Source organism: Vanessa atalanta, chromosome 5, assembly GCF_905147765.1.
Source record: "Vanessa atalanta chromosome 5, ilVanAtal1.2, whole genome shotgun sequence".
NCBI classification, from domain to species: Eukaryota; Metazoa; Arthropoda; class Insecta; order Lepidoptera; family Nymphalidae; genus Vanessa; species Vanessa atalanta.
The window spans coordinates 4,949,654-5,051,888 of NC_061875.1; the positions used below are offsets into that span (position 1 = coordinate 4,949,654).

The 102,235-nt window shown below is 31.7% G+C and overlaps 8 protein-coding genes across 11 annotated transcripts; 5 read left to right on the forward strand and 3 right to left on the reverse strand.

Moving 5' to 3' along the window:
• The first annotated feature begins 7,729 nt into the window (after positions 1-7,729).
• Positions 7,730-18,926, forward strand: LOC125064082. Of its 2 annotated transcripts, none has more exons than XM_047670868.1 (9): positions 7,730-7,860; positions 15,131-15,222; positions 15,400-15,461; positions 15,633-15,742; positions 16,155-16,234; positions 16,321-16,394; positions 16,737-16,896; positions 17,122-17,216; positions 18,326-18,926. In XM_047670868.1, exons 1-9 carry the CDS (start codon positions 7,846-7,848, stop codon positions 18,433-18,435), a joined length of 798 nt encoding a protein of 265 aa, XP_047526824.1. In that variant the 5' UTR covers positions 7,730-7,845; the 3' UTR covers positions 18,436-18,926. The 2 variants fall into 2 exon arrangements, with proteins under 2 accessions (XP_047526824.1, XP_047526823.1); XM_047670867.1 differs by having other exon boundaries at positions 7,733-7,860; positions 17,122-17,231.
• A 10,568-nt stretch (positions 18,927-29,494) lies between these two features.
• On the forward strand, positions 29,495-31,006 carry LOC125064319. Its single transcript, XM_047671292.1, has 2 exons — positions 29,495-29,670; positions 30,440-31,006. Exons 1-2 carry the CDS (start codon positions 29,495-29,497, stop codon positions 30,960-30,962), a joined length of 699 nt encoding a protein of 232 aa, XP_047527248.1. The 3' UTR covers positions 30,963-31,006.
• A 158-nt stretch (positions 31,007-31,164) lies between these two features.
• On the reverse strand, positions 31,165-50,711 carry LOC125064257. Of its 2 annotated transcripts, XM_047671209.1 has the most exons (7): positions 50,593-50,711; positions 36,203-36,343; positions 35,732-35,839; positions 34,247-34,402; positions 33,647-33,810; positions 33,004-33,160; positions 31,165-31,918 (listed from the first exon to the last, which is right to left on the reverse strand). In XM_047671209.1, the coding sequence occupies exons 1-7, from the start codon at positions 50,623-50,625 to the stop codon at positions 31,814-31,816; spliced, it is 864 nt and encodes a 287-aa protein (XP_047527165.1). In that variant the 5' UTR covers positions 50,626-50,711; the 3' UTR covers positions 31,165-31,813. The 2 variants fall into 2 exon arrangements, with proteins under 2 accessions (XP_047527165.1, XP_047527166.1); XM_047671210.1 differs by lacking the exon at positions 34,247-34,402.
• LOC125064258 lies at positions 48,813-68,736 on the forward strand. Its single transcript, XM_047671211.1, has 5 exons — positions 48,813-48,822; positions 60,409-60,518; positions 62,957-63,093; positions 67,175-67,335; positions 67,625-68,736. Exons 2-5 carry the CDS (start codon positions 60,411-60,413, stop codon positions 67,771-67,773), a joined length of 555 nt encoding a protein of 184 aa, XP_047527167.1. The 5' UTR covers positions 48,813-48,822; positions 60,409-60,410; the 3' UTR covers positions 67,774-68,736.
• Positions 68,737-68,884: 148 nt separating this feature from the next.
• LOC125064223 (protein Spindly-B) lies at positions 68,885-74,920 on the reverse strand. Its single transcript, XM_047671169.1, has 5 exons — positions 74,136-74,920; positions 73,678-73,769; positions 72,336-72,450; positions 71,247-71,379; positions 68,885-69,164 (listed from the first exon to the last, which is right to left on the reverse strand). Exons 1-5 carry the CDS (start codon positions 74,821-74,823, stop codon positions 68,924-68,926), a joined length of 1,269 nt encoding a protein of 422 aa, XP_047527125.1. The 5' UTR covers positions 74,824-74,920; the 3' UTR covers positions 68,885-68,923.
• A 319-nt stretch (positions 74,921-75,239) lies between these two features.
• Positions 75,240-85,861, forward strand: LOC125064320 (exocyst complex component 4). Of its 2 annotated transcripts, XM_047671295.1 has the most exons (18): positions 75,240-75,403; positions 75,584-75,745; positions 76,595-76,764; positions 77,168-77,321; positions 77,847-77,970; positions 78,964-79,121; positions 80,126-80,340; positions 80,555-80,651; positions 82,052-82,217; positions 82,409-82,541; positions 82,934-83,083; positions 83,167-83,455; positions 83,572-83,703; positions 83,956-84,120; positions 84,445-84,597; positions 84,732-84,778; positions 84,855-84,926; positions 85,377-85,520. In XM_047671295.1, exons 1-18 carry the CDS (start codon positions 75,347-75,349, stop codon positions 85,384-85,386), a joined length of 2,454 nt encoding a protein of 817 aa, XP_047527251.1. In that variant the 5' UTR covers positions 75,240-75,346; the 3' UTR covers positions 85,387-85,520. The 2 variants fall into 2 exon arrangements, with proteins under 2 accessions (XP_047527251.1, XP_047527250.1); XM_047671294.1 differs by having other exon boundaries at positions 84,732-84,926; positions 85,377-85,861.
• Positions 85,862-89,574: 3,713 nt separating this feature from the next.
• LOC125064085 (cytochrome P450 6B2-like) lies at positions 89,575-91,859 on the reverse strand. Its single transcript, XM_047670872.1, has 2 exons — positions 90,374-91,859; positions 89,575-89,822 (listed from the first exon to the last, which is right to left on the reverse strand). Exons 1-2 carry the CDS (start codon positions 91,731-91,733, stop codon positions 89,644-89,646), a joined length of 1,539 nt encoding a protein of 512 aa, XP_047526828.1. The 5' UTR covers positions 91,734-91,859; the 3' UTR covers positions 89,575-89,643.
• A 4,610-nt stretch (positions 91,860-96,469) lies between these two features.
• LOC125064210 (E3 SUMO-protein ligase NSE2-like) lies at positions 96,470-99,754 on the forward strand. Its single transcript, XM_047671149.1, has 5 exons — positions 96,470-96,807; positions 97,580-97,724; positions 98,155-98,204; positions 98,795-98,915; positions 99,574-99,754. Exons 1-5 carry the CDS (start codon positions 96,616-96,618, stop codon positions 99,720-99,722), a joined length of 657 nt encoding a protein of 218 aa, XP_047527105.1. The 5' UTR covers positions 96,470-96,615; the 3' UTR covers positions 99,723-99,754.
• The last annotated feature ends 2,481 nt before the right edge of the window (positions 99,755-102,235 follow it).

Genomic DNA, 102,235 nt, shown 5'->3' on the forward strand with positions numbered 1-102,235 from the left:
TTACCTACACGCCGTAACTCCGATTTACAATGTTTTATGAGGATTTAAAACACTATCAGGGTTGTAGTGGGATTATTTTGTCTAAGACTCGTGGGAATAAAAATATCAAAATTTAAATGAATTATAAACTTTCTAGGAAGAATAATTTATTTGCAAACTTATATTACTTGGACGCCTAAAATAAGTAAAAAATAAATGTTCGTTGCTTAAATATCTTGAGGTACGTTAAATAATCTCTCATCTGCAAGATTTTCAAGCAGTTCTTTTATGGAGTTACTTTCTTTTAAAAGTTCTAAGAAATAAAATAATGAAATTCCTATCAGTGTCTCATTCTTCATTACATTTACTAAGGCTCAATGCAGTTATTTCTGAAGTATATTTAACACGATGTAACTTATGGCAATGTGCAGTATATTATTGTAGATATAGCAATGCAGCCCGTACAATGTACCTATTAAACATAATTCTTATTCTTTGTATTTTCATCTCATAATAAATTTTCGTAACTTGCGTTGCAACGCCATCTACCGTGATCCATGCCAACATTTAACTCTACATATCTTAACAACGAGACGATAGATGGCATATGCATCTTTATTCTGCAGCTTCTTTATAGTACCAAACCCAGCCTACGCTTTTGTTTAAATATTACATCACAGGAGAATGCATTTATTACGCAAATATAATGCACACCAGACTGCCGACTTTACTTGTTTTTATAAGTCTTTGTGCAAGCCCATAAGGAAACGCACCTTCCACTTACTTATTCTAACAACAATACTAAGGATCTGTGACGGGTGAGTGAGCCAGTGTAACTGCAAGAACAAGGGACATATCATCTTATTTCCCGAAGTTGATAGCGCATTGACGATGTAAAGGGCGGTTAATATATCTTATAGTACCAAATATAACTTCTTTTACGTTCTTCACCACTTACCATCAGATGACCCATTTGCCATTCTACCAACTTAATAATACTTTATTACTTACTTAATTGACATAGCATAGCCTGTTGACTAAAGCCGAGGTCAGTAGCTTTTATTTCAATCTTCGTATCATAATATAAATAAATCACCATCGTTGGTACGAAATCACATATTTGTTTCGTATCCAATTTTCATTGAATTTGGTTAAGTCGTTTGTCTGTGTTAGAACAACAGACAGGCAGACTAGATAACTTGATAAATTATTATAAAATTTTATTAAATTAACATACGTATGTAAATCGGCGCTAAGGAGTTTCTTAGCTTCATTGAATTACTTACTGGTTCTTCTGGGTATAATCAATATCCCGAACTGGTTGTAGAGATGATTCAATCTTCTGTGATCCTTTTTGAATAAAGAATTTGAGTTTTTTTTAATGCTGTTGTAACGAAGCCATGATACCATGACTATGATACATAAAAACATTTAAATTACTATTGTGTGTGTTTTTTAATATGTGCAATAAACTAGAACTGATGTATAGTAGCTTCATGGCTTTGCATATAATGAGTCAGATAACATCTGAGCTACATGCATATATGGAAAACAAAGTGATCTAGATTTGTAATGATGATATAATACAAACAAGCCATTATATTTAATAATATAAATCGATGGACAATTTTAAACGTTGAGTGACAATACATTTGATAAAAACAGGTTTCTCCGCGGTCTAGAGTATAAACTATTTATTTATTTATTTATTCATAGTCAAAATTAAAGTCTAAATATTTTTTTTAATATTTTGAAGATTACAGTTTCAGTTGCAGATGGTTTCGGTAATAGACCTAAAAAGAAACCGAAAAAGAATATTAACGTATTTTTTTGTCGAATTTATATATATTTGGTTTTGTGAAAGAAACAATTCTATATAAATATATAATCTTCATTTAATATTATTATTATAACAGCGAATACGTGTTTAACATTAAAAAGTAAAATCATCATTAATTCTTCAAAGATTCTTCTCGAAAATAAACGAAACTATACATAGGATCTTCCTAATAATTATTTTAACATTCATATTCAGAGACAATATTGAGCAGTCTTAATTTAAAACGTGTAGTTTTGTGCAATAAAAAAAACGGTTAGTCTAGTCTAGTCTAGGGTTGTCACAAATTTATTTGTATGAAGACTTTGAAATGTATTTAAAAATATATTTTATTAGAATTAGTTTAAGGTTACGGGTACTGTATGATAGATATACCCTCATCTGTTATTTGATGAATGAAGTTATAATTTTTAATAAAAAAAAAATATTATGACAAACATTCAGTTCGAAATAAATAAAATATACCTATGACCAATATATAAATACCACCTTTTCAGATAAATATTTAAAATCTTTTCGAGTCTGTAAATACTTTTTCCTCAAAATCTTATGTATTAAGCGGCGGAATCAGTTCGAAATGAATTTGAAAATGAAGCAGTGTAACATAAAAATGAATTTGGCAATAATTCATGCCAAATTATTATTTATACTTAACACGTGACCGCAACAAACCCGGTTCTTGTGTTCTGAAAATCTGAAAATTGTGTTCATATTACTAAAAGATAGACCATATTAGTAACTCTGGCAGATTTTCATACAACACATACAGATTTCGTTGCGATGATGTTCATTACCATTGAATTATTAGAAATACAAATTAAGTGCATGAAAATTTACAAATTGGGACTTAAACCGGCATTCTGCGGTTAAGATTATGTTCTAACCATTAGGCCAAAACGGCATAATTAATTGTAAACATCATACCTATTTCCTATCAACTATGAAAAGATATGATGCAACCATCGGCAACAAATACGTAATATTATATCACAAATAGTTCACTAAAATCAATAATTGCATCTATAGAATTGCATATAAGTTCATCTCTCGACTTTGCGAGATGTAATAGGCCCAGATTAAATAAAAGCATCAATGTGTACACAAGATCTATTTGATATCAGAGAGAGGTCACTCGTTAAAGGACAAGCTGTGGAATTTTCGCAAATTACAAAAGATGAAAATAATGTATATTATTAACAAAACAAAATTACTTTTAATAAATTTATTACTAGAATATAAAATAATAATAATTAATAACCAAATTCTTTAATCAATGTCTGGTTTGCTAATATTATTACAAAAACAGTTTAACAATGATACGCCTGACCGTATTTCGCGCTGCCTCCCGCCAAAAAGCACCTGACAGCTTGACGTATGACGTTCGGAAAGTCATACTAATTCTCCTTATAATATTCATTATGCTGATATCACTATTTTTGCTATGTTTTTTTAAGATTAAATGTTACATCATTTAAAATGTATAGTAAGAATCTTCAGGCTTTTTTGCAGTACCTACATCAGGGCTAGTCATTGGTAACTGAATGTATTCTTTATGGACATTTTCATTGATAACCAAGAATAGATTAAATTCTACTTGCGTTTGTTGTTTTGAAAATCCTTCAAAACCTATGCGTTTTCACTTTCACACGGTATTCTTGACCACAACCGAAACAAGAAAATTATACTTGAAGTAACTCTTCGAGCATAATTTTCTTGTTGAATTTTATTATATTGAATTAACACCCGAGAATCTGAATGAACACATAACATTCAGTCAAAAAAATAATGCAAGTTTTTCTTCTTTTTTTTTTTAATGTTTTATTTACCTATAGTTCAAATAATATTATTTTCTTACCCAAAAGACATAAATAATTTTAAGTCACAAGTATGACATTTATTTATTTAAATGTTGCCATCGCGACGATGTTTTCCTTTCTTTTTTAATTATACGAGAATACATATTTACACGTGTACATTTCACTTTTTCTAAATGAACGAAATGCTTTTATATGAGGACATGTAAAAAATTGTCTTAAATTCAGATCATTGCATTTAATGTACTTAATTATATAATAATTAAATAAATAAAATTCAGTGGTGTTTGTCTGGGTTTGAACCTGCAAAAAGGTTAAGATGCACGTGTTCTAACCACTGGGCTATCTCGCCTTCTATCATTGACCATTCGCTCATTTGTAAGTTAGTAAAAAATCAATTTCCCAAAGCAAGTTAATTATTATGCGATACAATATTGATCTTTGTAAACAAATTAAAATTCCTTTATAATGAATAATGTCTCCTACGTAATAATCTTTGGCTTTGAGAAAATAAGTTCGCAGCATATTAATTATGAAACCACGTGTCCGAAATTAACATTAAAACACATATATGTGTGGAAATACGTCGTATTTTAACATTACATTGTGTGGCTTAAATCGTAATTGAAAAACAGTTATGGTGTAGTTTCCCGTGATACAATTTCGATAAACGTAACTTAGTTACCGCGTATTATTTTGCAAATGTAAAATATTAAGTTCGTAATACACGCATTTACCGAAATCGGGTTATTATAGAATTACATTTTAAACCATATTTGTAATAAAATGTATTCTTACTAAAAAAAACGGTGATCAAATATTTTTTTTTAGATTTAATCTCGAAGATATTACTTAATATGTCACCTTATTAATATACAAATAAAGGTTTTAATTGAATATTTAAAAAAAATTATAAAGATTTTAGATCTACACTATGTTATACGATAACCGAGATACAAGCAAGGAAGTTAAACCAATTAAAAGTAGTATTAAAAGTATGCAAATAAACACTTACTTGTCAATACATTTTTTAATAAATAAAGGAAAACATTGGCAATGTACTCGTGATAAATAGAAACACATGCACATCAAAATAATTAAGGGATTAACAAAGCAATTACGCTATTTTTATAGTTGACTAACTGTGATCCGGACGCTTTGCTGGGCAAAACAAACAAAAGAAAGGACTAACGGAAATTAAAAAAATAATAGCTTATAACTATCTATGTACGATTCCGCGTCATTTCAAATGACTGATGCATATATATTAAGATATTAAGATATTTTGTTTAATATCTCTTAAATCAAGAGTTCGTAACAATAAAAAATAATTTAAAGGATATGATAAAAAATTAATACTTTTAAGGATTCATATTTGCATTTTAGTATCTCTTCGTTTCCGTATTTTGCATGAGTAAGGCAGGTTTAAGGAAAGCGTTAAACAAATACGAGGACGTTCCGAGAAAACGATAAGCCCAATTTTGGTGAATTATTGTTGTGGTCGAAAACTTCCTTCGTCAATGAGCTAAGGCGACCACTTTTACAAATAATATATTCATAAATAATATGCGATCGAAACAAACATTCAGGCGATATTATTATTTGCACTACCGTTTTGACTGAAGAAAACCTACGTTTTTGACTGAAAAAAAAGGTTGCACATGGATAGAAACTCAAAATGTTAACTTTATTCAACCGGTCAAAACATTTTTTTTTTTCAATACAAAATGATATAATCACTTACATGCAAGATAAAACTAATATATATATTCTATTTTCCGAAGGCTAAGCCTCTTTTGTAAAGCTACGTTGATGATGATTAAATTCCACATGTTTTTTAAGAAATGCCTGTAGCGACATACTAAATGAAATATATTTTTATTTATTAAGTTTTTTTTTATCAGGTTTAGTTTAGTGTTGAAAAATACTAATATGAAAAATTACACAAGCTAAGCATAGGAATGATGTATTGCTCCGTTTGCAAGATTCTGACGCAGTATGTCGCACACATTGCACTATCCCTTAATAGAATAGTTCTGGAAACATGACTCATGTAAATATTAAACAAGAATAAAAAAAAATCGTACTCGGAACTGATATGAAGTATGTGCAGTATGTGGTATTGTAAGGAAGGTAACATCCCATCTTATGCTTGGCAGCGTATTCGAATTGCATGTATGTGTTACAGATAGAACTATTTTCGAGTCAAACTTACTTCTGACTACTTCTGACATTTTGTTTTATTTCTTTAAGCACTCCATCTAATTGTATGTTGTAAACCGTTTTCCCAGGTGTCACGCTTACACATTTTTACCGATGAACTCTTTAAAAGATAGCCCTTAGACTCACATCACATCAGTATTAAAAGATTATAATTATAATCAATAGGATCTTTACTTTAAAGTCATAACATACAAAAAATGTGTGTGTTTTATATATATAAACAATGATTTGTATGCAGTCATTCCATTTGCTCTAAACATGTTCAACAAAAAAGGATTTTTTGAAGTATGCATTTGTAATTAATTTTCAAAATATTTTTTTTAGAAAGTGGACAAACAATCTAATCAAAAACGCAATAATAACATGAACATGCCTGGGTATGTAAAAGTTTATGGAAAACAAATTTTCTCGATCAACAATAATTTCGACTGAAATGGATTTCTAACCGTAACGTGTATAACGGGAGGTGAACATCATCATACGTACCATTTGTTTGTTTACATGTTTATAATAATAACGACATTATATAATATATTGTTTTCTTGTTTTTTATTTTATTCTACTTATTCCGAAAATATATAAAATTAATTATATACATTGTATTTTAGTAATATAAAACTTATATCAGTAAATTAATAAAATTAAAAAACACAATTGATTTGTAGGGCATGAATTCAACATTCAGTTGAGGAAATTTAAGCAACCCTTTTTCTATTCTTTTATTTTCAAGCTATTGCTCGCGGTGAGCCAGTCAGCCCACGTAATTTCTATAAATAAATAAATAAATAAATAAATAAAAATAATAGGTGTGATAGTTGTATATGGTTAGGATAAAAGCAATATCTTTGAGGCTGGCTTTAAAAGGAATGAGAAGTTTTTAGCAACACGTTGATAGAGTCAAAGTACTGGGGATTTTTTTTAATCATTCATCTGTTTTAATACTTGATAGTCAGTTTGGTATTGATGTAGACCCAGTCCAAATTATAAATTCTTTCAACAACCAATAATATCGAATCTTCTCATCAATCTGTCCCTGTCCAGTGATGGGCGAAGTTCGTAGGGTAACTACTATCAGAACAATAAATCTGTCGATTACACATTAAAGTCGTTTCTTTTGTGCACAAGCGATTAGTTGGACATGTGCCAATTATTATAATCACTGGATTTGTTTCCGGCATATAATTGATTTATCTTTAAAGTTAAATCAAAATCAAATCAAAAAGATTAGTATTGCAAGGAAGAAAATTCTACGAGGTCTTCCAGATATTATTTGACTGACGTTAAAAGAATGCATTTTAGTTATTTTAAGTTATAATTGTATTTTATACAAATATAAATAATAAGTAAAACACAATAGATTGAACAAAATTAGACACAAATGAATAAATGTTTAACTTTTTTTTATTTTTTATTAATAAAGAGCCGAAGAACCATAGTGCTAGTCGATGGTAAGGGGTAACCCAAGTCCATAGGCAATACAAGAAAGCAACATTCCGCCACCAACGATGGAATCTAAGAAGTTCTCTTGCGCCACACTGGCTCATCCCCAAGATTCGAACTATAACATAGCAATACAGAGTGTCGATGGTATTCATCAAAGTGGAACAGCATACAGCAGTATATATGTGTATAAACATACATGTATGTATATGTGTATATATGCACATATACAGATTTGCCAAGAGGATTTATGAGATTTTCCTTTCCTTCATATTTGTATAAGAAATAAATTCGTATTTTACATGTATGCCTGTTAAGGGAATAAAATAAAATTGGTAATAAAATATTGATACGTCATTATTGTATATAAAACATATTATTACTAAAACTTTAATAGTCATATTATGGTAAGGAGGCGGTGAAGGAAAAACCAGCGGGGCATGTCTGCAACCCTGCGCACACGCAACTCTTAATATAAAGAGACGGCAGCAAGTACAGGCGCATTTCCCTAGCGTCTCTTGCGCAGGTGTTTTCCTTGAGTGTAGTGACAATATGGCGACTTTTTTTGTAAGTTATTTTTTTTTAATTTTGTTTTTTTTTTTTTACATAAAGATAGTAATTAAAAGGTAGTGTTATTTCCGTTTCGATTAGAATAAGAATTCTATTATTATGCAGAACGTGCCCTAATGTCAAAGTCAAAATCTTGATTCAATATGGAAGAACTCATCACGCTTATATAATTATGGTCAAATATCTACTACCGGTTCGGGAGAGAACGCAGTAGACATGAGAAGAACCGGCGAAAACTCAATACATATAATCATGTTAAAAGATTAATTTTATTTCCAACTTTTTATTATATTTTTAGAGTCAAGTTTTTTTTGTGTTTAAATAATATTACGTTATTTTTTAAATATCTATTATTACTATCAAGATATATTTTATTTAAAATAAAAATAATAATAATAACGTAATAAAAATCTAGGATTAGCAACATAAGTTTATTTGATACTAGTTCCGTCCCCGTGTACCGCCTTGTGACCACTACAAGTGTAATAAAGCATATTTGTTAAGGCATGTTTATTCAAAATATCATCCAAAGCCAAGCATTATTTTCAATTGTACAGTAAGACATAAGTATGTGTGTATATATTATATCTAATAAATCAAACATCAACTACAACTCTCATGTGAAAAATATTATTATATGTTATTTTTATTCTGTTAATATAATCACTCTTTAATGGGCTTTCGGTGGAATATACGGGCTTACATTCCATCCCATCTTTACATATTGTACCACCATACAACATTACAAAGTTTTTCATTAATTACAATTACAACTTATCCGGTTTTATGTTACGCGATAAGGCCTTATACAAACATGTGTAGTATGAAAAGTACTTCTGAATTTCTATTATGTATTTGATATAAAATACTACACCACAAACAGCGATAAGTATTTTTGTGTTCCGGTTTGAAGGATGAGTTAGACATAACATTGCTGCCAAGGTAGATAGCATATTGGCTATGTTAAGGACGAAATGATCCTTTTATTTAAATAAATATCATTTAGTTAAAATTAAAATACATTATTTAATAATGCATACAATGAAAAATTATTAGCAATTGTGATATATAAAAAATGTGGATATGTATTAATATTTGTATGGTATACGCGCTATCGATAGCAAAACTTTTTTAAAGTAAAGGACTAACTATACAATACTTAAAAACAATTTGTATTTACTAAATTTGCTTGTTAAATAAAGTTAACCTAAACGAATCCCTTTATGTTATTTAATGATATTACAATGTATACAGCCACTTCGCTTCTTATTTTTTATGCGTATGATATAATAATTAAGTCCAAATCACCTCTTAATTTTCTCACCAAATATAATGATGATACCTTCAATACAAGAGTGAACTCAGCTATAAATATAAACTCTATATGCATTCCAAAAAAAAACAATGAATAAAAATTTTTGTTACTAAAAGCCTGATATAATACGACACGTTATAAAGAAAATTATATGTTTAAGCAATCCTAACAAAACCGTGACAAAATGATGACTATTTCTTTAACTTTCTTATTCATACTCTACATATAACGTAGAATCTATATATTTATGGAAATGGTATAATGTCCAATATTTAAATGTGGTGGTTTCAAAAGTTGAAGGTAACCTAAAAAAATAATAATAAGATTATAGATATGTATTTCTTTTACTGTTAAACAGAAATAACACTTCTTCCCTAAGTAATGTCAGTGTTTTTACCTAATGTTTATTTATTTAGTGTGAGTAAAGTCTATCTAGTGGCACTGAGCCGACATGTTTATTTTAAATATATTTAAAAAAAAAAACTACTTAAAATTGAATGTCATTTTGTTTATAGAATACTTTCAAAAGTAAAAACTTTGTGTACTTATCTAAATGCTATCAATATATTGAGATTAAAAAAATGAAAATGGGTCTATTTTCGCGTGAGTTCGAATGACACATACCACTTCTACGAGATTTAATGTTTGAAGGTATCAACTGTGTTACAAACTGTCCCACATAACCCTTGCCTCACCCGTAATTATGGAGGTTGTGATGGGAACTCGCCTCGTTGGTCACTTAGTATTTGAAATCCTTACTAAAGACATAAATACCTGTTACATAATACTAGATGTGGACACGGTTTCATTTCTAGCACGCTCATTGCGATGGTATTGTTCGTTGACTTTTTTCGTAAGAAGTTAAACGTGTAAATATGATTAGTTTTTTCCAAAAATAATGGTAAGATAAATAGGAATTATTATTATTATTTTGTGATACACTGCCAATTATAAACCAATCTTCGTGACATATTTACGAAAATTAATGACTTTAGTATTTTTGTTTAAATTATATCTAGACTCTGGCACGACAAGAAGTACACTCCTCATATACCAACCATTGTATCCGATTTAACTAAGATTATTGCGCTTGTTACTACGCTGGTTCACTCACTCTTCAAACCGGAACACAGAAATACAACAACTCAAATATTGCTTGTTTTGCTGATGTGGTAGTTGAATAAAAAAAAAATCTTACCGGTTCTTCTCGGTAGAATCTACATTCCGAACCGGTAGTAGCTTTACTTAAAATAGTTTGTTAAATGACGATTCAAAAGTGCTTGTAAAAGCCTACTTGAATAAAGTAAGTATATTTTGATTTTGAATAACGGATTAGTGACCCAGGCGGCTACGCAGACTAGACGAAGACTTATGATAACAGTGTTGATTGTACGAAACTCGAAATCCACTGCAAGATAATAAAATCTCTGAAAGTGATATGTCATACTGATTATTATTATGATTATAGCATTTAAAGGATAAACATAAATATACGAGAATTCTCCGAAATTATGATTTTAAATTGAGCTGTTCTGGTGTTTGTTTTTAGCATTATGTCAAATAAATATGATCGTAATAATATTATTCACAAGACAAGACATTCGTGGATAATGTCGAAATGTCGAGCTCCACCAAATAAAAATAAAAAACATGGTAAATATCTCGTTTTAAATTCTTATACATAGTAATAAAAAAAATATTAGAGTAAGATATACGTTTCATATTGAAACAAACTAATATACTTTTATAAATATCCGCGGCTGGTAGTCGTTATTATTTGAAACTTAAATTTACATAACACAAGACTCTGAGTCATACCTTAAAAGAAATTACCGGAACGATGTACGATATTTGTCAACTACTTTAGACATATCACAAATACAACTACATTTAAGTTGAATGTACCCATTATATGTGTTTTTGTTCCACAAAATACGGTATCAGGGTTCAAAGAATCGTCAAACGTACGTTATCTTAAATATTTTGCAGGTTTAATCTTACGCGTTAAATCTAAAACGCAATAATGTGATAATTTGGGCTGAATTTTCTAATGTTATTACACCGAAGTCCACAATCGTGAAATGTGAAAAAGTGAGAAATGGAACATTAATTATTATAATCATAACAATTAAAAGATACGCGCATCTAAATAGCGAAGCTATTACTGTAAATCAGGGCATTTCTACAATCATATAACGTTATGATACGTTCCCGATTCTATTCTAATCCAACTTAGATCATTTCTCACAAAAATAAACCTCAGCTTAATTGTAACTGAGGGCCAATTCCATTATATTCCGATCTAACTTCTACCGAATTGTACTGGATTGTTGTTTTAGTAAAATAGAAAAAATAGTTGAACGACGGTAACGTTTCGATTCGATTGCAATAAAGTGCCAATTTTTTAGTAGAATTGACCCCCGTTTTCAACTTTTCATGAGTCAAATACAAACTCAGTTATGAGAGCATTGCTGTATCGAATAGTGTGAGTGCGGAAAAACATTTTGTACTTAAGGGGATGTCCATTTACCGGTCAGTGATACATCACCTATGTCGATGAATTAGTCTTGTCTTATCAAGACACAAATTGTTTATAAAATAAAAGCTTAATTGCTCGTATTGAAAATTATACTTTATCAAAGTGTACATCTACCTTGGTTACTTTTAAATAATTATTTTGTCGTTAAAAACGTACAGTGCAAATCACTCCTTATTCCAAGTAACATTCGCACCCATTTCAATCGTTATACGATATATTATGTCATTCATGTCCACGTTTACGAGCCATTGGCACGCAAGTGGGTGAAGGTTGACACCAGAGTTACATGCTAATATACCAAACGCACTGTCTTCCTTCCGTCGCTTTAAATTGCTGTTGCTAAATGGGATGTATTGTTCAAAAATTGACGCAGGTACGTATATAAATGACAAGTTTGTTACCTCCGTAATTTTATTCCAAAAGACAACAACAAAGAAAAAGTAATTTTCTTGTGCAAACCCTTCTGGGTAGGTGCCACTAACTTATCAGGTATTCTACTGCTAAGCAGCAAAACTTAGTATTGTTGTGTTCCGGTTTGAAGGATGACTAGTTTACCAGAGACAGGCACAGGGGGTATAAAATCTCAGTTCCTCAGTTCCGATTTGTAACGCATTGTCGATGTAGAATGGTTAAAATTTCTAACAATGGCAGTCTATGGTAGTGACCACTTAAAATCAACTGGACTATTTGCCATTCTAAGGTTTATTGAAGTAAAATCAATTTTAAATAATATTATTATTTTTTTACGTATGAAATAAAAGTTGTAATAAATAGTTATATAGAACGTAATGGACCAATCATTAGTCACAAGTACCGCGAAAATTAATATGAATAAAAAATAGGCAATCTTTCAGTTTACTTCATAACAAATAAAATTAGCGAGTAAAACCATGTGCTGAGACCAGTTTTTCAATAAACAAAGAATTTGATGATTAACTTAATACTGTTTTCCTTCCGCAGTTTTGTAATATGACTAAATAATGTTTACAATCTGCTGCTTTAATGAGGCATAACATTTTTTTTTTTCATTCAATTAAGATTTGAATTTGTATCCCGAGAAAATATAATAGAAAATAATAATTACTGAATCCATTCTTGTTTTAATCATCAAAAAATGTTTCAACCAACAACAAATAAATACGAGAAGACAAGTATTAACTGTCATCAGAATTAAAAATATCCTCAAACAAACAAAATTATCATTAATGATTGCAAATTTATTCGTATCATTACGTATTGATTAAAGCAACGAATGCCAATGTTAATTAAATGCTATTTAAATCATCTGTCATCGATTCTGATCTAACAAAGGGGTTGGAAAATAACGCTGACATACGCAAAATATATTTCCCACATTACATTAACATACTCGGATCGAGTATGCCAAGCCGCAAGCACTTAGTTAAGATAGTATTTTTATGATTATCTTAACTTGACCCTTATTTTAACTTTACACAAAATTAAACAAATATTAATCCCATTTATCGCCAAATTTTTGTTTTTTTTTTATGTGATTCATCCACACTTTATCATCATGAGTCATCATCATCATCAGAGCAAAAGCCTCCCCCAAAGAGCTCCACAAAAGCCATCTTGTGCTACTCGCATCCTGTTGCTTCCCGTGACCCTTCTCCGAATCCGTGATTCCATTTTCCGATTCGTGGTCGCGACTTTTATCCAAAATATATCCAAAAAAGATCTCTTGATTTCCTACCAGCTCCGTAACCTTCTAAATCTGATTAGCATTGTCAATGTCTAATAAGCATTTTATCACCTTTAGCTAAGCCTACCAAGTACGCACGTAAATTAATGTATGAGCTAGCTTCGGATCTTACGCCATTTTTACTTTAGGATTGTGTCATAATGATCATGGTAATTCCACGAAGAGATTAAAATGACACTTTTATATTATCAATTCTGAAAAACAAGATAAAAACTACAGTATATGCTTATAGTTGTCGTTTGATTAATTAGAGAAATTGTTAATTATCTCCAATATAAGAAGGAGCAAATCTTGGCAAAACAATTTACGCAATAAATTTATTTTTAATTTTTACAAATAACAATTATTTTGATGGATTAATTTAACTTTCACAGCGTATCTTAATTACTAGTGTCATATTAAAAAAATGTAACATTTATATAAGAAGTCCTCCGTTAAGCTATTAGAGATAGAGACTGTTAATATATTGTTTAATAAATACATGTTTAATAATAAAAGAAAAATGAAATTAAAAAAAAAAATATTATATATTAAAAATACTTATATGCAATAGTAATATATACGCAAATTCACACAGGATCCTTAAAAAACGTATACTTTATTCGTTCGCCTTCGCTCTGATAATCCAATGAAACGAATACCTTAAATTAAACGTGCGCGTGATATTTATTACTTTAAAAAAACACTTGTATTACAAATATTTAAGGTTGAACGTGATAAATATTATAAGTATACAGGTCAGTAGATCTTTTAATTTTAAAAATATATAAAACATTCTTAAAGCAAGATTTTTACTTAAATTTAATTAGAATAATACAAATCTTTTTAATGATTTACTTTCTTGGCCTTTGCGCAAGGCCGTCTGAGTATGTTACCATTCATCAAATATTCAACCACTGAACAGCAATACTTAATATAGTTGTGTTCCGGTTTTAAGAGTGAAATAGCCAGTGTAACTAAAGGCAGAGGACATAATATCTTAGTTGAAAAGATTAGCGACGCATTGGCGAGGCGATTATGGGAACACATAATATTTCTTAAAGCGCCCATGTCCTAGGTCATAATACTAGTAAATTAGATAAATTGCTGATCGATTTAGTGATTTTGCTGATAGTGGTCATTCCAGATTTTTGAGATCAGTATTAAATAGTGTAACTCCCTAGTATCAGTATAGAGTCGAGAGTATATCTCTAGTATCTAATTTTCAATGTCTTGATATAATTACAAGATTATATTCATTATAAAAAAGCGTGGACTCAGTATTTGTTGATTTCCATATATATTAATTTTATTGTACTTTATTGAATAATAGTGGATAAGAGTAACTACCGAGTTTTTGCCGGATCTTCTCTGTAGAGCCGACTTTCCGAACCGGTGGTAGCTTGACGTTTAATTCAAGCTGCTTTCATAGCTGCCTACTTGAATAAAGAATAATTGATTTCTATAAAACCGATAATGAAATAAACAGATAATCGTAAATGTAATAACGAAGTCACAGGTCAGGTTGCAACTGAAGATCAAAAGACCAAGTAGGTTTTTTTAGCCCAACCGAAATTGGTAAATTCGTAAATTCCAGATATCGATGCAATTATTTTTTGTGTAACGTTTTTAGTTATATAAATTACTGTACCAATATATGAATCCATTAATTACATGAAATCATTATTTGTATTTTTTTTATTTTTTTCAGTTTTTTATCGTTTCGCTGTACGCGGCTAGCGCGGCACCGCAGTCATCGTCGAGACTCTATCCACAAGCCTCGCAGTACCAGCAAATAAATCCGTGAGTTGATTGATTTCTATTATGCGTGCATCAAATATTGCAACAGAATATTAAGCCATGTGTTGGTTGATTTGATATAAAGCACTTTTATCCTAACAATAGAATCCAAATACTAAATATTTTTTCAATATACCTAAATGGAAAAAATATCAAGGTTCTGATAATATTTTGTTTCAGACTGGACTATTATTTAGACAATCCCGAAGTGAGAAATTTTTACGAACAAGAACAAAAGCAAGGTGAGTTATATGTAACATCAATAATTTAATGATTTACAATATATATAAGTAATAACTGTCTAATTGAGTACATCGAGATAATCTCTCAAGCCCACAAAGACAAGCAATTAGTATTATAATAGAAAGCCACAAAATATTCTTAAACTCAGAACGATTTCATTGTTGTTTTAGTTAACACGAACTCCCATAATGGTGCACCAGCACGCCTGGAGACGCTAGAACCTGATAGTGAAGTTGAGCTCATACCTGGAGCTCAACAACCCCAGCAGCCACCACAGCAGGTAATTAACGTAACATACATGTATATTTTTGAAAACGCCTGCAAAAATTAAATTAGCAATATAATATTTAAGCAAAAATAGCACCTGCGAAAATAAATTAGCAATAAAACACATGCGTAATTAAATTTTCAATATATTGACTATTATTTTGTATCTTACGAATCCTGGATGGAAAGTTAGTTAGAAATAATCTACTAGCTGTAGATTATTTCTAAGGACAAAGATTTTTATTTTGACTTAGGAACCTTCTCGGTTGTACGCAGAGCAACTCACCAAAGTTTCATCACAATCGAATAAGTGGTTTAGGAATACAAAGACGATAAACATACACACATACATCTAATTAATAGAGCCAGTTATAAAAATAGTATTTGATGAATATGTATAAATTTATATATTTTTATTTTTCTAGACGCCAGTTGCACCTAATTTACCAGGTTTGATTCCCGGACAAAGAGTATTTATTGTTCACATGCCGGTTCCCGGATATAGGTTTGTAAATAAGTTACTTATTATCAAATGTATTTTAAGGAATACATTTCGCAGAACTAATTTTACTAAATAATTTTATTTCACAGACCTGGTACTGTTGGTGGTTACCAGCCCGTGTATGTTGTAGCAGCAGCGCCTCAAGCAAACACAGGATATCCTGGTAATTTAAATTGATTTTTAAATCAAAATTATAAGTCAAAATATACCACGTCAAAGAAAAATTGCTAAGCGTGAAATACTGTAGACGATTTTAACGAAGTTGCGAAAAAAATTTACTCTTTTAGCGAGTCTTTTAGTTGCAAGCTTAAATTTTAAATAAAATTAAAATAAAATCCTTGCCATTTAAGTCTATGACATAATCATCTAAATAGCAAGTCATTAACATCCTACAGTCGTTGAAATAGAGCGTTCAAATTTTTAAACTTAGAGAAAAGCATTACAAAATTAAGATTTAATATTTTAAACGCTTCAAATAATATACCTTATCACCTTTATTTATCAGGTTACCAGAACCCAGTCCTTCTCGATCCATCTGGCCGAGGTTCTCCAATACATGGCTATCAACCAGGCGTCCCGGGTGTACAAGCAAATCCAAATTTGGCAGTTCCTTTTGGCAACCAACCCTTTAACTTTGGATATCAAGCACCAATCATAGCTTACCAGTAAGTTTCGTCAGAACAGACAAAAGCCGAGTAACCCCGGATAGAAGACGTGAATCCTAACCAAAGATAGAAAGTGTAAATTCTTGAGAGTACTTTATATTTAATCAGTGAAGGAAAATACTACACATATATCGTTCAACTTGCTCCCATATTGGGCAAAGCCATCTATGGCACGTTTACAAAAAAATATCTTAATTTCAAATTCATATTTTACAAAAATTGCAGGCCAGTAACAAACCATCAAACAGGTGAAGTGCCTGGGGCTCTACGACTCTCACAACTCGTCTCTTTGCAAGGACAAGTTCAACAAACCAATGAAGGCCGCCAGAACAATAGTTTGTATAATTTCTATAAATAATAATAATCTATCTCACAGCATGGTATGTTAAGAAATTAATTCCTGTGGAATATATCTATTACAAACTTTTGGATATGTGATACTTTTTAGTTGTGATTCTAAACGATTTTCAAAAATAAAAAAAAAATTAAGTATCTGACTACTAACATTAAATAAATAAATGGTACAATATACATATACTTATATTAAGTATATGTATATTGTAAATTTAAAAAAATCAAACATGCTGCTTAACTTTATAATATAAGTGTATTTGTATTTAAATATACTTATTACACACGTTAACCAGTTCAGTTGTATATAAAAGTCTAATGATATTTATATTTCATATTTACTTGGTGGTAGGGCTTTGTGCAAGCCCGCCTGGGTAGGTACCACCCACTCCTCAGATATTCTACCGCCAAATAATAGTACTCTGTATTGTTGTGTTCCGGCTAGAAGGGTGAGTGAGCCACTGTAATCACAGGCACAAGGGACATAACATCTTAGTTCCCGAGGTTGGTGGCGCATAGGTGATGTAAGGAATGGTTAATATTTCTTACAGCGCCTTTGTCTATGGGCGGTGGTGACCACTTACCATCAGGTGGCCCATATGCTCGTCCGCCATTTAATGCCATAAAAAAAAAGTATTTTATATTTACTTACACCTTCTACCATAATTCTCTCTAAGTCAAATATTACATTCAATATTCTGTATTTTTTCTATCGCTTAAATTTACGTGCGTTAATTACATAATACAAATTACGACATGTAGCTTTTAAATAGTTTTAACCAATAAGCTATAATAATAATGTATAAGTATTATTAAAAATACTTCCGCGTCCGTTGTCTCTCTTATTAGCCGTGTTAATAAGAGAGACAAACCTGAGAAAAAAAAAATCTTTTCCGGCTATGAAAGTTGATATTCTCGGATTTTCTCTACTATAATATTTGTGTATTATACATATAAACCTTCCTCTTGTATCTGTTTCATTTTTCATTTTTGAAACCAGCATTTATACTATGCAGAGATTAACACTATAATTTCAACGGAAGTAAGTAAGTTTTATTAATTGTTGTTTTTGTTTCAGAAAATTCATCGAAGGCTGAGCCCAAAAGTGCCAGTCAGGTGACAATGGAATCCCAAGAACATCTTCAAAATACAAAGCCATCATCAGCCCAAATTAAAAACAAGGCATAGATTGTTATCACTTCATTTTATCCAAAGATTATTAATTTTATTTTATTCATCTTTCATCAAAACAACTCTTCTATTATCAAAAAATGTTTTGATTATAATATAAATGTGCAAATTACAAAAAAACATAAAAATTAAAAATAATTTATTTAATTTATATACTATTAAGAAAAAAATCCGAGTAAATAGCATTTTGAATTGTCTGACGATAAAAGAGCAACTGCAACATACATATTTATACCTACAAAAATTACTACTGTATAAACATGGTACTGGAAGCTCGTGTCCCACGTTGATCACAATTTTGTTTTTATGTACAAAAAACGAAAATTTTAATTATTTTATTTATTATTAAAACAAATCTGTATAAATGATTACTATTTGTAACTATCTTAAATAAACTTTATGTTCTTCTAAACTAAATTCGTCACAATATGAGAAATAAGTTTTTCGTACCTGATTGTATTTTTAATAAATTTGTAAATTTACATTTTTTTTTTGTTTTATTTATCAAAATATATATTGCATATTTAATTTTCTTCAAATGAAGAAAATTAAATATGCGTATGTATGCAAGTCCTTAAAGTATTTTCATCACAAACTGAATTCCGCGCGGGCGAAACCCTTCAGCTAGTATTAAATATGTATAGTATATAATGAATATAAAGGTGATTAACAATCGAACGAAACTTTCTTTTTCAGAGCACTAATTCTAATAATGATATTTATTAAAATAAATGTTATTGATTGTAAGCTAAATGAGTTCACTTATTATGTCCCTTTTTAGTCTGTATAGCTTCCAGGTTTCGTATGAAAAATGTAGTGGCATATAATTATAGAGCGATAGTATCCGACGGGTACTGCTTTCTAGACTTGCCGCGATCTAGGTCGTAACGGAAACACAAGGCTTCGTATTTTACCTAAACTGGGCAATAAACAACCAAGAGACATCAACGCTCGCTATGATAATTTTGTGCTTACGGAATTATGTTGTACTCGCCTCCAATCGCGACTTCGTACGAGTAAAATATGGATTTTATTCTTTTGTTTTTTTTTTTAAATATTGGATAACATCACATACATTACTCTGATCCCAATGTAAGTAGCTAAAGCACTTGTGTTATGGAAAATCAGAAGTAACGACGGTACCACAAACACCCTGACCCAAGACAATATAGAAAACTATTGAACTTTTTCTACATCGACTCGGCCCGGAATTGAACCCGGAACCTCGGAGTGGCGTACCCATGAAAACAGGTGTACACACTACTCGACCACGGAGGTCGTCAAAATTCATTCTGTGTCTGATGTCATATTTTCGCCCATACTGTGCTAATGCAGGACAACAAAATTTTTACACAACAAAAATGTACGAGTACAACTAGCTTATTTGAATATTTATAAAACTACCGGTTCAAATTCCAATGTGTAAAAGTTAATACATATTTATCTACAAAACCGTTTAAAGTTAATGTTTTTTATTTGATACTAATTAATACCTTATGACTCACTTTATATTTAATTGGAATGGTTAGTGTAAGTTATCTATAAAATATAAGCATACATGTATTCTCGTTTACTTTTCAAAAAAATTTTGAAGACCCGCAAATCCCTTCTCATTTTTTTTTGTATCTGTAATAGTTTCGGCAGAGATCGCTTCAAAACATCCTAGACCGAAAATTGTATTTTAAAATAAAATAGCTTTCATATCAATGAGATAAATCGTTTTTGCAGAAAACAGAATAAATAAACAGACAATAATTACAACTTTACAATATACGTATGTAATTCATGATGTAGCAATGTCGAATCACAAATGAAGTACCTAAAAAAATACATCTTAGTCAAAGTACCTACCGCTACAAAGAAGCGTACTTTTCATATTTAATTGATATAAAAATATTAACTGTCAATATAGTATTAAGCTGGAGAGATTTTATGGATGGGCGTGTAATCCCAGGAACATGCAATCCGATTTGTCATTTACCGTTAAACATCCTGTTTATTTAATATGTAACTTGATGCATCGTCTAGCAATAACCATAAACGTCAACTATTCCAACAAACTATACGTGTATTAATAATTATTAAATAAATTTAGATGCATTGGTACGAAGTATGCTTTGCTAAATTAAAAATATGTGATACACCACATTCTAGTAGCTAGACGCAGGGCAGATCCTGTGGTTCAAGTTCCAGGTCAAGCTGATAAAAAGTTATATATATATATTAAGTATCCCAGAGGCTGGAAGTTGTATACATTCCCGTGCCTTGGAAAGCACGTGAATCTACGTGGTCCTGCGGGTATGGTCAGGTTTTAAGTACCCTATGTGTTTTCTTCTGTAAATTATAAATCAAATACTGGCTCGATCAAGAAATGTCTTGGACAAGGAATTTTTAAAAGCAGACAAGTGTTATGAAATTGCCTATGATACATTCCCACGCCGTAGAGTGCACGTAAAGTCGTTCATCCTACGTCTAATTTACATGCTGTTATTTAACTCTGTTCGTGTCGGATCGCCGTTCCATCAATCTAGGAGAATAGAATTGTGTGGGAATAAAGTCTGCAATCTCATATTATTACAACTCCTGAGCAAATGTATAATATTCTTGAGATTGACATTTTGGCCGAGAATTAGTCAGAAGGAATCTATATTATTGGAATATCAGCGAAGAATGCTTATTAATTATATGGTAAGAAAAAAAATTGGCAAGTTATTTTGTTTTTTTTATTTATAATAAAACAAGTCGAAGCCATAATCCCAGGCGGGATATCCTATTGGAAACATTATTTAGTAATCGAATTTTCTTGATGATGTTGAGCTTTATCGCTGAAATCCTCATTTTACTCGGTTACAGCACACTGTCTGTCTAATCCTGTGTAACAAATATATGACTACTAATCAACTATGAGTGAACTGACAATAGCACTTAACAATAATGGAGTAACTTGGTTACACAAAAACAATACATTACAACATTTTAATAATTAGAACATTTAAAAAGAGAGTTTTAAAATTTTGATAAAATATATTCAAAATTACGAATTTAAACTTTTATTTCAAATTCATCGCCTAAGAGATTGACCTTTTCGGTAATGAATTTTGAAAATGATTTAACTGCTGTCTTTTACTTATAAAAACATAATCCATTGTCATTTCGAAATTGACGGACTTATATAAACAATTTTAATCCCAATTTTTGAGAGGTGAATTCGCAAAAACTCTATACAGACGTTCCTTTATTCATAAAATAGCTTAAACACTAATTTCCAATATTTAATTAATTTTTAAAACTTATAATGAAAGTTTGTATAGTAGATGCAAGATTTGTATGGAACGATTAGGTAAAGAATTTTAAAAATGAATACATCTGTCTTAAATAGAAGCTTATATTTAAAAAAAAAACATAGTTGAATTTCTTCCACACTTTAAAATTGTACTAGACTGTACTGTATTGTCACCTGCATTATGTGTGTAAAAATACAGTGCAATCGGTTGAACGGAACTGGGTCAGCATTCACCTGTGAGATTTGACTACAAATGTACTATTAAGGCGAGCAAATCTTAACCCAACTGGGATATTTACCTAACTGACAGTAAAAACATATTTAAAAATCTATATCAAGATTATAAAGCGGTAAAATATGTTTGTATGCTATTATAGGTCTTCATCTCCGGAACTAATAATCCAATTCTGAAAAAAATATTAAATTTACTTCTGTTATAAATTATATAATTTTACCTTCACCAAACATCATTTTACCTAACCTACCAAGACCATATTGATTTTAATAAAAATAATTTATTCATGTTACAATTATTTTAATTTTATTAATATTAGTTAGTAAGCATTAAAAGACTTTGAATGAAACCTTATAAAACATGTTTCATTCATTTTCCACTTTATTAAAGATGACATTGGAACTGCTTAGAAAATACTTTAATTTCGTATATTTTACATATTTTAAGATAAGAAATTTAAAATTTAAATATAAACATATCTTTTTTTCATAACGTGCTTTTTTGTGATATCAAATAATACTCTTGATATATATATTTTTAAATTTTCTTATTCGCTGCTCAAAGTTACCAAAAATTAGAATTAATTTATATATGCGTGTTGAATCACCGAATTGAATGAATAATAAACAGCTATCTCATCCCAAAAGAGCTTAAAAGGGTTTCTTTGTTTCATAAGATGCACGAAACTCACAGAGAAAAAAAAACCTGGAAAAAATTGCTGCGACAAAATTTATACGACTTTTACTGTTAAAATCGCATTACCTATTACATAAACGGGCAGTAACGGGTTTCCTTGCTATGTGACCTTAGACGATAATGTAAAGGACTCATATCTCTAGTCAATGTATAAACAAAATATAATATAAGCCTTATGCTTTATATATTAAAGCTTATTTTATATTTTTACACTGTTTTGATAATAAATATAGTGTTCTACATTATGCATTTGTATGTCAACAAATAACGTACTGTTTATATTTCACTTAGCAATAAAAACAACTTAATTTATTAATAACGGAATATAGTTACAATTAAGTAGGTACTTAAACATTATTTAAAATTGAAAACTGAGTATGATCGAGATGCTAAGCCGAGATGGTCCAGTGGATAGAACGCGTGCATCTTAACCGATGAATCCGGGTTCAAACCCAGGCAAGCGCTACTGAATTTTCATATGCTTAATTTGTGTTTATAATCCATGTCGTGGATGGCGGTGACCGAAAAAATGTGGACGTGAAGAAACCTGTATGGGTCTAATTTCAACGAAATTCTCCCACATGGCCGCATTGGACCATCGTGGTGTAATATGCTCCAAACCTTCTCCTCAAAGGGAGAGAGATGAGGCCTTAGCCCAGCAGTGGGAATTTTACAGGCTGTTTATGTTGAGTATGATCTAATTTCGAAAACTGTACGACCACTAACATGAAATGACAACGATAGCAGCTTGCGAGTCGCAGGCTTAACTTAGTATAAAAAATTGTTTGATATTCTTAAAGATTATATTCATTTCAAACATATATGCAATTTAATATAAACTGCATTATATACAATAAAGATTCAATATATTTAAAAACTTAATTTTACCCAAATAACTATGTATATGCATAATGCAGATAAAAGTGTCATGTTAATTATTGAAAAATAAAACGAAATCCACGAAAACTATATATGAGTGACAGACTTCTTAATCATGGTTTTTAAGATACATATTTTTTCAACTTTAAATTCAATTCAACATTATTCGAAGTTCAAATAGTAAATATTTACAAAACAAAAATAAAGGTAAAAGCAGACACTAGTAATTATTTTTAATTAATTGTTGCCATCAAAATTTAATCAACAATTAAAAAATCCAAGCTCTTAACTACTCATATACAATCACCGAGTTTTGCAGAAATTTCTTCCGATTCAGACAACTTTCTTCGCAATTTAGTAACAATTTGTAAAATTATTGGCAATAAGGAAATATTTACGATACGAGCCATTCGCCTCCAATTAGCCGTAAACAATGCGCGAAATCCCAGTAACCGCATTTCGTTTAATGGCAACATGCATCTGACCTTGATACTGCATCATTAGGCTAACAGCAATCATCTGACTGATTGATAGCTGTAAATATGATTATAACTTTAAAAAAAACTTCACAGCGCGAATTTACGAAGTTGAACCTTAATCCAACGTTTTAAGGTAACGGCATTACAAACATTAAATCTCAATGATAACAACATACATCGTTTTATTACCTACATAATAAAGGTTTTCAAGAAATAACCAAAAGAGAACCGTTCGTGACATTTTAAAAGATCGCACAAGTATAAAATCATTAAATAGACGAGACTATAAGGGACTACAGTAGATTGGGATGCGATAATGATGACTCACTCGAATTAAGGCGGCAGCTTTCCAAACGAAAGGTGCTGAGAGATCGCTGCAATTACTGCGTCCGTAGCGCGACGGGGCAGTTATGATCTTTTTGCTAAAGACCCGTTATCTTAGTTTAGATGCGCGGCAAAAACGCAGCGAGCGCAGTGAGGAGACTTATACCGTGGTGACCGGACGCTGATGTGATGAGGAACATGTCTTCCCGAACTCTAATCGTTATTGCGCTCACCGCCTGCTTGTATCAGGCGACAGCGAGACCGGTGCGAAGGACACTCAATTTCAACATGTTCGTGCTCAAACCGCAGGAAGGAACGTCTGACCGTACCATTCTGACCACCGATGGAATTTCCAGATTTGGTCCGATTTTGGAATATTTGGTTCAACGGATGCAAGGAATGTTGTCTGTACGACTGCCAGAAGCGAACGGTGATCAAAATATGGATGGTAAAGTACCAATAGTTGATACAATGGAGAATGAAGTTGATGGTCTTCAAGAGTCGAAGATGCCAGGGGTAATTGTTCGACCGTCTCGCACGAAACCTGGAACATATGAAGTGGAAATCGACGTGGTTGTCGACGATGGACAACCGAACAAAATTGAATGAACTCTTGTATTTTTAGGAAAATTGGTGATATAATTTTGCATTTAGGATAAGTGTACCTTTTTTTAGCTTTTATTTATTCTTGCCATATTCTCCGATATAATAAATTATTTTTGTGATGTGCTACACATTTTATTTATTATAATTTTTCCTAGATAGTTTTTTTTTTTTAATTTTATTATCTGTTAACAGACATAGATCATAGCGACATAATATGTATACAGAAGATTTTTTCTACATTTATACAGTCCTATTCTAAAGCTATCTAAACATTTACATATTTAATTCCTGTCCTCTAAGAAGCTTTAAAATCTTTAACTTGCCATACATAAATAATATAACTTAATGTCGTACTAAAAGTTATTTGAAATAAACATTTATATATAAATAAAGAGTAAATTTTGAAAACAATTTCAATTAAAAAGATAAGAATAATAATACATCAATAACAATAAATATATGATAAAAATTTACAAAAAGAGTAACAAAAACGATTCCAACTCCTATTAACCACAGACCTATGTATTTTTTCAGGTATCAGTGACAACCAGGAAATTATAGTTTTTCCTTTTATAAAACTGTACATTTACTGCAATATCGTGTATAACGGGAACCCAACTAGTTCCCACCCAGGACTAGGCTCTTAATCATACATTACACGGCCGGTATCAGACTGGAATTTAAAACTATGTAGCGAACTCCAATTCGTTCAATTCTTAAGTCGTTTACTTGAATAATATTCATTTTTTTTTACACGCGAATTCATTGTTCGTTGATTTGTTAATGTAGACATATGTGAGTCATGAATTTATTGATACATATCTGTAAACCTTTTACTTTAGTTACTGCACTTGTGAGAAGTTCCCGACTCATTTTCAAAACATATCGATTATTCTTAGTAATAGTGACTTTTGTTACAATACAAATACTTATTAAAGCTTCAAACAATGTCTAAAACACGAACTCCATTAATCGGTATGTCTTAATTTAATAAATTATTTATAAAAGGCTGGAAAAATTTAAAATGCACACACACAAAAAACGGCTGATGATATTTTTTATAAATGATTTAAAAACAGGAAGCAACACTGCTTGCATTTGTTTAATTTATGTTTATAATTCATGAAGGCAAACATTTTGAGGAAACTTTTGTGTGTCGGATAAAAATCTGCCAAATGGAATCTGCGTGGTGTACTCCAAAAATCAACCTCAATAGGACTACCCTTAGCCCAGCAGTGGAACATTAACAGATGGTTACTAGCTTTACAACCTATATTTTATTATCATATTTATTCTCCACACTTGCAGTAGAAAACATAATAATTATATAACTACTATATAAACGAAATAAAAAATTATATTTTAAGAGATTAATTATTAGCGTCATCATCAAACAATTATGATTCTCGTAATTTGTGGTATATTCCACTACCAGAAGTTACATACATCAAGCATTTTCACTTTATTATAAGGGTGAAAAGTTTGGGTTGTTGAACGCGCGAATAACAGGAATATCTATTTAATAGATATCTTATTGAGTTAGAAATCCTTGTTTACTTTATTGGAGTTATATTGAACGGATATTACACAAAATATTTGGACACAGAAAATTTCACGAGTGAACGTACGTTATTTTTAATCAACATACTTCTACAATAAAAGCATACTAATATACTTTCGTTTGACTATTCGCTGTAATTCATGATTGCAATTTCCATTGATACCGAAGAAAGCGAAATTATTAAAAACTAACGACTGCAAAAAATAAACCCGAGTATACAAAAAAAGTTGCGTTATCTACAGCTCGGCGCAACAAAGACAGTCGTTTACAAAAACAATAAAAAAATCGACTACTTTTCAATATGCCCTCTCCCATGCTTTACAGTGTAGTCAAAGTTGTTTCCTATACTAATATTTTAAATGCGAAAGTAACTCTGTCTGTTACGCTACGGCTCAGGGTTCCCCACGGAAGAACATAGACTACTTTTTCATAACTAATACCTAGGACACAACCTACTCTCCTCTCCGAAGCGCTATCACTCAGATTATAACCTCAATAAATAATTAAATATTAAAGTGAATACAGAACTTTTAACAGTATATATAAAAACAAAAAGAGTTGTATCTTTGGTCTGCCGAGAATTTGTATTCTCTTTTGATATTGTAATCGCTTCCTTCTTTATAATGTTCCGCGAGCACTATCACCCTACTGTTTTATTATCTGTACTGCTCATCAAAAATGCTGAATGTTTATCATACAGTCCAAAAATGTTCCTTCTTTCTGCATTTCAGAATCTTTATTGGCAACACAGCGCAATTAAGATGTCAGATATAATGCTTCAAGTTTTTCTTGGCAGAATCATCGCTTTAACCATATCATTATAGATAATCACTCCATCCTAACTAATATTACAAATTTAGGTAATATTGTTAGTTCCTCTTTATGTCTTAACTACTCAACAGATCGTCATGAAATTTTGTATCCACGTCAGAATTACATTAAACAACGTAGGGTATATATCACCTATCAAAAACACAAACCCGCAATATTCAAATTTATATAATTGTTTGAGTATATACACCGACAACAATGCTATATTAAATCCATATCTATAAATCCGGCTGATAGTAAATTTAAGGCAGTTACTTTTTTAATATCTTCAAATAATAATAACTGGCTATTTTTTAACATTATTAAAATGTTTTAGCATAAGTTTCATACATCATTTTTATTTAAAGAACTTACCGCAATGTCTACATTTAATTAGAAATATTGATGAATTCATAATTTTCCGTTGGTATTATTAAACGACAAGGTGACATACTTTAAATTTCTAACATTTTTACAAAAGTAATATCCAAGTCGAAAAACATGCTCTTGGACTAAAAAGTCTCATCCACAGTTACGGATTCACACTGCGGTAAAAAATTATTTGTAACGAATTTTTTCTATACTACTGATATTTTCACACAATATACCTATTTCTTCATCATTGATAAGCATATAGTTTCTTCTAAATCTAAATTCTTCAAACTATATTTAAAATGTTTACATTTACTTAAAATTGGGCACATTGCTTAAATATTACCATTTAGCTATTTTGTCATTCCGCGTACATATCTATTTTCTCTTAATGCATGTGTATAAAGATCAAAATTTTTGCTTGTTTGGGCTATATTTGGGCTATTTAAAAACAAATTTTGTAAGATGTCATAGAAAATACATAACATGTAGGTTATACTGGTGTGTACAATCTAAGTATGTCACATGATCTTGTTATAAACCTTAGCCTACTAACAACATTATTCATAACTCATTAGCACACATTGCTTCTAAATAGCCTATTGTGTTATCTTAGTACACCCATACAGTTGTTTTACATGTCGGTGTGTAAAGATATAACAGATTTGTACTGTTATTTATTTTTCGATATAAATAAGTTATTTTTACAGCCTCTTCTAAACAAACGAACTACTTTCCATAAGTAATATAAGACAACTTTTACCTTCCAATTTGTATAAGACAGAGTCGCCTTTAAGTATGTCCAATTTTTTCTTCTAAATTAGACGATAAAGCGAGATTTAATTTATTTCAATAGAAACATTCTAATGCTTTGCTTAAGGTTCCTTCAGGGCGATAACATGTCTTCTAACACTAATTATAGTGGACTTTTCCATTGGTCTCAGGAAGACCTTCCAACAAGTTCGCTCAGTACGTGAGTATGTGGTTGCTTTACTGTCGTGGTTGATGTGATCTGATTTCGACGCAACTGTAAAATTTATAGAACTTTTTCGTGGATACGACCCTATTTTATGGGTAGTCTTTGATAATTGACATTTCAAGGAGCAAAGAGAGAATAATATGATACGACATAAATTAGTCTATACACAAGCAAATATAAGAATTATTAGAGATTAATATGTATTTATTGATACCAGAGTTATTCGATAAGTTATCTATCGAATTATTCGTCTTAAACTGGCCCCACTAAAATAATCACTTATTAAAGTAATTCAATGCAAATGTTCTACGTCTGGGCCTGATAGGCGGTAATTGTCTCCTCTATGTAAATACATGAAAAATCAAGGGTGCTTGTCTCGTGACCTTCGGCTAAACTAAAAAAAATATTACTTTTGAGTTAAGAAAATAAAAACGTAAACTAATTTTAAATAATCGTCAACTATTTTTAAAAATAACAACTGAACCCTAAAAAAGAAAGCACCAAAGGACAAGGTCACGTTCTGTCAGTGGGTCAGTAGTCACATCAGCTCGTGCATAATAATAGTAAAACAATCATCACACGCATTCGCTTCCTGACTGCCTACTTCATCGTTACAATATCAATTTTATTTATAACAAAATATAAATAAAATTGTAATAGAATAAGTGGTACGTTACTGTTTATAAATAAATTTAGTGAATGTGTTTATTGTGAAAGAAGTACAAATGTGTTATGGACAACATTCGTTCATTTTAAGTTAAAGTGATTTGAATGTATACGCAATTAGTGGAAAATAAACACAGTGAACAAGTAATAATTATTCGTGATAAATATGGTCGCGTTGAGTTTGATCATGACACTGTTATGTCTACGAATATCTGATATATATTCAGCACCCTTGCAGTTGCAATTACTTCAGCCTTATCAAAGACTACTGATGCAGCCCCAAGTACAGAACATTCAACAGCAATTAATGGAATTACAGGCAATGCAACAGTTAAATCAAATGTCAGTACCAATTGCTCCGTAAGTGTGATTGCAATAATCTACACTACCTGCTTGGGTTTTATTATTGCACTACCTGTGTTTGCACAAAGTTATGCCTCACCCAATGTAGATATCATTTCATCATAACTATCCCCTCGTTCTACGTTTGCGCCAATATAGGGTAGGTTAAGTTAATTTCTTAAAAAACACTCTAAAGTTAAGACCAAAAATACTATATTGAGTCAGGATTAACAAAGTTAACAAATCTTCTAGCAAAATGATCAAAATTAACCACAACAAGAATATTGTTGTAATCAGGGACCATACCTCTACCATATACAACACTTTTTTTCCTCAAAATCGTGCGGCGGGATTCTAAGCCCGATTTGCTGCGGTGGCGTTATACATAAGTACACTTAGGGATCAGATAAATAATATCTTAGTTCCCATGCTTAGTGGCGCGTTAATGATGCTCACATTTATCTATCTAAACTGAGGTTTTGATAATATTTCTCACAGCACGCACTACTTGTAGGAGGTGGTGAACAGTTATCTTTAAGTGATCCATTTTCCTATTTAAAATTTATATTAGTGATAAACATGTAGGTCTTGATGCCTATATCTAAATATTAATCTATAATAAAATAATAAACATTCGCCTCATTTGCCTTTCGTGTTTCTAAGTCCCTAGAGTTTATCACAGAAAAATCTTTCTTATGGCCTATTGTACAAAAAAATACTGCTGAGCGAGTAAATATTTCTTTAAAAATTGTATCGTTACATTTTTCAGGAATAACCCACTTCCACCACTACTATTTTTTCTACCAGAACATCAAACGAATATGAACGTAGAAGAAAAACAAAATACTAATAACAATATTGATAACGAACTAAAATTAAGAGATTATAATACGAAATCAAACGATGAAGATTCAGACTCAGTTGTAATTAATGCTGAGCCGATACCAGTTATTGAAGAACAGAAGGCTATTTTAATGCTTCCAAATGGAAGATTATCTATCGGAGACTTCATTTCAGCCATACCCTTTTTACCGATTGAAATTAATGTACCTGATACGATTTCTTGGGCATATAACGGTATTGCTAATGGAATATCCGGTATTATATCCATCATTGGTCAAAGGTTACCCTTTCAAAGGCCTTCAACGGATGCATCAACTAAAGGCATTAGCTTGAAAACGTTACTCAATAACTTGCAAATAAGGAACGAAAGGGAAAACATGATGAGACCTATTAATATGATGATGCCATTAAATGGCTATAACAGGCCGATATTGCCAGTACAATTGTGAATAAAAGTTATTCGATTTTTGCAGTTCCCACTAGTATATAAAAAACAAAATAAAAGTAAGTACAAGTTATTGGAAATTATTTAGCACAAATAGATTATTTCTAATTAGCATTGCAAGAAAATGTGAATGAAGCCACAACAAACATTAATTATTTTAATCATTAAAATTTACAAGAAAATATTTAAAATAAAATAAAAACAAGTATATTGAAATCATCTTTATTTATTGACACGAATGTTATTACAAAATATTTTATGATTATTTGCAATTAAAATCTTACATTTAATGCTAATGTTAAATCAAGACTGGGTTCAAGAGATTAACTGAGAATAAAAAAAAAACACATATTTAACTAAACCATGAAATATTTGGAAACCTAATCCATCGCGAAGCAAAGTTATTCTTTTAAACACCAGTCCAATCGAATCATGAAATATCGTGAAAATAAATTCCAAAAGAATTAAACAAAATAGACGGAATCTTAATTCTAGAAAGTTCTATTACTTTCGTCAAAATATTATAAGTAAAAGTGCTAATGGAATGATTACAAACAGCTACTTTAACTTACTTAACTAAAATGGCAACACAAATTACTCTATAACATCTTTTAGAAATCAATAAACATTCCAAATATGCAAGCGTTATTAATCACAATAGTAGTGACCTTCATGGAATAATAATGAATTGATTCAAATCAAAAATGTATATCATATTATAGAAATCTAATCGATGTTACAAATAAAACAGGTAAAACATTTACAAATCCGTTTTAAATTTAATATGTTAAACATAATCACAATCTGTTCTAAAACATTAGATCTTAAGATATCTAAGTGTATAGATTAAAGGAATCAGTAGGGCTTCGGGGGGTTTACTGACTCACCCTGGAGGCTGCTTTTAGGTACGATAATGGAGACGGGGTAGTCGAATTGATAGAAGAAACCACGTGGGGGTCCCTGAAAACAAAAAGCAACATCACATCAAGTAAAATCAATTGGTTACAATAAAGAAAATTTTCTTAGTAAGATGTTAGATATTAGTCAAATTCAACAATATCTTTAGTTTATTTATATTTGTTATAGACAATAACTGAGATTCCTACTTATAATGTAGGCAAAAGCCTTAAAAAATATACTTTTAACCTAAAAATGTTAAAAGTATATTTAGATCGAGTTCTGTTTTTAATAAAATAGGTATATATATTTTTGCTTGTAATAAAATGAATTATAAAAATAAATATTTTTTATTAAACATAATGAAAAACTATGTAATATTTTTTTAATTCATATTATCATTACAATTAATATGAATATGAAATGATATAGATGTCTTGGTCCAATAATGAGATATACCAACGTGCGAATAAAGGCGAAAGTTTGTATGTATGGATGTTCGTAACTCTTTCTCGCAAAAACTACTGAATGAATTTTAATGAAACTTATTTAATAAAGCTTATACATCAGAATTACAAATAGGTTAAAATTTATAAAGATATTGTGCGAATATAAATTAGCCTCGGGCAAAAAATTGTATGACAATTTTTTGTTATGACGTAATTATGTTCAGATGAAAGCGGCATTTGGCTAGACTTCAAAGCCGATATAATTTTTACTCTGTGATATAAAGTTCAAGGTTTTTTGACTATTAAAATATTTGCCTGAGTCAGTATAGCCTCGTATTATTGATCTATAAGTTATTAAGAATCGGATGTGTAGTTGGAAGTCCTCTTGTTCCATCTATATTCAAACATTTTAAACTTCTAACTACCCACTCAAGAAATTCGTATTAAATCAAAAGTGTGTGTGTGTTTGATATCAAAAAAAAAAAACTGTATGAAATATATGAAACACTTCTTTTCATTCTACCGAGCACCACTTTGCCTTACTCGTTTTACAATATATTTTTATGTAAGATTATAATTGTTTATTGATAAAAAATTACGTATAATATTTTCCTAATTCGCAAAACCTGCTAATGCCTTGGTAATACCTGGTTGGCTGGTTGGTTGGTTGGTTGGTAAATATTATGACATCACACTCACCGTTGGTTCTGGCTCTTCAGTAGAGGGACCACTGGCAGGTCGGTAATTGTAAGAGTCTCTCACATCACGGCTTTGTCTCAGTACGGGAGCAACATCATAGGCAGGATGTACTTCAGACGCAGAGGATTGGATTTCGTATTGTCCGTAATACTCTCCTCTGAAAATTAGTACAATACTTAAATATACATACTAAAAAAAATTTATTCCTTGCCGTAAATGTCAAGTATAAATTTATTCAAAAAATCTTATAATTCTTTATAAGATTTTTTGAATAAATTTATTCCTATCACGTGGTTTCTTATTGTAAGGTTAAAAACAGATAAGAAAACCTAACACTTGTGCGTAAATTAATGATTGCAATAACAATAAAGAAATAAGTCTTTCTATCAAAGGATTTTTCTTTAGATTTACAAATGACATACTGTTAAATTATATATAATTATATTACATATTCAAACACTTTAAATGGATTCCCACAAACACTAATATTATAAGTAGGCTACTACTTAAGCTTATGGTAGAGATTCTTATAATCGAAATTCTCATATGAATTTTCCGGTCATAGGTACATAAAATAATTCTAATTAAAGAAGTACTGACTAGCTTGCTAGCTTTCATTAAATTTTATATAATTATGGCTTACTGTGGGTCAGGTTGCTGACGAGCGGCAGCAGCTGCCTCTTGCCAGGCCTTCTCGTGAGCGAGACGCGCCTGTCTTACGTCTTCATCTTCCTCAACAGGCTTCAACACAACCTTGGGAATGTTGTCCTCCTGATGGAAGCCTTGGCTGTCAGCCCAATAACGAACCTGATGGAAAATGGAAGAAAATGTAATGCAACACGATTAAAAATCACATATAAAATTAAACTCATAACATATTGTCAATCAACAAACAAAGAACCACTAATTAATAATACAACCGTTACATGAATTATGCGATAACGTTTACCTCTGAAACCAGACATGCTTTTTCTCAGATATAGACGTTAATACTATTACTATACTTAGACCGTACCCTGTTAACATAGCCAATAAATAGCAAGCGCAATAATTTTCAATTATTGCGCTATACAACACAAAAAATAATTACTCAAAAATATTAGTAATTACTGAAATTTACCTATGTATAATATCAACTCTCCTCTTTTATAATCTAAATATGAAATAAATAATTGGAATTTTTAAATTCGCAATCAGTCTTAATCTCATTACAGTTTTATGAACAAGGTAAATCGATACAAACCTTGATAAGTTCATTGTTTCCAGCTTTGTAAGTGTAGGAACCGGTGACGTCACCAGCGCGAACTCTGTTCTCAACCTTCGATGATTCAGGAGTTTCATAACCATATACATATGCACCTAGGCCATCTTGACCGTGGTATTGTCTTGCGTTGTAAACCTTTAAAATAATATGTAAATATTAAATAAAGAAAGAAATAAAACTAAAATAGTTAGATCCCTGACGTGCTTTGACGTCAAGAGAAGACATATATAGTAACGGTGTGATGAAGTCTTTAAACCTTTAATCTTTTTTTTTTTGTTATAGTTTTATTCTATCTATGGAAAGCAGGTACCGAATAGTTACTGGCTCGGCGTGTAAGAAGAACTTATACAAAGCTTTTAATACGAAAAGACCTTATGAATTCAGTCTTATAGTTTATAGCAAATGAACAATCATGAACTTGATCTTTAAAACTGAAACGAGAAGGAATATTACTTATTATTAGCAGCCCGTAAATGTCCTACGGCTGGGATAAAGGCCTCCTCTCCCTTTGAGGAGAAGGTTTGGAGCATATTCCACCACGCTGCTCCAATGCGGGTTGGCGGAATACACATGTGGCAGAATTTCATTGAAATTAGACACATGCAGGTCTCCTCACGATGTTTCCTTCACCGCCGAGCACGAGATGAATTATGAACACAAATTAAGCACATGAAATTTCAGTGGTGCCTGCCTGGGTTTGAACCCGAAATCATCGCTTAAGATGCACGCGTTCTAGCCACTGGGCAATCTCGGCTCAATTACTTATTATGTAAGTTCTCAATTATACACATCATATTTGTATTTCTTGATGACATCGCGTCGATATTAACATATTTTTATCTTCTTTTGGAACATTACTATTAAAAAGTTATTTACGTTAAGCTTATAATTATATATACCCATATGTATAGCTCATTAGTGCATAAAATAATTATGTTAGTTATTCAATTAAATCGTTTGACGCATAATATCGCCTTAAAACTATTTATTTCTTAAACATGGTAGTATGGAAGCACTAATATGAGTTGTGGAGAGGAATTTATTATTTGAATAGAATTATTGTAGCAAACACATTGTACTGATGCGATATATGTAGAATACCATGAAAGTTTAAACGTATATAAAGTGTAAATTCATATTATGAATAAAACAGAAATCTTGACAGATAAACGGTCAAGATTAGGCTAACCTAAGATTAAGCTAGAATTGTATCGTCCATGTTTTTTAAAGCAATGTATCTTATTGGTAATTTTAATATTGCACTGTTGGTATAATATTATCTTAATATATTAAGAGTACATTGTACCTATATTGATGTTGCATTATTTATAGTTCGATGCCTTCGATAGATAAATTTAAATTACAAAAAAGGTATTTTTTTAATATTGTCTCCAACGGACTAACTGAATTTATTACCACGATAAAAATATGAAAGAATGATTGCGTTTGTATACTGCAACCTACCTCCTCAACGTAGTCTTCTGTGTTCTCGATTTCGTGGCCGTTTTTCCAGTAGTGACCGAGAGTGGGTCCAGCTTCGACTGTGCGAAACCTCGGGTCGTTATATTTTACCTGTATCATAATTATTATATAATAATAGTAAATTTATCCAAGCAATTGTAATAATTCAATTAAGAAGATGAACTTTATTTCGAAAATTTTCAATCCTTGGATAAAACAAGAAATACAAAAAAAAATTATTGCGTTTTTCTGTTATAAAATCTCAACAGGCCGGAGCATGAAAATTGGCAGTGTTTTATTTCCGTACCTCAGAGATGCCAGTTGACGACTCTTCCTTGAAAAACTCTAGGGATTTTTGGGAGTTCATCAAGTAATATTTATGCCATATCCTTTTACGAAAGCTTATATGAAATACATAAGAACTAATTTCAGTATTTAGCCGTTTTTCATTCCAGTTTAGTATAAAAAGCTTACCAATGGCAAGACAGCTGTGCGACTAGATAGCTTGGGTTCTGTGAATGGTGGACTGTTGAGGTACTTCTGGGCATCTTCTGGTGAGATATCCAATTCCAAAACATTGGAGATGGGGTTGGGTGCAGCTGCTGATAGCGCCACCTATAACAAATATATAATTTGATATCAGTTGTAAAAATAATATGTGTAGCCACACATATAACACAATAATATTCTGTAATATTATTTCGAATCCGATACGTGCATATAATAATTTATTTAGGTTTAATTTTTTAGCAACTCGTAAAATAGATAGAATACACTGCGACGATTAAAAAAACGGCCTTAAATAACTACTCATATTATAAGTTATACAAACATATAGATACTCAATATATATTCTTATAGATAGGAGTACATATTTTAATATATTTTTTAAATATAGTAAATGTATTTATTCAAAATTACCCTAGTGTAAGACCGCAAACGATATGGCGCTCTAAGTGGTCCGTACTACGCAGAACAAGTGAATTTAAAAAAATATATGAATATTATGAATGGCACTATTTTATTAATTTTAATCCATATTCATTAATTGTTCATCTTTAATTACAAAATATTTAAATTAACACTTATTTCCATATTTCAAATTAATCGTAAAACGTACAAAGTTATGTGTAAGGTAGTCTGATAATTATATCGATCGACAAAGTAGAATAAAAAATATATAAATGAGTCAATAATAATGACAAAAATAAATATTCACCTGTGTCATGATTAAGAGTTCAAGACCATAAGTCATTCATCACCGTAAACCGGATATCGTACACACGTAATATAAACTTGAGGATAGGATGTCGTCATCCCATTAATATGGACGTCCGATTACACTTAAAAATAATTAATGGGACGAGTTTTTATTTTATGAATAAAACTAGAATTCTGCGTGGTTTTCTAGAACTTTTTTTGTTTTTGTATTGATCACAGATATTATTTTATTATATATAGTCATTTTGTTCATTTATCTTTTTGATTTTTTTTTTCTAATAAGGTATCTCTCTCTAGCTATTAGTTTAATGTGCACTAATTAAACTCACTTTTTTTAAAAACAAATACGTCCATAGATTCTTTGAAGTCATTTAAATAACTGATTCAAGGACATAAATTTTAATTAATCAATAATTCAAGTAATCTAACTTAGCTGTTTCGAAGGAGAAAATTGTAAGTCAAAATTTCAAATCACGGCTTTTTTTTCGGTTCTTTTTATTCAATGCTGTTTTAATATAAAAACATTAACACGATCTTATATGATTATACGCATATATCGGAGCATAAATAAATTTAGACAAATGTATATTTTGAATCAATAGCGATACTAGAACTGGGACATATTGTTTTGAAGAAAATCTACAGAGGTTAAGTCAAACTACTTTACGAGACGTTATTATTATTGAAATGTGTATTATTCTTTATGAGGTACAATTTAATGTCCATTAAATATATTAAAATGTGAATGATAAAAATTCTATTTCACCATGATCAAAGTCCGCGCGAAAAAAGACGAGGGCGTTTCTAATAATTACTAAAAATATTTCACAAAAAGACAATTCTATATTTTACTTGGTACCACACACTTATCACTGATTCTACCAGACACATTAAGACAGTATTATTGTGTTCCGGTTTGAAGGGTGATTACTCACACATAGGTAACATCTCAGTTACCGAGGTTAGCGGCGTATTGGCGGTGGAATGGTTAATATTTTTTACGCAAATGTGTATGGGCCGTTGTCGATATGCCCGTTCGCCTTCATATTTTATAAAAAAAAAAAACAATAACATCTCAAAGAATATTGTTGATGTGACGCGTATGAATAATAAATATGAAGTCACAAACAAACAAGATATTACTACGTTTTATTTTTATTGATTATATCATCTCTAAATTACATATTTAATTATTTGTGTTAATACACCATAAGGAAAATAACATTTACAAATTTTATTTGAAAATTATACCAAACTTCATAACAAGGCAACACCTAAACATACAGGGCTATAACCACGTTTTCATAAAAGGCTGCGGTACCTTAACACGTTCTTAGGCTCGAACTATCCAAAATAGTTGATACAAAAAAATAAAGTGTTTAATGAAGGTACGGCAATGATGAAGTGGCAACACATAATACCAGTAAATTCGTTAAGTATATTTTTCACAAACTGTCAACATTATAGATTATTAACCTTTTAAATTTAATCAATCTATTGTCTTGGTAACATTTATTTTTTTAAAAGAAGCCATACAAAGATCTCCATAATATTTTACTACCAAATACTATACACGGGATATACGATGAACTCTTGAATTATCTTAAAAAAATTTTTTTTTTTTTGAGAAAAAAATTATAAAAAGTATTAATAATAAATCCTTTATTGAATACACGATTACTCCTTTATAGTTATATATATATGACTTTAAAATTTCAATATCTTGTTTTATATTTATCAGACCTAATTTAAAACGTAGATTGTTACGAAATTACCTGAATGTTATCGACTTGCTGGAATTTTAATTTACAGGTAAGAAGAGCAACACGCAAAGGACGCATGTCGTTAATCCTAAGCTCAAGTTAATTTTATTTAAATTAATCCGATCACGACAAAAATACACCACGATGCGTTTAAATTATATCAAATATGTAATTTATTTGTGACTTGTTTTATTGTTGTCTGAATACCATTTGATCTCCGACTATAGGACCGTTTTCAAGTAAAAAAAAAAACGTATTTAAATACCTAAAAGAAATGTCTTGCTTAGTTATTCCTCAAACATGTCTATATTTTATAAAGATAATTCCGATAAATCTTGTTCCGATAGTAATAAAATATAATAAAAAATAATTTCATATTAAACAAGCAATTTTGAATCTTTAGGTATCAGATTACAATATTTATTGAATAGCTATCACAAAAAAAAAGTATTTTTTTCGGATAAAACATCAATAAATAAAAGTAAGAATAAAAAAACAACATATCAATATTTAAAAATTAAATTATTACTTTTCTTATACTATATTCGACATTTTTTGTGCACATTATGCAAAAATTCCAAAAATATATACGAAAAATATATAATTTCGTTTTTTGTTTTGACATTTTGTGCTATAGGCAATGTTTTATAAAATTCACGCGTTCATTTAGATTTTTCTAAATCTTTTAAAGCCAATTCACTCATTTTATTTGAAACTTTTAATTTATAGTAATATTAGCACACAGCACGACGTTCCATTTACTTAATATATAAATATATCATTCAATATTTTATATGGCACGTTAAAAGTATTTTATTACATGTTTAATAATACCTCGCTGTCTTAATAAATTTCTATTTAACATACTTTTTAAAATCGTTTAGATTTATGATTTCGTGTTTTTAAATGAATTGAATTAAAATAGACTTTCAAAATGTTTTGTTATTTATGAGGTCTTGCAAATAAACTTTAGAGGTATAACGGCTTAGAACTGTCATTTGAAATAAAGAAGGGTATCATAAATTATCTCAGCCAGCAAAATCGATATAAAATTGATTTTATTTAAAATACTGCTTAATAAAGTTTTCAAAATCTTCGATATTGTTGATAGTTCATAAGTAATTTTATCAGCAAAGTGGAACGAGGGAAGTTTAGTCTCTGTTTGGTGTAATAAAAAAGAGACTTTCCGATCTATCTTTTATCAAGGTAGACGGGGTATGCACACCCATCGCTCTTATGCTTTAATAAAAAAAAAACACTATATTTTTAAACCACGACACCACATAGAAAGGATGACTAAATCGTTTTCGTAACACTTTTCTTAACGTACAAATATTATACTAATATTATTAAATAGCTACCTGGGCCAGCGGCTTCGTGCGCATTTAAGTTACTTGGACATTGCAGCGTGACTTTATTTTTATTTTATTTATAATTCTTAAATAAAAATCCTAAGTTACTCCTTATTACATCAGCTATATGCCAGTGAAAGTCCCGTCAAAATCTGACTGTAAAAATATTATATTGATATATGTACATACCATGTATACATTCATATGCATTTAGTAAAAAGTGGTTATTTTAATTTTACAAGCAGACATTTTATTATATGTATAGATTATACTAAACTATTTTATTTAGCCTAAAGTCATGGATAGCAAAAGATTCGAGGCGAATTTAATACGGTTAAAAGCATCATCAATTTGCCTTTAGCATTTTACAAACAAAGTGTTTGCGTTTGCGTTTGCAAACAGACGACGATGTTTTTATAATCATGAATATTCCGACGAATCAAAAATATCATATCCCTTATATATTTCGGATAAAATTATAAAATTAGTTTTTGTGCTCTACTTTTCAGCAATGTCAAAAATCGTACAATAATCGACCATATTATGTTAATATTTACTTTTTAGTATGAGCAAATACAATTCTTATTATTACACAATATACAGGAAGAGGCGACAATTGTTAACATTAGAGCGTCTATCGTGTTAACACGGTTATCACAAACTTAGCGGATTTGAAAAAATAACCTCTATTTTTAGACACTTCCTTATATTATTTTAAGACTTTGGCAGAAAACTTAGAAACAAATATGACGGAATAAAATAACTCATCTGAGTTAGCTTATATGGGCGACCATCTGGTTACGGTCATAGTTTAAAATATTCGTAATTGCAATAAGTTTATGTTCTTATATAAAACCTTATATTATCTAAACACAACAATTATAATGCGTATGTTACACATCAGTGAGTCACCAATAAAATATTTACACATTATTTGGTTCCATTTCCATAATCGTGCAAACGAGATCCGTATATAAAAATATTGGTGACACGATCAGACGATACATACCTGTTTAAAAATTATCACGGATTCTTTATAAATAAAAAATAAAAAACAAAATTATTTATATTTAGAACTAAAATAGAATATCATCAGATACTTAATGTGTACCTAATGTTGTTGTTATTAAATATACAATATTATTAAAAAAAAATAGTTTTTTATTAAGTGTAATAAATTTATTGTAATAAAATATACCTTGTGTTATTTTTTCAAACGACACAAGCAGGTTTCCGATGTTTTCCGTCACAGCCGAACATGAGGTAAATATAAAAACACAAGTTAATCACATTAAACTTTATTAAATTAATGTGCTCGTATTTTTTTTTTGTTGCATATACAAGCGAACTTGCAAATGGGACATCGGATGGAATGTAGCCACTTCCAGTTACACAGTCCATAGACATAAAAATGTTACCATTTCTTACAAAGGCAATGCGCCACCAATCTTGGGAACGTAACATATCGGATGTTACGATCCTCGTGTCTGTAGTTACTAAACACTGAATAGTAGTTTACTGTCTACCTGTCTGTTAACCACTGAACCCAATTTGATCAAATTTGGAACGACGCTTGCTTGAAAAAAAGAAAGGACATCTACTATTTTGTACGCCTAATATACGGTGGCATGCCTAAAACGCGAACGAAAGCGCGGTTAACAACTACGTTATATAAAATTCACTACAACCGACCGGAATAAATCATCATAGTATGAATCGCATAAAATCCATCAACATTCATCGTGTAGTTTAGACGAAATAAGCAAATACATGGTCAAGCGACAAATTATATATTTTAAATACGTATACTATTAAAAAAATCTCATTACGGAGCACATAAGAATCACTCTTAACAATATATATACCAAAAAAATTACCTAATTAAAATTAAGCACGTAATTAATTTACTTAAAAATTGTTAATATATACCAGTATTATAAACCTGAATAGAGTTTATTTGTTTGGTTGAACGCGCTAATCTCAGGAAAGAGTGGTCTGATTTGAAAAAATCTTTCAGTGTTAGATAACCAATTTATTAAGGAAAGCGACCCATGAGAGCATAACCATTTTTTTAATGATGTATGTAGGCGGGCGAGCAAATACTTACGGCCACCTGATATTAAATAATCACCTCCGCCCATAGACAATGGCGCTATAAGAAATATTAACCATTCTTTACATTGCCAATACGCCAGCAACCTTGGGAACTAAGATGTTATGTCCCTTGTGCCTGTAGTTACACTGGCTCACTCACCCCTCAAACCGGAACATAACATTACTGGATACTGCTGTTTAGCGGTAGAATATCTGACTGTTTACCACCAGCTTGTTAAATAACATAATATTGTATTGACACTAAATATAAAAATAATTGCAACTCAAATTGCAATGTAGTACTGCAAATGTGTTCAATTAAAATATCGAATAACAATATATAAAAAGTCTATAACTGTATTATTTTTACCCTAATACAAAGACCGCTAACAAACTAGTGTGTGGTCTTTTAATTAATTGGGTATCCATATAATATTAAAGTTTTTTTTAAAGGCTATTATTGTTTTAATTTATGCAACCCGGAAATCTTTTCGAGTATTATTGTCTACTAAATGACTCTAAGTAAGCCAAAGCGTTAAACCTCTTTACTAAAATCATCGCTTCTTTTTGCATTATGATGATAAGCGATGTGAATGACGTTTTTTTTGCTGTAATTCCGTTCCAACTAATGTTTTTGTTGATTTTTTTGCGATATTTGTTGGGGACGAACAGGCGATCCCCGTAAAACATCTCTTTTGTATCTATCTTTGATTAGGTTCTTGTATGGTAAACTGTATTCGAAAGGCAAAGTATTCAATTTTATTAACCCAATCCACCATAATATATATTTTTATAATATTTTTTTTTTTAAAAAGAAAAGAGATAATTATTTAAGTGATACTAGATACAATTGGTAATCAATCACACAGGAAATCTCCCCATATCCATGAAACACCGAAGCATTTAATGTAGAGGATGATTTAGAACATAAAGCCTTTTTACATACACAAAATAAACAATTATTTTTTATTAACATGCGAAATAGATCTCTTACATCATACTAACTGTAGCATCGGTTAAAGTATCAAGATTTATTAACTATATGACGTAAATAGAGACACCGATAATCATATCGTGATCATAATATGACATTTTAAAATATTATATAAAATTAAACAACAATAGCGAATGACCTCCGTCAAAGCGAGATTTAGCTGCAGCAATGTTTTTATATTCATCATCTGAATAATATTAATAAAAAATAAATAATGACCGACGATGTTTTTGAAGTTCATTCGATATTAATTGTTTATAAAAGATGAGACTTTTATTTTCAACATAAAAATTAGAAATCATAAATGGAACGATCTCGAACAATAAAACAAGACAATGACCGGTTTCATCGATAGCTTGTAAACAATTAAATAATATTCATTGTAAATGTCAGAAGCAAAATTAAGACATCTTTGGCCTGTCTTCTAGGGAGCCTCACCGATGGTCCACGATTTGACCATCATCTACGAGGTGCCTACCAAAAGTGCAGCGCCTGGAATTAGTTGCACGCTTAGTACCCAGAGTCAAGACGATATTTTAATTCTCGTAAATAGGCAATCTTACAATTGTACAATTCAATATTATATATACCCATATATTGGAAGAGTTAATTATGGGTAAGTGTATTAAATACATAGTTTGCATATAAAGTATATAAAGAAGCGTTTTATCTGTTAACGTCGCCTTTTAGCTATTTCTTTTGGATTGGATATTGAATATATGTTATTTACATATATTAAATATCCAACTGTCAAAAAAAAAACTCAAGCAGAGTTTCTTTTGACGGTTCTTTTTAAGTCAGGATATTATCCTTTTCGAACCATTGGTGGTGTTTAATTTTACAATCAATAAGTAAGTGTAATGCTTGTTAATATTGAATAAAGCAATTTGATTTGATTTGATTTTAAAATTCATCATCAAATACTCGCATTCGCTTGCGAAAACCAAACAGGCGAATTCTTAGAAATAGCATCGACTTTGGTATTGTCAAATACACCACTTCCTCAAATCATGTCACTACTGATATTTCCGCCTAATACCAAACTTATTAACATATTAATAACAACAAACAAACAAGTTTTATATCACGCAATCTTCAGAAATAGAACGTCAGAAGTTCACCGCAATTTTCATTTGAATAACGATTTTAAAATATCGACCAAATTATTTAAAAATATTTTTTGTCGGCCCCTTTATTGTTATCATCTTCTCGCTCCTCTTACTTTTACTTTCCATCGACGATTCGACACGCAATATTAATTTTGAAACCGCAGTCGTAAGAAACGGGAAATTTCGGCTTCCAAGGCCAAGGTCGAAATATTTATGCCTTCGCACGTATAAAATCGCATGTATAATAAATCAATAAATATATTAAAAGTTATACTAAAATATTATTATAATTTGGATGGAGAAATATAATACTTAAATTCTTCCTTTAAATTAAATGTATAATATATACTTATTAAATAACTAGATCTAAATAATAATAGAGATAGAGATATAACCTTCCATTAAATAATATCTATTTTCGTAGAATCGATTTTTATAAAACTGAGCACACTGGCCAAAAAAATCATGTAGTAGGTACAAATTTGGAGTTATATTGCCAGTAACTAAAATAGTCATCGAAAGTTAAATAGTTCTAAATTACCTTTTTATTACATCGTAAAAACAGTACAAAAGCACAAAGATCAGATGTCTCTTTAATTGACTTTTAACGTCATAAAGATCTTTTGTCAGACTATTTACCCAGTATATATAAAATGAAGATATATTTTTAAAATGGATTCAAACATATTAACGTATGTGTTAAGAGTGTGACACCACGCCATTATTGAGTATTTTAAAACTGTAAACTATAAAATTATAAATATAATATATATTTATCTGATAGGAAATATCCTTTTGTTTATGTTAATTGTATAGCGAACTCTCTACTATTAAATCGCCTATATTGTGTCCAAGTCACAATCACACAACAATAGGAACATTATTAAAACACGGAGACTAGAAATTACATAGCATACGTATATAATACTATATATAATCTTTCCGTATTTAGCATATATATTTTTATGATTATGTAGGCATCAGAATAAAAAGTAAAAATTTTAATGACTTCAATTAGGCCCTTACAATAATCTTTAAACCGATATAATACGTGGATTATTCATGGATTCAGAATGTGAATTTTACCGAAAAGAAACGACGAAGATATTCTTTCTTAGGTACATAATTAATATTAACTACATGAAAATCAACAAATACTAACACCATACTTTTTATCTTCTATTAATTCGGAATGAATAATTTATAAGATAAAGTATATAATTATATAGACACATTATATAGTCTGGACGCAATTAAAAATTCAGCCTGTTTACCTCACGCCTTCTTAATATCAATATATACATACAAAATAGGTCAACGAATCAATCGTCCCACGTAATGTTCTAGTTTTGAGTAAAGAAACGTTAAAAAAAACATTATTTATTGTTATATAAGTATATATTTCCTTTGCGGCATACTTAGGTATTTACATACTCGATACGTTGGATGTCTTTACATAGTATATATTATAAACAAAATAATATTTACAAAGTAACATACATTTCAACAATTTTTTTTATTTATATATTGCGTGTTTAAAGTTAGACCTTTTGTTTTAGTAAATTTGAGATCCCATTAATGTATTTTTTTACATAAAATCTATAATTAATATGAATCATCTGTCACTTGTTTTATTATTTATTATGTTATTACAAAAACAGGTTTACTTTTTTTTCTTATAAAAAATATAAAGTATACAAATGTATGTTTCGTCTAACTGCGTGTACACTTGACCGCACCTATTTATGCCAATTCATATTCACCTTGACTGTGACCAACATTTGCACACCGGATTTAACACATGAGTAAGAATGAAATTAAGGACATCAGTACAGAATTTTTTTTTATTTATTTATTCCCAAATTTTGTTTACATACGCTTGTATGACAGTTCAACAGTCATCACATACGTAACAACTAACATATTCTAATTTATAGATGAAGTGAAAATAGCCCATCTGATTGTAAGTGATCATTTTCGTAAAAAGCTAACAGTACCTACATTATGTTTATCGAAATATCATTGATGCGCACCAAAAAGTTTTTATTACATAAATATATTTTTTGCATGTTATCGGCTAATCATAAAAGATTGATGAAAATTTTGATTGGTTTAATTATTATAAAGTTTTTTTTCTCAGTATTCTATACCAAAAAAAACTACTATACGAAAAACATGTTGGATTTTCCGAAAACGTATTTTATTTACTATAGTAGTTTTTTTTTTAGTATTACAAAAAATCGGCCGTTCTAAATATTAGCGGAATGTATTCTATTTGTATTTAAAAAACTAGAAACATCCTGGCTATCGAGACGAATAGGAAAACAACCGAAAACGAAAGTTTCATTAATTATTGGAATATCATTAATTTCAATAAATTATTAATAAAATATTACTCATAAGTTAAATATTATACTGTAGACCAGATACGATTCTACCTTTGCATTTCAAGTTATTATAATTATTGTTGTTCTTTATTCAACTTTTTCCTATCTAATTATGCCTATAGGTGTTTTTAATGCTTTTGTTTTCAGGCATTATTAATAGCACCCGTTGCGGATTCCATATTTGCCGTCCCTATTTTTTTATTATTAATTATAAAATAAAAACGGCTAAAAAAGAATGTCTGTTGTATGGTAACCCCCTGAAATATTTATTTTCTTCTGTTTTTTTAGTATTCACTGTTACAGCGACAACAGAAATAAATCATTGGCGAATATTTTAAGTATCTATCATGGTTCATGAGCCTGGTGATCGGACGGACGAACCGACGGATAGCAGTGTCTTATAAACCCTTTGGGTACGGAACCCTGAAAATGGGGCGTGATAAAAAGATTAGTCTTATTTAGTAACACTAAACTGAAAAGTGAAAATGACATTTGTTGACATATGATCATCGTGTATACATAAAAAAAAACTATATTTTTGCAGTACTAATGAAATGTGCCCCCGTCGAAAGCCGCCCGTCTCAGATCGAACCGTCCGCCTCTAATCATGATATGCCTCTGTTATTAAATACTTATTTTATCACACATCCTAACAAAATAATTATAATACCAAAAATCCTTTATTCATTTGATATACATTTTGATTTTTTTTTTTATTGTATTTATTATGTAAATAGAAACAACAAAGATATTTTATTGATTAATTTTATTGTAAGTAATATAATTGCATGATGGTCGTTTTTTATTACTTTATGTATCCTTTTTAATTGACCTTTGATACGACCCGGATAGGATGAAATAGTCACATCACTATTATGAAATAACTACAATACGCCTCTGACGCGTTATGTACGTAATTACTAATTGAATAATTTAGAAATTCATATTAATAAACAAATAAAATAGAAATTTACGGTAATTCGTATTTATGGAAAATGTATTACTTACATATGTACATACTTTCATATATTTATTCATAACAACTTATCAAATAATTTTAGTTTTTTTTTAATTATTTCATCATTACTTTAGTTAAAAGATACACCATACTTTAATGCTAAACATATACGTGATAAGGTGCAAAGGCGCGCCGTCGTGAATGAATGTAATATCTATACAATGATGCGGCTTATGCTAAAACTTCGTAACGTAATTATAGATTTCATGTATTTACGCCGTAGTGTTTTTATTATTTTTATTTGAATATACCATATCATAAACAACAAGTATCTTCTTATTGAGAAATAAAAAAATAATGTTGTAGACTGATACGCATTCCTGTTCGTATTCGTATATTTCGTAAACATCTTCAAAAAAATGATCTTGAACTTAACAAGAATACCTTATTAAAACATTATTCATTAACCGGTTCTTAACATTACTAATAAGCGGGTAAAAATATGAAGTCGTATCAGTAAGGTTATTTTACATTCTAGATATCTCTGGTATTGAAGCTTCTAGAACTCTCTAGAATTCACAACAAATGTATTGGGCATCATTGAGTTTTTTTTGTAAAATGATACTCTTGCTTATTATATTTTGTCTTTATTTGATGAGCTATCTTTTGGTTTAGTAGTTTTTACAGTTGAAATCTCCTCGTTAATTAATAAATATAGAGAAATCATACTTATTGAAATATTAAGTACAGATTTGTTTTAATAAATACATGTGTTAAACAAAAATACAATTCTTAAGCCTACTTATGTAAAATAATATACATAACATTAAAAAATATATTTATTTAAAATGTAATTTTGTCTTTGATATCGCATAAAATTCGTTAATGACTATAACATAAAAAAAACTACCAATGACTGATGATCTGTAAGTTAGCTATAAGATCAACGAAACCGTGGTATAAATTATAATTCTGGTAACAAAATAAAAAATGTACTATACTTTGTATATGTATAACAGTCCTAATCAATTTTTCTTTTTTTTTTTTGTTTAAATAACGGCACTGACATAACAGTGATTATTATTCTCTTTGACGTAAATTGCATTGACGTTTTTTTGGAACAAATTTATAGTGAATATTGATAATATTTATAAAAGTTATTTTGTGCACGTATTTCCATGGAAGTGTATTATTTAAATTTTATTTCACAATTTTGGTAAGTGCATTACTTTTACTTTTCGATCTGAATTTTACATATTTTATGAGTTATTTATGAATATAATAGATATTATGTTATGTAATTTAATGAGCTTCTGATACAACTAAGTATGTAATTTCCAATTTGTTAAGTATAATATATATATTGTACAAAATACTACATAATATAAATTCTCATAATATCTAATAGATTAGGAAGCGCGGGAACAACCTTCTTCTTTTCGTCAAATGGTATAATAAACAATGTATGAGACGCAATCTATAAGATAAGCTTTTATTATCTGTTGCAGGTAGTTTTAACGAAAAAAATTATATGTAATAATAATTGTTTTTCTTTTACGTACCCAAAACTATTTCGGAGCAATGGATATTCATTTTTATAACTATTTTTATAATTTCCGTTTCATGTGTTACATTTTAGGTCAAATAGTTTTTTATTGAAAGTTGAATTTTAAATATATATATAATTTAAATGTTTAATTTTATAATCTATAATTACTAAATGGAGGAAAATGATTGGATTACGTAATATGTAAAACATTAAATACATTATAGAAAAAACGAAATACATTTTTCAATAGTTTACTCTTTCATTATTAATTATTCTCTGAATTGATTTCATTATTAAAAAGTGGTATTTTAGGCAATATGAAAATAGTTAGCTAAAGTTTATTAAGGTTGGAGTTTCGTTGGCTTTAATTAGAAATTCGTCAAGTTAATTGTAAAACGAATATTTACAAATATTAACGAAAACAAGTAAGTTCTGAGTTTCTTAGTTTATTTCGCAATATAATCATCATTTCAAACATAATCAGTTGTTTAAATTTGATTTATCTCAGAAATGACGATTCAAAACTGCTTTTAAAAACCGAGTTTAATGAAGTATATTGCGTTTATTGCATGAACTACAATGACATCATTATTAGTATGGATGTGTGAAAATCAAATGACATGAACGTTAGATAATTTGAAAGAAAATCTCGTGACGGAAAAACTGAAAGTAAATCAATTATAATATAAAAAGAAACGTTACTATACAGAGCGCATTGGAGAAGTAAAATACATACAATAACAAGGAATTATCACGATGATGATGAACAGACATAAGTACATTAATATCAACTAAATACTTTTTCGATATAGAAAATATACATAACATAACAAATCCTAGTAGCCTCCATATATAAAAAATGATAAATTAATTCATTTAAGCTTTCTTAATCTGTCATACACGGTTTGAGCTTACGATAATATCAGATCCTATAATTGAACATTGAAATTCGATGTAAGTATTAAAAAACATTTCGGTGTTTGTATTATATACAATACAGTTTGTATTATATATATATATATATATATATATATATATATATATATAATACAAACAGACACCAAAATACTAAATTTCCTTTAATCTTCATTAGTGTATTTTTAAATAAAATTACCCGAATTGTTCATTATGCGATTTGTTAAGTATTTTAATATCGGATTTAAAAAATTACGTTTCACGTTTCTTTTTCTTTAAGAGTAATAATAATTATATAAAATATGTTGTATTTATCCATCAATTTATGACTATTATGATTTAAAACAATTGCGCAGTGTGCATGCACTCTAAGTATACAAATATTACATAATTAACAAATAAAATTAATTTTCCTCGTGGAAACGATTCGTGCTGTAATATTCCAGAATACTCCACGGAAAAATATTATTATAATATAACAATTTATTATTTGCGTAAAGTTTATAAATTTTTAATACTTACAGTTGCGGCTAAAAATATTCCTAAGCGCAGCATCTTTTTTCAATATTACTTATTCGTAACACAAGTCTTCACGAGTCAAAATTACTTAGTGTGATGCGCGTGCTCATCTCCTATATATCGTCGCAGCCTCCTATGACGTCACCACCCCCTCGCCCCCCCAAAACCCGTTCAGCGTCTCATCTTCACGACTCTTGACCCCCGGTTGGCATTCATTGATTGCTTGGATTGTAGAATCGAGTTATTTTGTTATGAAGTAGCAATGGATTACAAACTTGTCAGAAATTATTTATTTGCTTTTTATATTGTCAAAGTTTATTAATACGTTAGTGTCAATTCGTCTACGATTTGGTCTTTAATAATAAAACTATCAACTGTAGTACGTCTTCGTTCGCTCTCCTAGAAACACAGACCACAGTTGTGCTGCGGTTACTAACTAAAAATAGAAAAAATAAAATAATATATTGTATGATTGTATTGAAAATGAAATAGGTTCTATAATAATATAATTTATAGCAAAATAATTATTTATTATATTTAGGTGAGTCAATCGCACTAGAACAGCTGCAGGAATTCTACTAAAATATAACTTAAATGTTGGTGATATTATAGATTATTACAGAATTATTACTAAAAAAGAAACCTATTTTCAAATTAATTAAAATTTTCTTAAAAAACATTACATATCGCTTTTGAGTGGTACTCATATGGTTTATGGTTGTTGGAGTCTAACGCAACATCACCAAAACAATTTCGAAGAAGTATTTTCGTAAAGCAGGCGTTCCAATCTTTATTGTTATCTTTATTCTTATTCTTTATTGTCTATGGAAAGCAGAATACTATCTAGCTAGGGTAGGTATAACATCTAACAATTTCTATATGTATGAAAAATCATCACTTAAGAACGTAGAGCCGTTTTATGTAGCTATTTTTTCTCATGATCATAATTGCCAGGATAATAGATTTTCTCAGGAAATCCACAGGAGTTATCGGATTAGTTTGAATTTTCGTATGAAAATGTTGTGAAAAAAATTGTTACCTTCAGTCTGTCAGACGGTTCGGCTATCATATTAGGTTTTCATGACCATTAATAAAAATGCGTTGGATGAATAGTTAGCGAACTCATTAACAACTACACACAGTCTAAACTACTGGAGACAGAAATTTGTTATAAAATACATACTTAATACTTATTTATTACTAAGCGCACTTCTGATCCTCGTTTTCTTCATTCGTAAGCCCCTGCGAAGGCAGGCCGAGTCGCTAGTTTTAAACAAATACAAATTAAAATCTTTCATACAAAGTTTAATCAAATTCCATTTAACCAATTCCTATTCCAGTGTCATTTTATATAATTCAAATGTTAATAAGAACAGTCGCCATTAAAATTGTAAAAAAAAAATTAACAAAAAATAATAAGACTCGTTCAATGTTTTAAACTTTTGACTTCCTTTTTATTTTATTTATAATATATAATAATTTCCGCTAGTCATAAAAAACGACAAGCAATTATTTTGTTGCGTTCGACTGAAGTGGTTGTCAAATTCTGTGTATAGAAATTTTGAAAATCTTCACAATAATCAATTGTATAAATTTTAGCTGTCAACTTGACTTTAATACACATACTTTTGTACGCGTTTCTACGCGTGGCCAAAATATAAATAAAAATAATAATAGAAGTATACTTTATAAAGAATTAATAAAATTCCTTTTTACTCCTTCTCTCCAATTAAACTAAGAGCACAGGACAACAATAGCCCAAGAAATTAGGAAGGACCTGTGACTTTGACATTGTCATCATTAGCCTTTGCGCTATTGACGCTATAAATGCTTCATTAGCATTTTTTTAGCATTAGCAGCCCGTAAATGTCCCACTGCTGGGATAAAGGCCTCCTCTCCCTTTGAGGAGAATTTTTGGAGCATATTCCACCACGCAGCTCCAATGCGGGTTGGCGGAATGCACATGTGGCAGAATTTCGTTGAAATTAGACACATGCAGGTTTCCTCACGATGTTTTCCTTCACCGCCGAGCACGAGATGAATTATAAACACTAATTAAGCACATGAAATTTCAGTGGTGCCTGCCTGGGTGTGAACCCGAAATCATCGGTTAAGATGCACGCGTTCTAGCCACTGGGCCATCTCGGCTCATATAAATGCTTCAATATAACTGCAAATGCAACCAAAGACGCAAAAAATCTTATATTTGGTGTGGCTTAACCCTTCATTAAAAGTAATTTAATTGATAGTTTTTTTTCGGATTTTGTTGTTGGCTAACCGATATGATCGAGAAGGAAGTGTTGTTAATTGGTTTATTTTGTTGCATAATTAATTTTATAAGTATTTAATTGCATTTGATTTAATTACCTTTATATTCGTTTTGATTTGAAAAAGGACTATTTAACCAAGTTCTTACGAACTAGTCGTCTTGTGTGTTAATTGGTTTGTCGGTTTGGTAAAAAAAAATACGTTTTAATTTAAAATAATTTTCGAATGAGACTTCTTCGTTGAAAATTAAAAAATAGACCAAGAGAAAAGATAAAATCGAAAATAATTATTTTAATACATACATTTAATACACTATTCTTTATAAAACGTGATAATAATTTTATTTAACTTATGTTATCCCATTATAGATTTTGTCCTAAAACAGCTTTTTTTGTGGTAGGGCTTTGTGCAAGCCCCTCTGGGTAGGTACCACCCATTCATCAGATATTCTACCGCCAAACTGCAATACTCAATATTGTTGTGTTCCACATTGAGAGGTGAGTGAGCCAGTGTAACCACAGGCACAAGGGACATAACATCCAAGGAATGGTTAATATTTCTTACAGCGCCAATGTCTATGGGCGGTGTTGAGGTTGACCACTTACCATCAGGTGACCTATATGCTCGTCCGCCTACCGATATCATAAAAAAAAATTTTTATTAATATTTAATACATAAGAAAATGCTTGTAAATGATGAAGAAAAGGTCAATAAATTACTAACAATTAGTTACACTGCAAATATAATATCAACTCTTTTGTGATTTAAGAGAGTTTTTTCAACATTGACTAATCTTATATTGCCGCGACTGTAGTCACATGAATCCCCAGAGGTGCGACCCACCATATCCCGTGAGGAAAATGCGCGCACGAGTCGACCACGACTAGACGTACATACTTTTAAATAACTTTGTTATTTAAAATCGGCAATATGTAGTAGAGCATATTTCCAGTTGACGATGAATCTCTTCTATTATTCAACTTAATGTGTGGGCACATTAATACATACTTTGTAGCAATAAAACTCACTAGCAGCTTGCATTGCAACACATGGATTATAGCGATTGGGAAAAAGAGTGGGGCGCGTCATCGTGGATTGATCTTTGTATACTTTTGCATTGGTTTCAGCCCAAGTTTTTTGTCATCAACCTAAGCGAAGTTGATAAATACAGCGATTTATTTGTAGTATCTTTCCATTAGATGAAATTTTGAATGCCTGTTTTTACTCGTCAAGTGCAATACCGGCATTCAAAATTTCTTACTGGCTTAGATATAAACCCTTTTAACTCAAAGAAAAGTTTTTTCAAGAGTTGATACAACAACGGCCCAAGGAGTTCGCAATTGCGTCTTTTAAATCCTATTTTATTTTCGTACATACCTAGTCTTGGATATTGTGCAATAGAAAAAAAGATTCGGTGGGACTTTGTGCACGAGAAAAAATGCATAAAAGGCTTACACTGGACCTCCCAAACCCTAAAAGTAATCTCCATTCATTATAGTCTCGAAAAGGGTTCACGTTAAATTATTTGACGGGTTTACGGATCTTTTCGATTTACGGCTTAATGTCTTTAAATCGTAATTTAAAAAAAAATTGTGATCGAATTTCAAATTAAGTATTTTAAAAAGATAAGTTATGAAATCGAAACATATAAAACCTTTTGAAGTTTTTTAAAATAAAACCCAAATAATTCAGGAGAATGATCGCGTGGTTTATAACCAAAGATTGTGGCATTGAACATGTAGAAGCATCATCTCTGATATTGCAATGCTCTGCGATTGGTCTAAGGCCAAACGGAATTATTCAACCGAATGGGAAATTTGAATAGTGACAGGTGGCTTTAAGATGAAGAAAGAAGAGAGCCGAGATGGCCCAGTGGTTAGAACGCGTGCATCTTAACCGATGATTTCGGGTTCAAACCCAGGCAGGCACCACTGAATTTTCATGTGCTTAATTTGTGTTTATAATTCATCTCGTGCTCGGCGGTGAAGGAAAACATCGTGAGGAAACCTGCATGTGTCTAATTTCAACGAAATTCTGCCACATGTGTATTCCGCCAACCCGCATTGGAGTAGCGTGGTGGAATATGCTCCAAACCTTCTCCTCAAAGGGAGAGGAGGCCTTTATCCCAGCAGTGGGACATTTACGGGCTGCTAATGCTAAAGGTGGCTTTAATATTTATCCCCGAAGCCTTTACTCAGCTGTAAGACATTACTTATAATATTTATTTATATAATTGCAGGTTTCCTTACGAAGTTTTCTTTCACTGCCGGGGACGAGATTAATTATTAACAGAAATTAAGCACATGAAAATTTATGGGTCTTGTCCGGGTTTCAACCTGCAGTCATTCAACATCAATCGACTTTTGCCCAGCTCTCAATTGACCGAAATTATTTCTTAGTTACTATAAAATAACACTAGAAAGTTTTATAAGAAGGAAATCGCTTTGTAATCACGATTTATCATCTACGCCGGAACGGACGCATTATAATATCTACGACGTGCAAATTAAGTAAATGACTACAGAGATCAAAAGTATCGGCCCGGTGTTTTTATCTGTATGAATAAAATTCAAATGACTACCTAAAAAGGTATTTAATATTTGAAAAATGAAATAAGGTTAAATAAACGATTATATATTATATGACTTGACACAAATTAAATTCTAAATAGAAGTTAAATAAGTTATAAATAAGATATAAATTTTATAAAAATATATAAAAATTTCCCCAAAGTGGTAGATTGGCGACGTAAAGAATATTTCTTACAGCGCCAATGTACATGAGCGGTGGCGACTACTAACCTTCTGGTGGCCCATTTGTCCATCTTCCTACCTTTAAGATAAAATATAAATAAAAGAGAAATATCGCGGCAAGCTTGTAATCATCCGAAATTGTAAAATGGATCAAAATAATGGGTTTTTATTTATACTTTTTAGAATATTAAAATAAAACTATACATACATACATACATACTATTACATTTTTTAATATTTTAAATTATCACTTGTTTATGTCCGCTGTACCTGTTGTTACACTAGCTCACTCGCCCTTCAAACCCGGAACACAGGATTACAAGTATTGCTTTTTGGCAGTAGTTCGTATATCGTATATCGTTAGTATCTGATGAGTGTCTAGCTTACCCAGACCGGCTTGTACGAAGCCCTGCCTCTAGAACACGCGCTTTTAAATCTGTTCATTTTAATTTATATGTCATTGTTGTATGGTGTCTTGTCTGCTAAATTACTACAATTTAGTTCTTCTATTGACTAAAGCAACAAAGGATTGACTAAATAGACGAGAAAATATATTATATGGTCGAGAGTACTGCCCTGCGTTTTGTTAATATCGAATTCGTAGCTAAAACGTACATAGATACATCAACAACAAGAATTGATACTAACATTGTATCACATTCAAGATATATATAAGACCTTTAAGATAAATATTGTTTTTTTTTCCTCATTTTCCTGTATTATTTCATGATATTGGCACTAAGTACTATATAAGTATTTACTATGTAAAATATGAATGACGTTACATTTTCAGGGTTGGGGCCTTGCTTTGAATGAATGTTTTTGTCCTTTTTAATTGAATTATATGTTTGAATATGTCTTTGAATTGATTCTAACCAAATTGTTTTATAATAGAATGTTTATCACACTTACTTTTATATAGTTTTTTTTTTAAATAACTTATTAAATAATATATGGTAAGAATTTATTTGGCTAATATATCAGACTCAAAACCTGAATCACAACAGTGGAAGGTCATCATAACGGATACACAAACTTGAAGATATTATATTTTGGAATTCTTAGAATTAACGACGCAATGAAACTTAATAATTCTAAAAAGTATTACGTTTTCGTGACTAATACGTACTTATGTATAATATATACCTATTTAAAAATATACTAAATAGAGTTGCCACGAATATTTGGATATACCTGGGCTGCCTTTTAAGACGTGTCGTTTGCCAACCTACCGCGATTTAAAAAAAAAACATAGTGCATCTTCATCTTTTTGAATTTAGATTTCGAAATTTTCTACAACCTTCAAAGGAGATTATCGCAACATAAGTGCTTTGAGGACATCACTTCTGTGTTTAGTGATGCAGCACCAAGTCATAGGACTGTAGAACGCTGGTATTTAGAATTTCAACGTGGGCTCTAGCCTCAGTCACAAACGACGTGAAGGTCGTCCAAAAACCGCCATGACGCAAGAGAATATCGAAGCCGTGCAACTACTAATCCTTTTCCGATTTCCAAAAAATTCTACATGGAGAGCTTGGCGTAAGAAAGTTGATCTCTGGATACCACATTTGCTTGGCGACGTGACGTGAACAGCCCGTGTTAGTTGGTGTCGCAAAACTCTGCGGCGATTCAACCGAGGAAAGTAAAGCATGTTTATGAAATGGTTGGTAGTGACGAGTCTTGGATATATGCTTACGATGCAGATTCTAAGCACCAGTCAACTCTCTGGGTCTTTCAGAGTCATAACTGACCAAAGAAATACGCTCACGGAGCACCTAAAAAAAAAATGGTTGCTTCGTTTGTGGCAAAGGGTGTTCACGTTGCCACTATTGTACTACAATATCACAAGACGGTTACCGCTGACTGGTATACCACTGTTTGTTTGCCACAAGTTATCACCGAATTTCGAAAAAACAATTCAAGGCTTCGTATGATACTTAACCATGACAATGCAAGTTCGCACACCGCCCGCCAATCAAAGATGTTTTGGAGCAACCAAAATGTCGAAATTTTAGATCATCCGCCTAACAGCCCTGACTCTTAAGCCCTAACACATTTTTACGTTCCCCAAAATTAAGCAGTCTTCGTGGTCAACGTTTCAGCTCACCCGAAGAAGTTGTTCACGCATACAAATCGGCCATTTTGACTACCCCCACTTCGGAGTGGAATAAATGTTTTAGAAACTGATTTATTGGTGGTTAATTATTAAATATCGCATAGAATTCTTTGAAAAACATTAAATGGTAATAATTTATTAGATTGTCTATACTTATTTCAAACGACATAACTTAAGAGGCTGTCTCGTATAGTGTTATTTGGCTTATTCTTGTGTAATTAGATGAACATTAAAAAAACTAATATAAAAGTTGTTCATGAACTAAAGCTTATTTTCATCTTTTTAATTTATATATTTTTTAATTATTTTAAAGTTTAAACACATAATCATACTAATTTATTTAGTACAATCAAACCAACCAATAAAAATAAATTTATATGTTCATGTTATTAAACAATAAATAATAATGATGTGATTTTAAGTGTGAACCAATCACAGGCAGTAATCAAAATATCGAAACCTGCAATTGGACAATTCTGTGCCAAATATTACAGCAGAATATTCAAGTCAAAAACATTTTTTTTTTCAAATAGACTCTCAGGAGCAACTACAACTACAAGTGCAACTACAAGTGTAATTTTACAATTAAATTAAATTAAAAGCTATCGAAAGAACCGTCAAGAAACTCATGTGTTTGACAAGTTAATCACTCGTTTTTATAACAAGCTCTTTATCATCTATTTAATCTTGTACACAATAAAATCATCCATATTTATTATTATGTTTTTAAAATGAGCTTTATTTTTCTCATTGGTTGATGTAAAATTATTTGAGAAATTTAATTATTTGAATAGAATAGAATACCCATATAGGGATGGATATATGTATATACTGCGAGTGTTTATACAACGATTTTCACTTTTCTTCTCGAAACGTAAAGCTGTAAACTAGTTAAACGATATATCCTTCAACGTTTATGTACCTAACAGAACGCGGTCTTGTATAGCAATTATTATTTATGATAAATAGATTTTTTTTAAATATTAACTCGATTTAACATCATATCGAATACAATACAAGGTTAATTGATGAGTTTTTAAGCAATTATTGGCAAATTACTTGGAAGCTCAGTTTTAACAGGAAACAAATATTTTTACTTTACTATGTTTCTAATAAACCTCTTAGATGTGTTGGGTCCAATGTTCAATTTTTACTTAGTGGTAGAGCTTTGTGTAAACCAGTCTAAATAGGTACCATCCACTCATTTGATATTATGTATGGTATTGTTGTTTTCCGGTTTGAAGGATGAGTGAGCCAATGTAACTGGCACGAGGGACATAACATTTTAGTTCCCAAGGTTGGTGGCGCATTGGCAAAGTAAGGGATGGTTAATATTTCTAACAACGCCAATATCAATATCTATGGGGACCACTTAACGTCAGGTAGCCCATTTGCCAGCACACCTACCTTTTACATAAAAAAATGTCCAGTATAAGATTCATGCTAATATCATTACGAAAGATTAGCAGGCAGGATATATTAATACATATATAATTGTATTTAACTAACATGACTGTATTTTTAAACGTTGAAAAAAGTAACTACTGAATTTCTTGCCGTTTCTTCTCGGTAGAACCTAAATTCCGAACCGATGGTAACTGCACTTGTTAAATGACGATTCAACAGTGCTTGTAAAAGCCTACTTGAATAAAGTATATTTTGATTTTTATTTTTTTGAATGAGATTTGATCACTATTATCTTATTATATATTATCTTGGTCTGGGTCTTATGCTAAAAAGTTCAAGGTCAGTATAATAGCACGTGGCATAATAATATCGATGGAAGCATCCCATATTAACGAAATTATACCCATACGTAATAAAATTACTATGAACGAGTACAAAAAACAATAGATCGTTTATAACCCTAAGCAATTAAAGTATAAAAAATTAAGTAGTACGAAATTCCAAAATTTCCGAATATAAGTCACTATTCTGTGATATTTTTTTTGTTATACCTATATCAATTTGCTAGACTTCAGTTTGTTTTATGTTTAATTGATAAATGTTGATATTTATTTCTAAATAAACTTGAACTTTAAAGTCTAGAGGTAGAACTTTGGAAACCCTTTTAACGTCGTCTATGGTCTTATGTCTACCTTCTATTTCGATAAAATTATTGTTTTATTTAAATCAAATCAGATCATTTTTATTCAAGTAAACTTCAAAATAAAGCATTTTGAATCGTCGATATTTAAATACAGGCGTTTTTTTCTAAAAAGTATTTTTTTATTTTACTACTAATTCAACTATAGTATTGTAACTTAATAAAGTTACAGAAGTGAAATAAAAATTACAGACTCTGGTATAGACTTTACATAGATAATTTTACTATTTTTTGTCAACTTCACACATATGTAGGTACATACGCTGAAGACATTCGACTACTCGGCCATAAATCTCGCTGAACATAGATGTACCTCATTAGTTCTTGCTTTATGCGATTTTACTGTTTGTTTTCAACTTCTTAAGATAAGATAATAACAGAATATATTAGTAATCATTATAATATATATCACATACGCCGTATATTAATAGTAAGTGATTAATACCGTCATAAATCGCCTACCAAAGTAAAGATACAAAACCGGTCAGGTGCCTTTATAACTGGTATGTCCATATTCACTGTGAATTTTTATCATAAATAATGAACTCAGATTCTTTATGCACAATTTTAAACAGAAATGGGCAGCAATCAATCAACCAGAGCAACACATTTCCACCGTCACGAAGCAGGTAAAGCCATGGAGGACGTATCGGAAGACCATCACATCAATATTTCTAATAAAATGGTAATCGTGAAACATTTCCTTTGGATATACTTACATGTAATTTAATTTTATCTTGACTAATGAATAAAATCTTTTTACGCGACCGCACAAAATAAGTAGTGTAATTTTGTAAGGGTTCGTGTATTTACAGGAGTTTCTTTATACCATCATAACTTTTGCATTTCTAACAGATTTGGATGTAAGATCATCCAGAGCCTACTCTATATTAAAAAAAAAAACAATATGGCGGCAGAATGGATCCGTTTTAAATATTATTTTTTTTGTTGACTGGGCAGTTGACTGCTAAATTAAATTATTATATTATTATTTGTTTCGATTTAAGGAGAATATTTAATACTCAATCGTGAAGAATGTTCGGATAGATGAATCATAACTTAACCCTGATCAATCTCGTTTTCTCCTCCCCATCTGACATTGGCGAGATAATCGGGCACAGATTATCTACGAGCACAACTGAAACCCATAAATAAAAAAATAAAATCATAACTTAGCTAAAGCTTACGCACATTCCGTTTTACTCCACGTTTTTTACTTTTTTTATGATTACCATGAAGTTCGATTTCTTTTGACATTGTGTCAAAAGGGATCGTGTGAAAATACTTGGTAACATAATATTAACAAGCTCATACGAATATTCGTATTCCTCTTAGTTGCACCTCTACCTAAATCTAGTTTCAATTATTCTAACTCGAATATGCTATGTTTCACATAAAATTTTGTCCTAATATGAAGGGTGAGCTAAATAATTATGTGATGTTTGAAGTATTAGCATTGCTATAATATTTCATGTTTTGAATAAAACACGCTATTGTGTAAATACATCATTTAGGAAAGATTTACAAGTTGCATAATCTGTAGAAATTAGTTTAATCAAGCTATACATACACATCTGTCGCAAAACAGCAAGATACGTATCTTCCTGTTTTGCAATAAATATCTATATCTTTATAATTATTTAATCTCATTTTAAAATAGTTTGTCGTTTTTTAAAACCCATCACAAGAAAAGTATCGTCTCTAAACCTGAATGCTTTTTTTTTCGTTCCAAATTATAGTTAGACATATTAACGGCATTCTTCTGGATTTTTGTAATCGCCTTTTCTAACCCCTTATCTTGATAACCAACCACTTGATAATTTTTAAAGAAAATAAATCAAACTGTATGTTGTGGTGTGCCCAAAATGTATAATTTTGTTTATTTTGCTAGTCTTCCTTTAGGCTACGTAGATTTCGGATAAATTTAATTAGGGGTCGATATCATTGGTCCTCAATAATTCAACAAAAGAAATATCCATGAACAATAGGTACTTAACTTATAAGGACTGACTGCCGCATGCTATGTCCTTCTTTAAACACAAAATCGAATTCTATAAATATCTCGATATAACGAGTTCTGTAGGTGCTAAAATAAAAAAAAACAATATTGGACCTTTCAGTAATCTGCAAAATTACTTGCAAACATAAAGTTTAAAAAAAAGTGAATAAATGTATAATTATTTTTTTAGATTAAAATCTTTATACATTTATTTTTTTTATTTCTAGATATTCAAATTAAATGATGACATAATGGGCCACGAACCTGTGATTTATAAAAGTTTAGGAATATTTAAAGACCATAAAACAAAACAAATGCGATGCTTGATCGTGGAGTGATTATATATTCACACTAACCACATCCGTGCGCTAATGAGCACGTTACAAGCAAATTCGAAACATCTCCCGTATATTTCACGTTGTGAAAAAGACATACTAAAAACATAATTAAAACTCGTCTGACCTGATGTTATAATTGTCTGTGTATTGGTGACTATCAGCTGACATAAAAAGTAACCCTTCGATAAATAAAGAAAGACTACATATTTCACATACTGTTAATGATAAAATCCTTCTTTTGGCGGCTAGCATAGCGATATATCGTAGCGGTTTACAGATATATCGGATGGTATATGGTCGCAAACATAAGTGGACTTTGTTATCTGCCTCTCTCTCTCTCTCTCTTTCTTTCTCTTTTTCTTAGTCCGAAAAGACGACGAAATAATTAATACTTAATGGTTAAAATCGCTTGTTATTTTGTTTACAATTTAATAAATTAATAAAGATTTTCATATCCATCCAGCAACTTTCATTACTCGAATTTAAACATAAGTTTTCACATTTTTTTTAGTACTTAGTTACTATATTCTTGAATATTTTGATAACAGAGCAATCCAGCTGCGCTCAATTATTGTAGCATTGTTTAAGTTTCAAATAAGTACATAAATAAAGGTTTATTCCAGACTCAAATAATAATATAATATTCCGCATATTCTAACTAGGTAAATAATACCATACTTTTCACCTATTCCGGGTCAATCTACTCATTTCATACACAAATCGAAATGTACTCATTTCCTATCTAATTATATATAAAATTTTATAAATAAATATTTTTTCTTCAAGGTTGAAAGGCTTGTGGAAGACGCTGCTATAACAAATGACGCGGGCGCTAGTTCTTTGAACGCGAAAGGGGATTATAAGGAGAAGATATTCATTGAGAAGCTGAGGTGTATGGATGATAAGCACACTGAGAGATGCGGGTGAGTGAATAAATGAAACGTTTCTTGATAACAAAGGTCATTATGATTTGTACTCTTAATTTTCCCCAATGTCTTTTGCAAGTCTCATGACGCTAAAATCAGAGATCGCTATAATATCGAAAAATTTGTTTCGCCTCTTTTCGGCAACAATTTTTAAAATAACAATCTTCTGATAGTTTGCATATAAGTAATCGATAATGATAAATCGATCAATGGTGATCAATTCTGTACTTTTTTAAATTGATTTAATGTAATAGAAACGTAAAAAAATATATATCATATATCCAAATACATCAGTAGTCTTTATACATCAACAACTTTTCGCGTCAATTGTAAACGTAAAGTGTAGTAAAGAAAACACAGTAGCTTGCAAAAGAGGAATAATTTACCCTTTTTCTTTCAATAAATTCGTTTCTATTTTTGTAAGTCTATATCGCAAATGGCTTATTCGGTGTCGTTTAATTATAATTAATAAAAAATCGAAAAACTTGTGTTCTTTATCTATAATAATATATTTTTTTAATATATTGGGTATGTGACGGGCCCACGTGTTGGTAAGTGCTCACCACCGCCAATAGACATTGGCACCGTCAACCTTGGGTACTAAGACGTGTCCCTTGTGTGTGCATGACAATACTGCGTATTGCTGTATAATAGTAAAACATGTGAAGAGTGAGTGATACCTACCTGGGTAGGTAGGTAGGTAGTAGTAGTAACACGTCTGGACGTGCCGCCAAAAATCTTACCTTTTACGTTTGCCTTTCTTGATACAATGCTGATGATATTCTAGAAGTTAATGCATTCTATGAATACTGATTTTGTTTCAAGAAATGTTTAAAAATTAGAGTAAATCTATTGAATAGACGCGACAATGTCATATACGGAGGTCGCAAATTAGAAAAAAAAATAACTAAGACAACGACAAAGAAAAGATCAAAAAGTTATTTTTAATAATAGCAAAATTTACAAAAGACAGCTACTCTGAAGTGTCATGTTAGTTAAACAACTTTTTTTATTATAAAATTAAAGCTTAGTACGACTATACTCTACGGGTGAGCATTTCTTGCAGAACCAATGTTTTTGTTCGTCTACCTTCCAATTATAATTAAAAATTATATACATAATGTAATAAACACTAACACGTATGCGGTAAAGTTCACAAAATAATAAGCGGTATGTGTTTAAAAAATAATTATTTCCTTATTCATATTGAATTGATGATTAAATAGCTGCCACATCATTTTTTTAAAGAATTTAATACAAGGTATTTTCCATACTGCTTAAACGACCAAGCAGGCTGATTAAAGTTTTTTTAGGGTAGCGTGCCGTATGAATTACGATATATATTATATATCATATATACATTATAAGAATAAAACAAATTTATATAAAATTAAGAGAAAAACAAATAAAAAAACACTTAATAATTTTTATTACCTAATTCTTATGATATTTTCTAATTCATTAATATTGCTTTTTATTTTTATCTGAGAGAAGGATAATTCAACTCAAATTGAGTTTATTTAAAACTACGTAAGCATCACAGAGTTTGTCATTCGATAAATTTTTGTAACTCTGCGGTCAAGGACACTGGACAGGTTGTGAGGAAACCTGCACGTGCGAAAAGAAATTCTGAGACATGTTTGTCATCACATCCGCCAACCCCAATGTGTTTTTAAAAACATTATTTCCTTAAAACGAGATGAAGTCGATTCCAGTAATGTGACTTTTAGGCCCGAAACTTATGTTTCTTTTTTTTTTAAAATCTATTGGATAGCAAATTTCGTTATCTTAGTTCTTATAACTGTATTTTTTCTTCAAGGGATTATTGATTTTTTGAGGAAAAAACGAGTAGGTACTCGAAAGATAAAATACCTGATGACTCATTTGACATACCACACCGCCTATCATGTGGATAAGTTAGCACAAAAGAAAATACCTACGTACCTATTTTAGCTTAAAACAAATATAGAGAACCACTAGTAATCCTCGTCCAAGACTGTAATGAACATTTCTTAAAGAAACAAAACATTCTTTATTAAAATTACACTTTGTACGATGAAAATATAGTTACAAAAAAAAATTTAAATAAAGTCTTAAGAATAAAGTGCTGATCTCGTCGTATGAACCCGGATCAAGATAGACATCGCCTAGCGATCTTTGTTTCGAAACTCATTGAGAATGGTCAATAATAAACGTTTTATTATTGCAATTTTGTTATATGAATTTATTATTACACATCGTTAATAAATAGGTTTATTTACTTTATAAGGAAAAGGCGTCGTGGATTAAGGTTTCATAGTTTTTTTGATCAGATTCTATTTTCGGCGATGAAGAAATAAGTCAAGGATCAATAAATATATAGTATATACGAAAAGGGTTTAATTGAATAATTACACGTATTTGTGTTCGCCTAATCCATAATCACTATTTTCAGAAAAAACGTGTATGATTTTGAAGTTTCGATCATTTTTGCGAATCATGTTTCCAAGTTTCAATTGATAGCACTGAGGCTCGTCAATACGTAATAAACAAAAAATACTGCATATAGATACTGAACTGTTTTATATTTGCTTATCTCTTTAAAGATACTTTTAGAGTCATATAAAATCATAATTATATAAAGTTTTACAATGTACGCAACATTTTAAAAGTTTAAGTAATTAGGTACACATGTACTAATATCAAATTATGGGAATTACCGGCGTTAGGTTCTACTTTATGTTGATGCACTAGCAAAATTATGAATAAAATGGCAAAAGTATTTTTTGGAAAAGATTTAAGCATCGATAGTTCAAAATTAATAAAATTTACTATCTTACTGATATCATCAGTTTAAATTATCGGTCCATCGTCGTCGACAATATACTAGAGTTAGCATTAAATAAAACTATTTATAATGAATAAATCGTTAATGACTAAAGCGTGTTTAAAAATGTGAAATATTGTCATCATTTTGTTTATATATAAAAACGGTATGTTTTAATCGTCCCTCGGTTTTCCTAGAAACGAAAAGGAACACCTGTGGCCGTTAAAACCTGTTGTCAACTATAATATTGAATTAAGCATTGTGTCGCCGAATACCTTGTGATTTTTACACACAATTAAAATGTTATTCAGATAAAATTATTATTATTGACTTGATATTAAATGTCTGCTAATTTCGTGTAGGTATATAAAGATATGTATATAGTTATGTATATCGTACTTTAAATTCAAAGCTCAAAACTCAACAAGCCAAACGTTAACTACGTTTGGCTTGTTGAGTTTAACAAAATGGGCAATATATACAACATCCTCATCCTCTGGCCTTTAGCCCAGCAGTGGGAAAATTTACAGGCTGCTAATGCTAGTAGTGTCACAAATCATTGTAATTTTGTTAGATGCATTTGATTTTGTGGGCTTATATTTGGCCTATAAGATATGGAAACAGATAAAATGTTTAGGTAAGCACTACTGATTGATTTTAGTGCGGTCCAGCAAACTGCAATATTAAAATATTTACATAATATTAATAAATTCTAAATGAATTAATTTTCTAATTTGAGACCAAGAAGAAACATAACATTAGTAGAATTATATTATTTACGTTAGATGTCTGCAATTCGACCTCCTCCCCCTTTGAGGAGAAGGTTTGGAGCATATTCCACCACGCAGCTCCAATGCGGGTTGGTGCTTCAATACACATGTGGCAGAATTTCGTTGAAATTAGACACATGCAGGTTTCCTCACGATGGTTTTCTTCACCGCCGAGCACGTGATGAATTATAAACACAAATTTAGCACATGAAAATTCAGTGGTGCCTGACTGGGTTTGACCCGAAATAATCGGTTAAGATGCACGCGTTCTAACCTCTGGGCCATCTCGGCTCTCGTTCCTAGTCTGTGGTTTCCCTTCAAAACGTATAAATCTTTCACCTTTTTACTTCAACGCTGAACATAAAATGATACACACAATATCGCTTACAAAATGTTTGCCGCCAGCCTGGACTCTGCATCGTATATTTCTCGTAATTTATATCAGTACCTGTAAAATGTCAAATGTATATTATAATAAATCGTTATTTTATAATTATTATAGTTTAACGGTGGAAGAATTAAACGCCTTGGTGACGCGTTTAGAAATGCGAACATCTCACATATCGAAAGAAGACCCAATCTGCGAAGATTTAAAGGATAAAATCATTGATTGCTATGACATGACAGCTCCCTCAGATATTGTTAAATGCTGGAATATTGTTGGTAAGTTTATAAGCAAATAATATTTTAATTGAAGCTAATTAGCATTGTTTCTTTACTGAGGATCGTCGGAATTTAAACCCACCTTGGGACCCTGTATCGAGACAGTCGTTACTTGTTTTGAAGTCATCTATGCACCTATGATTCAACTACTTTTTGAATGACATAAGTTTAATTTCCCTTATCTTACAATAAAGAAACGATATAATGCGTACAAAATACGTACATACGTAAAACGTAATGTTTACGTATTATTATTCATATTATTAAATAAGTGGTTAACTGTCATCAGGGGCTTTTACTCAGTGCGTGCAAGATGCCAGCTCGAAGAGGCTCGAGGCGCGGTCGGCGCGAGAGGCGCGCGCGACGGCGCAGCGCACCCGGCGCGTGGCGCGCGCACGTGCACACCTCGCCTCGCACGACGACCTTACCGACGACTGACATATCATAATCTCAGTATCGCAAATAAGTGCTATCGAATCACCGAATGGAAATAGAGACATTTATTGGACAGTGTGCTGCAGAAACGTACCAACCTACAGAATAAAAAAATTAAAGTTATTAAATAAAAAAGTTATGATATGACTTTAAATAATATATAATATCCACAAACAACTATTTCTGCACAACACGATTCAATCATAAAATATAAATCATAATATCAGGTACCATAAGCTAATTACATTGTAGATACATACTTATATGATTTGTTTCCACTGTTATAACGTATGTTTGTCGATAGATGTATTCTTAAGAACTAACACAATAGGCAGAAATATGTCACTATTATCTGTTTTATGATTGGAGGTTCAAATGTCCGCGGATTGGAAGGATTTAATTTAATAAAATAACAAAAATATTCCCTTTACCCCTCCCCTATAAGAAACGTACATACTACAATACTTTAATATTAAATTTAATTTAATTTACTTGTTATAAGCTGATGACGACACAAAAATAAATATATAATTATATTTTATACTTTAGAGTCCTCAATAGTAAAAAAACCCTACTAATAGAGAGGGCCCCTCTATTGTGCGGTTTGACCTTCCCTCGCATTTTAACGTTGAATTTGAACGCTGCTTCGAGTTTTATAAAGCAAAAAGTTACTATAATAAAGTTATTTAATTACAAATACAAATCACAAGCTCTGTTCGTTTGTTAATAATATATATTTCCGCCTACTGTATTATTTTACTTAATCATTCGTAAAAATGTATTTTTAGTACTTAAATAAAGTGTATTAATTTTTATAATGTACTTTATCTCTTTATATTTGATTGTTAATCGAAGAGCTAAATATGCGGTATTTTCCGCGCAGAGAACGATTTTAAAATTTACATTTTTGTTTATTACTTAATCATAAATTGATGAATAAAAAGATCGTGGAGATGGAGATGACTTACTTCTATCTTATAAAATATAAAAGGACTATATATATATTTTATAAGCAGACTATGCGGGCTATGTATATTGTATGTAACACATTATATAATTTTCTTTTATTAATCTACGAAGAAACATTAAAAATTAAATACAGTTTTAGAAATAATTATTTTTTATTTACATTCGTTGTACACCTTAAACATTATCAATTAAAGGACACTTTTTTCCTAACATCATCTGGAGTCGGTCTATTGTTAACTTGTATGGTTACTTTCTGCATGCCTATATCGTCTCTATCGACGTCGTTTGTTTGTACAGGAGATTGCTTAACGCCTGTAGCGGTAAGAAGGGCGATTTTCCTTCGTAACTCTCTCACTTGTGCCGCGCTGGCCAACTGAGCCGCCCCTCTAGATAATACTTCGGCTCGTAGTTGCTCGCATTCATTTCTATAAATGAAAAAAAAAAATTGAAAATAAAAAAAAATATTGTTCGTGTTTTTAAAAAGTCGTAAACTTTTCATAATTTGTTAAAAATTGGCCACCCGATGGTGGGAGTCACCACCGCCGATATACATTGGCACTAAGTTATATTAAAAATCCCTTACAGCGCCAATAGGCTACCAACCTTTAAAACTAAGATGTTATGCCCCTTTTTCATCTAGCTACACTAGCTCACTCAACCTTCAAACAGGAACACAACAATACTCAGTATTTCTGTTCGGCGTTGGAATATGAAAAGCCAAGTTTATCTTTACTTCTCCCGTTTAAACCATGCTGTTTTATTATTATTTAATACGATATGTGTTTTTCTCAGCCGAGAGCTGGTATTTTTGTAAACCATTTACGGGCATGGCCAAGTAAATGATCTTATTTATGTAGTCAATATGTTTTATGTAGGTTCATCCTGAAGAAAATGACGTACAATACGGCATGTATTTAGGATGGCAGCTTTTTGCATGGTGATATATGCATTTTCTGGGAGTTGTAGTAATTTAATAGTATGGTGTAGATGATTTGGGATTACTCCCGTGCTGGAGAGTACCAGTGGAACGATGTACACTTTGTCCAAATTCCATATTCTAAGTATCTCTTCTTTAAGTTCAGAGTATTTATGTATTTTATCTGCAATTGTTTGTTTTATATTATGGGTATTAGGAACGGCTATGTCTATTAAATATGCAGTTTTGTTAGCTTTATCAACTACGGTGATGTCTGGTCTATTACAATAAATCGTTTTGTCTGTTAGTATAGCTCGGTCAAAGTACATCCTATAACTGGGACTCTCTAGAACGGCTTTGGGTGTGTACTGGTAGTATGGTTCTACTTTAGGCGGTAACAGTTTATATTTAATGGCAAGTTTTTGATGCACGTAATGTGCGATTTGGTTATGTCGGTGTGTGTAGTCGTTCTGTGTTAAAAGTGGGCATGCGTTTATTATGTGCTGAATGGTTTCTGGATTTTTGTGTCATTTTCTACATCGGTTGTCTAGAGAGCTTGGATCTTTAATTATGTGTTTCCTGTAATTTTTAGTATTGATGACTTGATCTTGTATTGAAATCAAGAATCCTTCTGTTTCAGGGAATAGGTAACCTAATTTTAGCCATTTGTTTGAAGCTACAGAATCAATATCCTGTTGTTCTAAGTCTTTAATATGTCTGCCATGTAGTTGTTTCTGTCGCCATGAATCTAGTTTCTCCTTTTCGCTAGTATTCTGTAACTTATAAGTGATGTGAGTTTCTTTTAAATTTAATGGTGTTATTTTGTCGTCAATCTCTACCACGGCTTTGTGTATTGAACTCTCAGTTTTGTTATAGAAAAAAATTCTCAGGTTGCTTATTTGGCTTTCCAACAACATTTTTAGATCAACTAACCCTCTTCCCCCTTTCTCTCTTTTAATGGTCATTCTTTCAATAGCAGATTTTGGATGCAGGTATTTGTGTTTAGTTAATGAGGTTCTTGTTTTAATTTGTAAATGAGATATATCTGTATTGGTCAATTTAATTATAGCAAATTATTATTGTCATTATTAATGTATAATTTAATGTATTCCTACTTTGTTACAAAAATCTCGAGCAAGACCCGAAACTCGTATGATTTTAACTAAACCGATTAAGACATAATACTATATTCAAAATTTACATTATATATAATTTTAGTTATAGGCTAAAATATATTATATGAAATATATACGCTTATTGATGATAACAATGATTATATGTCAGATATAATGTACATTCATAAATCGCAAATAGGTTGCCTAGATAAATCAGGGATCAATAACCTTAACTAGATTTCAATTATTTAACAAAATTCCCCAAAATTTTTGTTAATGAAAATACATATGTATATAAGACATAAGATTGATAAGACACTTTCAAATCAAGAGTTATTCTTAAAAATATTGGTTAAAATTAGCACTCATCATTGTTGCCTTATGAAATCTTATTTGTGCTCTATGTCATTATGTCAAATAAATTGACTGAATATATTCTATCAATATAAAAAATTAAAAAACTATAAAGTACTTACTTTAGATGATCCAATACACCCGGGAGCCAGCCCTGTTCGGTTGGTTCACACAGTTTACCGAACCATCGCGCCAACTCTCGTCTTTGCCTCTCGCATAAGCCTTCGAGTTGAGTGATGCGATCTTCGTAGCTCTCTGTACAATAAAAATATTAAATAGTAACAGTTCCATATTCTCAATAACTTTAGGCGATTTAGTTATCTCTTTTCTACCCACTATTCATTATAGTGCTTCACGTCGAAGCATTACTGCTTTGGAGTAATTTAGCATCTCTAATGGACATTACATCTCGCAAAAAAATACGTTGTAAATAATTAGAAATAAGTGATATTATTGACCTTCAAAAATAAACATTTTATGAACAATCAAATGAAATATGGTTTTAGTATTGTTGTTGTAAATGTTAACCATGTTTATTTTCATAAGACGGCTTCGTAAAAAATCAGGCATTTCCCAAAACTAAAAATGTTCTTTACGACTTAGATTATATTCATGTTAAATACCAATAAAGAAAACATTTATAATATAGTGGAATCTGAATTAGTAGGTGTTGCTATAAGACATCTTGAAATTATTGATGAAAGTGTAAATTAATTGTTTAAGGAGTAAAATAGATGATGAAAGATTGTCAGTAATTTCGTAATTTTGGACGTCAGGGAAACTGAAATTGGTGTTACGGCTATAATCTATGTATTAATAAAGACTCAAACACATAATATTTAGTGTTACTTAATTAATTTGAAAATTAAATGGACTTGGTGGGCATAAAACGTTTAAGGATCAAACAGTTGACTACGGAAAAACAAAAAGCATGTAACTTAGTTACTTGTTGCGTATACGCATTATTGCCTTAAAAATATAACAGGTGAAGGTGAAGTGAACATACGTAATGGTCAATTGCATCAGAATTTTTGAAAACGGCTAATGTATTAAACATGGGATGACGTATTGTATGACGTTACGAAATAATGAAATCAGAAATATGAAATTTGGTAGACTATAAGGTTATCATTTCTATAGTTAAAAATGTGGTAACATATTTACAAATAATCTGAAATTAAAAAGAGGATCTAATACAATTAATTTCTTACCAATAAGTTCACGGTCATGATGAGCAGCTGCTCCGGCTTGCTGTTCCCAAACTGTTTGTTTCTCATGCAGAAGAGCTTCTAACTCTGCTTGCTTATTTGCCAGATCTCTTCTTAACTGAAACACAAATATTAAGTTTTTTTTAAATTGTATATGATGTAGATTTACGTGAATACAATTATCATACACGACATGGCTCATTTCTCCAAAGAACAGTCTCATTTATTAATACCGACTGATATCATGATAAGAGAACATTCCAAGTAAAACATCGAGTTGCAAAGCGGGCGTACCACAAGGCTGCGTGCTTAGACCAGTCCTCTACAACATATTTACTTGTGACCTAGGTGACTTGGTCACCTGGATTAGATGTAGCAACTTTCGCCGATGATGCCGCTTTCATAGCCTGTAGTAGCAACGAGGAAAGCAGATCACTACAAATTCAGCTTAACGACAACAATGCTTGGCTGAACAAGTGGCGTATAAAAGCTAGTGTCCACCTAAGTCTCACCAAGTCACCTTTACACTGAAATGTCATACCTGCCCTCCAATCAATCTGGGTCAAGATCGACTCCCCCAGACTACTTGTGTCAAATACCTGGGATTCCACCTGGAGCAACGGATAATGTGGAAGGACCATATAGACAGAAAATCAAGACGAGATTAAAATTCGTTTTAAAAACCTTTCTCTGGCTTCTAGGAAGAGAATCGGCTCTATTCCTAACTACCAAGTTCAGAGTATATTGTTCGATTATCAAACCTATTTGAACGTATGGGATACAACTCTGATTAACTGCCAGCAATTTCAACATCTTGAGACTACAGAAAAACCAAAACAACATCCTCACAGTCATATCTTTAGAGCCCTGGTTCGCCCGCAACTCTGGAATCCGCGAATATTTGGAAATCCCGACCATCCTAGAAGAGGTCTATCAATATTCAAAAAAGTATGTCAATAAATTAGCAGACCACTCAAACCATCTATCACATGTGCTACTACTGCAAAATCATATTAATAGACTCAAGCGAGCTGATGTACTGCTGGAATGGAGAGCTAGGGCAATGGCCCTCTTTCAGCAATAATTACTTTCTCTATACCCATCAACTCAGTTTCACAACTGATTGCATATTATACATAAAAAAAATTATTATTAATACATTTCAATATAAACCTAGCCAATAACATAGATACCTATACCTATACATATAGAAATATTGATTGAAGTTGTTTAAAAATCTATAAATACATATTTCTTTATTTGTGGTTTTGTTCCTTTATATTTTTTTTGTTTAAATAATTTAACACAATGTTTATAGAATCTCAAAAAGCTTTAACACACTTACCCTAGAATTAGTTTGTTTCATTTGAATTAGATTTTTAGCCATCTCTTGTCTCTTATCTTCAACTTCAGCAAATATTGAATTACCTTTAGCAGCTGAAAATAATATATCTTTGAGCAAAAATTTCAAGTTATGTAATCTCAATTGCTGATACAATACATTATAATTTTTTTTTTATATATACTTAATATACTTTTCCTGGGTATCAAGTCTATCGTGGATTGGATTTGTAAACAGTTTATAATCTCTTATTCTTCTTTTTTATACATTCTGATTAAGTTGCCAAACGCCTGCATAATTTTACACATTTTTATTATAGAATCATAATTTATTCATAAAATTTAATAAAACCTATATAATTTTATACTTAATTTGACTTTAGCATGTTTAAGTATGTCACAAAATTGAATCTGACTGCAATAAGAGTTTCAACATTTTTATTCATAAATTAAATGAATTACCATGTGGTTGGGCATCTTGAGAATCAACTTGGTGAAGCAAAGCTCTAGCTTCTGCTAAATCCGCAAGCGCCGCAGCTTCTCGCTCCCCAGCTGCGTTTAATTCCTCTTTCCTTATTTCCGCGGCTAAACGAAGCTCACTTACTTGTGTAACTAACTCTTCAACTTTCATCTGCCATGAACAGATTTCGACTCGTGCTTGTTCAAGCGCAGTTTTCGCTGCAAACGCTTCAGATGCTGCAGCCGACAGTGCTGCACGCGTTTCGTCTATTTCAGAGGTATCAGGCACGGGGGATTGTCGATTAACAATAACTTGTTCCTCTTTCAAACGTTTATTTTCTATTTCTAATGTTCTAATATCACTTACATGTCGTTCTGCCAAATCAGTACGTTCTTGTCTCAATGCTGATATTTCTTCTTGATAAGCAGTAATACGTGATGTTAGTTCGCTTCTACGTTTTTTTTCATCTGCTTGATAGCTTTCTAATTCAGCAGTGAGATGACTCTGCACGTCTAAAGCAGTTTGATAACTTCGTCTTGTATCATGGAGCTCTTGTTTAATAGTTTCATAGTTGCTGGATAAATTCTCGTATTGTTTTCGAAGAGAGTAATACTGTTCAGAAAGTTCACTGCCTGTTAAATCCTCAGCTTCTGTTACGTTAGTTTTGTTACTAATTGTCGAATAATCCATTTTTATCTTTTTTGTAACAATTCAACGGCAATAATAGTTGTAATAATATTCTGAACTTAAATCTTACTATAAAATAAACTCAACGGTAATATTTGAAAATAATTATTTACTAATATGTCACTTGACATTATCGTTTAACATCTGAATCAAAATAATATAATATTTTGATGTTATTATTTTCATCGATTTACTTTTAAATATCTTAGCAATTAATCCCGAAGATATACTTTAAAACTTTAAAAATAATAATAGTTAAATATTAAATAACAATGATTTGCCAATAGCATTTAAATTCAAACCATAGAGTATAAAGAGATATTATACTCTTTGAACCTTCCTGTCTCGAGTAATCAAGAATGAAAACATCACACTGACATTTTAAATGTCAAATTTTCAGTTCGGCCAATAGGGTTCGGGCAGTGGTGGAATGAAAATTTACTTCTATAGACTGAAACTTGTAATGATTTAGTGAATATTATCAAACGAAAACTAAATACATTTTCTCAAGTCAAAAATCATCAAAATGTCATCACCACCACCTACTAAGCCACCTCGAGGAGTGAAACAAGGGAAGGAAACGGTAAGAGAAAACTGTTTATATATACCCAATAACTAATTCCTATGAAGAATTTATTTCCTATAAGACCTGAAAACTAGAAGTCTGTATCTATTTAAGTAATATTTTAAGATTTCAAATAAAAGTGTTCCCATTTAAAATCCCATTTATTTAAAATTATGTATTTAATTTTATTTTTCAAAGAGTGGGTTGCTCATGTCGGTGATTCGTACTTTATCAGCGAGTGAGACAAATGAACAAAGAGAAAAAGAGAGAGCAAAATTAGAAAAAGAATATAAGAAGAGTGACGCTAGGCTCGATGAGTTAGTTGCAGCTCATGCTCAAGAAATTACTGATGTTATGCAAGTAAGTAAAATATTTTAGTGGAAAGATAATTTTATTTATTATTAACATATTCAAATAATCAATATTGTGAAGCTATGGTGATATATCTATGCTATATTAGACTGGGTTCTATTGTGCTCCATTTTTTCAAAAATCTCTTATACTTTAAAGAGTTTGTCACATTTCAGCGGAAACATTTTTCTTTAATTTTATCATAAGTCTGAATACTTATACAGTTTCCAATGGGCTATATTGATAGTATATCATACTGAGTACTATTATTGGTATAGAATTGTGTTTTACAAATGTAAATTTAAAATTTAACAGTCAAAATAAATAGTTTATTAAATTAAAAGTCTTTAATATCAATATTCTGTTTTTATTATGCTTCTAAACTATTTTAGAATCTATTTCTGAAAACCAAACTTTACTTTGAATTTTAATAAAGAATTTGTTGAATTGTTGTTGTAATTTTGAAAATGCAAATGTTGTACATAATATTAAACTATTGAAGTTACCGAATGTATCATTTGTGTAGTATCAGTGGCGTAGCATAGGTCACTAGCAACCGGTGCGGATTCCAAATTTGCTGCCCTCTTATTTTTGCAAACCATTATAATTTTTTTTTATTATAAGTAATAGTTATTGAGAAAGCTTGCGCTTGCATCACCCATGCATAGATGTACCTGGCAATGACAAAAAAAAACACTGAAAGATTTTTTTTTTTCTCTAACTGCCACCTTTGCAGCACCGCCCCCGGCAAAGTGCCGCCCCGTGCGGACCGCAATCAACACCCCCACCCCCCCATGTTACGCCACCGCGTAGTATGTTAATCAAGTATAACATAAATCATAAATATTAATATTGCAGAAATTTAGTGCAGTATGTTCCGCTCTTGGTGCTTGGGGTCAGCACTGTTCTGCAGCTGAAGCTAGATTGGGCGCATGTAGAGCATTGCTGCGTGTCAGAAGGGATGATTTGAGACGTCTCTGGGCTGATGCTCGAACACACCATCATGCTTTAAGAATGCTTACAGATATGTGAGTTTTTTTTTATATAAACATATCGTATCATAATTATGCAGATTTTTTATTTTTTTTTGGAAAATTATTGCCTTTATTGTTTGCCCTTTCATTTTTTTCTTTTTTTTTCTGTTACTTTTAAAAAAGGCATTTTGAAATATTTCAATGCTTATCCGGAAATGGTTATGTTGTATAAATTAAATGTATTATGTCAATAATCTTTTTGTTTTCTTTAAACAAAACAACTGTAGTAATATATTCTGTTTGGATGGCAGACATACAACTGCGGCAACTAATGGTAAAACCTTTACTACTGATACACATTAGCCATGTAAGAAATGTAAGCATCCTTATGCTGTCAATGGTGTCAAACATGCAGGCTTGCATAGGGATTATCAGTTGTACTTTTGTGTTAAAACAGAGAGCGTGTGGTGGTTTCGGAGCGGAGTGCGCGCGAGCTGGCGAGCGCAGGGCGCGTGCTGGGCGCGGCGCAGGCTCTGCGCGGGGCGCTGCTCACCGCCAGCACGGAGCTGCCTCGCGTTCACGCGCTCAGCGCCACCACCGCGCAGCTGCAGGTGTGTCTCTATCCGTCTTTTGTTTGATTTATGACAAAAGCTGAATTCGTCAATGAAGAGTAATCTACAAAGCAAGAACGGATTGTAATTATCAACGAGAGATAAGTAATGGTTCTCCTGCACGCAATTTTGAACCTATTCCAGTCGCAGTTAATTTTCTTATTCATATGGCGTTCTTTTATAACTGCCGAATTTATCTAGATCAGAAACGAATTAAACTTTTTACTTTTAATCTCAAACGAAGTCAAAATATGACTTACTAACGCAATGCTAATAATAAATTTGTCGTTCCTCGCCGTTGTTACATTTTTAATCACTTGCCCTAGTCTCGTATACGGTTCAATCTAACGGTATCACGAATTATAGACTTGGAAACTCGCAAGTTAAAGACTGCCTAACGTACTGTTTCACTACCACAGACATACTCTTTTATGCCGCACAACTGGCTTATTAACTGATTACTACTGTGTTTAAATGGTGAGGACATTTGAAAACATTGAAAAAATCTCTATGACATGACTACAGGCTAAGAAGAAAGAGTTGGTCGACATAATAGTGCGTCGGATTAGCGCGGCCGTGTACCGCGGGGAGCGCGCCCCGCTGGGGCGGGGGCTGTCGGCGAGGCGGCGGACGGCGTTGCTGCTTGCTGGTACTCAATACTTAATACTTCGGTTTTATGTACATTCGCGTAATATATTTAAATTAAATACAAGAGTAACCCTGACAGTTCGCGGTATTTAAATACAATTGTAGTAGCATTTTCTCGTCTGTCATTGTAACAAATCGAACCAGTTATTTTTTTATTAATTTAATAACATCCACGGTTAAGATCCGTGAATGTTATTAAAGTAGCTTGTTAGCCGAGATGGCCCAGTGGTTAGAACGCGTGCATCTTAACCAATGATTTCAGGTTCAAACCGCCTGGGTTTTCACCAGGCATTTTTTTTAATTTGTGTTTATAATTCATCTCGTGCTCGGCGGTGAAAGAAAACATCGTGAGGAAACCTGCATGTGTCTAATTTCAATGAAATTCTGCCACATGTGTATTCCACCAACTCGCATTGGAACAGCGTGGTGGAATATGCTCCAAACCTTCTCCTCAAAGGAAGAGGAGGCCTTTAGCCCAGCAGTGGGAAAATTTACAGGTTGCTAATTCTAATGCAAAAGCATCCACGGGTTCACCCTTTTGCCTTTTTATATATTTTATTTTATTACATTATGGCGTTTAATGATTTATCTTATTCATAAACATCAGCAGATCTTCGCTGGAAACTAGAACCCGTTAGTCACAGGACTAATGAGACCTTATATATAAAACACAGCTTATAACGATTTCAAAAGAAAATATTATCTCAGATTTTAAACTTCAAATGCTTCTTCTGATGCGCAATTTCGCTATTACGTAAATATTCAAATATTCTTAAAACCAGTATAAACAATATCATTACTCGCTTATAGTGGGAATTCAACTTTATTTCCTTAAAAAAATATATAACAATAATAATGATAAAGGAAAAGCTATTTGAAATATCTAGTCTTTTTGTAATCTTCGTTTCTCTCGTTCGTGGTAGAATAAACTTTCCACTTAAAATGACACCCTATATAAGATTAGAAGTAAATAAAGAAGATAAATAATTTTCAGAATTAACAAAGAGCGAAGAGGTGACAGATGCGTATTTGCAAGACATAACACCAGAGTACGAAGCGTCTCTCACAGAAGAGGATAAAACGTTTGAAACTACTGTCATGATATCACTCGAAGCCTTGGGTGTGTTGGAGCAGTTGAAAGAAGCAACCGAGGTAAGACTTAAATAGTATTATATTATGATATTGTTAACTGAACTATTAACGAATACCTTAATTAGGTTTTTGACAGCTTATTTATATTGAAACCTCACAAACGCCACATTATTTACTAAAAAAAAAATAGTTTTTTTTTTAATATTTCACTTTTTTTTTAAATTGAGTAGAATGATAGAAATAATGCTGTCGCCGCAAAATGCATCTACATTTACTTTATTCCATTAGTATGGGAATCGCAAGAAAAAATCATTTTGACTTCAATATCAAAGGAAATTCTCGCTGGGGACTTACAAAAATCAAAATATACTTTATTCAAGTAGGCTTTTACAAGCACTTTTGAATCGTCATTTAACAAACTATTTAAAGTAAAGCTACGACCGGTTCGGAATGTAGATTCTACCGAAAAGAACCGGCAAGAAACTCAGTAGTTACTCCTTTTCAACATCTAAAAATACAGTCATGTTAGTTAAATACAATTATATATGTATGTTATGTCTCTTGCCTGGAAGTCAATAAGCATTAACTCCATGATTATCTCCCTGCTACACGTGCGATAAATTCATGCTCGATTTAGGAGCAAAATGAAAATTCTCTTATTCTAAATCTGTGACCCCCATAAGATAAGATATTGGTAACTCTTTTCTACTTTGCGTAATAATCTGAGAAACGGTATAAGAAATAGAAGACCATAAAATGTTATTTAATAATGGCAATGATTGTATGACATTCGCATAGCTTAGTTAAGCCACTATCGAACACTGTTAAATAATACAAGCTTTAACTTGTTTTGTCAAAAGTCACGTCAGCGGTTGCTGGTACACACGGGTATTTTATATTTCATATACCGTATCTCGTACTGAGAACTACAAGGCGTACAGTAAAACATTGGATTAATAGTACTGTTAATCCAATTTTAAAATCTCGTTTTTATTGACGTAAAACTCGATAAAATTTATTATATCCCTTAACAATATCATTCAGTTATCTAAGCATCTTTTCAGAAATTCAAAGTGCAAATTCAGAACGAATTACTGGAAGTTATCGACTCAGTGTCGCGACGTATCATTGATGAAGTCGAGATTGAAACCGATGCAGATGGAGAAGAAGATCTAGAGATAACAGAAGTGGAAGGTGTGACAGAGACGGGTAGACCGTTGGCGCGACTGGTGACATGTTTAGCAGAAGAATTTAAAGCTTGTGGAACTAGAAATAAACGGTAAATAATAAGGTGTGATAATTATTGGTCTCACGATAACTCCGCCTTCAATCTTATTGTATATTTTTTTACTCTAGAACTTGGTGTAACTAAACTCACCGATTACATATTTCTTATGGTTATTTGGTTTGAATTTAGAATGATTTAATATTTTCGAGACTGTAAGCTTCATTTTGCAAAAAAGGCATTAAATGTGTTTATATTTGTTTTATAGCTTATTGCAGCTTTGGCGAGCAGCACTGCAGCGGCATTCACTGAGTGAGCGCGGACTGCACTCCGAGCACCACTACTGGAGTGCGGTGCAACAAGTCGTAAGTATTTTTGAGCCTGATTAAGTAATTCTGACGCCATCGACATGTTAGCTCGCTTTTCTGCGCAGCGTCTTGTTCTACTGGGCGCGGTGCAACAAGTCGTGAGTGTGTAACAGACAGTACTCTCACGACTCGCTTCACCGCGCCCTAGCAGTGCTCATCAGCTCCCCCACAATAAATTCGAGATGTTAGAAAATTATGTAATCGTGTGAATATTTTTTAATATCTACGAAGGTGGTTCCAAATGTCCGTGAAATAGTTAGGAAAAAATTCAGGGGCATTATTTTTGTATCATCATAATTGATAACTAATTTAATTCATTCTATATAAAATAGATTAGTATCATGTTAGACATTCGCTGATATTATCGTATTCGCATAAAAGAGAGTAGAGAATAATTTGAAATATCTACGAAGGGATGTCCAAAAGTCCGTGGAATAGTTGGGAAAGCATTATTTTGATACCTTCATAACTACCGCTACAGTGCTCGCATTTGCATTCAAACCAGTATAGAAGACGCTCTTACTTATTGATTTTCAAACCAACAACTCCCACTGTTTATTATTAATATCATGAAGCGATCATTTAATTCCCAAGGTGTACTATCGTTTGCCTATTAGCCCTTTACACACAAGCGTTCAATTACATTTTCTAATTTGGAAACAGAGGCATTTTCAAAGCTTTCTGGTTCTAATTATGTTGTAAAGTCATATATTATGCCGCACAAAATAATCACTGACTCTATGCAGACGAGTATGATGTAATTCGATTGTGTTTGATCCTTATACCAATGTTATGAATATCACTTTTTCTCACAAAAGCATTAATATTTTTATACATAATATTACAAAATGTCCCGAGAGACAAACTTAATAATTTGATTACTTTAAATTAATGCCTTAATTTTTGTTGATTGTTTAACTCAACAAAAATTAAGATTGATATAGATTGCACGAATAGTCATTCGATTGAGTACATCAGCTTTTAAATTGATCACAATTTGTGCGCAAAGTTTTACAGCTTTTGTTTTGTTACAACATGGTGTCTCTATACACATTGATCAATTAAAATACTTGTTTAATTTACTTATAAATAAAAAATGTAAAGATACACATTACAGAAATTACGTTATCTCACCGAAATATAAATATTTAATAAAATACAACGATTACTATTCTTTGCTCTTGCAAACTGGGGTAAATAAAAAAAAAATTGGATGTTCTGAATTCCTTCTGTTTTAGTTTTGGCAGAAAGAAGTTACCTTATAAAACTTTTCATATATTTTTGATTACTAGTAGTACTATTCGTGATTTGTGATAACATTGTAAACTACAGGCGAAGAACGCAGTGTAAATATATATATATATAAATAGATTTTATTTCAAAATATTTCGGTACAGATGCAACTTCTTCTCACGGAGTACTTAGAAATAGAAAGTGTTAACTTAGCGGCGCAGCGGTCAAGCGCGAATACAACGGACAGCAGCGCGCCCGAGTTACGTCTCTCCGATTACTTTTCCAAGAAACGACCGCAGCGTCGACGCGATAAATTGTTTAAACTTACAGGTAAGTGTTATTTTTGTATAATATGTATAGTATGGTACAATTGTTTAAGAATTAAAACAATGTTCATATACATATATATACATTTAAAACAATTTGTTTAAAATAACGAGCGTCCGAAACTTATTCGCTTTCTAACTATATAATTATGTTTTTTAATATTAATGATTTAAGTGTATTCATACGTGTCACAGTGGCTATACCTGCGGCCACGGGCGTGGTGTCGCGTCGCCAGCGCTACCCGCTGGTGTGCCGCCCGGACCCCGCGCTACTGCACGCCGCGCTGCCAGCGCTGCATGCGCTCTGCGCCCATCTTGAGCGGCCTGGGTGAATACACTTATACAGCTACTAACTAAATTGGTCAATTTGATTATTTATATTCTCTCAAGGTAACGAAGGTAAAATATTGACGTACAAGCAATTCGTTTAGTTTTTTGTCGTATAAGTTAATTATTTTGTTTTTCATTATTAAACCTACACTTATACACTAACACATTTTCTGACGACAATTTTTTTATACAATATGTTTATGTACATTTTTCTTAATTTATTTGTTTAGGTATTACTCGATAAGTTTAAGTTAAAAAAAAAATATATTTTACGTGATGTTTGTATTCCAGACAAGTAATTATAAAAATAATAGTTTTCTCCGCGACCATGAGACGGCCTCCATGATTATAAATTTGGTTGTATTGAATAAATCGTATCATCGGCTATAGAGGCGGCGAGTGCTCCCTTCGCGCATTCATCTCGGACTACGTGCGCTGGGGCGAGAGCGAGCGCCTCGCACGCAGCGCGCGCGCGCAGATCGACGCGGCCATGCGCGCGCCCGCCGCCTGGCGCGAGCGAGCGCTGCCGCCCGACCACACGTCAGTATGGGAACAATTCGTGGCATTCGGCATGACCTCAGTCGAGCGCAGCTTGTGAATACGAGTCCCACTATGGTGTGCAGCGTCGGTCAGCGGCCGGTGTTCGCGTGCTGCATCGAGGCGTGGAGCGCGGTGCGGGAGAGCGCGCTGGCGGCGCGGCGCTGCGGCTCGTGCGGCGGGGCGGCGGCCCTGCGCGCGTGCGAGGTGGCGCTGTCGTCGCTGGCGGTGCACGCGCGCGCCGCGCACGCGCGCCTGGCGCCCGCGCCGCCCGCCCGCGCCGCGCGCTGGCTGGCCGACGACGACATCGTGCGCTTCCTGCAAGCCTTGCCCAACTACCGCGCCGCAGTCGAGCACGGCGACTACACCGCGCAGGTCAGATCAGTAAGATTGATATCTACTTTGTGATAGTACTGTTTGCTTCTGAATGCATGCATGTGATGGAAATATTAATTTCATTGTACTATAGTTTTTTTATCTTTGACAATCAGGAACTAAAGCAAGCGTACGAAAGAGAAGCGGAGATCCTAGGAACGAGTTTGGGAGACGGCGAGGTCTCCAACCGCGAGATAGTCGCAGACATCAACACACTTGTTGATCTAGCTTTACTTTGCGAAAGTATGGTACGTTATTTTTTTTTTTAAATAATGAAAGCATCAATTCAAAATTGGCTGTATTTTTAATTTCAAATCGTATCCTAAATAGTATATATAAACCTTCCTATATGCTGCTCTATTTGGTATTAATTATGAATTAAACCCCGAGCTAGCGACGTAAATTTAAGTACGACGTTACAAGTGGTCAGTCAAACGCCGACCTAGCGGCAAAACTGTCAATCATACCTGCCCTAATGTGGATCTATACTGACGACACAGGAGTGGCTGAGCACTAACATCAAGACCATCCCGAGCTTAGTGAGCGCGTCGAACGCGGCGGGCCCGGGGCTCAAGTTGTCGGAGAAGTTCCAGAGCGACATGGCCGCCACGGCCGCCGTGTTCGACGAGATCGCACACAAGTGCTTAGTGTTCCTGCACTTGGAGGTAAGGCACTCGGACACCCAGGGGCCTAATAAGCCCGATATTGTTATTATTCACTAATGAGCTTGCCTAACCTTTACCGATTACTCTATTTTTACAAATTTTATCGTTTATAAAAAATCGACAAAATAGTGCCAATGAGCAATTCGTGCCCAATGAGTGTAAAAACTTGTAGCCGTTTCGCATTATACATCAGAATCGCTTGCCTTCGCGTGATCTGCCCTGAAGATGAATTGAAAATTGAAATAGAACCATCAAAGTCAGGACAATAGTTTCGATTATAAAGAGTCTGTCAGTTGGAGAAACGATTTAATTTTGTAATTCAAGATGCGCATCGAGTGCTTCCACTACCTGGGGCAAGAAGAGAAGACCGAAGGGCCGGAAGGCGAAGAGCAGGCGGGCGGCGCCACGAGACTCGCGCATCGCTTGCTCGCCTTCCACGAACACGCAGTCGCTCTACTCGCACCCTCCGCACTCGCGGTCAGTGCTCCAATATAATGATTAATATTATTACCTAATATGTTAAATGTACTTTCTTGGAATGCAAATGATATAGAAATTTGAGAAGTACATCCTTCGTTTCGCGATCAATACTAACGTTCGGCCGTCCGCAGTACATAATGAGCGGCGTGGGCGAGATGATGTCGGCGGCGGTGGTGTGGCGCTGGCAGAGCGAGCGCGGCGCGGGCGCGGGCGCGGCGGGCGCGCGGCTGGCGACGCTGCGCCACTGCCTCGCCGCGCTGGCGCTGCCGCACGACGGGCTGCACGCCGCGCACGCCTACCTGCATCTGCTGGCCTGCACGCCGGAGGTACCGCTCGCTGCAGTGTTAACATTTGTAATAGAACCGCAGACTGCCGAGTGGACTTCCCGGTGAGAAATGGTCGACGCCGCCGATGGATATTCTCTCTGTTACACCGACAATGCGATATAAATGAGCAGTGAGTGAGTCAGTGTAACTACAGGCACAAGGGACATAACATCTTAGTTCCCAAGGTCGGTGGCGCATTGGCGATGTAAGGAATAGTTAATATTTCTTACAGCGCCATATGGGCAGTGGTGACCAATTCAGTTCACTTCACAATCACAATCAGGTGGCCCATATACTCGTCTGCCAACCAATTCCATAAAAAAAAAATCGACAATGCATGGCCCTTGTCTCTGCAAAAAAACGAAATTCTCGCTAGAATAGCTGTAGATGGTACCTTCCCATACGAGCTCTTACAAAGTCTATCAGCGGTAACCCTGATTTTCTCCTCAGGAAATCATAACATCGGTCCGCGAGAAAGGTCCGCAGTTCTCTGAGCTGGAATATCTGAACGCGTTCAAGGTGATCGGGGCGCGCCGCGGGCTGTCGGACGCCGAGATGCGCGCGCAGCTGCGCCAGCTGTCGGCCGCGCTCGGGCACGTCGGCGTCACCGTGTGACCGACGGCCGACGGACTTATACGATTTATTTTAAATAAACTCGATGCTCTCAGATTTAGCTTTTCGACTTAGGACATAACTACACCATGTCAAAGTGTAGACTATACAACTGGGTATTGTTTTGAACACGATGATCCTTATATGTACGCGAAGCGAGATGATTGTTTTATTTATGAGAATAGTAATTATTAATTTTGTATTGGCACATTCAGTAGGAATATTTGTTATAGCAATGATGTATTAATTATTTTGTAAGTTCAATAAACATTATTATATTTATAATATAACTAAGTTATTTTATACCCACATTTATAACTGAATAAGAGAAAAGATTTATATACATAATTGTTTTAAATGATTAAAAAATATATGAACGAAAAGTTATTTTATTTAAAAAAATATCTATTTAACAGTATTACGTACATACATAATTATTGTATGTACGTAATCGTACGTACATACAAAAATTAGGTATATAATTCATGATTATCAATAAAAAAAACAGATATTGGCAACAAAAAATTTGCATTGTACATAGTTTACATACTTGGATTTTTTTTTTTTTTCTATATCATAGTTTTTTATTAAACCTAATACCTACTTATACAATAGACACCTATTTAATCATTCAATAGCCGAATGTGGACTTCAAAATCGTCTCATTTGGTACTACAGTTTTATGCAAATGGTTTATTTTTCATAAAAACCATTCTGGAAACCACATATAAAAAATAACTCAAGCAAATACTCAAATCCTCATCGCTCGTTTATGCATAATCGGCATTTGAAAGCTGAGGGGGGAAATATCCGGGGTTAGGTCATTTTCCCCACTCCTGACGTGAGAGCGTACTGTCCTTCGCATTTAAAAGAGATAGATCGTGTATTTACACCATACTTACATTACTTTATTATGTTATATATTTCATTTAACGATCAAGGTCTAAAGAAACAACTTGGACATAGTGTCCTTATTAGTCTTTGGTAACTTTCGTACATCATGCACCTCCTGTAATTTAAATGTCGATACACCAATAAAATGACACAACAAAGGTATCAAAAATGTTCTTGTTTTTTGTCAAAATCAAATGTTTAAAGATAAGATGGGCGCTAAGTTATGAGCTCAACCTAAAACTAAAATCCGAAAAACTGTTTTACGATTAATGTTGTCAATTATTTCTATGCGTGGCTTAATATTGCCCTTTAACAGAAACCTTAACTTGCTGCTGAAAAGATTATAATTGTTTTGAACGGCAACACTTCAAAACTTCAAAGGTCAACTGTCTAAAGGTCAACTTAAATATATAGCGTTCAAGTTTACTTAACATTTATTTCAATTGGTTATCAGTTTAGAAACTAGAAAGAAATATAAATAATAGTTTTGCGCAAAACGCAAAACAATTAACAAACAATAATCGGAATGATACATTAGAGCCTATTTGCAACAAGAAGAGTTGTAGGAATGTATCGATTCAGATGAAGACTATAAATTAGGTACGGAAAAGATTTAAAGACCAAATAATAATATAATAAGGTTTTTACTTTCATATCGATTCCAATGAAATATTTAATGTATACACAATTACACACAAACTATTACTTATATTTCATAACATATTATAAAGAAAATTTGTAAGCGAATCTTTGAAATCACGTATAATTTAATTCTAAAAATACTCGTAAAGTTCCTTAGTTCATATCGCTTACGAGTTATATACTAGAAGTTATACAGTTGTTTTATCACAAGGTATAATTATTTGTTGGAGCTGAAGTAAACAGCATAGCTATCTACACACTAGAAGCGACACAACGTTATTCATATTGATGCTCGCGCTATAATAAGGGAAAAACACGTTAAATGGGAATAAGATAAAAGAAGAAATCTAGTTACTTAAAACGTATTTCCATTTTAACTGCATTGTAAAAATAATATACATATAGGCAATATCAAAGAAATTTATTAAACTTTAGTATATAAAATTACTCCTGAGAAAACATAAAATGTAACGTCATAAAATTTTTTTAAACTACTTTTTTTAGAAATATGCAAGCGGAATATATTTTTTCGCACTATCAATTAGCCTCTTATCTTACTTTTCTCTTCAAATGACGTGACATATTAGGACAGTACATGTGATGTATACATATAGGTACATATTTACAAATTTTTACTAAATGTTATATTCCTTACAATATGTACGTACAGTTTCTCGTACCTTCTTTCAAATATATCTTAACATTGTAATTGCTCGTTAACTGATGGGTTAGATACGTTCTCAAAAGGCGAAGCGGCTTTATATATCAATTAAAATAATAATAATAGAGAACTTTATTAATTATATATGTCATGGATATTATAAAAAAATAATAATACATAATTTTACATAAACTCTATTTAAATTGAAAGACAATCGACGACGAAGATGATGAGGTCGTCACGGTGAATACTCTTTAAGGCTTATCTAGTTAGTTGTAACTGTTTGTGACAGTGTTGTTTCTGAAAAATGTTTTACATGTTCACGAGAAGCTTGTGAACCATGGGTAATATCACTTCGTTACAGTTGTCCAGAACTTTAGTTAGTAGCTTTAGTAGCTATTGTTTCGTCAATCATTACTGAAATAACTTACTTACATCCCCACTGGATATATTCGCAGATATTTATAATTTCCCTATATAAAGAGGCACTGGAGTTTGAGCATTTTTGACTTCAGTGTTTCATATCCTGCGTCGAATCAAAATCACAAAAGGAACGAAATGTAACTTTATTAGGTGAATGAGGTTTTTCTCCAAAATATTTCCAAAATAAGTATGGCGTAACAATGGATTGAAAAAAAAGTCAAAATAATTTAATGATTCATTTTATTTATTAATAATAAGTATATTATTACATTTCGATTTCACTAGTACCAAAAAAAAGAGGGAATCCAATTATCGTATTATAAATCCGAAAAAGGTTCGAAAATCGGTGAATTCGGGTGTAAATAAAATTAACGTTTAAAAAAACATATACCTTGAACTTCCAAACCCCGCCTCTGCCTACTGCTATGATTATTCTATAAGTAGGTTTATATACACAGTAAGAAATAAGAATAAACAATAACGTGTTGTATATCTAAATACTAATTTAATTAATTAATTAGTTAACTATTACCAAATTGATGAATTTAAAATTCATAAGATATAAATTATACTGTGACACTACGCTTTATCTAGTAGGTATCCAGATAATAAATGTCTCGGGAAAATTTTCACAATCAGCTGGAAGATACTATGCTTAGCTTGATTTTTTTAAACTTCTACTGACATTGACAGCGTCTGTGAATACACGCGCAATAAGGGTTCCCCTGTGGTAGCGTGAGTACCTACATATTATGACTGCGTAATTTACAACTAGTATGTATCTTATAAATGACTGTGTCATACGTGTGGGCGTTGACGGATCATAATTAACAAGGTATCTCGAACCGTCAGACACGATTGGTGTTTGTCTGCACTCTTTAATATCGTATGTTTCAGTATATATGTATTATCTATGATCGTATGGCAAGGATAAATAAGGAAGTTCGTACTCGTATACGTCATCAGACTATTATTAAAACAAATATTAAAAGCGACATTCAGGTTACAATTGTATTATCATCTTTCAAGAATACTTGTGTTACCACAATGTAAGATTATAAAACATTTTTTCAAGTTAGTTTCACGAAATAAGTAAGTAGGTACACACTACTAATTTATATCGATTAAATCACTGTTTTTCGCAATTTAATCACATACCAATTTAAAAAAGGGTATAGGTACTATCTTATTATATTATAAGACTTATTATAAATAAAAAAAACGCAGATTTGTCTTCTATATTCTGCTATCAAAAGTGCCTCACTTTGATTTTGTAGCTGCACTTTATTGTTCCGCGCGCTCCATTTTTACATAAAAAATATAATTAGGTACTTAATAGTGGAAATTTGGTTTTACTTGATACCTACTGATTTTTATATGAAGCTATTATTGATATATTTAATTAAACTCAAAAAATAAAGTTTAACTATATTCAAAAAAATAACAACAAAATTAGTATAAAAATAGTTCTTGAAGATAAATCGTTCAGCTGTTCTGTTTTCTTTCAATAAAAAGCAATGGTAGACCACCCTGTATGCTCTGCACAATACCCGAAGCAGGATTGACGGGTGGACGTCGGATTGTATTGGGCGCGGGTCGAACGCTGAAACGCGACAATACGGCCGCCAGCCCCGCTAACGATTGCATTAGCCCCAAACGCGCACCTGGAAATATTTATAGCTGTTACATATTTGAATCAAATTATTATATATATTATTTGATGCTATGCCAGAGTCTATACATATATCTTAATGTGAATTAATAGTTTAACAAGACTAAAGACTAGTGGTGCTTGTAATACAATAGCTACAGGCGTTTTGTATAAAACGTGAGTCTTAGTCGCACGTTTGAATTTGGGTACACAACTCCTAGTTTGAGTACTTCAAGTGCCAGATATGATTCCTTAACATATATATGCTACCAACTCCTACCGGCACTCTAATTAAGTAAATTCTTAGCATCTTTAACATGAGCTTTGCTTAGCTGTGGATTTTTAAATTCAGATACTTTTCTGACTATAGCCAAAGTCTTAAGCAAGTTAACTTTTTCTATTATACATAATACGATGCGAGCCCGTTCAAGATGACTCGTATATACAACCAAGTATTATATCATACAAATACAATTAAATGATAAGTATGAACAAGGTGATACGTAATTACGAATGTTCTATAAAATAACCCAGATAACATATAGAGTGCACTTAAATACATACCTATACAAGCACGTGGTCCGTCACCAAATGGTAAATATGTGAATTTATTATTAGACGAAGTGTTTTCTTGAAATCTTTCCGGTCGGAATTCAGTTGGATTGTCGAAATATTTCGGATCGTTGTGCATTGCTTGAAGCGGTACTATCACTCTCACTCCTTCATCAATTGTCAAGTTTATATCTTCAAAAGTGTACTTGCGGGCACACTCTCTTATCAAGAAACCTAGTGATGGAAAAATTCTCATTCCTTCTTTGAATGTGCACTCCAAATAGGACATCTCCTTAATAGCGTCGTAGCTGAGTTTATTACCGTACTTCTCCAAAACTCTATCTATTTCTTCGTGTACCTTTGCTTGCACTTCAGGGTTATAAGCAAGTTCATGCAGAGTGATACTAGTCGCAGATGAAGAAGTCTCAAAGCCTGCCGCGAAAAATATAAATACCTGAGCTGCTATTAACTCATCATCTAACTCCAAAGTCGCAACTTCTGGCTTTCCATCTGGTTTTATTCTCTCGATAGACTCCCCTACAATCATGCCTTTCATTTTGCTTTCGAGTAGAAGGTCTATGAAATCGTTTCTGCCAGATGGTTTATAGTTCCTTTGCCGTTGAACTGCATCGACTAATTGAAGTATTTGTTTTTCGACCCGACTCAACGACTTCAACTTCTTAAACATGCTTGGGAAAAGCTGTTTTAATGTAATTATGAAAATTTCCTTCGGGCCTATTTTGAATATAGTAGCTCCGAGTCTTCTAAAAGCGGAATTCTCGTCTTGAAGAGAATCGGAATCGAGTCCAAAGCCACAGGCACCGATAAAGTCGGTAGTATATCGAGCCATGAGATCGCGCGCATCGATAGCTTTTCCGGCGGCGGCGGCAGTAAATGCTCGCGCTTGAAGTTTCTCAGCGCGTTCCACGATCAAAGGGAACATAGCCTTTAACTTACCACTCGAGAACGCGGGTGTCATTCGCTGTCGCAGTAATTTCCATATGTCTCCATCCGCAAAGAAAAGATTTCTCAACATGGGCTCTATTTCCTTTTTGTGTTGATTTAAACCACGTGGATAAAAATGGCTAAAGTCTGTTATTAGTATTCGCTTGACCATTTCAGGATCTCTGATTATTAGTTCAGTGCGAGACGCTCGATAAAATCCTACAACTTTTTCGTTTGAATATTTCCAGTATAATTCAGAAAACAATTCGGTTGCACTTTTACGCATAAAATAATTTCTCGCATTATTACCAAAAAATGGTAAGGGTTGATCGTGTTTTACTCCTTTCAATTCCCAATACTTGTGGTTTCTCTTTCCGTATAAATATAGCACGAAAATGGCAACTATACACAAAGTTAAGCCTATCATTTTGACGACAGAGTGTAAATATCTAAATTGCAAACTAATTAACTGTTATTATTTATAAAGCGTTTTTGCATAAATAACACAGAGAACTGCACATGTCTGTTGGTTTAAACGCACTAAAGCATTTTATAGGAAGTTCGAGTGGTCATGGAGTATGCGTTGATGACACATCGCTATTAAGTTGATACGTCGAAAACCTGTATCACAGAAATAAGGCTTAATATTCAATAGCAAACGAAAATGTTAACTGTATTTTGATTTAAAGCACATTAAAAAGTACAAAAAATTCTTAAGCGGATATTTTAATATAAAATATAGATAGATACATATTAAGTTTATCTTTTCTGTACGATCATATAATATATGACTAGAAAGAAATTATAATATTCTAAAACAAATGTTGTAACTTGCAATGTTTTAACTAAATGAAGATCTTTATTACAAAACAATTATCTATCTTTCAGCAAATCATTAAGCAACGTGATGTTTTTCACAAAAATATTGAAATCATTGTTTTGTGCATTGTGTGTGTAAGTATAATTATATCTTCCTGACATTGCAATAATTTAGTATTTACTTAAGCACAAGCTTATTAGTATGCTTATTAGACTTCATCGATTTTCTAAAAAGAAACCACAGGATCTAAGAAAGTATATGGGATGATTGCGCAATGTAAAATATGTTATACATAAGACGTGCACAAGCGCATAAAAGTGTGAAATGATTGTGCAATATAATACTTCTTAATATAGATAGAGAACAGATGGAATTTATCTTATGAAATAATTCTGCAATATGACAAATCTTAAAATAGATAGAGTACAGATGGAAAGTATATTATGAAATAATTGTGCAATGTGATTCTTATAAATAAAGATGGTGCACAGGCGCAAAGTATATGAAATGAATGTGCATCATAATATACTTTCACGTGTTAAAAAATAATTATATGTCTCAAATTATATCATTATAATCATTTTTCGATTAATAAAAGTAGGTGAGGTGATTTTTTAAATTAAGGTTTAATTATTTAAACATCTTATATGTATCAACAAAAAATAATCTTTGTATTGCGCACTTTGTACTTCGTACGTACTTTGAACAGTAACTGCACTAATGACTATAATCAACGAGTCTCAGCGTAGGATGATAATTCAGAGTCACTTCGTGGAATTTTATGTGATGTTTATAGAAATATTATTTTATAGCTTGATTTAAAATCAGATATTGATATGAATGCATAAACCAAATAACTAATTTATAGTTCGTCAAATTGTAAGGACTATAATAAAAATGTAGGTTTGGTCTTTGTTTATTCTACCGTCAAACAGCAATAGGTAGTTGGTATTGCTATGTTCCGATATACGTAAAGGGTGAGTAAGGCGTAATTGACTCTTAACTTGTGAACTGATAATGTGTGTACCTAGTGTAGTTGCATCTACTAACAATCATCAACCATTTGCCCATATATCTCCCTGAAAAAGAAATCTTTCCTCGGACGAATGTTTCCCAAGTGTTCCGTGTGTTGTGTTCCGTGTGTGTGTGTGTGTTATATTTATGTTTTACGCGAACGAAATCTGTATCTTAGCATGTGCAATGCAAACATGTATTTTCCTGTTCTACGGGAAATTATACGGACCATGTTTACACATATATAATTAATTAACAATTGGTTATATTTGCCTGCCGCAGCTTCAAAAATTTTTAAAGAAATATGGATACTATTTCGATTTCAGCAAGATTTGTTTGTATATGTATAAATACAATATTGCCATGTTTATTCGGTTTTATGTGCTATAAAAACCATCGCTTCAAACTGGCCACATCATACTCACATACACAATTTGTTTGTGTTGCCTATAAATTACAAAAAGTTAGTCTCCAAATTTCACTACTAGAAAATAACTTTCACTGCTACAGACTAACTTGTGTTAACTGAATGACTATAGCGCACAGCTTGAACTATATTTAACATAAGATATATCTTATGATTATTATGTGCGTTTATTGTGGTATTATGATATAGATATGTATGCTTACACGCCAAACACGACGGGAACACTTGTTTAATTGTTTTAAATACTTACATAAGACTGCCTTGATTCTAGAAAATTACGGTTTATTTATTTAGTAAAGGCATAATATTAGTATATATTTTAGGTAAATATACCTACCTAGGTATATTTACCTACTTCACTTTGTTATTACTAAAATAAATATTGATCACTTGAAATTGCTGTGTAGTTTTTGTATGAAGCATAATTTATGTAATGTATTGTTGTCCATGATTTATTTATTAAAAGTGCGCATCTTTTTACTGAAAGTACGCTATCTCACCAAACAGTATGTTAATAACTTATTATATTTAATATGATTATAATAATTAGGTACCGTTTTATGCTTTTGTTATATGAGGATGAATTAAAAATATTATTTGGATGATATGTTTTATATATATATGTCGGAGAAGCAGGATGCCGAACAGTTGGGTTTGGGGGATTGATCCGACATTTGTAAGACTATGTGGGCGTGCAATGGAGATATTCACAAAATAAAACGTATTTAATATCGTCTAATCACTGTATTCATTGATTCAATAATCGTACACCACAATAATATCAAAGGATTACAATAATTCATCTCGATTAAGAGCAAATGGGTTTGCAAGCAACCATCGCATTCGAGAAGCTTGTCAAAACATAACGACTCGCGTTGCCATGACGCTTACAACTCCATTCGGGGTGACCCGCTCTTATAAGTAAATCAGCCATCAAACATTATTGCCAACTACTCGATTCATTAATTATCCAAATTAACAACTAAAGTAACCACGCTCCGATATATATATATATATGTCGGAGGAAGATATGAGTCGGGTTGATTGATGTTTGCATGTATAACACACAATATTATTTGTTTACATTTTAATATGTTTTAAAATTCTTGAATTATATATATTTACTGGTTAGGTATATGACTCCGTTTCACCAAATGGTAAGGAGTAGTGGAGTCCTAAACGCAAGGACGGCCAGTACAGTCAGCAGAAATTAACTGCACGAGCCGCCCTCGCTATGCTGGATTGCAAGGTGCCTTTTCAAGCCTCGTTTGAAGGAACCCAGGTTATAAGAGGAGGCGAACACGTGTGCTGGTGGAGAATTCCATTTTTTAGGAGTGCGACACAGAAAAGCGCTCAGCGCCGCTATCTCTCGACCCAATTATAAAAGTTCGAGGGTGTTGTGACCTTATATAATATTTATTGAGCCAGTTGCGATATGCCGCCTGCTTTCACAGCATCGGCACAATCGTGAGTGAACCAACGTTTACGTGTATCCCTTCTGTTGAGTTAGGAATGTAGTATTCATCCCCAACAATCTATCTATCAATCATATCTCAACAGTAATAGCAGCGGCGCTAGGTGTCAGGTCATTCACATTAAAGTAACGCTTTTCCCAAGGGACTGATGCAAACTAATCACACACACCGTCTCAGTAAAACGCGAAGTTTGCATGTCGCAGAAGGCAGCAGCTTGACTAGTGGCACTTTGGTAGATATCAGGAAGTGATCCTACCAAGAGGAGTCTGAACCTCAACCTGATACTCTACCGAGTGTGAAGTCAGCAAAAGATCTAGTATAGGAAGCGCTTTTGAGTCTATGTCTGGCTTCCTGGTGGGCTGACGAACCAGTCAAGTCATGCAAGCATGAACTCATGCTTTCGCTCTAACGTATGACCAAAACTAAGCATGATTTATTATTATTTTTAACTGACTTAAACAAAAGAAATGGTACTTAAACTTCTCAAACGCGTATATAAAAATTTTAGGTAAACTTTTATGTACGCGTTTCAGAAGTTCTAATTCTTCAGCGTAAATAAAATATTTTTTTTTAATGACATGCAAATAATTAATTAAAACAAATTTATTATTTAATGAATGTAATTTCTTCTTTTTCTGCCACGACTATAGATTTTTTTACATTGAAGAATGATTGATTTATCATCCACATTCCGTCAGTCCACAACTAATAGTACAACCTGGCTGAATTTTTATGAGTTTTAAATAATTTTATGTAAGAACTTCTGTTACAGTACATCAATAAAAAATTTGCAATTCAAATCCAACTAATCTCAGACAAACTTCACTTGCAATTTATTATATATTGCAGTGAATACTTTTAAGCCGGTAAAGGTAAACCTCTTCGTTACGTAACGCGTTACGGCGCCAGTTTGTTTCCCTTTCTCTTAAGGATTTTCAAATTAGATTAGTTTAAGTTATCACTTCTTTCGGACGACCCGAGACGCACGCATAATTTATTATTTATATTAACGTAACATACGTAACATTGTTGAAATAATCTGTGGCCTGAGGCCTGTGCCACAAATATAAATATATTCTTACCGATCACTAGTATTTTTTTTTAAGAATAGCCTAATTTCACCTAGTAATAAAAATAAGAAATAACATCCATTATTTTTAATTCATAATAAAAGCCAATTAAAACTCCTGTCACAGATACTCCTTGAGTCGTACTCTTGACTTTTTGGCGCGAAACTTGAGTGAAAAGCAAATTATTTCTGAGTCATAAAAAAAATTGTCATTTTAGTTATTATAAAGTCAGATAGTTATTAGTCTATTCTTTTTAAAATGTCCATTTCACTTTTTGTCGATAAGTTTATATATTATATATTGGCAGAATCAAGAATGTCGTATAATCTATGGACACAATATTTTGCTTCAGAAAAACTTCAGGTTTGACATCTAACAAAAAATAAATAAACAGAAACTTGCTAATTAGTTGCAATTTTGGACTTAAAAACTCGTTATCTTGTAATGTTCATCAATTTTTTATTAAATAAACTGAAATAAAAGATATATTAATAAAATAAATTATGGCCGAAGCTGATATAACAGAACTAAGAAAGCAATGCATTGATAGTTTATTGTTGTGTGCTGATAACGTATCGAAATATGTGGATATTGGAAAAGACGCTGAACTAAATAAGCTAAAAAAGTATTTAGAAAGCTATTGTTTTTCAGAAGCGCAACAAAATGCAGAAGCTTTTGTTTTGAAGGAATTTACAGTACGTGATAAATATTATAAATTAAAGAAGTTTTATAGTAAACATAAATATTTTATAATTAAAAAGGAATTTAAGCACAATTTGGTCTGTAAATATTGTAAATATAATATTCAACGAAAATAAGTAACTAAGTTGTTCACTGGATATTGGCCTTTTCTTGGGGCATTTAGCAATTTTCATTTTAAATCTGAATGTGTTTTATTAAATATTTATGTTATAGAATTTTACGAAAGCACACTAGGAGTTCAATTATTTGTTTCCTAAGGATCAAATGTTATGTCTTTTATAATTATTCTAAATTTATTGCTAAATATAAATATTTTATCGCTTCATATATTTTCTTACGCTATATTATTGACAAAAAAGATATTTTATTTATAGTTCAAAGAATTCGAATAGGATAAATAGGTAATCTTTTTTAATTACAAAATATTTTTGTAACTAATTAGAGCTGCTCATTATCACAACATATAAGCTCAATATTTGTGCTGTTATATTCTTTATTTTTGTGTATTATTAATTCTAATATTACTTAGTTCATTTCTTAAAACTCTCAATCTATTTTCCTGTATTACTATTTCATAAGCTATGTAATTCTTTATAAGATTTTAAACTAACATGGTTATTTTTATTACTACAACTGTTTAAAATGGGATATGTACCATGTTTTTTATTTTTATTTGGTGGAGCTCGATATTTCCACATTATCTACGAATGTCTTGTTCACGAGTTTAAACATTTGTATATGTAATTCTTGTTGTTATGTTTGCAGGAAAGTAATGCATCAAATCTCGATAAGCTGGATGATATTGTTATGGAAAAATTGAGGCGAATTACTCAAGACAATGATTTTAGTAGTCACCCTCTTATAAATGAACTCGAACATAGAATTGAGAGAAATAGCCGAAATGTTACACGTAAGAGTTTTTCTTATATTTGTTTGGTAATTGACTTAATTAAATTTGGCAGTAGAGCTTTGTCCAAGCTCGCATAGTTTGGTACCAACCACAAATTCTAACACAAAATATTTATTAAAAATCGAATGACAAAGCTTACGAACTATATTTCATGTAATTGCATATTTAAATTTTAAAGTAAGTTGTAAATAAAATTAAGCAAAAAATATGAATTTACCTAATTAATCTTTGTTAGTGTGGTATATTTTAGTTATATTGCCATTTTTAATATGGCAAAAAACTTATTTTATGATACAATATTCAAATATATAAACATGTATAATAATATGTGTATTCTATTATAAACCAAATAGAAAAATGTTGTCCCTAAATTATTGTACCCTAACCCTGTTTTTGACAGATATTTTATACTCTTTTTATTTTTTTTTAGAACAACTTGATGAAACTGATTTGGCCATAACCGAAGCTGAAGAGAGACATGTAAGAACTGTTTTATCTAAAACACAACTAAATAGCTGTTGCATTCTTCCATTGTATATTTATCTTCCGAATCATTAAGATATATTTATTAATTAATTTATTTCTTTATATACAAATAAGATAAAGAATTAAATGATATCTGTATCCTGTGGCTTAAAAGGTCATAGTACGTTTTGGAGTTAAATGTTAGCAATAATTTCCTATTTGCAAAAAAACATTACAAATATTTGTGCAAAAATGGTCAAACATAACTAATACCAAGAATATTACATAATAAGGTATATTTTTTATGAAACAACCCAAATCTGTTCATTGTTTCTGCTCTGTTTATCAAAAGTAAGAAAGATTGTAAGTGATATATGTAATGGTATAAATATTTGCAATTCAAGTTTATCAGAAACTTTAGGGAGTGCATGAGTAGTTAGTAATCATGTTAATTTAAAAACTCCCTAATATACAATTTACTTAGGCTTTATATTACACAACTACACAGTACTCGATATATATTTCAATTAACATATTGTCAATATAGACATTTGAACATAAAGTTCAAGACTTGTAGTTTAATGGCACCACCTTTTATATTACAGACTGATCCAATAACATTGAAGCCTATAGAGAATCCAGTAAGGAACATAATTTGTAATCATGTCTACGAACGTGATGTTATACACAGCTATATGCAACGAAAAAAAGGAGCCAAGTGTCCAGGTAACATAATTTTTTATTAAATCGATTCCATTAGATTAAATTAAAAGTTAAAAAAAAATTTAGCCATTATCTTTTCAGCTGATTCTGGCACCTTCAAATTCACTGTTAGTGGTGAGACAATCTTTTGCCTGCCTGCATGATTTTAGCTTGGGCTAATTATAAACCTACATAAGCCTACACCTACACCAAAAGTAGTGTAGAATTCGTACAGCTAGCAGAGTACCTCTGTGTTCTCTTCAGGAATTGTAAATTGAATAAAAAACCTGCCAACTTTAGTATCTATACTTTATTAATACGTACTATATCCACGGGTAGATGGGGGTTTTTTTTATGGCATAGGTTGGCGGACGAGCATATGGACCACCTGATGGTAAGTGGTCAATAGACAATGGCGCTGTAAGAAATATTAACCATTTCTTACATCCCCAATGCGTCACCAACCTCGGGAACTTCGATGTTATGTCCCTTGCGTCAGTTTCACTGGCTCACTCACCCTTCAAACCGGAACACAATAATGAGTACCGTTATTTAGCGGTAGAATATCTGATGAGTGGGTGATACCTACCCAGACGGGCTTGCACAAACCCCTACACACCAAGTAAATGCTGCTGATTATTGTCAGTATTATTTAGTAATTTAAACTTTTTCATTTTTTCAGTCGTGGGTTGTGTTAGCCAGCAACCTTTGCAAAATAAAAATCTTAAACCGGACAAAGAGTATGGGAAGTATCGGAAGTCAACACCTCAGAACTCTACCGCATTGCAAGAACAAATGGATACCGATGCAGCATATAGCCAGGAATACTAAATTTTATATAATCAATATACTACTATTATGAACTTGTTTATTTTATTAACTAGCTATGCCCCGCGGTATTACGCGTTCCTACTTGTCTATTATACATGCAACAAAAATCTAACAATATTTGCGGAAGCAAAACGACAAGAATTACTAGAAAACTTATTAAACTTACACTGTTGCTATCAAATAATTGTTGCAGATTGAAAACTCTACAACATATTAATTGTTCTTAATAATTAGTAAAATACAACATATTAATTGTTCTTAATATTTTAGAATTCATTACCTACTTGTATTGCCAAAAAAGAGCGACAAATAGATATATTTTTTTATTTACTTTACAACATCCATACATTTTATTTTTATTAATTATGGTGTTATTTTTAATTTTTGCTGAACATCAGCAGATCTTCGCTGGACTTCGAGCTTGTCGTCTTCTTGGAAGACGTTGCCCACACTGACCTTTGATTTTTTTTTCAATTTAAAATAACATATAAATAATCCATAATAAATATATATGATAATATATAATATATAAAAATACTGTATATGGTAGATTTTTTTTTAACGCTAATTACTGCAATCCAGCGGGCCCTGCTCCGTGCTCGATCAGAGACAGTACAGCCTCGGCGACTCTGATGTCGCGTTTATGTATAGATGTCTTAAGCCTGTGCTCTAGGATGGTCTGATGGACATGGACAAATAGATATTATGTGTGTCAACTTTAAGTCGTAACTTCTGATAGTAGCGACTGATTTAGTTCGGATAAGAGAATACTCATCACCCGATCGGGCCGGTCTTATTTTAAAAGAATCGTGTTGACGATTTGCGCTCGTTCGTACTATCGTAAATGGGTAGCAGAACAGTCAACAGTCGCTCCTAATGGTATATACCATATAGTCATCATCGCCCTCAGGCATTTTAAGAAATACCAACCATCTTACATCGTTAATGCGCCACCAACCTTGGGAACCAACATATTATATACTTTGTTTCTATAGTTACGCTGGCACAGTCACACTTCAAACTATAACACAACTACTAAATATTCTTGTTTGAAATGCGGGCACAAAGCTGCGTATTGAATACATCCTGGCGCAATCGTATCTGACACGTAGGTTTCATCACTATGTTACAAGAAACAGTATTCTTGTTCGTATTTAAACGAGATTGTGTCATTGACTTTCGTACATGGCTAAGTGAATATTCTACAACACACCGGGATAAAATTTAAGATAATGTAATTTCGTTAGATCAGGATGACAAAATAAATTCAAGCTTGGTAATCATTTTCCAACAAAATATATTTTTAACCCTTCATAATAATGTGATTATTTCACGTGACAGATCAATATTAAAAAAAAAAAACATTTTTATGACAGACTTAAATATTATGCCACAAGTATGAGATTAATTAAAGTTTAAAAAATTAAATAAATAAATAAAATAAAATAAAATAGCCTTTAATGCTGCTTCTTCTTACAATAAATTGATACATGCCTACGTGTTAAAAACTAAATATATATTCTAATTTTTTTTAAAGTGATCGGCAACTGGTTGCTTTAGTTGAACAGCTTGTCTGTCGACAAAGGCCTCCTCTAAAGATTTCCACGTATTCCTGTCTCTTGCTAATCGGCTCCATATTGGGCCAGCTATTTTCCGCAAGTCATCTTCCCATCTTTTGTTTTGTCTGCCTCTACTTCTTTTTCCATCCCTTGGATACCATTCTGTTACTATCCTACTCCATTTTTCTATATTTTCTCTCGACATATGCCCCGTCCAACGCCATTTGAGCTGTCTGTAGGCTGTGTGTGCATTTTTAAATTTGGTCTTTTTCTTAATTATTTGTAGTTTTACTCTATCCCTCCTTTTTATACCCAAGATGCTCCTTTCCATCGAAATTTTGGCAGACTTTTAATTTATTTTCTTGTAAGTCTGATAACGCCCATGTCTGGCACCCGTATAGTAAGCATGGTATAATACATATTTCGTATACTTTCTTCTTTGCTGTCATTGGCATATCTTTATACTTAAATATTTCCTTAAGAGACCAAAACTTTTTCCAAGTATTAGTTATCCTTCGTTCTATTTCTTTATTCATGCTGCCATCTATAGATATAAGTTGACCCAAGTATATATATTCATTTACATGTTCTATTTGTTCGTTATTTACTAAAATCAGTTCGTTGGGTACTGGTTTAACAAATTATTATACATTTAATTATATAATAATAATTTTAAATATAATAATGTAAATTGAATAGTTTCGGTTATAATAATGATATCTAGTTGGTAATAATGTGATATCACTAATAATTAATTATGATAGCCCATGTTAAAACACCGTGTTACAGGCTAGGCTTACTCTATTACAATCAATCAAATACATACGAATAATAAAGTAAAGGGGGTGTAAATAAAAAAGCATTATTTTACACTATAATTTTATTTAAGCTGGAATCTATTAACAACGCACAAAATTGCACAGTTACGATTTAAATATCTAAATTATCATATAG

Excerpts from the sequence above, each read along its gene's own strand:
- LOC125064223 (XM_047671169.1), bottom strand. The coding sequence starts at position 74,823 with ATGGATTATTCGACAATTAGTAACAAAACTAACGTAACAGAAGCTGAG. Across the intron at positions 73,770-74,135 it reads TCAAGATGCCCAACCACATG|CTGCTAAAGGTAATTCAATA; the intron begins GTAATTCATTTA and ends TATTATTTTCAG. Across the intron at positions 72,451-73,677 it reads TGAAACAAACTAATTCTAGG|TTAAGAAGAGATCTGGCAAA; the intron begins GTAAGTGTGTTA and ends TTTGTGTTTCAG.
- LOC125064257 (XM_047671209.1), bottom strand. The coding sequence starts at position 50,625 with ATGCTGCGCTTAGGAATATTTTTAGCCGCAACT. Across the intron at positions 34,403-35,731 it reads CAGAAGACTACGTTGAGGAG|GTTTACAACGCAAGACAATA; the intron begins GTAGGTTGCAGT and ends ATTATTTTAAAG. Across the intron at positions 31,919-33,003 it reads CTGAAGAGCCAGAACCAACG|GGACCCCCACGTGGTTTCTT; the intron begins GTGAGTGTGATG and ends TTTTGTTTTCAG.
- LOC125064085 (XM_047670872.1), bottom strand. The coding sequence starts at position 91,733 with ATGATAGGCTTAACTTTGTGTATAGTTGCCATTTTCGTGCTATATTTA. Across the intron at positions 89,823-90,373 it reads CGGACCACGTGCTTGTATAG|GTGCGCGTTTGGGGCTAATG; the intron begins GTATGTATTTAA and ends AAATATTTCCAG.
- LOC125064319 (XM_047671292.1), top strand. The coding sequence starts at position 29,495 with ATGGTCGCGTTGAGTTTGATCATGACACTGTTATGTCTACGAATATCT. Across the intron at positions 29,671-30,439 it reads ATGCAACAGTTAAATCAAAT|GAATAACCCACTTCCACCAC; the intron begins GTCAGTACCAAT and ends TACATTTTTCAG.
- LOC125064082 (XM_047670867.1), top strand. Across the intron at positions 15,223-15,399 it reads CAGTACCAGCAAATAAATCC|ACTGGACTATTATTTAGACA; the intron begins GTGAGTTGATTG and ends ATTTTGTTTCAG. Across the intron at positions 16,235-16,320 it reads ATGCCGGTTCCCGGATATAG|ACCTGGTACTGTTGGTGGTT; the intron begins GTTTGTAAATAA and ends TTTATTTCACAG.
- LOC125064258 (XM_047671211.1), top strand. The coding sequence starts at position 60,411 with ATGGGCAGCAATCAATCAACCAGAGCAACACATTTCCACCGTCACGAA. Across the intron at positions 63,094-67,174 it reads AAGCACACTGAGAGATGCGG|TTTAACGGTGGAAGAATTAA; the intron begins GTGAGTGAATAA and ends TAATTATTATAG. Across the intron at positions 67,336-67,624 it reads TAAATGCTGGAATATTGTTG|GGGCTTTTACTCAGTGCGTG; the intron begins GTAAGTTTATAA and ends AACTGTCATCAG.
- LOC125064210 (XM_047671149.1), top strand. The coding sequence starts at position 96,616 with ATGGCCGAAGCTGATATAACAGAACTAAGAAAGCAATGCATTGATAGT. Across the intron at positions 97,725-98,154 it reads AAATAGCCGAAATGTTACAC|AACAACTTGATGAAACTGAT; the intron begins GTAAGAGTTTTT and ends ATTTTTTTTTAG. Across the intron at positions 98,916-99,573 it reads AAAAGGAGCCAAGTGTCCAG|TCGTGGGTTGTGTTAGCCAG; the intron begins GTAACATAATTT and ends TCATTTTTTCAG.
- LOC125064320 (XM_047671294.1), top strand. The coding sequence starts at position 75,347 with ATGTCATCACCACCACCTACTAAGCCACCTCGAGGAGTGAAACAAGGG. Across the intron at positions 79,122-80,125 it reads AGTTGAAAGAAGCAACCGAG|AAATTCAAAGTGCAAATTCA; the intron begins GTAAGACTTAAA and ends GCATCTTTTCAG. Across the intron at positions 80,652-82,051 it reads GGAGTGCGGTGCAACAAGTC|ATGCAACTTCTTCTCACGGA; the intron begins GTAAGTATTTTT and ends ATTTCGGTACAG.